Below are 104,628 nucleotides of genomic sequence, written 5' to 3'. Positions count from 1 at the left end.
AGCAAAATATTGAGTTAACTTTGAGATAACTCAGAACTGTTATTTTTGTAAACTTGACAGAAATGAATCTCTGACTTACCTCGAAATTGACTTGATATTTTGCTTCTTTGCTGTGTAAATTATGCATATGTACGAATAAAAATATAGGAACATCTATTGTATTGTATTAAAAATGTATGTTTTTTCCTACAAAATAAAATTATTCTGCCATTTTAATTGGAAGTCCAGCATTTTATTCTTTCAATGGCTTCGGGAAAGACCATTAGTTCAGCTGTAGGACACAAAAGTGGGACACCTGCTAGCGGGCATACTCCTATTCTGGGCTCCCGCCAACCAGCCATACCCCCTTCCAGGATACTCCATTCCAATCTCCCCTCCTCCAAATTTAAGTCTTTCTTTCCCAACCAACACTCAATATTCTGAGGGTTCTTAGCATCCTCAGGCTTCATTGGGCTGTTTTTGAGGCTGGGTTGCCCTCTTACAGTTTGCAGCTAAACATTTTTTGCACTTCTCCAAACCTTGGGATTCCCAAACACATGCTAATACCTCTTGCTTTTCAGTGGCCCCTTTTTGGCTGCATTGCTGTTGGCACTAACCTCTTGAGTTTGCTGTTACAGGGAATGCTATTAGAGCAAGGGTCTCCAAACTTTTTGGACCCGTGGGCACACTTGGGAATTTGAGAAACTGCTGTGGGCACCACCATAAAATGCCTCCCATGGAAGACATGGCTAGTCACATAATGGCTGCTGTGGGTGTCTGGCTGGTCAAAAGTGAGCTAAAGTGTGTGTGTATGTGTGTGTGTGTAGTGGGGAGAGAAATAGTGAGGTTAGGGAATCACAGAATCATAGAATAGTAGGGTTGGAAGGGGCCTACAAGGCCATCGAGTCCAACCCCCTGCTCAATGCAGGAATCCAAGTCAGAGCATCCCTGACAGATGGCTGTCCAGCCTCATCTTGAATGCCTCCAGTGCGGGAGAGCCCACCACCTACCTAGGGAATTGGTTCCATTGTTGTATTGCTCTAACAGTCAGGATGTTTCTCCTGATGTTCAGCCGGAATCTGGCTTCCTGTAACTTGAGCCCATTATTCCGTGTCCTGCACTCTGGGATGATCAAGAAAAGATCCTGGCCTTCCTCTCTGTGACAGCCTTTGAAGTACTTGAAGAGCGCTATCATATCTCCCCTCAGTCTTCTCTTCTCAAGGCTAAACATGCCCAGTTCTTTCAGCCTCTCTTCATAGGGCTTTGTTTCCAGTCCCCTGATCATCTTTGTTGCCCTCCTCTGAACCTTCTCCAGTTTGTCTGCATCCTTCTTAAAGTGTGGCACCCAGAACTGGACACAGTACTCCAGATGAGGCCTAACCAATGCTGAGTAGAGGGGAACTAGTACTTCCCGGGATTTGGAAGCGATGCTTCTATTAATGAAGCCCAAAAGAGCATTGGCCTTTTTTGCAGCCACATCACATGGTTGGCTCATATTCAGCTTGTGATCTACAACAATTCCAAGATCCTTCTTGCTTGTCATGTTGTTGAGCCACGTATCCCCCATCTTGTAACTGTGCATTTGGTTTCTTTTTCCTAGGTGCAGAACTTGGCATTTATCCCTATTAAATGTCATTCTCTTGTTTTCTGCCCAGTGCTCCAGTCTATCAAGATCACTTTGAATTTTGTTTCTGTCTTCCAAAGTATTAGCTATCCTGCCCAACTTTGTGTCATCTGCAAATTTGATCAGCATTCCCTGCACCTCCTCCTCCAAGTCATTAATAAAAATGTTGAAGAGTACTGGGCCCAGGACTGAGCCCTGCAGTACCCCACTCATTACCTCTCCCCAGTTTAAGAAGGTCCCATTGATAAGCACTCTTTGATTCCGATTCTGTAGCCAACTGTGGATCCACCGGATCGTTGTTTCATCTAGTCCACTTTGAGCTAGTTTGCTCATCAGGATATGATGGGGCACTTTGTCAAAAGCTTTGCTGAAGTCGAGGTATATTATGTCTACAGCATTCCCACGGTCCACAAGGGAAGTTACTTGATCAAAAAATGAGATCAGATTCATCTGGCAGGACTTGTTCTTGACAAATCCATGTTGGCTTCGAGTAATCACGGCATTGTTTTCAAGGTGCTTCCAGATGGATTGCTTTATCATCTGCTCCAGAATTTTCCCAGGGATCGATGTCAGACTGACTGGTCTGTAGTTCCCAGGTTCCTCCTTTTTACCCTTTTTGAAGATAGGGACCACATCAACCCTCCTCCAATCATCTGGCACTTCACCCGTCCTCCATGATTTCTCAAAGACAGCGGTTCTGAGAGTTCTTCTGCCAGTTCCTTTATTACTCCAGGATGCAGTTCATCTGGCCCTGGAAATTTGAACTCATTCAAAGTAATGAGGTGTTCCTTGGCCATATGCCTATTGATCTCAAGCTGCAATCCTGCCCCTTCAGCCTGTATTTCGCCTTTGCCAGGGGGGTCATAAACCCTCTTTTGGGAGAAGACTGAGCCAAAGTAGGAATTGAGCACCTCTGCCTTCTCTTTGTCCTCTGTTATCATTTTGCCATCCTTATTTAATAGCCGAACCACCATTTCTTGCCTCTGCCTTTTACTATGCACGTAACTGAAGAAAGCCTTTTTGTTGTTTTTAGCATCCCTCGCTAACCTCAGCTCGTTCTCAGCTTTAGCCTTCCTGACGCCACCCCTGCAATTCTGTGCTACCTGCCTGTACTCTTCCTTTGTTACTTGGCCTTCTTTCCACTTCCTATATGTGTCCTTTTTTGTTTTCAGGTCATCTCTAAGCTTTTTGTGAAGCCACATTGGCTTCTTCTGTTGTCTTCCACCTTTTCTTCTGGTTGGAATTGTTTGTAATTGTGCCTTGAGAATTTCCTTTTTTAAAAGCTCCCACCCATCTTGGACTCCTTTTCTCGTTAGCGTCGCTTGCCATGGGACCTTACTGATCATTGTTCTGAGTTTATTAAAATCAGCTTTCCTAAAATCCAGGGTACGCGTTTGACTACACTCAGCTTTTGCTTCCCTTAGAACCAAGAACTCAAGTACAACATGGTCACTTTCCCCCAGAGTTCCTGTAACTGCTACTTTATCCACTAAGTCATCTCTGCAAGTCAAGGATAGCCAATCCTCTAGTTCCTTCCTCTACGTTCTGTAGGAGGAAGTTATCCGCCACACAAGTCAGGAATTTCCTGGAGGGGCCATGTTTTGCAGAATTTGTCTCCCAACAAATATCGGGGAAATTGAAGTCCCCCATTACTACTACATCATGCTTCCTTAAAACATTGTCTATTTGCTTCTCAAAAGTTTCATCCTCGTCTTCTCCTTGGTTGGGTGGCCAGTGGTAGACTCCGACCATCAGGTTCCTTTTATTCTTTGCTCCATTTATTTTGATCCAGATGCTCTCGATGGGGCTACCAAGCTCATCCACCTGTATTTCTGTGCAGAGATATGTATTTTTCACATACAGTGCAACTAGGGTTGGCGGAGAATTTCTCCCCGAAACTTCGGGGGGCTGAGCACCAACGTGTCTGGCCCCCCGAACAAGTTTCGGGGAGAAATCCTCCGCACCCCCCCCCGCACCCCGCACCCCCCCCCCGGGACGGGACATACCTTCGCCGAATGTCCCTCCCGGCGGCGGGTCCGGCCGGCGGTTCAGCGGGTGTTCGAGCGGGGCGGGAGCGGCAGCCGGTCTTTCGACCGGCTGCCGCCACCGCCATTGCAATGAAAGAAAAAAAAAAAACGCCCCCTGATAGGCTACGTGACGATTCACGTACCCTATCACGGCTAGATTTGCAAAGTCAGCCGTGATGGGCTACGTCAGTCGTCACGTAGCCTATCACGGGTGACTTAAAAAAAAAAAAAGTGTGTACGGATAATGGCAGCCCCCATAGGGAGCCGCCATTCCCGTTCCTTATTTGGTCGCCGTAGTCTACGTAAACATTTACGTAGACTACAGCGACTAAATAAGGAACGCGAATGGCGGCTCCCTATGGGGGCCGCCATTAGCGTACGCGCTTTTTTTTTTTTTTAAGTCACCCGTGATAGGCTACGTGACGATTGACGTAGCCTATCACGGCTGACTTTGCAGATCTAGCCGTGATAGGCTACGTGAATCATCACGTAGCCTATCAGGGGGCGTTTTTTTTTTTTTTAAACTTTCGCGTTCGCGGCCGGGCGAGGCGGGAAGCCTCCCCCCCGGCCTGAATTTCGGCCAGGGCGAGGCGGGAAGCCTCCCCCCCGGCCTGAATTTCGGCCGGGCCGAGGCGGGAAGCCTCCCCCCCCTGGCCGGAACTTCGTGGGGGGACCAGCGAAGCGCCTCCCCCCCACCGCGAACGTCCTTCGAGGACAGGTAAGTGACTTTCGTCCACCCCTAAGTGCAACCCCACTTCCCTTTCTGTTCCTCCTGTTCTTTTTGAACAAGTCATATCCTTCAATTGCTGTATTCCAGTCATGAGAGTCATCCCACCAAGTCTCAGTTATACCTATCAAGTCATAATTTCCCTCTCGTATTAAGAGTTCAAGTTCGTTCTATTTGTTTCCCATACTCTGGGCATTAGTATATAGACATCGAAGACCATGTGCTTCATAGTCTGGCTTTCTTCCTACATGTGTCTGAAGACTATTATTGGGCACTATTAGAGCTGTTCTCTCCGTTGCAGTGCATGAGCCTACGTCCATTGTTAACCCCAACTTTACATCTCCCTTCCCCGTAGGATTCAGTTTAAAGCCCTCCTAATGAAGTTCTTCATGCTGTGGCCAAACACATTCTTCCCATCCTTTGTGAGGTGCAACCCGTCCCTTGCCAACAGCCCATCTTCCAGGAAGTACAGCCCATGGTCCCAGAATCCAAATCTCTCTCGTCGGCACCACCTTCATACCCAGTCATTCACCTGGAGTATTTTTCGTTCCCTTTCTATCCCTCTTCTAACTACTGGAAGGATGGATGAGAAAGCCCCAAAGTTCTTGAGTTTCCTTCTCAAAACTTCAAAGTCTGACGTGATTTCTTCATAGCTCCGCTTGGCGGTATCATTTGTTCCCACATGGATGAGAAGGGATACCTGTCAGTGGGCTTTATGAGTGTGGGCAACCTTTCAGTCACATCTCTAATCCGTCCTCCCGGGAGACAACATACCTGGCGAGTCCATGGGTCTTCGTGACATACTTGGGTCTCGATCCCACACAGCAAGGAATCTCTCACTACTACCACTCTTCTCTTCTTCTTGTTGTAGGCCTGAGTTTCATCGCCTCTGACTGACCTTCAGCCTCTTGCTCAATCTCATGTAGGTTCCCCTGTGATTCTTCCTCTGCAGGCTGTCCTCCAGCCTCATCCTCAAGTACCTGGAATCGGTTCCACAGCTCCACTGCTTCCACTGGTGCAGAGTGTCGTCTAGTTCTTCTTCTCCTAACTGTCACCCTTTTCCAAGGAGTATCCTCTACTCCATTTTTCTACACCTCAGCATTTCCCACTTCTGCCTCACCTTGCTGTTGCTCTTCAAGCTTCTGGTCTTCCCTTTGCTGCTGTAGTTCCCCCATTCTGTCCAAGAACTCTTCGTGTTCTTTTATTCCCCGGAGGGTCGACAGTCACCGCTCCAGTCCTCTTACTTTTTCTTCCAGCAGCGTGATCAACTTGCACTTGTTGCAGGTGTAGGCCATGTTGCTCTCAAGCAAGAAAACAAACATTGCACACACCTTGCAGGTCACCACCACTGGAGAGTCTTGTCCTTCCATAGCCTCTTTTCCCTTTTTGTGTCTAGCTTTGTGATTGTTCTAGACTAGCCTGTGCCTGCTCCTCTACTCAGTAGAAGTTAAAAGCAGAGTCCCACTGGTGTGGAAGTGTGTGTTACTGTTGCAGAACTCAGAGTCAGAGAGACCACGGAGTGAAGGAAAAAGAGTTTTTATTTAATGCGCGGGCTTAAGGCTGGAATCATTTCCAAAGAGCCAAAAGCCCCGATTCACATCAGCACATTGTTTTTATAGATATTGTGACACATAGGAAACGGCTCCTCCTCTCCCTCCCATGTAGGGTTGCAGTCCTCAACATTTCTTTTCCTAGCACCATTGTTTATAATACAAGAAATGGGTTATAGGGTAGCCATGATAAGCAGAGAACAGAAGAGAACAGCAGAGAACATGATATACAATTCTATGCTGACCTTAGCCTTTGTTGACAAGATAAGAAATTCCTGTGTCTCGTCAGCTTACAAACATATATTTCAGAGAGCAAGAGCTCAGCAAGAACATGAAGCATGAGACTGCATGAGGCTACTTAGTCTGACCCCCAATATGGCTGCTACATTACAAGACAAATAAATGAAAAAAAAAGTTAGTTAAAAAAGAAAAAAATATTAAGGGCCTCCCCCTTGACCTCCCCTGCCGAACTCCCCTGGCCAACTCCTGTTTGCTCCCCCTGCCCGCTCGCTCTGGTCGCTCGCTCTCTGGGAGCTTGTTGCTTCTGTAGTCCCTGGACCAGCTGGAGCAGCTTGCTCTGCTCTGCTCTGCTCAGCTGGGAGGTGGGAAACAGACTGAAGCTTCCCGCCCACTCAGCTGCTGGGCGTACTCAGGCTACACCCCTCCAATTCAGTTGGAGCTCTCAGAAGCACCTGGTGAGCTCACAGCCACTCAGAAGGATAAAGGGCAGGGACTGGGAGGGGGAGAAACAGTGAGGTAATGAGGTGGGGAAATAGCAAAGTTAGAGGCTGGGGGGAGAGGGAAATGGCAAGACAAAGAGGGAGAGAGAAAGAGCAAGGCTGTAAAAAGAGAGAAAGAAGAAGGCTAGGGACAGGGAAGGAAAGAAACAGTGAGGCTAGAGACTGATGGCTTCTTCACACAGAGCTTTTATCCTGCTATTGAGATAAAATACTCACGGAGGTTTGCAGGTCCTTTTCATGACGTCGTCAACCTCCAGGGCACATCCAGAGGTATTTCCTGGTTATTCCATCTCAAAAAGATCCGGAAATAATGAACTATCTATCTAAGTCAGACTGTTAACGCTGTTAAAACAGCCACTAGATGACACCATTTCATTGATCTCTATGAAACCTTGAAAATTAAAAACTTCCCCTCAGCAATCATGTGGTCGCCATCTGGGAGCCCACTGTAAACATGTAAACATTGTTTGTCCTGAAGCTGCCACTGTCCAGCTTCATGGGATGATCCCAAGTTCTAGTATTATGAAAGAGCAAGAAAAACTTCTCCCTATCCACTTTCTCCACACCATGCATAATTTTATACATCTCTATCATAAGAACATAAGAGCCATGCTGGATCAGACCAAAGGTCCATCTAGTCCAGCATTCTGTTCACACAGTGGCCAACCAGTTGTTGACAAGAAACCCACACGCAGGACACAAGCACAACAGCACTCTCCTGACCATATTCCCCATCAACTGGTGTACATAGGCATACTGCCTCTGATACTGGAGGTAGCACATAGCCATCAAGCCTAGTAATCATTGATAGCCTTCTCCTCCAGGAATCTGTCTAACCCCCTTTGAAAGCCATCCAAATTGGTGGCCATCACTACATCATGTGGTAGCACATTCCATAGTTTAACCCTGCACCGTGTGGAGAAGTACTGCCTTTTATCTGTCCTGAATCTCCCACCAATCAACTTCATGGCATGACCCCGTTGTGTTCTAGTATTATGAGAGGAGGAGAAAAAAGTCTCCCTATCCACATTCTCCAAACCTTGCATACATCTATTTTACACATCTCTATCTTACTTGCATTTTTTCTGTGCTAAAGAGCCCGAAATACTGTAATGTCTTCTCACAGGGGAGTTGCTCCAGCCTCTTGATCACTTTGATCATTTTAGAGAGCAATCCTCTGGTCCCTAGGTGAGCATCCAAAGGATCATATGATTGTTCACATTCCTCGTTCCTAGACTGTATTCCCCGTCCCCCACCCCCTGGCAGCCGTCACCAAAAGAACAGCACTGGCTGCCCTCTGAGGTCAGAAAAACGGCCTCAGAGGAGGAGGAAAGGGGGCATTCTGGTGGATACGAGTTATTCTGCGCCTCCTTCAGCCCCCTTCCCTCCCTCTCCAAAGCACCCTTGCTAGACGGGCTAAAAAGCCTGTTTAGGGAAATCTGCAGGGTGGGGAGGCAAAGATGGCCTCTGCCCCTCCTCCCTCCCCGCACTGGATGATCGGATGCCTCCAAGTTTGGGGATTTCTGATCACCAAGGGAGCAACTGATAGGACCGTGTCCTTAGTTGCCTTTTTCTGCACCTTTTCCAGTTCTACAATATCCTTTTTGAGATGCAGTGACTAGAACTGTACCCAGTATTTCAAATGTGGCCACACCATAGATGCATAAAGCCATTACAATATTGACAGTTGTATTTTATATTCCTTTCCTAATGAATTTGCCTTTTTCACAGCAGCCACATCCTGGGTGAGTGTTTTCATCAAACCGACTTCTGGCTTGCTCCTTGACCTTGACTCCTGGCTGGCCCTTTGCTCCTGGGCTTCTTCACATGGAGCTTTTCTCCTGCTATTGAGATTGCTCACTCATGGAAGTTTGAGGGCCCTTTAGATGACGTCGTGAACCTCCAGGGTGTCTTCCGCACTAAATAGCCTTTATTCAATTTTTAAATAGATCAGATATAATGAGCTATCAAATTGCCCTGCTTGTGTTCCGCTTGAGTTCTCTCCATGAAAAAGGAAAAAGCTGCAAGAGAAGGAGCTAGATCAATGAAACATATGGAAGACTCAGATAAGGGGGAGAAGGAGGGTGAAAGGGGAGAGGAAAGGGGAGGCGGAAAAGGAAGCATGTGTAAAGGGAGTCCATTATGATCCTGCATTTAAAACGGAAGCAGAAAGCCCCATTTTAAATGTGGGATTTTAGGCTGGTGTAGAGATGCTCTCAAAGCTGAAGTAAAGTTGAATCCGCAGAAGTCACAGACACCAGTGCCATTCTGCTGCTTATCTCCATCATGTTGCTTACTTTCCCACTGTGCTGAGCTCCCTCCCATATGTTCTCATTCCTGGATTTCTTGTTCAGACAGTGTCAAAGCTGTCCAGGGATTTTTGTGGGAAACATTGCTCATTTTTAGGTACCCAATTTTTCACTTGCTTGGCTTTTACAGACAGCTGCAAAAGGGTGACCACTGAGTAAGATTAAAAATACAGGACAACAATGCTATTAGGGCAATAGTCATGTAAAGCAGGGGTGGGGAACATCTGGCCTGCCAGATGTTGGTGAACTACTAGTCCCATCATCCCTCACCTGACCAGGTTGGCTACGACTGATGGGAACTGAAGTCCAACAACATCTGGGGGGTACATGTTCCCCTGCCCTGATGTAAAGCAAAAACCAAGGACTCAGATTTATTCACACTTAGAGTAGCCCACTGAAATCAATGGGAGTTTGTCAGGACTAACTTGAGTCCCATAGACTTCAACTTAAACAGTTCCTGAGGTTTCTTTCTCCGATTCCTTCCATGATAACTTAAAAAAAAATAAGAGTATCCAAACACCATTGGGTGCTTCCAGATGGAGAGGTCCTAGCACAACCAATCAAAGGCATTGTGCAGGTATTCCATCTGGTCCTCCTTAGCAGATTTCTTCTATTTTTGCAGGTAAGAAAAAAGGTGCGAGAAGCTGTGGGGAAACACAGGAGGCTTACAAATTGGAGATGACAACATCTGGATCCCCTGTAAAATTACATGAACGGGGCAAGCCAATTGCAGGAGAAATTGCTCACCTGGGAGCACCCATAGTTGCCAGCTTGTTGCAAGGCAGTTTTTTCCCTCTTGTTCAAGACCTGATTGCTGACCTTAGACGCAATTCTAGAGCCAGACTTTCCAGTTTGGACAGGCAAAGCGCTATGCCTGTGTGTGGCAGAGTGGTCTGTGAAGCCCCTGGTTTCGTTCACAGACCCTCCCCTCACCCCCATGAGTGAAACTGCTTTCTCCAAAATTCGTTTTTTTGGGGGGGCGGGGGGAGCAGGGTATTATTTTCTGCAAAAGTCCACAAAATGCCTTTGGAAACTTGTTGTATAGGTAGAGGAAATGACTGTCAGACACAGCAGGCCTCAAACACAACTGTCCTTTATTTATCACACAGAGAACTGCAGAACTTAGCAGAACTTGCTTCTGCTAAGTACCCATTGCTGCTACTCCCAACTCTACAGGAGCTGCCAAGGTTCAAAACAATAACTAACCCACAGTGTCCCGCCCCACCCCCCAAATACATAAAATAATAACATCTTTCCCCTCCTCGGAGCAGCAGCTACAGCAGAGGCAGGGGTAAATGGGCGGTTGGGTGAGCTGGAGGGTTGCTCCCACGTAGCTGGCCCTGATATGATTCAACAGATGCAAATGCACACACTGTCTGCAAATAAAACTGGGGGATTCAGTCACGCATCACCTGACGTCATGTCTAGTTTGACCCTAAGACCAGGATTAGTGAGCATTGGAGTAAATGAAGCAAGAATGCTAAAGTCTAAGCACTGGGTCATGTCTTTTGCAACTTGTGCGTCAAAAGCCTTTTGGAAGAAGTTGAGGAATGTGAGCAGAAAACCGCTCCGACTGTGTCATCTGTGAGGAAGAACCTGCTCCTCTTCAGCAAGAATGCTGCCATCAGTGAAAATGAAAAATGAAGCTAGATATTCATTTTGTGAGAGAGAGAGAGAGAGAGAGAGAGAGAGAGAGAGAGAGAAAGAAAGAAAGAAAGAAAGAAAGAAAGAAAGAAAGAAAGAAAAGGTGTTGCAAAACTGGAATCACATTTTTTAAATATAGTAAATGAATGTGTCTTTCTCCAGCTCCTAGCACGTGTCTATATTGGGAGCTGAAAAATCAGCTTTCCTGCCAGACTCTGAAATAGCCTCTCCATATAAAGAACGGAAAATGCCTCCTTGAAGCTATACTCTGGGGTTAGCCAGACCCTACACTTTTAATCCAGATCAATTAATCCAGAGTAATATACTGCTGTTTAACACCCTCCGCAACAGTGATGGGTGTTTCTAGATGGAGAGCTCTTGGAAACAACAATCAAACAGCACTGTGCAGCTGTTCTGTCTTTATCTCCTTAATGGATTTTTTGTGGAAAGAGGAAACAAAGGAGGAAGGAAGGAGCTTTAAGCAAACACAGGAGGGTTACCAGAGGAAGTTGTCTGGTCTCGCTGTAATATTCTGTGAATGAGGCAGGGTGACTGCACAATAAAAGCCTTGTCTGGAAGCACCTAGTGAATACAAAAAAACTGTCAAGGTGTGTTAAATGATCACTAAGTAACTTGCATTTTCAAGTTATCTGGAGCAAGGCCTTCTTGGCAATGTTGTCAAGTGTTTGGAACATCCTTTCTAAAGACATTGGCTTGTTTTTCTTTGCTCTCTCTCTCTCTCTCTCTCTCTCTCTGAAAGAACATGAGTCTGGGTTGCAGGGCCACCTGGACTAGAAGGGCATGCCACACAGCCTTGCCTCCCCTCCGCCCCCATCCACAAGTTCAGCCAGCATGTGAAGGGACTCCACATGCGTATGTCAAGTATGTGCGTAGAGATCTTTCACATTGTTGTGTATGTTACATGTCAAGCCTCTAGGGCAGGGATGGGCAACCTGTGGCCCTCCAGATGTTGTTGGACTACAACTCCCATCAGCCCCAGCATAGCCAATGGTGAGGGATAATGGGATTTGCAGTCCAACAACATCTGAAGGCCCACCCCTGCTCTGTGTGTATCCACGCAGAACAAAGCGAGCGGGTAAGCAAGCAACATATTTGCCTAAGAAAGATATTACCGCAGTGCTATGTCATAAGAACATAAGAAGAGCCCTGCTGGATCAGACCAAGGGTCCATCTAGTCCAGCATTCTGTTCACACTGTGGCCAAACAGCTGCCAACAGGGAACCCACAAGCAGGACATGAGTGCAACAGCACCCTCCCACCCATGTTCCCCAGCAACTGGTGTACATAGATATACTGCCTCTGATACTGAAGGTAGCATAGCCATCAGGACTAGTAACCATTGATAGCCTTCTCATCCAGGAATTTGTCTAACCTGCTTTTAAAGCCATCCAGACTGGTGGCCATTTAACGTCTTGTGTCCAGGAACTATCCATGGGACACACAGACATAACAGTGGTGAAGAGAATGGGATTGAGTCACACAGTTGCCATACTACTGTAACTGCATTAGGAGCTATCAGGAAAGGAGCTAGTGAGTGTGAGAGACAGGGCTGGTTAGATGGTGACCGGCCTAGAGGCCTTGTTATAAAAGCTAGGCCTAAACTCAGGCCTCAAGTAGGAGAGCTATGGAGGTGTGTGAGGTAACAAACTTACAAAGATTACATGTTAAAAAAGGGTCCCATTTTAGAGCTACTGTGGTGTAGTGGTTAGAGTGCTGGACTGGGACTGAAGAGTCCGGGTTCAGGTCCCCACCCGGCCATGAAGCTCACTGGGTGATGGTTGGGCCAGTCACTAACTCACAGCCAAACCGACCGCGCAGGGTTGTTGTGAGATAAAATGGAGAGGAGGATCATGTACACTACCTTGGGCTCCTTGGAGGAAAAGGCAGGATCAAACAAACAAACAAACAAACAAACTACATCCCAGAGGGAATATACACACACATGAACTAGGGAGGGAAGAACCATTGGTACTAATGAACGTGCAGAGATCCCCTTCATACTCTGACTTAAACACATGGATGGTAGGGTGCTGTGGCAGATCCCCCTCCTTTAGGGTATTTTTCCCCACTAAATATTTTGGGGGGTACTTCTGCAGACCTTGGGACTCTCCTGCGCCTGCTGAGACCTCCCTCTTGTGTGTGGCTAGTACTGTTATCGCTACACAAGATTCCACGCTCAGCATTAGTTTGCTATTAGTATGTAGGATATATTATATGAACGTAATACCTTTTAGATGTGCTCTCTGGGTAGCCAGGTGTTTTGCCAATCGTTCTGTCAATAGGCAGTGATTCTTTTGGGATATTCAGAGGCAATGAGCACACCAATGGGTGAAAGAAAGAAGTTTATTTAGCTAAAATACACTAATAAAACAATAAAAAGCATGACAATACATTCAAAGCATAAAGCATGTGTTTCTTCAGTCACTGGGATCCCCGTAAAATTATAAGACATCATCAAATCAGTAACAGAGCAGTAACAAACAGCTCTGATGGCCTGGCCCGTAACATCTGTTTTGGCCTACAATGAGGTTCTGCCTTGGGTGGATCCCAGGGAATCAAATACTAACCACTTGATCCCTGCCATTCTGGGCATTTTTCCAGCTGACATTCTTGTAGACTGGAAAACCACCAGCCTCAGTGATTAGGTAGCCAGCCAGCCCAACACAGATACCTCCCACTCCGCTCTCAGCTGGCCTTCACATCTTGCCACAGGCCTTATCTACAAGCCCTTAGCTGACAACAGCCTGGGAACCAAGAGTGTCAGGCATAGCTAAACAGGCCCAAACGGCACTCTAGGCATGGGCAGAAGAACTAACACACCACTAACTCCTCAAAATGGTCTGCGTTTCCACTACACCGTGTATAAGAAGGGCCCCTGCTTCCCTTTTACTGCAGCGGCTGCGCACTGGGCAGCCGACAGAAGTCAGAGGGCTCTCGATCATGCTTCCTGGGGCTCCTTCACACGGAGCTTTTTTCCTGCTATTGAGATTACTCACTCATGGAAGGTTGTGGGCCCTTTAGATGATGTTGTGTTTAGATGATGTCCAGAGCCATTCCCGCACTAAACAACCTATATTCCATTTTGAAATAGATTGGAGATAATGAGCTACAGTTCTGGTCACCACACCTAAAAAAAGATATTGTACAGCTGGAAAAGGTGCAGAAAAGGGCGACTGAAATGATCAAGGGGCTGGAGCACCTCCCCTATGAGAGAAGGTTACAACAGCTGGGATTGTTTAGCTTGGAAACAAGGAGGGTAAGGGGAGACATGGTAGAGGTCTGCAAAATTATGCATGGTGTGGAGAATGTGGATAGGAAGACATTTTTCTCCCTCTCTCAAAATACTAGAACCCGGGGTCATCCTATGAAGCTGATTGGTGGGAGATTCAGGACACATAAAAGGACGTAGTTCTTCACACAGTGCAGAATTAAACTAAGGAATTCACTACCACAGGAAGTAGTGATGGCCACCAACTTGGGTGGCTTTAAAAGGGGGCTAGACAAATTCCTGGAAGAAAAAGCTATCAATGGCTACTAGTCTTGATGGCGATGTGCTCCCTCCAGTACCAGAGGCAGTGAGCTTATGTACACCAGTTGCTGAGAAACATAGGTGGGAGGGTGCTGATGCGCTCATGCCCTGCTTGTGGGTTCCTGGTTGACAGCTGGTTGGCCACTGTGTGAACAGAATGCTGAACTGAATGGACCCTTGGTCTGATCCAGTGTGGCTCTTTTTATGTTCTTATCAAATTACCCCACTTGTGTTCCACTTGAGTTCCCTCCGTGAAAAAAGGAAAAGCCACAAGAAGAGGAGCTAGATCAATGAAACATATGGAAGACTCAGATAATGGGGAGAAGGAGAGGGAAAGGAGAGGGGGGAAAGAAAGTACATGTAAAGGGAGTTTATTGTGATCCTGCATTTAAAATGGAAGGAGATAGCCCTGTTTCAAATGTGGGATTTTAGGCTGGTATAGGATGCTGCTGGAACATGACGGAACATAGTACCCAGCCATTCAGCTTTGCTAAGCTACTTCTGTGGCAGGGATGGGAAAACCAAGGATGTTTGAGCTGGCTGAGATTCCCCAAACTCCATTTTGAAGCCCGATTCACTGCACTCCCATTTTCGTATGTGACCTGTTTTGTTGTTGTTGTTGTTGTTGTTGTTGTTGTTTGAACAGGGAAAGTGGGCATGTCCGTGTGCATTTTTCAAAATTGCACACTTTCCCCTATTGACTAAAGCATGAAAATGCATATACATTTTTCATGCACATTTTAAAGTGCACATTTTCCTAAAAAAAATTACACATTTTCCAAACGTGATCCTAAGTTCAAGAATGTGCAAGCTTGTTTTCTGAAATAATGCGCTCCTGTATGCAAGTTCTGATGATTTGCGAACAAAATTCTCATACACCCCTACCCTGTGGGCCTCATCCTAAAAGTAAAAGCAGTGGTTCTTCCTCCTTGCCCCCCCCCCCCAGATTAACATAGCTGAGGCAGGCAGCAGACCTGCCTAGTTTGACCCAATGTGTATCGGGTGCTGCCCTGCCTGTGCCATGGGTTGTGAGCACCAGTTTCCAATCACATGAGTCAAGTGCTCCTCTTATGGCCAGAGGAAATGCTTGGATGATAAAAAGCTGTAGAACCAGCATGTCACGGTCACTGTAAGTCCACACAAATGGAAGTCAGTGGAGCTAGACTTGCATAGACCAGCCAAGTCTCTGACAGAGAACAAAAAAGCAGCACATTTCGTACGCCGGCTCATTCTCGTTGGGCTTTTTTTAAGGCCATACAACGGCCTTAATGAACAGAGCAGGCATGAAGCCAATATGGCAGAGTGAAAAAGGAGCTCCCCTCCCAGTATTAAGTGTTGTTGTCGTCATTGTTTTGGTCTGCTGCTGTACTTTCCTGGAAAAATGCTATTGTTGCAAAGGATTTGATTTTTTTTTAACAGAATTGATAGGTATTGGCTGTTGTGAGGAAGTACAACTATGTGTCCTTTTTCTTTGGACTGAAATAGCAAAAGATGTGACCTTTCCATATAAAAGCAGCGGTCCTTTCTTTGCATCACTTGAACAGCTAGCAGTGGCAGCGTTCTAAAAAGTTCAGCGTAGAGTAGTACAGTACGAATATCGACTCTGAGAAACTCCAGAAGATCAGAGGTTAGGCTGTCGAAAGCAAAATGTCACTGAAATGCCCTCAGAAATCAGAGGACCCATCTCACGGGTAACTGGGAGCAACTTCCAATGCTAGAAATCTTGTTTTAAAAAATGGTGGGAAAGCTATCAGAAAACGGCCAAAGGAACATGTTTTTGCAATGTCAGTATCAGCTGGGAATGGGAGGCGTGTGGTCTCTAGAGACAATCCCAGGAGCTTTGCAAAATGTGGACGGGGATGCAGCTAGGATAAGACTTCAGGGTCAAGGTTTAGGGTCCTGCAGCCTAAGTCGTCCCCCCCCCATTCCAAAGACCTCCAGAGAGTGGCAGGTGATGTGGACACTGGCAAACAGGCTTGGTGTCAGCACTGGGCTGGCATGAAAAAGCCAGGACCCACAAGAGTGGACACTGGTCAAGCCAGCATCCCTTCTTAAGAACATAAGAAGAGCCCTGCTGGATCAGACCAAGGGTCGATCTAGTCCAGCGGCCAAACAGCTGCCAACGGGGAACCCACAAGCAGGACATGAGTGCAACAGCACCCTCCTGCCCATGTACCCCAGCAACTGGTGTACATAGGCATACTGGGTCTGATACTGGAGGTGGGATATAATCAGGACTAGTATCTATTGACAGCCTTCTTCAGGAATTTGTCTAACCCCCTTTTAAAGCCAACCAAATTGGAGGCCATCACTACATCTTGTGGTGGCAAATTCCATAGTTTAACTATGCGCTGTGAAGAAATACTTTTTTTAACCTGTCCTGAATCTAATTTCTTCTTCTTCTTCTTCTTCTTCTTCTTCTTCTTCTTCTTCTTCTTCTTCTTCTTCTTCTTCTTCTTCTTCTTTAATTATAGTTAGGGGGCAGCCAGTCAGACAGGAACAGTGAAGCTTAGTGGTTAGTGATGCTCATTTTATTATTTTTGCTTTAAAAACATATTATCCTTTTCTGCAACAAAATGTGTTAATCTTTTAAGGTGCCATGAGACTCTTTGTTGTTTTTACAACAAGATAGTCGTTATGTCGTTATCCCCAAGTAAATGTGTTCACCATCAGAGCAGTAGAAGTAAACGCCATTTTATTCTGGTAGTCATGATGTTGCTGTGATTTAAGTGAGTTTAAAATGGGAAACTGCGTAAGCTTTGATAATCTCAGTTTTTAAAAAAAAAATCAGGATTGGCGAACTACCTTATGTTTGGTTTTTGCTGTAACATATCAGGAATGCAGAAGCAGTTGCAAAACCTGGAATGATGATGGCGGGGGGATGTTAATTGTGTGCTTCTCAACTGAAATAATACATATGGCCATCTAAACACACACCCTCCACCCATAAGACCATTCCAGGGTCTAAAATTACCTAACTGCACACTACTGGATGTGGGTCTCATACCCAATCTGATCCGTATGAACATAGGAAGCTGCCTTAAAGGTAAAGGTGTCCCCAACCAGTTGTGTCCGACTCTAGGGTGCGGTGCTCATCCCCGTTTCTAAGCTGAAGAGCCAGCACTGTCCGAAGACGCTTCCATGGTCATGTGGCTGGCATGACTGAACACCGAGGTGCACAGAACGCTGTTACCTTTCCCGCCAAAGCGGTACCTATTTATCTACTTGCAATTTCTTGCTTTCAAACTGCTAGGTTGGCAGGAGCTGGGACTGAAGACGGGAGCTCACTCCGTCACGCGGCACTCGGGTCTCGAACTGCTGTCCTGCCGACCTTCAGATCTGCAGTTCAGCGTCTTAACCGCTAAGCCACCGTGGTCCCAGGAAGCTGCCTTACACAGAATCAAACCATTGGTCCACCTCAGTCAGTATTCTCTACACACTGACTGGCAGCCGCTCTTTGGGGTTTCAGACAAGAGAGCCAGGGATTGAACCTGGGACCTTTTGTGTGCAAAGCATGCCCTCTTATAGGCCCCTTCCAACCCTACGATTCTATGATTCTATGATTCCACCACCAAGCTGCAGTCCTCTCATCCACTTCTCCACTCCCGGTTGGCTGTAGGTAGCTAGAAGCACACTCTGCTCTGAGTGTGACCTCTTCTGGGGGGAACCATCAAAGCCCTCTTGACCCAAAAGTGGAGTTGGAGCATCTCTACACCAGCCTAAAATGCTGCATTTAAAATGGGGCTTTCTTCTTCTGTTTTAAATGCAGGATCACAATGGACTCCCTTTGCACGTGCTTCCTTTCCCCCCTCCCCCGGTTCCTCCTCCTTCTCCCCGTTATCTGAGTCTTCAGTATGTTTTACTGATCTCGCTCCTCTTCTTGCGGCTTTTCCTTTTTCACGGAGGGAACTCAAGTGAAACACAAGCGGGGTAATTTGATACCTCATTATCTTCAATCTTTTAAAAAATGGAGTAAGTGTCATTTAGTGCAGGAGGCATCCTGGACATCATCTAAAGTGCCCACAAACTTCTGTGAGTGAGCAATCTCAATAGCAGGATAAAAGCTAAGTGAGAAGAAGCCCTTAGTTTCTTCCCTGGGCATGCTTACCTAACGCTTTAAAGAGCCAAGGCCTTCTCAAACTGATCTGTAACACTCATTCTCAATTATCAAATTTGGGATCAAACTTTTTGAAGGGTCACCTTCACCCATATCAGTCTGCCCTAGACATGCCAGGTCTCCAGTCCTCTCCCAAAGTCTCCGGTCCTCGCCCTGAGACTCCGGGCGAGAGGGCAGCAGTGGAAATCTCCAGGTGAGAGCTTGGCTGGGGGGGGGGGTTCCCCGAGCAGGGGGAGGAAGCAGACACGATGGGAATGGAGGGAGGGCTGCGCAAGGCAAGAAGTGGCAGCGCCTTCTCTCGGTGCCCCTCCTTCTCCTGTGTGGTCCCCTCAGACAGCATCCGCAGCACTCACCCTCCTTTTGCCAGCCCAATCTTGGCAGTGGGGAGGGTAACCCAGGGTTGTGGGTACTGTGATGGGGCAGAGTGGGAAAGAAAGAAAAAGAGGAAAGAAAAGAGTGGGAAAGGGGTGAAAGTAAGGAAGAGGGAGAACAAGGCAAGAGTGGGAGGAAGAAAAGGGGGGAAGACACAGCGAGAGAGAGAAAATGGCCGGGAGGAGGCCCAGAAAGGCAGAGAGCATTTTGAGAGACAGCTGAGCCCCAGCTCGTTTTTTTTTCAGGGGCAGAGCTGAGCATATTATTGTTGTTGTTGTTGTGATAGAATACACATTGGCATTATTTGCTTGTGTGTGCCAAGTGCTTTTAAATGATGGGATATATGCAGCAATCCTATGTAGGTCTACTTAGAAGTAGGTTGCAGTGAGTGCAATTGGACTTACTCCCATGCAAGCATGTGCATGTGTGTGAGAAAGGGGTGTTTTCCCTCGCCCCTCCCCCCGCTTTTCTTTCAACGTTGGAGAAGCCAGCTCTGCTAGAAATTGCTTTATCTGTGTTGTTACGCTGGATACATTTGGGGGGGGGGGAGGGAGGGACGGACTGAGGGTGGTTGGTTGGTTGAAGTGTTTGTTAATTTGGGCCTGGAATCTGTTTGCATGTGAGTCCTGGAATTTGGGCCTGGAATCCATTTGCATCTGAGTCACATTGTGAAGATGTGGTTTTAAAAACCCTTTCTTTCCTTTTGGTGGTGCAAGTTAACATATTTCTGGCTAAAATCTTCCTGTTTAATGTTTGCTGGGCCACTCTTTAAAACAACAACAACCCTGGGACTATGTAACCCAAACTCTCTCACTTAGTTATTGACTCTTAATTGCCTGCTGCCTCAGTTTGCCTGTGTGTGAAATGAGTTTCCTGGTCTCCCATCTCCCTTTAATTTAGATTGTGGAGGAGTGGGCTCGTCTACAAATGCTTTTCTCTGTGTTGTGTCAAACGCTGGATAAATTGGGGTGTATGTGTTTTTAAAACACTTTTTAAAAAGCTGGCTCTCTGTTGGTTCTGTGAACTTAGTATGCTGCAATTATGTATCCCAAACTCACTCTCTATCTCTTGCAGTCATTGACTTTAATTGCCTGCTGTCTCAGTTTGCCTGTGTGTGAAATGGGTTTCTTTGTCTCCCTCCACCATTGCTAAGGGGGAGAAGGAGGGGGAAGGGAGAGGGAGAAAAGGAAGCACGTGTAAAGGGAGTCCGTTGTGATCCTGCATTAAAACGGAAGCAGAAAGCCCCGTTTTAAATGTGGGATTTTAGGCTGGTGTAGAGATGCTCTGGGGGCCCAGAAGAAGCAAGCAAGCAAATGGGCTTGCTTCCAATATTCTGCTTGCAGGAGCAGTGAGTGCGGGGCGGGGGGGCACTGAGAGCATCTTGTCTAAAGGCCTTCTCAAGCTGCTACTAGGCTATCAGAGGTCCTCACAAATCTGGGATTGTGGGCAGAGCTTTTTTTGGTCAGAGAACACACCTTTCCACCCCCCTTTGGACCTGGCCCGATGCCCCATTTTAAAACTGCAAACACAACTTGGAACTAAGAAGCACTTCCTGATATTTAAGCAAACAACGGAGGCAGCCTGGAGTTGGTTTTGTACAGACCCCGCTGGAAGCCAGTTTGAGCAGGGGGGGGGGGTGCTTGAGCCAAGGAGATGGTGACTGAGCACCCTCTACTGGCACAACCATTCGCTCTCAAGAAAAAACATCCCCACACCGTAATTAATGTTTCTTAGGGACACATTAGTAGAGCTCCTAGCACCGTTTCAAAGGTTACTTTGTTGTAACTTATGCTTTTCCAGTCTGGTGTCCTCCAGATGTGTTTGACTGCAATTCCCATAATTCCCAGCTAGCATGGCCATTGGCCATAGCAGTTGCAGTCTGGAAGGCACCAAGCTGGAGAAGGCTGTTGTGCAAACGTTGCGACTTTGGTGTAGAAATCCTGTGAATCCTGTGGGTAAAGGATTATGTGCAACAATCCTATGTGGATATAAAACATTCAGCTAACCCCAAAAATGAGAGCTTGAAAGAACAAAATAAAAATATTGGTACAATTTCCATCCAGGTAGTTAAGACTGCTGTAGCAAAAAAAGAAAGGAAAAAAGCATAAGCATAAGTGCACTTCTTTAGATTACATGAATTAGTCAGAAAAGATATAGGCAAATATTAGTCAGAAAATATTAATTAAATATTAATAAAGATATTAGTCAGAAAAGATATAGGCAAGTGCGCTTGGTTGGAATTTGATCAAAAGTTTGAAGGGCTTCAACACATGAAATAAATGGTAACTATGGGGCCATAATATCTTTCCTAAAGTGAATATTCCTTGCTTGATGCACTTGCTGAGGAAGTTTATACATGGTCATAGACTACAGCTTTCTGCCATCTGAACAAAGTTTTCCATAGAGGACTTCTTCCTCAGCCCACAGAGATGGAGTTCCATAATATCCTCCCTGGAGCCTTGGAATTATACCCTAAGGGCACAGTCCTATGGCTGCTAGTCAGCAGCTAGATGGCTATAGGATAGGTCGGTTCCCTGAGAACCGACCTCCCCCCCGCCCAGCGTGGAACAGCCCTGCGCTCCGTGCTCGGAAGAGAAGCACGGAGTGGCAGAAACGGGGTGTTCCTGGGGGCGTGCCGGGGCAGAGAAGTTGGAGATGCCGGTACGACACATCCTATGTGTCATCCAGCTGCCTCTTCCCACGCTCTGAGGTTCCATGGCTAGACAGCCAAAATCAGCTGTCTAGCTGCAAAAGCTGGGCGGGGGAAGCGAGCAGATCCGCTCACCACTCCTACCACCCTGCACGGGATAGGTGGTCGCCCCCAGGCTTGGAGGTGACTGTCGACCCAGATAGGATTGCTCCCTCCATGGAGCTGACTGGTGGTTAGCCATCATGGGAGGTTGAAATAGCAGGGGCATCCTCCTAGACTGGTGCTAAAACAAAAATGGTGTGGTTCTGTGACTTCCACAGTACTCTTGTCATTCATATTTACAATGCAAACTTTTGAGATGTTCCAGTTCATTTGAATGCTGAGCATTAAGATCACATTGCATCAAGATTCAACATTAGATGCTCACACAATCCCAATGTATTCCCCAGAGGAAAAAAGGCTTTTCTGCGTATGGAAAGGGTTGTTCTTTATCTAATTTATCCAGTCGTTATGGTGTTGCCAAAGATGTCTTTTCGGAGCTATTCATAGGCTTTTACAGTTTACACTTCATAGGAAGTAGCATCAGTCGATATACCTCAGTTAGGACAACAACCTACACAATTCTGAAGCAAATAGCATTTGAAAACCCACTCTCAATGTCAGCATGGATCGCTGGATTAAATGGTACATGAAGCTTGAGGGAATGTGGTACAAACTGCAATAGTTAATGCAGGAGGACATGATCCACCATAATTGCCTCCTGTCATCCCTGGAGTGTACGGGTAGGTTTAGGCCGAAGAGACAGGGCCCAGTTCAGGCTTCCATGCTGGTGGAGCTTCTCCGATGGATACTTTTATATTATTTAATTGTGGCTTTTATTGTACTGTTTTTGAGAATTTAATTTTTGTCATTCACCACCTCAGCAGTCCCCTTTGTTGGGACAGACATTACAAAATTCAAGTAGTTTTTTTTAAAAAAAAATAGTTTGGATTCAGAGTTGCATGAGCAGAAATCCACTCAGGCAAGGGAGCTTTCCCACTGCCTCCTCCTCCCCATCGTAGCTCGAAGCCCCACTTCCACGATGCCTCCACCTGATTTTCATCAATTGCCCCCTCCACTGCAGCCCCCCACATGGCATCTCAAGCTTTCCGAGGGCCCTCTGACACCAGGAGAGGCTTTTGGGGACACAGGGGGCTGCAGTGGGGAGGAGTAGGATAAAGCCTCATTGTGTGTACAGATCCAACCCAGAATTTTAATTTTTTAAAGTATCCGTCAGCATTGTATTAACATACCATTTACTGGGGTGCTCCACACATGGGATACTTTGGTGTTTCCGTTATCTACTCTGACCCCTCCAGATGATCTTGGGTTATTCCTCAATGTGGCCTATCAGGGGCTGTTTTCAGTCACAGATGGGTCATGGGATGCAAGAAGCAAAAGCCTAGGAACAAAAGTTTGCTCACACTCAGGATTGACACTCATTTTTCTCCCCCCGCCACCATTCAAGTTGCTAATGTAGATTAGAATACCTCAATTGCTTGAGAGGGTGAATGTCCTCCACAGCTTGAGTAGAAACCTTAATGCTGGTTCAAATATGCACAGATATCCCCTTGATTTCATTGACAGTTGGTAGCTGTGTGAAACAACTCCATTAAGTTCAAGGTGAAACATCCATGAAAGTTGTCAGTGGGGTCAGATCAATACTGGCTCAAACACAGATGCATGTCACCACTTGATAGTACAGTCATCAAGCGCACTGAACAAACTTGTGAGATCTAGCCAATAGGGGAGGGCACTTGTCCTCTTCTTTATGCATTCTGTGACTCAGATTTCAGAGTATGATGTGTAAGGGATGTGTTTGTGCTATGGCCACAGGGTTGGACCAGATTACTATTTTGGGCCCCCTTCCTGCCAATTTAGACCCCATGGGAAAAAAGTGATCATCTGCATTCACACTTGACTTCTTACAGTTCCTACAATATATCTACACGAGAGAATTCACACAAAAAACAGTTTAGAATGTTTATTTTGGAAATGACACCAGCTGACAAGATCATGGGCTAATTGTATTGAATAGAACCTTCTACAAGGCTTTTGCCCTTCAATATACATCAAGATTGGTGCCAATAAGCTATGCTCAAAGGTTGGGAGGGGGCTACAGTATTTTAAGCAAATATAAGGAAAAATGGACTACGGCGATTTCCTTCCAGAGTGGCTTCTAGTTTTCATACTATTATACAGTGTTTGTTTGTTTTGCACTAGCAAACTATATACAAAACGAAAACACAAAAAGCTAACTTTGACAAATATGTAAAAAATATACATGTACACAAACAATTTCTCTTTATTAATCTAAGATTAGCTTGTTTTGCTTTTTCCTTTCATAGAAACAGAGTACAAGTGCACAATTTGTATTACTGAGCCAACTTGATTTCAAAATGTAAACATGATTCAGCATTCGCAGCAAGTTGAACTTGCTGTCAAAAGCATAAGCTGTAAAAGGCTGGTGATGGAGGCAATATTATAACAATAAAGATCCAAGAGTGCACATATCCTCATGTTTTTACTGTTGAAAACAATGCTCTATTGCCATGAGACCAAGTGTGTTATATAATTTAAAGTCAATGAACTGTTTTGATATTATTTTACAAGTATATCACATAGTTTAAAAAAATAGGTATCACATTTGCAGGTTGTCTAGATAGACTCCATTTCAAATGGAGTCAGTTTTTTACATCAGCTGCTGCTGACATAAGACATGGAACTTCAAGGGTCCTTCTTATGGCTTACAAGTTCACTAAACAATTCTAAATGCGAACTATTATAAATACAGATTGATCACATTCTTAAGTGAGGGACAAAATACAGAAGCCTACAGAAATGTGCTCCTTGGCTATGATCCAGCAGTGATGGGTGCATGAAGCTCCAGGTGTGCAGCAGCTTCTCTGCTTTTCTCTATGAGAAGCACTTTTAAAGGAAAGTACAGGAAACCTCTGCATGCATAGGGCTTTGGATTATGCTCTACGATATTGACGTAGCTTTTCTGATACTACTACTCTACACTAGATACATGTTGAGGTTGCTCCCCCATCACCATCTAATATTCTGATGGAAAAAGGAACGTTCACTTAACAGAACTTGCTGTGCTGCCTTCCGCATAGTCAGAGATGAGGAGCGTGGTGGTAGCTGGTTTTTAGAAGAAATATGGAGGCCTTTCTAAGCAAATATTTCAACAAGGTACTGCAATTGTATGCAAATGAGGCTTGAGAAATCAAAACTGTCAATGTGAACCCACTGTAAAAAGCGCCCCCCCATCACCTATGTAAAGAGGCTTGAGTTTAATTCACATATTTTACACTTTTCATATAATACATTGTATCTTAAGTATACTTAATAGTATATTAAGTTATTAATAGTAACATTCATAATTAGGTTCTTAAAAGTTCCAGTGAAATTCACGTTCCTTAAGCTTACCCCTGTTGATGGACAAAATACTTTGTGTCTGTATACATCTGAAGTACATATACAGATATCTGGCCTGAATCAGGAAACTGAGAACACAATAGTGGCTGCCTGTTACTTACTCTAAAAAAGCTGCATTGGGATCTAAAAATGCATGGGTTTGCTTGCAGTCTTCTTTCCTCTCAATACAATCCCATAGTTCCGCTACGTGCGCAAACCTAGATCAGTGGTCAGCTATTGGCAACTGGCCATACCTAACCTACATGCTAACCTCTTACTAGCTCACTACTGCAGACTGATCTATTTGTTTGTAGCCTTCCTTGTGGTCATACATGTTGGGCCAGAATGGGGGCTGCAGTCCAGTTGGCTAGAAGCAGAGACAGGCAAAGGAGCCCTGGGCTTTTCAAATCTTCCTGAGTTGAAAGCATATAAATTGGTCTTTAAGCCTGATACTTGCGCATTTGATCCCGTGTTTCATCTAATCTAGTAATCAGAGATCATGAATGGCTGCCAGCTTAAGCAGTGTAGTAAAAAGTGTACAGTGCACTTTGGTATAGCCAATGGGCTTGTTCACACATCATGATAGCCCATCATAGCATAATTTACCCATAGGGGCTGTTGTGACATGCCAAGCACCCGTGGGTACCTGGCTTTCTGTATTATGTAAACCCAGGTGGCAGGGGTTGTTTGAGGGTTAGCCAGCCCTCAAATAACCCCTGCTGCCTAGGTTGGCATGACACAGCAAGCTGGGCACCATGCAAAAATGTGGTCACCAGGCACAACACAACAACCCTCCTGGGTAAATTAAGCCACAGTGGGCTGTCAAGTCAAAAAAATCAAGTCAATGTCACTTACAATGCATCTTCTTCCCACAGTACTAAAAATGTGGTTCTTTCAATATTAGCTGGACACTAAAAAAGCATTTATGATAGGGCTGCTTTGTTTGCTTCCATAGCGGACAAGAAGCCAACCACGTGCCAGTACAGCTTCTTGTATGTCAATTTCACCAGGCTGGTTTGCACATTACGCTAAGCCATGGTGGAGTTTGTTGAGATCTGGCTTGTCATTGTATCCGAATCCCTCCCCACAAACGAACCATGTTTTGTTAATCAGCTACAAACCACAAATAGAAGCCATGGCTTGTTGCTGGTTTATGAAGTATGGCTTGTTTAAACCATGGCGTGTCATGATGTCTGAACACAGAACTGTGGCTTATCCATGGCTTGGTTGAGCTGCTGCCTGTCCCAAAACAGAAGCACCCACCAAGAGCAGCCTGAAAGTGAAACTCTCTAAAAGCTGGCAAAATGTATGTGAGAGAAACAAATCAGAAATAGGAAAAATAATATGCAGTTTGTTTGCTCGTTAGCAAGACAATTCATGGCTAAAGCAACAAACCATGGTTAACATAAATCATGGCGTAGTGTTACATGCTAACACAGCCACTGAGTAAATAGCAAATTAAGCCCCTAAAGGGGAACTGACAAACAAATGAGATCAGTAACATTCCCAATGAGCCTATGTAAGATAGCAACATACTGAGAAAGTTATTTCTGAAACAACTGTTGATGAGCGTTTTAAGTCAACGATACTACCTCCCCAGTAATGTAAGAATTCCAGGTGAAGTGGTCTGTCTGTCTTTTCTTAGACTGTGGGACTAATCTCTTAAATTGTGACTGGTCTGGCCATCCATCTCAATTACTACTTCTATCATTCAATCTGTAAATACTGCCAAGAGCAGTCTCAATTCACATGGAACAGTACACATGCCCACCTATGAATGAAGTGTACTGCCTTTAAGAGGCTTCTTAAAAAAACCCATTATTGTAGTGTGAATATTGTAATCACTGCTGTGAACTGGAGAATGATTACTTCACATTAAATGCTTTTGACAAGGTACCTGGAGCATCCATCATAGTAGTTTGAATGTCCCCAAATACCTTAGGCCAAGGATAGGCACTCTAAGGTTAACGGACAATGTTTTAAACATAGAATAAACAACCTGTGGGCATGGTGCCAAATGAGAATCGGGGAAAGCTTTGCAGTTATGGATAGGGCCCATGGGCCTTATGTCGGCTATGGTTAGCTAAAGGAAACAATGATGGGGAAAGAATGACTTTGTCTTGAGCAAAGACAAACATGCAGATATGGCTAATATCAGAAACAAGAATACTGGGCTAGAGTACAATTTCTCATATGCTTTAAAAATATACAGCTGATCATTGTGTAACTGTTCAGGCACCAAGGTGCTTGCTCTTTGCCCTACTAGCACCTATCTCTACCAGCCATACAAAATACAGTCTGTTTATCACTCTTTCTTACGCACACACACAGAAGTCGGCTGCCTCTGTCCAGAGGGCTTTATTTATTAAAAGTACATACAGCTCATCAAAGTAGCTAATGACAGCAACTGTTTTACTTCCTGATACCTACATTAACAAATGATTAATGAGACTATTTTATTATGAAGAAACTGCTAAAGAAGAGTCACTGCAGTTTCCACTGTACAGCAGGGCAGAGGCTTTTTTTCTTTTTAACAGGAATCTAAATCCATATCTCTCAGTTCTCTTATCTATTATTTCTGAGCTGATTGGATTTCTAATGAAGAATTACACATGTTAAGATTTGGACACACTTAAAACATTAAGATTGTGTGAAACAGCAACTTGTCAGATGAGTTTTAAAATCTTCTGATGTCTGAACAAGTTAAAAATTCTCTTCCAACAAAACTTTAACAAAAGGTGAATTAATAAGATGTAACTTGCATAGCATTTAAACTGAATCATAAGATCACATTCCTTCAAAAACTACAACAGCCATTTCGTGTGTGTGCACACATGTGCAAAGCCAAACGCTCACTAGATATTTTTTTGCTATCCAGCAACATGAATAACTAAGCACTGCATTTAATTTTTATTGTTGTTGATGATCCTGTAGTGTTTTGTCCCTTTAAATAATTTGCATACGGTTTTAAACCACATTAGGATAAAACGCACATTACATTTTATTAACAACTATTTTTAAAAAAAGCAGTGTACAGGCTAAATTCTTTAAAGTGCAACACAACAGAACATGTCTGCAATATTCAGATTGCTCAAATCTCCACAAAAGGAGGAATTCAACATGTAGGCAAAACAAATAATTTCCACAATTGTATGAAAACAATTTTTTTTTTACCAGGTATTGAGACAGATTGTCCTTGTTGTTAAGTGCCACATGAGAGGCAAATGCTCACAGCCAGCAAAATAATTGAGTTCCCAGTTACTTTTTAATATCCTGCAGTGTCCATGTTTCATGTTAGACATCTACCCTGTTACAGAAGGGCACTGATGTAGCCCTTTGCTAAAAACATTCTTTGACCATGCTTGGGGAATACCTTTAAACATACATGTAGACTCACAAGTAGGGCAAGTGTGGTTGCTTCAAAACAAAACCCCCCAACAAAAATCAAGATACCAGGGGACATATGGTACCTACTTTAAACCCAGGATATTGTGGATTAGGCAGAAAAGGTGCCACTCCATTTGGCACTGACCAGCAGGTGTTGGTAGCATGCACTATGCCAACGACTCAAGTACCAAACTTGCTTTCTACTTGAATATTTCAGGTTTTGACATCAAATTGCTTTGCAATCTCTTGCGTTCCTGAGATGAGCATATGAAAAGGATACGTTCCACCTAAAGCTGCCATGAGGATAAGCGTTTTATGCTTCCAAATTCCCGATCTCTGTGCATCAAACATGTTTAAGCTATCAATCCTCTCCACGGCGCCATTTCTGAGACTCTTCCTGTCGTACATCAGGCCTGATCTGGTTTCTCATGCCACCTAAAACATTTGACGTTGCCTCTGTTGCAACTATGAGAGGCTTCACCACAGTTGGTGGAATCTGCCGGAGAACTCCTCCTACTGCTCCAGTTACCCCTCTGTTCTCATGTTCACGAGCAGCAGTTTCATAGATGGTATGTGCTGTATCCGTAATCCCCTTGAGAAAGCCACAAACACACAAAACCGGGTAAGCAAAATTGCACAGTCTGGTCTAGTGAAGTACTTCACTGCAAATTGTTTCAGGTGTTAGATCATGGAGTCTTGTAGGCTGCTGTACCTCCAGCAGCCCCACCGCTCATTTACATCCCAAGTGTCCCCATTATCCACTGCAACGAAGCAGGGCTGGCGTTGCCTTCCCACAGAGCAGCAACACAATGAATTAGCTTCACAATGGCCAACTACCTTAATGGCCTTGTGAGTAGTCTAAGTTCAGCAGGCTGCTTTCATAGGGAGTGAATGCAACCCAGTGGTAAAATGCAACACATGGCCTACTGGGTGCAGAGGCACAAAATGTGAAGCACTCATTTTAGTCAACTTCCATTCATTGCAATGGAGCTTGTGAACGAGCAGATGATGCAGCAGTCATAGGCAATGGTGGTCAGGAGTTTCCCTGTGACTTTTGAAGGGCAGTTCTTGTGTAACAGATGGGCAGCTGCCAAGGCCTCTTGGATGTTTGCCCGAGAAAATAAACATGGGGAAAAAGACACTCCCTAAACAGAGTGATGGATGAACACAGACTCATTTACTGATAGTTTATGGTTCTTACATTTAAATAATAATTCTTCAAGACAGTGTTTCTCATAGTTTTGGAAGGACTTGATTACTCATTGAATCTTGTATGATTGTTAATTCTACAAAGATCTGTCTTAATTACAATGTTTATTTTTGGTTACATGCATATTGTATTTTCTGGTCATCCTTGGATTTATATTTTCATTTTGTTTGGTTTAATTATATTATTACTTTGAAGAAATACAATAAAATATCATTAAAAACCTCAAACAATAGCAGAGAATAGAAAAATGAAGGGAAACAAATGACCCTGACTGATGCTGCAGCAAGACTGCTGCTGTGGGAAAGTTCTCTTTAGCTGATGCAAGCACAGGGAGAAATGGGCAAGAAAAATACTCAATTCGACCTTTTAAGACATGCAAAGTAATGACGCCTGCCCTCTTGGGGACAAAGGGGTGAGTGCCAGTTTCCTGACTCAAGATTTCAGTATTTTCCATGCCTTAAGAGAGAAGTTAGGTAGATATTAAATTTTATTCATTTATTTGACTTGTATCCCACCTTTCTACTAACAATGGCACTCAGGGCATCTTACAATCACTAATAAAACAGTAATAAAACATATACATTCAGCACAATTTAAAACATAACAGTAACAAAGTATACACAGCCTCTAGCCCAACTGCCCCACTTACACACCATTTACACACTTATTCAAGCGGACACCAAAGGTCCGCTTGAATAAAGTGGTCTTTGCCTGCCAGCGGAAGGATAATAGAAAGGCAACAAGCCTAGCCTCCCTTGGCAGGGAACTCCAAAGCTGGGGACCAAGATGGCCCCCTTTTGCGCCGCCATCAAATGAGCCTCTCAAGGCGACACTCTTGAAAGGAAGGCCTCTCCAGAAGATCTTAAGAACCAGTCAGACTCACATATGGTAGAAGGGAAGTCTTTCAGATAGCCTGGTCCCAAGCAGTATAGGGCTTTATAGGTCATACCCAGCACTTTGAATATTGTCTGGAAAAAGATAGGTAGCTAGGAACAAGGGAGTCACGTGCTCCCTGTAACCAGCCCCAATCAATTGTCTGGCTGCAGCATTCTGGACCACCTGAAGTTTCTGAACAGTTTCTGGAAGTTTCTGAACAAAACATTTGGAGGTCTGGGGGCCATTTCTGCCTGCCAGATCCCTGCTGTGAGCTGCATTCCCCTGCTGTGAGCCGGGCACCCCCCTGCCAAAAAGAGTAAGACCTAAATTCAGCAGCAACCCCCTCTGTAGCACTACAGAGTGCTACAATGGCAAGCTAAATATAATCCTTTTGGTGCTCCGTAGCAGCTACAGAATGCCAAAAGGGTCAAATTTAGCTTGCAAACAAGTTAAATTTAGTTGTTTGGGTGCACTATAGCTACTACAGATATCAAATTGGGAGGATTTTTAAAACATTTTGCGGAACCACAACAGGGGTGGCAGGAGCCATACACTGCATACCCCTGCCTTAAATTGTAAAGGCAAATAATTGCTGTAGATCCCCAAATCAGAAAATCAGAAAAGTTAAGGTGATGTATTTTGTTGGACCAACTTTTTAAAGTATACGTGTGGACACATACACACCAACAAAGGAAAGATTCTACATTACTTATAATGTATTTCTTAACCCGTTTTCAAAAATAGCTAAATCATACCTAATTAGTCCCAGTTAAGAAGCACATTATGAGGAAGTTCCAGAGAGCTACTTCAGAGACACCCAAAGGCTTGGGTATGCCCAGAGGGACTTTTGGCGTTTTTCAGCAGCAGACACCCATGCCATAACACAATCAGCTTTTGAAACTGCCTTTGAATTCAAAAGATTTTCACGTAGCAAAGGTAAATGCGATTCAAGAAACCTAAGTTCAAAGTCTCTGGACTGCACAGAACTAGTTGTACGATTCTTCTGATCTGGGACTTGCACTCTAGTCTCCAAGGGAAGGATCCAGCAGTGTCTCTGTGCTAGTGCTACTGAAATTGCACTAGCATAAACTGATGCTAGAGCAACATCAATACTGCTTGCTAGCATAACAGGTTTCCCAGGAAACCCACTGCACTAGCAAGTGCCATCGATGTTGCTGTGGCGTTGGTTTATGCTAGTGCAACATCAGTGGTGCTAGTGCACGGACACGACTGTGTCCTTCCCACCGCTTTCTTTTTCTGACAGCTTAGCCATTCAAAGAATATAGGAATAGCTGCTCAAGACATGTTATGAATCCCAAAATGCTAAGGGCTCCTAGTTTTATTAGAACTAGGAGACCTTAGCATTAAAACTAGGAGGCCCCGGCAGAAGGGGTTGGGAATGAGGGAAGATATTGGTCATAAATGTTTTACCTGGCCAAATACGAAATCATAATGTGAGAGTTTAGGTACTATCTTCCAAGCTGGAACACAATGAAAAAATGTAATGCCAAAAGACAATGGCGTTGTCCTTACCTCCTTTACAACACTGTATGCTTTGGCCACACCTTCGCGAAGGTCTACAGGCTGATGAGCTAGGCGGTAGCGAGAAAGTCGCTTGATCTTTTTCGTCTCAATTAAACTAGGCCCAGGGGAAACCATGTCATAAGCTGTTTCTGCAGCTGCCTAGGTTTCAGTTCCAATAAAAGCAACAATACATTCTTAACATGAGATTTGGTGATCCAGTAAAAACCTATATATTACCATACAATCAGTTACGATATTACCACAAACATTACAATAATCTTACTAGCTATTTAAAGGTGAACATTCCCCACTTCCCAGGGCTCACTAGTTAACTCGTCCATCCATCCATATCTAAAAGCATGTTGTTAACATACTTTACAGAAGGCTTCCCTAGTCTGGTGCCTTCCGGATGATCTGAACAACAACTCCTAGCATTCCTGACCACTGGCCATGCTGGCTGGGGCCTATGGGAGTTGAAGTCCAAAAACATCTGAAGGGCACCAGGTTGGGGAAGGCTACTCTAGAGCGGGATCCAAAAAAAGTTCAAGAGGCATGACTATGCAGATAAGAGGAAGCTTGAATCTTAATTACTGAGGTTACCAGTGGCAGGTAGCCCATCTAGTCTCAGATCAAACACCTTCATTTTCTCCCATATAAGTGGATGGTAGCCATTACCTCTTGTGGGGATAGAACATCCCTTAGGGATTTTGTTGTGCTGAAGGCAAAACCAGTCTTCCACTTCTGACGCTAGGTTGCCTGGCTCTTGCCGACATGGATCCCACAAGGGGTTGCAATGTGCATCCCCACCGGACCCTTATCGCATATAAGCTCTCCTCCCACACACACTGCCCATCAGATTTAGGAGCCCTTTCCTTTCTAATTCATTAGAACACCATTCCAAACACCAGAAGTTACAAAGCATGACAGGCTTTCCTTTCTCCTAAAGGAAGCTAAAAGTATCCACGTTTGATACTCTTTGAAGTACTGAAGACTTTCGTTTATTTTTGTATCCATTTTCCAATATTCTGTGTGCTCACTTTTTTTAATTAACCCTCCATTGTTTATCCCAAAGTTAAAGAGATAATATACCTGTATGGTCTGAACCATTCTGTTTGTCAGCTCTAATGCTGCCATTGCAGTAGAAGTACCAAAGGAAGCTGCTCCTCTCTGAAAGCCTCTTACAATACGGCCATCTTTTCGGTATTGTTCTATTGGTAACCACACCAAGTCTTTAAGGCCCTGCACTGTAATTAGAGACAGAACATCATGGATAACTACTTCTTTGGCTAAGTTTTTCTTTAAACAGTCAAGAAAAACTAGTCATATTCATTTAGATGAAAAATTTCAGAATCAAAGAAAGTTACAAATATTGAATGAACTTACCTAATTGAACTAATGAATGCATCGGCCCAACTCCTCCTAGAATTCCTGGTAGCTGGTTTTTCTTGATGTCATTAAGCCATTCTGAGATGGCATAAGAGAACAGCTTATCCACACCTAGCAACCTGTAGTAAGTAACCTAATTAGTATATATAAAAGCAAAGTTCAAGTTATCTCAAAATGAAGACAGGAAGGTATGAAAAACAGACCACATCGCTTATTGGTCAGAAAGCCAGTTAATGGTTTTGCATTTCCTGCATAATTACATTTAATGATTACAGTGCCAAATGACTCTGTTGGTTTTGCCGGAACAGACTAACAGGGTTATTCCACTATAAACAGAAGACAATTGAGTAAACTTACCCATGTCGATAGCAAAGCCTCTTCAGCTTCAATTCTGAGCAGTTTAACTGAGCAAGACCAATCAGAATCCCAGCTAAGGTACCCTGAAAATGGAAAAGGTCAAAACTATAATTCACAAGCAACAGCCTACACTGCATTTATATACTGTTATCAGATCAAAAAGGTTTCTCTTGCTACAACCTACAAAATAATTCCATCTGAAAACTGGAGACATGTTGGATTTCTGGTTGCTTTATACATGTCTGGCAGAGCAAAGAAGCTGCAGTACTTACACTTGGGTATTTACTGGGGAGTCTCTTCAATGGCATGGAGCTGCCCCCCCCCCCCCAAATTAGGTGTGAAGGAAGGAAAGCATCATACACAAAGCCTTAGCACAAAGCTTTGACTGACATGGGGCATCTCAGGCCACATCTATTCTGCAAATAGTCACCTATTTTGCAATTCATACTGCCACATCTTTCAGTGGAGGCCAGCTTGGTATCTCACATTCTCCAAATGACAATAATTGTCCTTCCAGTGCAGCTTTAGCAAGACCTTTTCTGCATCCCCTGAGAAACAGTGGGTTGAGGGGAATGCTTTCAAGGAGCAGCTATCCACACCCGCCAGCTGTTGGCAGTGAGGGAAACATAGGAGATGGAAATACAACAGGCTGTCTCCACTAACCTCCCAGGTCACAAGCTGAAAAAAAATCTGGGCAGCTTGGAAGTACCTAACTCTTTATTTCACATGTGTAAATGGTCATCTAACTAGACACCTGTGGTGAATAAGAATAGTCTCCAGGCAACCAAACAGGAAAGCTTTAAAGAAGTTGGTGAGTTGTTCTCTTAAGCCACAAATAACTCAAAAAAAGTAAGTGTGGAGAAATTGTTGTTGTTCAGTCGTTCAGTCGTGTCCGACTCTTCGTGACCCCATGGACCATAGCATGCCAGGCCTTCCTGTCCTGCGCTCTCTCCCGGAGCGTGCTCAAGTTCATCTTCATTGCATCGGTGATGCTATCTAGCCATCTCATCCTCTGTTGTCCCCTTCTCCTTTTGCCTTCAGTCTTTCCCAGCATCAGGGTCTTTTCCAGAGAGTTTTCTCTTCGCATTAGGTGGCCAAAATATTTGAGCTTCAGCTTCAGTATCTGTCCTTCCAATGAGCACTCCGGGTTGATTTCCTTTAGGATGGACTGATTTGACCTCCTTGCAGTCCAGGGGACTCGTAAGAGTCTTCTCCAGTACCACAGTTCGAAAGCATCAATTCTTCGGCGCTCAGCCTTCCTTATAAGTCCAGCTCTCACAGCCATACATTACTACTGGGAAAACCATAGCTTTGATTAGACGGACCTTTGTCGGCAAGGTGATGTCTCTGCTTCTTACTATGCTGTCTAGGTGTGCCATAGCTTTCCTCCCATGGAGCAAGCGTCATTTAATTTCATGGCTACAGTCACCGTCTGCAGTGATCTTGGAGTCCAAGAAAGTAAAATCTGTCACTGCTTCCATTTCTTCCCCTTCTATATGCCAGGAAGTGATGGGGCCAGATGCCATGATCTTTGTTTTTTTAATGTTGAGTTTCAAACCAGCTTTTGCACTCTCCTCTTTCACCCTCAACAAGAGGCTCTTTAGATCCTCTTCGCTTTCTGCCATTAGGGTGGTATCGTCTGCATATCGGAGGTTGTTGATAATTCTCCCAGCAATCTTAATTCTGACCTGTGATTCATCCAACCCGGCGTTTCTCATGATGTACTCTGCATATAAGTTAAATAAGCAGGGTGACAATATGCAGCCTTGTCGTACTCCTTTCCCAATTTTGAACCAATCAGTTGTTCCATGTCTGGTTCTTACTGTTGCTTCTTGACCCTCGTACAGGTTTCTCAGGAGACAGGTAAGGTGGTCTGGTACTCCCATCACTTTCAGAATTTGCCACAGTTTGTTGTGATCCACACAATCAAAGGCTTTAGCGTAGTCAGTGAAGCAGAAATAGACGTTTTTCTGGAATTCTCTTGCTTTCTACATGATCCAGCCAACGTTGGCGATTTGATCTCTAGTTCCTCTGCCTCTTCGAAACCCAGCTTGTACTTCCGGTAGTTCTCGGTTCGCATACTGCTGAAGCATAGCTTGTAGGATTTTGAGCATCACCTTGCTGGCATGTGAAATGAGCGCAATTGTGCGGGAGTTTGAACACTCTTTGGCGTTGCCCTTCTTTGGAACTGGAATGTAAACTGACCTTTTCCAGTCTTGTGGCCACTGCTGAGTGTTCCAGATTTGCTGGCATATTGAATGCAGCACTTTAACAGCATCATCTTTTAGGATTTTAAATAGCTCAGCTGGAATACTGTCATCACCGCTAGCTTTGTTGTTACTAATGCTTCCTAAGGCCCACTTGACTTCACTCTAGAGGATGTCCGGCTCAAATTCAGTGACCGCACTATCATGGCTATCAGGGACATTCAGATCTTTCCTGTATAGTTCTTCTGTGTATTCTTGCCACCTCTTCTTAATCTCATCTGCTTCTGTTAGGTCCCTGCCTTCTTTGTCCTGTATCGTGCCCGTCTTTGCACAAAACGTTCCCTTGAGATCTCCAATTTTCTTGAAGAGATCTCTAGTCTTTCCCATTCTGTTGTTTTCCTCGATTTCTTTGCATTGTTCATTTAAGAAGGCCTTCTTGTCTCTCCTTGCTATTCTCTGGAACTCTGCATTCAGTTGGATATATCTTCCCCTTTCTCCCTTGCTTTTCGCTTCCCTTCTTTCCTCAGCTACTTGTAAAGCCTCATCAGACAGCCACTTGGCTTTCTTGCATTTCTTGTTCTTTGGGATGAATTGAGTTGCTGCCTCCTGAACAATGTTACGGACCTCCGCCCATAGTTCCTCAGGCACTCTGTCTATCAGGTCTAATCCCTGAAATCTATTCCTCACCTCCACTGTATATTCATAAGGGATATGATTGAGGTCATACCTGAATGGTTTAGTGGTTTTCCCTACGTTCTTCAATTTAAGCTGAAATTTTGCAAGAAGCAGCTCATGATCTTAGCCACAGTCAGCTCCAGGTCTTGTTTTTACTGACTGTATAGAGCTTCTCCATCTTTGGCTGCAAAGGACATAATCAATCTGATTTCGATATTGACCATCTGGTGATGTCCATGTGTAGAGTCGTCTCTTGTGCTGTTGGAAAAGAGTGTTTGCTATGATCAGCGTGTTCTCTTGGCAAAACTCTATTAGCTTTTGTCCTGCTTCATTTCGTACACCAAGGCCATGCCTGCCTGTTATCCCGGTGATTTCTTGATTTCCTACTTTAGCATTCCAATCCCCTATGAAGAAGAGGACATCTTTTTTTGGTGTTAGTTCTAGAAGGTGTTGTAGGTCTTCATAGAACCGATCAACCTCAGCTTCTTCGGCATCAGTGGTTGGGGCATAGACCTGAATTACTGTGATGTTGAATGGTTTGCCTTGGATTCGTACTGAGATCATTCTATCGTTTTTAAGATTGTACCCCAGTACTGCTTTTCCCACCCTTTTGTTGACTATGAGTGCTACTCCATTTCTTCTCAGGGATTCTTGCCCACAGTAGTAGATATGATGGTCACCTGAATTAAATTCGCCCATGCCTGTCCATTTGAGTTCGCTGATTCCCAAGATGTCGATGTTCAATCTTGCCATCTCATGTTTGACCACCTCCAGCTTACCTTGATTCATTGATCTGACATTCCAGGTTCCTAAACAATATTGTTCTTTACAGCATCGGATTTTCTTTTCACCACCAGACACATCCACAGCTGAGTGTCCTTTCGGCTTTGGCCCAGCCGCTTCACTCTTTCTGGCGCTACTTGGAAATACCCTCTGCTCTTCCCCAGTAGTATATTGGACACCTTCCGGCCTGAGGGTCTCATCTTCCGGCGTCATATCTTTTAGCCTTGTGATACGTAAATCTTTGTGTACTATGAACTTTTGTGGACTTAGGGTGCTTCCAGACAATACTTTTATTGTGCAAACACCCTGCTTCACTCATGGAATTTGGGGGGCAGGGAAATATCATCTTTGTAGCCCTCCTGTTTTTTTCACCAGTTCTTCCATCTTTTTTTCTTAGAAGAAAAAAATTCATTAAAGAAGAACAGTCAGATTAGCTGGACAATGCCATTTGACTTTTAGCAGTAGGAGACCTCTGTCTGGAAGTATCCTTATTTGCAAGGCTAGTTTATTTATAATTCAGCTTGATTTAAAGAACAGAGAAGCAATGTTTTATATTTTCAACTTTCAACTAAACTAATGGACACAAAACCACATAATTAATGGAAAGAACAAACTCCAAAAGGCTCATTTTATCTGACAGTATAACAAGGGTCAACAAACCTGATCCATAGAAACATGTTTGCCATGGTAATCAAGACGTATTGGAACTTCTGATGTGAATCGAAATTCTCTAAGAAGGAAAGAAAAGTAATATGTGCAACTCAAAGAAAACAACAGAGGAAAAAATGGAAACAGTAGATAAAATCCAAACCTTTGTTTACTGTGAGCAGTGAAAGTAAAAATTGACATCCCTGAACCCTATATATTATCACATCAGTAACTTCCAGGTATTTGCTAAGAGGTCATGCTTACAGAGGATTTAGAAGTTGCCAGACGTACTACTCATCTTAGTATCACAAAATCCTGTCTTAGGGCCCTTAGTGTTTTTGATACCCATGAGTCATCTAAGACTAAGACAGAGGCAGGGTCTGAGCTCCAAAACACAAAACCGCTCTTTAGAACCCAAATAAAGATGGTGCTGGAGGGAAGCACTTTGTTTTGCAGCATGCCAATTAAGGTTTTTTTATTAAAAAATCTTAATAAAATAAACATCAGGAGGCACAGAGAGAATGGCAGGTGCCAAAAGAGATTTTCTCAGGCACATTGGTGCCCATTGGTATCATGTTGGAGTCTCCAGGTCTAGCTGGATGCAATTATCCCTTTCTCCGTGCTGAGCAGGGAAAATGCCTTCCCTTCAGCTGATTTAGATGGGACAGGTGGGAAGGCTGTGCATGCATGCTGGTATAAATGCTGCAAGTGGGAGTGGGGTGGCCGCGGTTACTTTAGGTTGTGGCCACAGCTGGCATACAGCCCTTAGGAGGTTTCTGGAGGAGTAATCCAGCCTTCGGACCATAAATGTTTCCCTATCCAATATAGACTATGTAACACTGGTCTTGAACCAAGTATTCTGGATTCCAATTTCTTTCTAAGCCCAATTCAAGGTGCTGGTTTTGAGCTTTAAAACTCTACATAGCTTAGGGCCAGGCTACCTGAAAGGTCACCTCCACTTGTATGAGCCTGCCCATAATTTGCAATCTACATCAGAGTCCCTGTTGTCCCATCACCAAGATAAGACTAGGCTGGTGGGTAATGAGACAGACAGGGCCGTTCCTGTAGCAGAACCCTGACTATGGAACTTGCTTGTAGGGATGGACAAACTCACCCTAATCTGCGCCACTTGCCGGACCCCCACTGGCCACGCCTGGCAAGCTGCTGTGCACCCTGTGCAGCGAGTGGCCACCCGATCCCTCACAGTGCCACCATTTTGCATAAAAATGACAGCTCAGCCTTTTTCATAAAGGCCCATTTTCACAAATGCAAAATGGACCATTTACCCTGTAATTTTGCGTAAATGGCTGCTTTATGCCCACCATTTGTACACATGGGTATTTACAAAAAAAGTCTGAGCTGTCATTTTTATGCAAATAGAGGGTCGGCGAGGGATCAGGGATCCCCACGCTTGCCCGAGTCAGGCAAGCATGGGGATCCACAGACTGCCAGACTCCACCCCCCTCCAGGATTCCTGCAACATCCCTACGTCCTCCATACAGGGTCAGATTGGCACCACCTTTACCAAGTTTTAGACTTGCACTGTTTTGCTGGGCTTTTGCTGGCCTTTGGCTTGTTTTAAGACTGTTATATTTCTGCTTTGCTGCTGTGATTTGTCAGTTTTATTGTACTGCTGTTTAAAATTGTATGTCGCCTTGAAGACACTGGTAGGTAGAAAAGTGATCTAGAAATACTTTAAAGAAATAAATATATGGGCTTTTATGGCAATGTTAAATGAAATTCCTATTATTTGGTTCTCTGCTTCTACTCTTTCATTACTTTTGAGTCTGTCTTTAGTCTCTGCTCTCACCTTCTCTAGTAACTTCCCACACCTTCTTAGGGAGACCTATCCTGCATTTTGAGAACCACAGATCTACAATCTATCTCTAAAACATTATCCCCAATTCAAAGGGAGTAACTCTAACTGCTGCTGATCAGTTATATCGACCCACGATCCATGTTTATAAATACTTATCAGTAAATGAATATGATACCCAGGGTCTTAAGCAGGAATGGAAGAGGGAACTGGATCACCCCATTTTGCCTAATCAATGGATCGCTGCCTTAGCATCTGTATCTGAAGTGCCTATGGATCTCAGGTTATGTCTTATTCAGCAAAAACTCTTGTTCCATGTCTACTGGACCCCGCAATGTCTCTTTGAGGATGGTTTGTCCAAGTTGGCTAAATGCTGGAGGTGTAATACAGCTAATGCGTTCCAGCAATGCCCAATAGTTGCCTCTTTTTGGGAGGAAGCTATTGTACCAATAAACTCTGTATTGCAACACTCTTTACTATTTACTGATGTACATGTCCTTTTAAATTATCTACCTGCTTCCTGGAAGATAATGCACCGTCAGCTCAAATGGATTCTCTGCACCCTTTTGACAGCTAAAAGACTGATATAACGACATTGGAAGGATAAATGGTCACTTCCTATAATGTAATGGATTGAGGACCTAACAACAATTTCAAAATTTGAATGGACAATATATGGGGGCTGCTCGCAAATGGATACATATATGGGTATTTGGTCTGCCTTTGTTGAGGCTTGTTAATTTTTTTTAGAAAACTGTATTTTCATACACATATATAAATTTCATAAGCATTAATTGAAACTGATATATTCAAATCATGTATAGTTATATTTTTCTCTTTTCTTTTCATGGTTTTGTTTTGTTGAAATTTACAATATTTTTTTAAACCCTCTAACTGCTGCTTCCACTGGAGAACGTTATATATGCAAGAAGCTCTGTATATAAGCATATGGATATTGCCACACATATAGGGTTCTGGACTGGGACTACTACATGGAAGTCCACTAATTTATGGATATACTTGTGGACTGTAGAAATTAGAGTTTACAAAAGAGTAAAATGAGGTCTCATTGATCTAAGAAGTCCCAAGGTACCTGAAAAAGATTGGTTGATCACTGAACGATGCCTCATCATGTGCGAAATTATGGTCATCCCCATTGAGCACATCCACAGAATCAACACTTCCATTCTGGCTCAATTGTTTGTGTAATGAGAAAGAAATTATTGGGCTTGGCTCCTTGAAACCACTGTAGTGCCTGGGCAAGGTACATGTTACTTCAGCACCAGGAGGCTTTTTAACTGCAAATAAATTAATTCATGCTGAAATCCAAGGCAGTCAATGGAATAGTTATTTGCATGCAGCAGTTGTCAAATTCATTATGTGTATGAATTCATAATACACATTAAGTATATATGGTTTTTAAAATATGGAACAATTTATGTCAGGATATTTACCCTCAGGATCCGGAGTCATTAGGATTTCTACCTCTGTAGATAGGCTAGTGAAAAAATCCTTGAAGAAAAACAGGGCATCCTACAACATAAAAATTAGCATGTATTAGTTTGAAATAAAAAGAACTCTGCTACTGAGTTTTTTAAAATATTGTTACTCATGTGCTACTGCAAACATAAGAAGAAAACATACTGTGCCGGCTAGCAAGAGTTCTTTTCCTTAACTTGTTACTAGTCCTTCATTTCAAAAATGAATTTCTGAGGACAAACAATCTAAGAACTGTAAAAGCACATTGACTATTAGAAGTGACGTATCAACCATGAACAAGGGAGGACACCTTGGTACCCTACATCAGTGCTTTCAGTTCCAAGGAAGAAAGGCAAGCTGAGAGAGTATATGTGAGCATATGTGTGCTCATGCCTGTATGTAGTGCATATATAATAAGCCGATTTTCCATCATGCCAAGAAAAAGAATCTCTAGCCAAGTCTGGGACTATGTAGATAGGGGCTGGCTCAGTTCTCAATGGTGCCTGTTAACTTATATGGGACAAAGTAAATGGGCTTCCACCTGAGACACAGTCCAGAGAGGGCAAAACCACTCCTTGCCCCAGACACTGGGTTCACAAGTGCCATCTTTAGGCCCTACTACAGTCGTTTACCATGAGTGTACCCCTTTACTTTCTCCTATGCTTTTCACTCATATCAGGGAAAGTTAAGGTGCTGCATGTGAAGACAAAACACCCTTAGCTCTCATCAGTGAGTGGCCCATAAAATGAAGTACAACCTATCTCTGTGCAAAAACATGTATTGTGCGCACATCCCTGGAGAACCTTCCCTCCCTCCACACATAACTGCACATCATGAAATAAAGTGAAATCATGATGATGGACATTTCTCTAATGATTAACAATAGCAAGACTGGCATCTCTGAAATCTCTACATATCTTAGTTTTCAGTTTTTAATAGTCTAGATAATTTGTTACTTGCACACCAAAAGAAAGGTTCTCTTTGCACCACCCAGGTAAGTTATTCATATAATAATGGCAAATGCATAAATATAGTTGCAAAATTAATCAAATCTAAATTTCCATAAATAACGCAAGTCAAAAAAATGTGTATTATAGGTTACGGGAATGAATGATTAAGCAATTATTAAATTATTTTTTTCCAACAGGAGTTAACAGATTACATTGCATCTATTATATGCTTTTTTCTCTCTATACAGCTCTTCTTCAAGGCTAAACTGGGCATGTTTAGCCTTGAGAAGACTGAGGGGAGATATGATAGCACTCTTCAAGTACTTGAAAGGTTGTCACAGAGAAGAAGGCCAAGATGATCTCTTCTCGATCATCCCAGAGTGCAGGACACGGAATAATGGGCTCAAGTTACAGGAAGCCAGATTCTGGCTGAACATCAGGAAAAACTTCCTGACTGTAAGAGCAATACGACAATGGAACCAATTACCTGGGGAGGTGGTGGGCTCTCCCACACTGGAGGCCTTCAAGACAAGGCTGGACAGCCATTTGTCAGGGATGCTCTGACTTGGATTCCTGCCTTGAGCAGGGGGTTGGACTCGATGGCCTTGTAGGCCCCTTCCAACCCTACTATTCTATGATTCTATGATTCTTGCTAAACCAACCTGGTCAATATTGAGGCGAAGTGGCATTAGTGATACCCGTAAACAACACTCTTGAGGTGATCTGCCCGACTCTGGACGAACATGCAACACTTTGACTGTCAACTGAAGCACAAGGAGTCAAAACAGAAAGAAAAGCTCAGTAAAGATGAGAGTACATAAGCTAACTGTCTGTTTTATAAATACTGTCTGAGCAATGTTCACAACTAATGTTTTCCAAAGCCCCTATAACATGAAAGACATTCTGATCCTAGATCTCATTAAATTTAGAGTTACAGCCCACTTTCTGGTAATCAGGGTAATTTCAGCTGGAAAAGACCATCTTGGGTTATCTAGCTCAACCCCTCCAACAGTAGGATATTCAAGCCCCACTTTAACAATGTGTTATCTGGATTCCCCTTGGACAGTCTTCTTGTGCATACCATTCTAGCCAGCTGAAATGCCAATTTTAAACACGATGAAACATGTAGCAAAAGTTGGGGAGGTGTATCTGTGAGTTCTATTTCTTGATTGTCCTCCCACCGGGAGTTGAAAAGCAGAGACAATTCTCATGGAATACATACTTCTGCACTGCACCTGAGTGTCATAGCTATTCTAGTCCCCCCTTCACTCCCCCATTTACAATTTTCAGCACATGGTTTTACAGCCATACCATATTAGAATGTGCTTTTCTAGGCATCTCTTTACTACAGTAGAGGTAAAGAAATTTATTCATTTGTGATGTAGCCAAGCGATCTCTGATCTCAAGATCTTGAACCACAAACACTTGACGGGACACTGGTTGCTCCAACAGGTTGATCTCACGTTCTGGTTCACCTGATGGGTATACTTCATGTTGGAATTTCACCTTATAAAACCAGAAACATGGAAAAAGCAAGAGTTCTGTTAGGACTCACTTTCCCTTTTACAACACTACACACAGCAAAACTACCCGCCCAACTATCATATTAGGAAAACATAGGTTCATTTCCAGGACTAATTTACAGTATTTTTAAAATTTATTTGTTTCATTCCTGTATCGCCCAATAGCCAAAGCTCTCTGGAAATCGTCTCTTTGTGTTTCAGGATAAAGAGTAGATAAATGCAAAATGGCTTTCATTTCCACTAGCCCTCTGTTGGAAAGCTATAGTTTTTCTCCTCCTTATCCTCAGTACATTTTCAATTAGCACCAACCGAGAACTGCATGGAATTGTCTATTTATGCGCCATTAAAATATTTATATCCTGCCATTCCATCCCAAATTCAGTACTCATGGCAGCTAACATAGAACCACCACCACAAGATTAAACAACCAAATCACAGACAGGAGCACAGCGCTAAAAGCTACAGTCACAGTAAAATGGACTGTGGGACCATTAAGGCTCCAGCAGTGTCCAATACACCACCCTGAAAACTTGGCAGAATTCCAGAATAAGGAGGTGCAGTTGAGGAACAAAGAGAAAAGGAAGCAAGCTCTAGTGCTCATATGGAAACCCCCTCTCCCACACGCATCCACATAAACTTCCCCCATCTCTTAAACTGAGTCAGAGGCTTCTCTTGAAGGTGTTTCAAGTCTCAAGAAGTGGTTTATTTGCATTTGGAAGAGGGAGGCCTGCAAAGCACATGGCACACACACAAACTGCCCACACAGCACACTGAATTCTGGTTGTTGCCTGATACAAGAGGAGAGATACCTCCAGGTTAAGTTCAAAAGTCAAACAGTTTACTGCTTTGGCTCAACAAGATAGAAAGTGGCCGAGACACTACTCAGATTTTACAGCCAGTAGGAAAAGCCTATATAGCCTCTGTGTTCGCATGGCACCAAATAAACGTTCATTAATAATTTGGGCAAAATGGGTCCCCATCAGTTGCCCAGAAGTCCCAGAAACAAACAACTGCAACCCTTTCATTAACTCTTACCTTACTTAACTGTATTTCCATCAAGAAATCTGGGTTCCTTCCTTTTCCCCCACAGGCTGTGTTACGCCCATGCCTTGTTGGTGTGTGAGAAGGAGAGCTCTGAGGACTACTAAAATAAGAGGAGGGATATTACTTTTCTGTTTAAATTGAAAGTTGGACTCACAACAGCTCTTTCATTACTCAGTTGTGCACAGTCCACTGTGTTATACAAAATGTCACAACTGATTTTTTCTAGTTAGAAAAGGAACTAACTGAACATGTTGCCACTGTTTTCCGGAATATATTTTCCTCTTGCAATAACTGTGCAGAGCCATGAAGAGAATAATACAATGGAGAAATATTACATAACTATTAGAAAAATGTGAACTGGTTTAAAAACCACGTTCAGAATAGACATCTACTGCAAGGATGAAGCCTGCCTTCACCACCTTTGACTTTACTAACACTATCCATATGTTTCAAGAAAACCCTAATTTTAAAAAACCTACCAGGTTTGGTACATAATTTAGGCAGCTATTCTGCACTCACACAGATGTATGTCCTGGGCAAAGGGACTGAGACGGTAGCCATGGTACCCATTTTCAAATGAATTCATTTTTTAAAACATGCATTAGCCCATCTATCTCTTTGTTTGGAAGTCCAATTCACAGCTCCTGTATAAAAAGATAATGAACCGGTACCTGAAGTACTTACATGTAACTTTTAGCTGGAGATATAGGTGGTGCATTCCCAAAGTCCTTTCCCCCATAAAGGTGCCAAATGAGTGATATTTCTTTGACAACGTAGCGCACCAATGGGACAGGAAAACGTAATGGCGTTTTGCTTGTGTCTGCCTTTTTTACTGGCAGGCTGAAATGGTTCTCTTTTATCAGGATAGCATCATCGACCATTGTTTTCACTACTGGCTCTTCTTCCTTATCCTAAATATTACAGGATATTAAGGGCATGCACATTAAATTCTTCCTCCCACCCACCCATTCAGATGTTTGTTTTAAAGTGGCAAAACTAGAATACTTGGTTGATTTTTGCTATTGTTTGACGGCACCTTAAGATTAGCTTCTTAATTACAGAAAGGCATTAGCCTTCATAGGCAACAACCGAATTCATTAGATACTGAGGTGGAACTGGGGAAAATAAAGTGGAAAATTCAGTTAAAAGGTGACAAAAGGTGCTTCTAGGTGAGGGTTTCATTGTGTATTTATGCAATCGTTGATCAGCAAATAAATTAATCTATGTTTCTCAAAATGTACTTTTCTCATTTTGATTTCAATTTCTTATTAAGGTCAGGAATTTCTTACAGAGACAACAGCTTTTGGTGCAAATAGAATACAGAAGTCATCATTTTCAGAAGGTACATCTCCTATAGCTTCATTAATCATATTTGGAGAGAATGATGCATAGGTGGGGCTTGGCTCTTGAGAGAGGTTCCCACTTTCATCAGGAAACAGGAAAAGGTCTGAGCAAGTTGGTGCTGGTGTTTGAGTCTTTTCGTCCAAAATTCCTAGGAAAAGAGAAACAAGACAGTTACAGAGAAATATTTTCATGCAGCCTACAAACCCATTATGTCTGAACGTAGCCAATGATAAACCATGGTCCTCTGGCAGGCTGCACTGAGACCACAAGTTCAGTTTTAGATTAACCACAGTTTAATATGTCATCCAAATCCTAAACTGTGGCTAATCTTTGCTATGGTTAGTTGAAACCAATAAGTTTCATAAACTATGGTTTGCAGTTGGCTTGTTTCAACAAAATATAGTTGTTCATCCTGGCTTACAGACTTCTCTTGCAGCTGCATCAGAGGAGTGGCGACTCACAAGTCTGGAAGGAGGCTAGTCTCATTCTCATAATGCTGAACCATGCTTTAGCCTTATGCCCGAACAAGGCCTATATGAAACAGTTTGACTAGCAGGTCTGTGTGGCGACCCCAAGTGTACCTATTATGTAGATATAACATACTTAGCAATCCTAGAATAAAATCACCTTTGATTAACTGTAACCAGAGATACATTTTACCTCATAGGTAAAAATAGTGAAATGTCAACCTCCAGTATCAGGGAACACAACAGTTTTTAAAGAAAATGCTGCCAAGTTAGTCTTCTGAATGGGGTCTAATATCACAAGATGTCTCAACTCTGCCATTGCTTAATTTCTGAACCTGAATTGTTACGTTAACCAACCACAAGTACTCTTTTCTCATGTCTCATTAATGTATACTATGCATTATACATTGTATATACTTCTATAGCATCACCTGGGAAATAAGTATGTCACAGTGCTCCAATATAAAAGGGCTACCTTCTACCATATGAGCCTACCAGTTAAGATCTTTGGGATATGCTCTCCTTCACATCCCACCAACATCTGAATTTCCTTAACTGGGATACAGGAGAGGGCCTTCTCAGTTGCCATGCCTAAGCTTTGGAACTCCCTTCCTAGAGAGAACCGCCTCATTTCCTCTTCAGCGGTCTCCCAACAGTGTAAAAACTTGACTGTTCCGTCAAGTATTTGATTTGCTAATTGGTCACATTATAAACTGCAATTTTAATCTCCTGATTTTTATTTGAATTTATATTTGCCTACTATTTTATTTTTCTTTATTGAAATCATAATTTTATTGTATTTTGTTGTTGCTACTTTATTTTTGTGAGCTGCCTTCAGCATTTCCAGGGAAAAGACAGAATGTAAATATTTTAAATATATAAAGAGTTGAAAGTCAGAACAACATGTTTAACTGTATGTATGGAAGTAATTAATACTTTCCTCCGGTATTAGCAGATAACTAGATTAAGCATACAGAATATAAGCATACTGGATTATATTCAAAGAGTTAATGTGGATTCATGTGGTAGTGGATTTAAATGGCATCCAGTTGAAAATAAGAGAAATCTGGAAAGATCTACCATTGGCTTGTGGTTTACTGGGGGAAGTAAGTTGCTGGGTTTCAATCTCTTCCATTGCATCGCTCATTAAATCCCGTAAAATCTGTTGGTCAGCTTCAGCAAGGATTGGCCCTTGGGAAGATGGTCGGGTAGAAACATCTGCCTAAAAAACAAAGATTACATTAATTCAAACTTATAAAAAAGAAACTCAGTGCTGTTCCTGATAACTACCCGTGGCTTTATTACATGATCACTTAGTTATACAAGTACTGGGCAGTATCCAATACTTCCTGCACGCTAGCAGGACCCACCACTAGCACAATGGGCAGCTAGCAGTTCCCGGGACAGCCAGAAACAAGCGGAAATGTTCATTTCTACAACAGGGCAGGGCAGGTCAGTGAAGCTTGAGGAAGGAAGCTCTGATGACCTGTCCCAGTCCAGAAATAGGCATTTCTTCTTTTTCCAGGGTTGTTTTTTCAACCACTACTTTCAGTTGTGGGAGCAATGAATCCTGCTTGTACAACAGAACAAGTGGGAGCACAGCAGTCCTGGATACTGCCCATTGTTTCCAAACTTTATGAAGGGGATATAGACAATAAACCTTGTTCAGGATGCCCTATTGAGTCAATGTCCAGGCTCAGAGGTTAGCCAGATATTTAACCCTTCTAACAGGCCAGCCAATGCTCTCATAGTTGATTTTATTTATTACATTTCTATGCCACCCAACAGCCAAAGTTTTCTGGGTAGTTCATGAAACAAAACTTAAAACTCTAAAAATTCAAAAACATAATATAACCCACTCATTTGGGAATCACAGTGCTGTTTCTTCTTAAGCTTAGGAAATGAACTGAAGCTGTAACTTTTACCCCTATACACAAGATTTCAAAAAATTTGCAACACCACTGTTGATTGCCAATACATATTGTATCAGGGCATAACAACATCTGAAACAGTCCAGTCCATGCATGACTAGTATAAAGAGGAAAGAATATCAGGTTGAAATTACAAATGTTTTCTAATAGTGATCTAAGTGTTAAATGTTCAGTGAAACATTTACTTGCAGCATACAAAAACTACCCATTATTAAAATATATATTTATTTATTTTATTTTATTTTATTTATTTATTTCTATACCGCCCAATAGCCGAAGCTCTCTGGGCGGTTCACAAAAACTAAAACCAAACAACACACAATAAAACAATTTAAAATATATAGAACATTAAAACCACAATATAACAATACAACCACAATAAAACCTAGCAGCAGTGCAGGAGTTTAAAATACAGATTTAAAACAGCAAAGATAAAAATTTAGAAAGCTAAAATGCCTGGGAAAATAAAAAGGTCTTCACCTGGTGCCGAAAGGAGTACAATGTAGGCGCCAGGCGAACCTCACTAGGGAGCTCATTCCAGAGCCGGGGTGCCACAACAGAAAAAGCCCTCCTCCTAGTAGCCACCCGCCTCACTTCCTTTGGCAGGGGCTCACGGAGAAGGGCTGCTGAGGATGATCTTAAGGTCCGGGCAGGCACATATGGGAGGAGGCGATCCTTCAGGTAACCTGGCCCCAAGCCGTTAAGGGCTTTGAATGTTAATACCAGCACTTTGAATCGGGCCCGGAAATGGACTGGCAGCCAGTGCAGCTGGAAAAGTACTGGCGTAATTTGAGCTCGCAGGCCAGTCCCTGTTAACAATCTTGCTGCCCTATTTTGGACCAGCTGAAGTTTCCGGACCGTTTTCAAAGGCAGCCCCACGTATAACGCATTGCAGTAATCCAGACGAGAAGTTATCAGAGCATGGATAACTGTAGCTAGGCTATCTCTGTCCAGATAAGGGCGTAGTTGGTATACCAGCCTAAGCTGATAAAAAGTGCTCCGTGCCACTGAGTTCACCTGTGCCTCAAGTGACAGCTCTGGATCCAAGAGCACCCCCAAACTACGAACCTGGTCCTTTAGGGGGAGTGCAACCCCCTCCAGAACAGGTTGAATATCACCTAGCCAGGCAGACGAACCTCCCACTAACAGTACCTCCGTCTTGTCTGGATTGAGTTTCAGTTTATTAGCCCTCATCCAGTCCATTACCGTGCCCAGGCACTGGTTCAGAACAGCCACTGCCTCACCTGGTTTTGATGAGAAAGAGAGGTAGAGCTGGGTGTCATCCGCATATTGATGGCATCTCAGCCCACACCTCCGGATAACCTCCCCCAGCGGTTTCATGTAGATGTTAAACAGCATGGGGGATAGAATAGAGCCCTGTGGAACCCCATGGCACAATTGCCATGGCACAGAGCAATAATCCCCCAGCACCACCTTCTGGAATCGGCCATCCAAGTAGGAGCGGAACCACTGTAGTGCAGTGCCTCCAACTCCCAACCCAGACAACCTATCCAGAAGGATACCATGGTCGATGGTATCGAAAGCCACCGAGAGGTCCAGGACAATCAACAGGGTCGCACTCCCCCTGTCCCTCTCCCGGCAGAGGTCATCCCACAGGGCGACCAAGGCAGTTTCCGTTCCAAAACCAGGCCTGAAGCCCGATTGAAATGGATCTAGATAATCCATTTCATTCAAGAGTGCCTGGAGCTGTCCTACAACCACCCGCTCAAGCACCTTGCCCAGGAAGGGGATGTTGGCCACTGGCCTATAATTGTTAACATCCTCTATATAATCAAACAAGCATATATTTTAAGAAAAGAAGCAGAAAGAACTAGAAGAACAGGCTAAAACAAAACATGGAAGACAAATTATACTATAAAATGTCAATGTCCCCCCTCCATCACAAGACATATTCCTAAGTAGATGGAAACTATGTGGTAGGGCTATTTTTCCCTGAAAGCTCTGTCTAAGTACCAGTTTCCATTATTGTGAACAAAGCTAAACCATAAAATGGTGATGATGGTTGAAAGAGGGGAGCTGGGAGAGATGCCTTTGCATACCTTTGCATTTTGTTTGGTCACTCCAGAAGTAGCCTCTGTCTTAGCAGGTGGATTCAAATCACCATAACTTGCAATATACTGTATAAGATTCATTAATGCAGCACAAGAGTCGGAGCATGTTCGAATGTGGATTACATCACTGGAACAATGTAGTTCAAAGCGTGGTTTACTCTAGGCAACAGAAAATAAGTCAAAAACATGTTTCACACCAACACAAGGTACATTCAGGACTGATTTAAGAAAAGTATATGATAATGGAACTGAATACATGCTTTCCGAAAATGACCAAGTATGCTTGGGAGCCCAAGTCAACGCAAGCCCTACTGGAAGGAAGTTTCACCCTCATCCTACATTCATTTGCTTGGAATTTTCAGTTGAACATTTTCCCAAGTATGCTTAACATCAAACCTTTACTTTTATCATGACTTTTAAAAAGAAAAAATAACCACACAAAAATAAGCTCTTATTATTTCAATTTAAATCCTTACTCGCTCCACATCAGATCCAGGTTTCACTGCCCTTATGGTCAGTTCCAATAGTCCCATGTCCATAACTCGAACATAATCTTAAAAAACAAAATAAATATCAAATAAACTGCTTAAATGCTACCTATGTTTTAAAAGCAGGCTAATTTAACACATATACACTTAAACTGCAGTTCAGTTTCTTCAATAATATATTATATTTTATCCTGCCTTAAACATGCTTTCTCAGCTTTAAAGTTATCTCTCTGTCCCCATGCCTTCTATGCACACCTCAACTGCCCCCATGATGCTAGATTGTTCTAGGACTGAGATTCAAGTCCGAGATTCAAACGTTTTCCAATCTACAGAAAAAAAGCAGATAAATCAATGGTGTCAGGAAGGAACCTCTTTAACTGCTGTTTTGATACATTCTGGCTGGGAATGATTTAGTGGACAATTCTGACTTGTACCCCTGTCATCAACTTTATGGCTGTTTACTGATAAATCCTGCATTTATTAAAATGCTGGAAGCAGGATGGATAATGTACCGTTGAAGAAAGTTAGACAAGAAACATCCATGTATGAAACAAAGAACTGCAAACACCACCATGCCACAATCATGTCCAATTTACTACAACCAGCTAACTCCATTTGCGTAATATACAGTCAGGGCCAGAAATATTGGAACAACGATAACTGTTTTGGCAGTTGGCCTCCATACACCACCACATTGAAGTTGAAAGGAAACACACCCAGATGGGAGCAAAGTCAGGACTTTCAGCTGTAATTCAAGGGGTTTGACAAAAGTGGGGCACTAACCATTCAGGAGGGGCAGCCAGTGGCATACACACACACCCACTGTTGGTGGCTCATAAGTAATGGAACAAACCAGCATCATTTCAAACTTAAGGACTGCCTTTAATACCTGGATGAAAATCCTTTGCAGTCAATGACTGCCTGAAGTCTGGAACCCATGGACATGACCAAATGCTGAGTTTCCTCCCTCGAGATGCTTTGCCAGACTTTTACTGCAGCTGCCTTCAGCTGCTGCTTGTTTGTGGGCCTTTCTGCCTTTAGTCATCTCTTCAGTAAGTGAAAAGCATGCTCTATTGGGTTGAGATCAGGTGACTGACTTGGCCACTGAAGAACATCCCACTTCTTTGCCTGGAGAAACTCTTGGGTAGCTTTTGCTGTATGTTTTGGGTCATTATCCATCTGCAATATGAAGCGGCGTCCTATCAGTTTGGCAGCATTCAGCTGAATCTGAGCAGAAAGTACAGCCCTATACACTTCAGAATTCATCCTGCTGCGTTTATCAGCAGTCAGGTCATCAATAAACACCAGTGACCCAGTTCCATTGGCAGCCAAACATGCCCATGCCATAACACTGCCTCCACCATGTTTGACAGATGATGTGGTATGCTCTGGATCATGAGCTGTTCCTTTCCTTCTCCATACTTTTCTCTTCCCATCATTCTGGTACAAGTTAATCTGGGCTTCATCAGTCCAAAGAATCTTATTCCAGAACTGGGCAGGCTTTTTCAGGTGTTTGCTGGCAAAGGCTAATCTGGCCTTTCGGTTCTTGAGCGTTACCAGTGGTTTGCACCTCGTTGTGAAGCCTCTGTGTTTACATTCATAAAGCCGTCTCTTGACTGTAGATGTCGACAATGACATGCCTACCTCCGCAAGAGTGTTCTTGACCTGGCCAGATGTTGTGAAAGGGTCCCTCTTCACCATGAGCAGAATTCTGTGGTCATCCACCTTAGTTGTCTTCCGTGGTCTTCCAGGCCTTTTGCTGTTGCTGAGCTTGCCACTTAATTCCTTCTTTTTTGGGATTTTCCAGACTGTTGTGTTGGCTACTCCCACTGTTTTGCGATCTCTCTGATGGGTTTATTTTGTTTCCTCAGCCTAATGATGGCCTCCTTCACTCGCATGGACACCTCTTTGGACCTCATGTTGGGAGTTCCAGTGAACAGCTACCGAATGCAAATGTAACACTCAGAACCACCTCCAGGCCTTTTATCTGCTTGATTGGTCATGGGGTACCCAGGAAACAGGCCACACCTGGCTATGCAGCTACTTCTCAGCCATTCGTTCCATTACTTATGAGCCACCAACGATGGGTGTGTGTGTGTGTGTGTATGCCACTGGCTGTCCTTCCTGAATGGTTAGTGCCCCACTTTTGTCAAACCCCTTGAATTACAGCTGACAGTCCTGACTTCGCTCCCATCTGGGTGTGTTTCCTTTCAACTTCAATGTGGTGGTGTAGAGAGGCCAACTGCCAAAACAGTCATCCTTGTTCCAATATTTCTGGCCCTGACTGTAGAAGCACCTTTTAATATCCTTACTGCATACTTTGAATTCTAAATGTTCCTTTCAAAAATTGAAACATACTTACCTCTTTGGAGGTTCACTGTAACAATATTGCACTTGTCAGACAAGTGCAAAGCAGCCTCATCCAATATTATTCTATAGCAGGAAGTAAAAAAGAGAGAAAAGAACTGCAAATTACGTGTTTACAAGTACACAAGCAAAAGATGTTCTAAATCCATCTTACTAGAGACTATGAATCTAATTCTCCTTGTCCCAGCTTTGCCTCAAGTTACTGACTGGTTCTGGTAACTCTGGCAATGATGGCAGCGTCAAGATTGGTGACCTACGCAGTCTAGACTGCCCCTCCACTCTAAAAACATGATTTATGAGGACTCCTCAGTAGTAGTTCTCTGATGAAAAAAATCTCATGGGATTACCAAGGTAAATTTTAATAGAGACTGAGCTGTTTTCAATCCATGTGTGTTTTTCTTCTACCTCTACCCACATTTCTTTTCCCCATGAACCAAAAGGAAGGGAAGGAGAAGGTTTAGGCAAAAAAAAACTATTTATGTATTCATTCATGTTTCTAGCCCAGCCTATTCTTGAAGGCCATCGCAGATGTTAAAAACAGGAATGTAAAAGCCATGTGAACATCCCATGCCTTTCCTTTGATGGTTACTTAGCAATTTGCTGTGCCAATTCCAGCCCCATGCTTTTTAGAAATGGGAAGTTAAAAAAGCAGTTGATGTTTACCAAAGCGAGCTGCTAGAGAGAATAAGCCCCTTCCCTTCCCAACCCCAAAGATGTACTCATGCTAGCTCTTGTGGGTGCATTACACTGACTCCTGAATCATGGCTCTAATAAATTAAAATCAATTAAGGGAGCAATCCTATGGCGTCAAGACTGGTGACCTATCAATCTAGTCTAGTCAGCAGCTAGACGGCCATAGGATACATGGCTTTCTGGGTACCCACCTCAAAGCACGCTCCGAGGTCGGTTCCTGGAGAACCGACCTTCCCCCCTTCCACACTGCCTCACAGGTAGCATGGAATGGCCCCGTGCTCGGAAGAGGAGCATGGAGCGGCCCAAACGATGGGTTCTGGGGTAGGGATGGCGGAAATGCCGGTACAACGCATCCTACATGTTGTCCAGCAGCCTCCCCTGCTCCACCTTCCTGCAGCTAGACAGCCAAAATTGTCTAGCCGCAAATGCAGTGCAGGAGAAGCACGGAGGGAACAATCCCCTCCGTGCTTCTTCTGCCCTGCATTGGATAGGCGGTTGCCTCCGAGTTTGGAGGCAGCCGCCCATCCCCATAGGATTGCACCCTAAATTAAGGTAATCACCTGATTACACATCCCAAGAGCCTTAAATCATTGTCACAAGCTAAACAGATAAAACTTTGTTAAAAACTAACATCTCAGCCGCAGACCTAGTTTTACAATATTTTCATAAGCACTGAAAGAAAGGTTAAGTGAGGGGTTTGTTAAACTCTTCAAACTTTACCTGAGAGTAGAAGATGATTTATCTAATGCCACGCTACTTGAGATGCTAAATGTTTCAACGGTAAGAAGTGATCTAGTTGGCAAAAATAGAGGTCTGCCAAAAAACCAAATACAAAAATATTATTCCCATCACACCTTGTAAGAAAGTGTTTCAGAATTTCAAGTCACCACAGATAAACTTGCAAAGTTGAAATGTAAAGCAAATGGTTTGATACAACAATTGCCACAACAGGCTGATGTAAATACATTACTCATTTAACTTACCTATAATTCAGAGCGCAACTCCAGAGATGGACGTGAAATGTTGTAACAGAGGCTGGAGGATTATATCCCAACACAGGCTCATCAGAAATGTTCAAAAAATACAAAATCTACAATTACAAAAGCGTAAAAATAGCCCCCTGTATTCTAATCAAGTAACATCAGCTCTGAAGTCATTCATGCACTTCACAAAATACGCTAGCAGTCAGGAAAATGGCCAGACAATTAAATACGTCTTACATTGTGAGTGGAAACATTCTATGCTAGGGACAGTATCCAATGGTGTCTTTGTGCCCCCTCTAATTCTGTTGCACCCCAATGATTACCACTGTTGTGGAACAGAGATTTAGTGCTTCTGGGGGAACCAGAAACAAGTGAAACCCTCATTTCTGGAACTAGGCAGGTCAGCAAAGCTCGCATAAGGGAGCTGTCAACCTGTCCCAATCCAGAAGTGAGTGTTTCCACTTGTTTCAGGGCTTCCTCAAGGAAATATTAACTCGCTGTTGCACAAGCGGTGGGTCCTGCCTGCACAAGAGAATCAGCAGGACCCACCATTTGTGCAACAGAATTGGGGGGGTGCAACAGAATCTGCAGGGGTGTACTGCCCAAGATCCCACCTGATATCAATAGGGATATCATTCCACTTGGTGGACATCATAATGGAGAAGGTCCTCCTCCACACCACAGCCAAGTGAACATTAGTAGGTCGTGGTACAGTAACCAAGGCCTTCCCCCTAAGAAAGTAAAGGCCAGGGCAACCTGTATGAGAGAAGGCCGTCTCTTAGATAATCAGACCCTGAACTGTTTAGGGCCTTATAAACCAGCAGTAACACCTTTAACATGGCTCTGCAGCTAACTGGCAGCCAGTACAGACCTTTCTGCATAGGAGTCATACTGGTGCTGTAGGAAGCTCCACTGAGCAATCCAGCTGCCACATTCTGCATTAGCTGCAGGTTCTGAACCAATCTCAAGGGCAGCCCCACATAAAGCACATTACAACAGTTCAATCCTAAGGTTATCAGTGCACAGACCACTGAGCTTACAGGACCTCAAATACACAGATACTTTGGCTTGGACCCTGAAATGTTTTGCATGGGTGTCCCATCCCACTGCCCCATCACATGCCATTCTCGAGTGCCCCTGAGTGCACTTGAGTGGTTTTGGGGGAGGCACGGGAGGATGCTGGGGGTGAGGGGGGAGAGAGTCCAGTTGTGCAAACAGAACTCCACTTATCTTTCTCTGGACTCAACTCTTTGCTAGGGCATATAACAGCTTCTCTAAAGTTGCAGATGGTAACTTTATGCACTGCTGATTTTAAAAGAGTTTTTGAAAATAATGAGGAAGGTGGGTTAGCAGGAACAAAGGACAAATAGCTTGAAGAATTTAATATTTATGAACAATTTTATCCCAATGTATCTTTTAAAACAACAGGTTTTGTTTTAAAATCTGACTGTGCGTCTTCTATATTTTTACTATACATTCCCCCTTAAAAACATAAATGATCACATTTTAAACAACAAGTCATCTGAGAAGGCAACTGTTTATCGAAATAATGCAATCTTTCATTTTGAAGAGTGGTTGAGTTCAATATTATGCATCTCCCAAGACAGCAAGTATAACATAGCGTCATCTGTTTGGGGGCAGGACAGGAGAAAAATCCTGGATCTGTTCAGTACAGTACATCTGGTTCCAATTCACCAAGACAAAATTGGAGCGTATTTTGGGTGTGGGATGTAAGGATTCACCAATGACAATGGGTAGAATCCAATGCTGCCCTTGCGCGGGTGGTCCAGACATGCAGCTGGTGGCCACGATGTAGTGCTTCCAGGGGGAAGCACCGCAACAAGCGGAAATGCTTGTTTCTGGAAGGGGCATGATCTGCCCCTTCTGGAAACTAGAATTTCTGCTCATTTCAGTGCTTCCCCCCAGAAGTGCTACATCACGGCCGCTAGCGGTAGTGGCTGCACGCTGCTGCTGGCATGCCTGGGCCACCCATACAAGGGCGGCATTGGATTCTACCCGTTGACTCCAGCCAGCTATTCTCACCAACCAGAACATTCCACAAAGATTGCATTTCTCTTTTCCAACTGACGCTCAACATTCCATAGCTACTGCGCATGCTCTGTGCTCATGGGGCTATTTTTCGTGTGTGTGTGTTTTTAATGTTTTGTACTTCTGCAAAACTGGGAGTTCCTCCCTCTTCTTCCTTGGTGGTCTTATTTTGGTCCCTATCTTGTCACCACTCACCACTTGAGTTTGCTATTAGAGGGCATTATCAGTAATAAAGACAACATTGGGGAAATTAGCATACCTGTTCGTACCAGCTTAAACCTGAAGGAAGTACTCTATGCTGCAGAGTGGCTCCTCTTACCCCAACAGCGACTAAAAACTCCTACAAAACCAAGTAAGTTTGTGTAGTCAAATATTTTGAGTTTATAAACGTATAGCTTTGAAAGAAAGGCTTTTATTCTGTCCCTGTCACTAATCATATTTAGCATTTCAGTATCATAACATTACTTAAATGAACTCCAGATTGTAGGTTCAAAGGATATGCTTTAAAGAACAACTTTCACTGGAAGGACCTACTCTGCATAAATCCAGTGAATCAGGTACTGGAGCCTTCAATGCCCTACTGTGACCAATTTGCAAGCAGATTGCTCATATATGCACAGACTTTGATGCCATGGTTTTAACAGGGCGAATGATGAATGTAGCTAGACAATTGCTTTGTCAAATTTTAATGCATACTTTTCAGCTTGATCAACCAGAGGATGTGGACAAGTTTAACATCCACTTCCTATTCTCTAGATCCTTGCCCATTATAGTTATCAAAAGCATCCAGGGTGAAGCTGAAGGCCTCACTTTGTGAGGTCATAGCCCTAAAAAGCCACTAAAAATACCTTAAACAAACAAAACAAACTAGAAACATGATCAATAGCCTTGAGCTTTATTGTAATAGTGAACTTCGCTACCTGAAATGGAACAAATACTGCCAAGAAAGGGTTGGATGTCATAATGAACTTAATAAGTCTAATAAGTTTAGAGTATACAATCCTATGGCCCCTAGTCAGCAGTTAGATGGCCATAGGATTGGTCAGTTCACGGGAACTGACCTCAGAGCCCGCGCTCCGAGTTCAGTTCTCAGAGAACCGACCTGCACCCCATCCCCCGCTGCCTCATAGGCAGCATAGATTGGCCCCACGCTTGGAAGAGCAGCACGGAGCGGGGCAAATGGGGCATTCCTGGGAGCGGGGAGGTCAGAAGTATCAGTACGACACTTTTAATGTGTCATCCGTCCTCCCCTCCCCACACTCCAAGGTCCCGTGGCTAGACAGTCAAAATCGCCTGTCTAGCCGGGAAAGCAGGCTGGCAGAAGCCCAGAGGAGATGCGCTTCTCACCATTCCTCCCGCCCTGCAGTGGGTCAGCGGTCACCCCCAGGTTCGGAGGCAACCATCGATCCCCATAGGATTGCTCTCTTAATAAGCCAAGGTGTAAGCAGCCAAGAATGAGCTTTGGGTCTGCACTAGTTCCTCCCCCTGATCAGCTTTGGCTCAAATCCTGGTGAACAAGCACACATTAAAGAATGGCTTCACAATTCGGGTGAAACAGAAAAATATGCGGTTTAAAGACAGGGTGGGTAACTTTTTCCCCTTCAAAGGATAAAAGTGGTAATGGGTGGCCACGCTCACTCACATACACACACCCCAGGATAGAAGCAGTGTAGTTATTTGCAGCAGGGAAACTGAAATCCTGATGAGGATTGCTAGGGTAAGGCAAGGTCTGAGCCTCTCCCTCCCTTCTCTGGCAATTCTGATTAAAAAATGGAAAGCATGGAAATATTTAAGGAAGCATAGCATTTAGAACAGTCATTGTCCAGTGAAAACAGTGTGTTTCACTGCTGAAAGACAATCTTTAAACAAGATTCCTTAAAACAGATTTGAATCCTAACCTAAAGAGTCACACATTTCAGTACCAAATGAAACCAATATTTTACATCTTAAATAACTGTGTTCGAAGTACAAATTAAAATCTAGCTAAGAGCTTTGGAGATAGGGATGAATTCATGTAAATGCTTTTATGAGGAATAGATAAAAGAAATTACTTTCTAAATAACAAACCTTTGTATTGGTCTCTGACTTATTTGACTGTATCTTAACTGCAACAGACAACATGCTTAAGCAGTCCACTCCTACACAATCTGAAGCTCTACTGAGACCTTCTTCTTCTGAAAAATAGATGGTAGGTTCTAACCAGTGAGGATGTGTTGCATTTGGTAGTCTTATTTCAGTTGGAGACACGACCCCTTCCACTACACCTGCAGAAAGATAGCTTTATATAGTTAGACAGTCCTTCAAGTTAACTTGGAATTTAAGAAATGTTTTACTCTAAAACTGGCCAAGGTCTGGTTTAAATTCAAGACAGCTATATCCTGTCATGTAAAACTGCAGGGAATATTTCTAAAAATCTATTTATGTAAATTTTACAGCTTGCCAATGACCAGCAATTTTGCTGCATATTAACAAAAGAAATCAGAAAAAAACTAACAAATGTTTAGAGCAGTGCACTTCAGTTGATGTTCTCTTCTGGGCCCACAAAAAAGTCCAGCACCATTTTCTTACCATCTGAATGGTTAAGAGATGGTTTTGCAGCTGTGGAGGTATCTGTATCTATCTGTATGTAAATTCTCTATGTAAATTCTGAATTGGCCCCTTCACCCTCTTGTTATGGGCACAAGCACCATGACTATGCCCCTGGCTATCCCATGAGAACCAAAGTTCTGATACCTTGTTCTAGTTAGTTTGTCATGGTATACAACTGGATTCATATACTGGAATGGAAAGAAACCAATGATTTCAAAGATCTTACTCCTGAATATAAGAGCACTGCCACCAGAGGCCTGAGAAAAGTAATTAGACAAATTCATGGAGGAAAGATCAACCAACAATTGTTAGCCAGGATAATCAGCTCAGCTACAGAAGTTTCCCAAACTGAGGCACCACGCAGGCACAGAGCCCTAAATGTGATGCACAGAGACCATGAAGAAGAGTCTCCATGTTCAGAAGCAGTATAACTTTAAATACCTGTTGATGGGACACATGTAATTGGATGTGGTCACTGCCTTGGTGCCCTGTCTATAATCTTCCCAGAAGAATCTGGGAAGATAGAGTTAAAAGCAGACTGCTGAACTGGATAGGCCTTTAGTCCCAAACAGTGGCATTACTAGTTTTTCAGTTGGGGAAACCAATCTGGAATATGGAGTAGCTTCTGACAGCCCTTCAACTTTCAAGACCCACAAATCCTTTTCCAATCTCTGTCAAGGTATTTTATGACTCCCCTAGATTACTGAAAGCATACACTCTCCCCTACTTCACTACCCACTTTTTCAGAGATCTGAACCCAAAGTTATACCTACATTGACATTTGGGTTTCATACCTTGATGATATAAGCTGAGACTGCTAGAATGGAGACAGATATAATGCTTGTCTTCAAAACCTTCATACTTTGTCACACAGAACAATGAACCACTACTGAACTCAAACCAAAATTCTCCATGTTTGTCTTCAGATACACTCCCATCATCCTGCTACAGAAAGAATAATAAAGGCATATCAATGCCATGTACATTTGGTGGTTTGGGACTCAGCAAGAGCATACAGAGATTGTATTATTCCTGACAACATCTGACTGCTTAATCTACACCATATTTAAAGCAACCCCTTTTTTAAAAAAACAACCACCTAACTTACTACCAAAGCTCAGCATACTGAAATAGTAGCTTATACACTATAGCAAACACAAGAATTCTAGTTCAAGCAATGCTAGGTTTTCCCCAAGCTAGAAGACTCACCTTTATATCTGTGAATATCGACACTAATCCATGGTTAATATTCAAAAGAACTGAGAGAAAATTCTGTGTGTTTCTATTCTGGGATTCAATTTTTTTCTTTCTCCGTGAACAGTAGTTTGGATCAAGAGTAGAATAATATTGTAATGTTTCCTCCTCAGAGCCACTCTCATCATCTACAACAACAATTAAATATTTAACCATGTATATAAACAGCTTAGCAAAGGAAATCTAGATAATTTTATTATTAAAGTAACCAGATTTAAAATGTGCCCTTTGGGGGAGTAAGTAACTCTTTTATGTATAGAGTGTTCCTTCATTGATTCCGCAGCTTCTGCTGATTTAGATACACTACCGCTTAACATACTCACACCACCAAATACTTGGACACTCTTATCTTTAACCCAGAAATTTTAGAAGAGTTATACAGAACATTACCGTAGTGAATGGTAGATTTGAATTGGTTAAAACTGTCTTTACTAAAGGTGTGGATCAGCTGGCTGGCCACTGAAAGTCCAACACCATAAGAAATATTTTCAAATGTTTCTACAGGAGATGGAGCTGTGGGTTCCCATAATAATAAGTCATTACTGATCCTAGGAAGAAAGAAAAAATGCCAATATTAGTCATCTGAACATGGAAGAACTTGGGAGGGGGGAAATAAATCACAACAGCAAGGTCAAGTCTGTGAAGTGGAAAAACGCATCGATATTGTACTTAAGAATTACCGAGTTGGGTCTAGATTTGACCTACTGCCATAAGAAGGGCTCATTCCATTGGCAGCGGGAACTGGGATCTTGCAAAGCCTCACCACTGGAGGAAGGGGCAGTTTTTCTGATTCTTCCTTCCCCCTGCAAATCCCAGCAACATCTCACACACTATTCTGGAGGGTCCCCAACCCTCCAGACCATATTTTCAAGGCTACAGGAGGCTGCGGGGGAGGGCAAATTGGCAAAAATACCCTCGCCCTGCCTTCTGCCCAGAGGATCATCCCATATGCAGAGTCCCACTTTGCGCAACTCTGGATCCAACCCACTGTATTTTTTAATTAATCAGAGGTAGTCTAGAACATCTAAAAGCACAAAGGTTGGTGTCGTGAAGTCCCACCAATTATTGTGCATCATATGCATTTGGGGAGAAGAAAGAATAACCTGGAGAGGGAAAAGAATAGTAGCCACAGTGGCCAAAGAAATACACTATTAGCCATGGGGTTCCACAGGGCTCTATTTTATCCCCTATGCTGTTTAACATCTACATGAAACCGCTGGGGGAGGTTATCCGGAGGTGTGGGGTGAGGTGCCATCAATATGCGGATGACACCCAGCTCTACCTCTCTTTCTCATCAAACCCAGGTGAGGCAGTGGCTATTCTGAATCAGTGCCTGGGCACGGTAATGGACTGGATGAGGGCTAATAAACTGAAACTCAATCCAGACAAGATGGAGGTACTGTTAGTGGGTGGTTCGTCTGCCTGGCTAGGTGATATTCAACCTGTTCTGGAGGGGGTTGCACTCCCCCTAAAGGATCACGCTCGTAGTTTGGGGGTGCTCTTGGATCCAGAACTGTCACTTGAGGCACAGGTGAACTCAGTGGCACAGAACACTTTTTATCAACTTAGGCTGGTATACCAACTACACCCTTATCTGGACAGAGATAGCCTAGCTACAGTTATCCATGCTCTGATAACTTCTTGTCTGGATTACTGCAATGCGTTATACGTGGGGCTGCCTTTGAAAACGGTCCGGAAACTTCAGCTGGTCCAGAATAGGGCAGCAAGATTGTTAACAGGGACTGGCCTGCGAGCTCATATTACGCCAGTACTGTTCCAGCTGCACTGGCTGCCAGTCCATTTCTGGGCCCAATTCAAAGTGCTGGTATTAACATTTAAAGCCCTTAACGGCTTGGGGCCAGGTTACCTGAAGGATCGCCTCCTCCCATATGTGCCTGCCCGGACCTTAAGATCATTGTCAGTGGCCCTTCTCCGTGAGCCCCTGCCAAAGGAAGTGAGGTGGGTGGCTACTAGGAGGGCTTTTTCTGCTCTGGCACCCCGGCTCTGGAATGAGCTCCCTAGTGAGGTTCACCTGGCACCTACATTGTATTCTTTCCGGTGCCAGGTGAAGACCTTTTTATTTTCCCAGGCATTTTAGCTTTCTAAATTTTTATCTTTGCTGTTTTAAATCTGTATTTTAAACTCCTGCACTGCTGCTAGGTTTTATTGTGGTTGTATTGTTATATTGTGGTTTTAATGTTCTATATATTTTAAATTGATTTATTGTGTGCTGTTTGGTTTTAATTTTTGAGAACCGCCCAGAGAGCTTCGGCTATCGGGCGGTATAGAAATGAAATGAAATAATAAATAAATAACTATTAGAATTCTATTCACCCTGAAAGTGGAAATATCTAAAATACTTCTTCAGAGGCAACTCAAGCAGAATATATGCTTGAAAATGTTTATAGTTCTTTACAAAGACGATAGGGTACAAGTGTTGACCATAATACAGTGAGCTACTAATGGGCTTGTGCATATTCTGCAGAATTTCCAATGTTTTGTTCTTTGAAAAGCAAGCCCTGCTCTCACACGACAGTCTGCTTTTACAATCCCCTATGTTTCAAAAGTTGTTTGTCATGCAATATGGTGAGGGAGGAAGGCTTTTTGTTCAGGGGACAAGGGGGAGAATCAAAAGCCACGCTGCGAACACCAAGTTAGTTATGTGGTTCTCTCCAATGCTGTCATTCTAAGGTGGTTTGACATTTAATGAGTAGGTTCACATGTAATGCTAAGCCACCATGGATAAATTAACTGGTGGGGCTTCATGGCATATGCTGGCCACCATTTTGAATATGTATGCCATGGTGCATGTGCTGTAGCTTGTCATCTTATGTGAATCAAGGCTGTATGGGTTGATTAACCCTCGCATAACCCACGCCACCCGGGTTGGCACAACATGACAAGCCATGGCACTGGCCCACCACAGCTTGCATTTTCAAAATGGTGGCTGGCATGCACCACAAAACCTTGCAGATTAATTAACCCATGGTGGCTTAGCATTACATGTCAATCAGCCCATCCTAAAAACAATTGACAGGTTGTCCAGAAACACATGGTTGTATCTAGAGTTCAGAGTTCTCAGTTTCCAGCTCCCCCTTTCCTCTACAGCCCCTGAAAATCTGCTTCGGAGGGTTGGGAATCCTCTGGAGCAACGCAGGGGGGAGTTGCAGGGGGAAAACAGATGACAATAGTCCCTTCCCATCCCTGCTGCTTCCATTCACAGAAGGCTTCCAATGGAACCAAGCCATATTTCTTACTATCCATGAAGACTAGTGCTTATACTTGCCTATTGTAAAGCTTCTCATAAAAACTCTTGCTTGGTAACGTTAAATACACATTAGGTAACATGAGTTCCAGTACATAATGAGAGTTGCCAATTGCTTTATCCTGAAACTCTGTCATCTCCATTGCATCTCCTGGCATCACCATCTAGAAATAAAACAACAGCTCAGTTGGACAGAATAAAATACAAAAGAGAAGCATCCTTCATTAAACCAGAACCACAAATACAAATGTGAGATCCATATTCAGTTTTAGCATGACACCCTTCAAGAAGCATTCTACGCATACCCTGAAATAATCAATCTAAAACTGTTACATTACAACAAGTAATGTTGCTGTTTGACCCCTCTCAACCAATGTACACATTTGAGATACTAATGGCTACTAGACTATTCTACATCTGAAGATCTTGAGCCATACTTTTTTGTTGTTAACAGTTTTAGATTCTCTCATTTTCCAATACAAAACAATCAGTAAACCTTTCCCCTCCCCTTCTTGCCCACCCCCCTCCTCCAATCTCTCCCCTTTAGGTTTCCCACTCCCTTTTCATATCGTCCTGTACTTAATAAGTAAAGGCTTCATGTCTAAAATAAAAGGGTTGTGTCAAGAATGCTCTTTGCTGGCCTGCACTGGTTTTGTGGTGGATCAAATTATTATAATTCAAGAATATTTCCCCGTATTAATTGGAATGTATTTATTTTTAGTAATTTGGTGTAATAGACCTTTTCATGGGCAGCTTAGATCAATCAATCTTGAACCCAAATGTTCATATTTGGGGTTTTATTTGCTTTCCAGTGTTGAAGAATAATACACTGAGCTGTTAGTGTGTCCTCACTAAACCATGTTGCATCTTTTACACCGAGTGAGATTTCCAGGACCATGTTGATCCTGGTTAGGGACTCAATCCAGAAAGGCATCATTATTGAGCAACTCCATAATATACGTACCGGACTACCTGCAGACTGTTACACCTCCTACACTTATCCTCCTGTGAGATGACCAGGAGTTTGAACCATTCTCGCATTTAATGTGCCCTGTATAAAATCTTTTGCTATATAAGCCGCTACTTTTAAAAGGCAATTTGGCCAAAGCTAAGGCAATCAAATTTAGTAACTGATCAGAAAACCCACAACTTGGAGTGATTTTTTGAACTTGAATTAATCAAGAACCTTTATACAGCAAGTAATCATGCCTTAGGGCTGGCCTGCAGAACTTGTGACCTACTACAATGCATGCAGTCCACCAGCCCTGTGCTGTAATCTTCCAGGTGCTCAACCATCTTTATCTTTCCATTCCTAGGCAGAAAAGTACAGACTTGCCTTGACGCTAAGTTGACTGCCTTATTTGTGATTTTGTTTTTATTGTTCTTATTGTATTATGTTTTGTGTTTTACTTTTGTATTTTATGTTTGTTGTACACCACCTTGGGAGGATTTACCCTTAAAGGCAGGTTATAAATTGTTTAAAGAAAAGAAATATATGGGTCATTACTTATTTTCAGCTTGGTGATTCAGTAAATTGTACAGGCCTGCTTTAGAGTAATGGTTTGCAATCATCTGCTGTGACCACACCAACTAATCAACCATAATAAATTGAACATTCATAGAGACTGAGCAACTTATAATAGCTAATTATTGGTTGAGACCGATTACACCAACTGGACAGAAGCCATTTCTCACAGGCATATTTATTTGACGGGAAGAGCAATCCTAGTACCCAGATCCACCTAGGGATGGGATGAGATTAGAAGGAGTGGAAGCATCCTGCCACTGACAGAGAGTTCTGCCAGGGTGTGTGCATGCGTGCGTGTACTATTTCTGCCTTGGTAGACCAGTTCTTCAAGTGGAAAGCTATCACCAGCTGTGTTCCAGCTGCTGTATTCTGATTTCTTGAGTATGCTAGCATGGAGCTGGTGCAGCTAATCCCACTGGTCCCCCATCGCTTTCAAGGGGGGGATTTAAAATAAAAGATCTGGTGGGCTAAGAAGCTTGGGAAACGCCTCCCACCCCACCCTTTCTGGCATGAGCCAGCAGGTCTTCAGATGAGGCAGTAGATCTGCCACTGCACTTCTCCCTGACGCCGCTTAGGGTTACACTGTCAGAAGGAAACCTGCACAGCAGCTGTCTTTCAGCACATAAATGGAATGGCAGGAAGCAGCTCCAACATTCCAAAGTCGAAACCTGGCTGTCCTCACTGCATAACCTTCTGCAAAGTATATGGACGAGCAGGGGGATGAGCAGGGGGACGAGCACAGAATGAAGCTATTTCTTAGATGGGCTACAAGAACTAAATTTGTTTCAGGAATGCACCAGATACCCCAAGTAAGCACCATATGGACAAGCCCTAAATATGAATGCTTGCGCTTACCTCTTCATTCTCAAACATGACCCTACGCGAGGAAAAAGGAGATGGCTCTGGTCTTCTAAGATCACACACATCCTTCAGGGAATGACATCCTCCCTCCTCTTCCTCTTGAAAATGACCATCAACTTCCTCTTCATCCTCAGGAGCTATCCTTTCCAGAATGGAGTGCACCGCAAGGGGGTTTATTTTTAGTACAATCCTAATATTCAAAAAAGAGAAGGAAATTCCAGAAATAGTTACACACCTTTCATGGAAAGGAGAAGTATTTGAAAAAGGTTCTACAACAGCCATTTCAGGCACAAAAAATGTGCCTTTACATTTAATATATATTTATACCCATATATGTGCTATAAAATATGGGATATTTGTGTCAAACACAAGTAGCCAACTGCCTCAACCCTCTGCATTTCTGAACCCTGGCTGAGGAAGATCTGTCTACTAGGCAGCACTAATGCACTAAAGTGAGGGTGATCATAAAACTGGTAGTAAGAAAAAAAAATGCTGATAATGATGGCAACAGTAGCTTTAGTTATGTAAATTTTAATAGCCCAAAATCTGTACCATGGTAGTTATGAAGTCTGGGATCATGCTCAATTTGTAAGACCTCCTCCTTTTCTGGTACTGTTGCTGAGTGTTGTCACTTCATCCCTGACATTTAATATGCTTTCCAAAGTAGAAAAAGAAGTCACATCCAAGCTACAACTAGCGGTCAAAAAAAGACCACTTTCAGAAACCATTCCCAATATCAAGAGTACTTAATTTCCCTTGCCAGCATACCCTGGATTATAATCATCTCTGCTCTAACAATATGGTTTTCCAGCAGAAGAACATTTTAAGAAGCCAGAATATATGCAGAGAAGCAATACCATGGACAATGTCTGATCATAGACCAAAGTTCTAAGAATGAAAGTGGCAGACCAAATATCTTGTTTTACCGTGGCCAGTCAAAGTTGTCTGATGAAATCATCTCTCCAACTACACCACTGGAAACTTGAAAGAACTGTACAGCCGATTCCTCCTTGCGTTCTTCAAATGACCCTATAGTGGAACCAAAAAAGATTCTGTTGGATGTGCCTGCAATTAATTGTATAACCACAGTACATTATGAACTGAGTTTAAACTATTTTAAAATTTGTATTTTTTCAGTCTTTGCATTCAGCAGTGACGCAAAAGCAGTCTCTCTGAAACCATTTTCCCTATCTATAAGACAGAATGGAAGAGTAGCTACTCCTTAGCTTTGAAAATAATTTATCTAGTGACCTACTCTATGTATCAAAAGTTAGACTGGTCAATCAAGAACAAAGATCCAACCCAAACCCATCTTATTAATTAATTAATTAATTAAATTTATTAATCGCCCATCTGACTGGTCACCCAGCCACTCTGGGCGATGTACAACCCACCATAAAACAATTTAAAACAATAAAATTTTACCATAATTTTTTTTTTTTTTTAAATACCCTAACCCACCCCAAATGCCTGCCTGAACAACCACGTTTTTAATGCACGACGGAAGCTCATTAAAGAGGGGGCATGACAGAGTTCCCTAAGGAGGGAGTTCCACAGAGTGGGGGCCACCACAGAGAAGGCCCTCTCCCTCGTCCCCACCAGTCTAGCTGTCCTGGCTGATGGGACAGAGAGAAGGCCATCTGAGGCTGATCTTGTTAAGCGGCCTGTCTGGTGTTGCTGGAGGCGCTCCTTAAGATAGGCTGGGCCGGAACCATATAGGGTTTTAAAGGTCAAAACCAACACCTTGAATCTGGCCCGGAAAACAACTGGTAACCAGTGCAACTCCTTCAGCACTGGATCTCGCCGGCGGCTGCCTTTAATCAGGCGAGCCGCCGCGTTCTGTACCAGCTGCAGTTTCCGAACCGTCTTCAAGGGTAACCCCACGTAGAGCGCATTACAGTAGTCTAAACGAGAGGAGACCAGGGCATGTACTACCGATGGGAGCAGATGGTCAGGAAGGAAGGGGCGCAGCCGCCATATCAGATGGAGTTGATACAGCGCTGTCCGGCTCACAGCTGACACCTGAGCCTCCATGGAGAGCTGGGAGTCCAAAATGACCCCCAGGCTGCGGACCTGGTCTTTCAAGGGTAGCCGTACCCCATTCAACACCAGGTCAACATCCCCCAGCCTCCTCTTGTCTCCCACCAAAAGTACCTCGGTCTTGTCAGGGTTCAGCTTCAGCTTCTTCCTCCCCATCCAGCCACTCACCGTCTCCAGACATTTGGACAGGGATTCTACGGCCAACCTTGGTGAAGATTTGAATGAGAGGTAGAGCTGCGTGTCATCCGCATATTGATGACACTGCACCCCAAACCTCCTGATGATAGCCCCCAGTGGCTTCACATAGATGTTAAATAGCATCGGGGAGAGGATGGAACCCTGTGGCACCCCACAAGTAAGTGGCCACGGGTCCGAAACCTCCTCTCCCAGTGCTACCCTCTGGTACCTGCCGGAGAGGAAGGACCGGAACCACCGCAATACAGTGTCTCCAATGCCCAACCCCTCCAGGCGGTCCAGGAGGATACCATGGTCAACGGTATCAAAAGCCGCTGAGAGGTCGAGGAGAACAAGGAAGGAGCATTCACCCCTATCCAGAGCCCTCCTCATATCATCCACCAAGGCGACCAAGGCCGTTTCTGTCCCATGCCCAGGCCTGAAGCCCGACTGAAATGGGTCTAGATAATCAGTTTCTTCCAAGCGTGCCTTCAACTGCACCGCCACCACCCGCTCAATCACCTTGCCCAAAAATGGCAGATTTGAGACTGGGCGAAAGTTGTTCAGAACTTGAGGATCCAAGGAGGGCTTCTTTAAGAGCGGTCTTATCACTGCCTCCTTGAGGGCTGATGGCATCACTCCCTCCTCAAGGGAGGCGTTCACCACCGCCTTGATCCCCTCACCTAGTCTCTCTCTGCAGCTCATAATGAGCCAAGATGGGCAAGGATCAAGTAAGCAGGTGGTCGGCCTTACAGATGAACGCACCTTGTCCACTTCATCAGGAGGAAGAAGCTGGAACCGATCCCACAAAACCGGTTTGCCACAGGCCGCCTCTTGCTCACTAACTGTATCCACAGTGTGCAGAGTAACACACCTAATCTGATCAATTTTATCTGCAAAGTGCCTTGCCAAAGCCTCACAGGAGGCCTTAGAATGCTCCAGTGGTTCTGGAGCCACAGGACCGACCAGGCTCCGGACCACTTGGAACAGCCTCCTGGGGCAGCACTCTGCAGACGCGATGGAGGCAGCATAATATTCCTTTTTTGCTGCCTTCACCGCCACGTGATAGGCTGAAGATATAGCTCTAGCCCGTGTCTGATCGTCTTTGGAGCTAGACATCCGCCACCGGTGCTCTAGCCGTCTCACCTCCTGTTTCAGAGCTCGTAACTGCGGATTGAACCATGGTGCAGTCCGAGCCCTGTTCAGGGGGAGAGGGCGTTTCGGAGCCACCCGATCTAATGCCCCAGTGATTGCGGCATTCCAGCCACCCACCAGGGTCTCGACCGAGTGGCTGTTGGCATGCCCCAGAGAATCCCCAAGCGCGTTCAGGAATCCATTTGGATCTATAAGACGCCTGGGGCGGACCATTTTAATGGGTTCTCCACCCCTGCGGAGGGGTTGTGGAACCGAGAAGTCCAACGTCACCAGATAGTGATCTGACCATGACAAGGGGGTGGTGGATATACCCCCGACTTCCAGATCACTCCCCGCTTCTCCAGAAACAAACACAAGGTCTAGTGCATGACCGGCTACATGGGTGGGCCCAGTTAGAATATGGTGCAGCTCCCAGGAGGCCATGGTCTCCATGAAGTCCCGAGGTGCTCCTGTGAGGATGGCCTCCGAATGTACGTTGAAGTCCCCCAACACCAGTAAGTTAGGGGACTGTACACGCACATCAGAGACCACCTCTAGCACCTCGGCCAGGGAGTCAGTCGTGCAGCGGGGTGGACGGTACACGAGCAGAATCCCCAGACTGCCCTTCGGGCCCAACCTCCAGTACATGCACTCAGCAACCTTGGTCTCCCGGAGAGGGGGTCTGGTGAAGACCAAGGACTCTCGGTAGATAACAGCCACTCCCCCTCCCCGATCCCCAGCCCTCGGCTGCTGTGCATACGAAAATCCAGCTGGACACATGGCTGCAAAGGTTGGAGCAGCAGCCTCGGCCAGCCAGGTCTCCGTAATACATGCCAGGTCTGCACCCTCATCCAGGGTCATGTCATGGATGAGGGAGGTTTTCTGGGTAACAGACCTGGCATTGCAGAGCAGCAAACGAAGGCCAGAAGATGGGGTCACGCCTCCCCCCGCCATCCTTTGGCTCTGGACAGGCCCGGAGCAGGGGACAGATACTACACATCTCTCCCTTGTTCCCCTTACCTGGCATGGCCTGCCCCTAGCGCTCCGCCAGCGCCTGCCGCCCAGCCTCGGTATGTTCTGGCCCCCAACACTCCCCCCACTGCCTCCATCAGGTGGACACGTGCCCCCTCGCTCCCGCCTATCAGGCAGGCTACCCACCCCTAAAAACACAACAAAATCCCCTCCAACAAAATAAAACAAGCAAACAAAACAATTAAAATCCCCTTAAAAATGCCAGGCAGGAGTCCACAGGGAAGGCCTGGTGGCGGTGGCGGTATGGGTGTGGTATCACACATCTTGTGATAGATGTGTATTTATCTAAAGTTCTAATAAAGTAAATCATAATTTGTGAGCAGCTTACTTATGTAAGGGGGCCATATGTATGAAAATTCTGTCTGATGAAAGCCTTAATAGAAACTGGGTAAATAAATGGGTACCATGTATTAATAGGTCCCTCACATTTGCTGGGATCAACACAGCTATAACCATCTACTGCAAATAGATGGTTTAAACTATCACTCACTGTGTATCTTACCAGTTAGTTCTTTAAAAGTGAGCTCTAATTTAACTTGCTCTGGAGTTGGCCCTCCTGTAAACTCAGTTTTGAACTCTATATCTGCAAATTCTAAGTGAAGAATTTCCTTCTGAAGCGATTTCTTAAACCAAGGTCCTCGTTCTGGGTCTGATCGCAGGTCAGGTATTGGGAAGCGAACTGAAAGCTTCAAAGCTGGTGCGGTCACTTGTACCGATACTTTGCAATTTGCAGGAGTACGTGAATCATCCAGAAAAACTTCAGCAAAAGCCTTGTGCTAAAACAATTGCAAAGCAAGAAGAAAGGGCATTTTAAAAACATCAACAATTCTGAGGGTGGGGAAAAAAGTCCATGAACTGAAATGAGTTTATTGTAGTGGACAATAGTCAAAATTGTCTATCTCTCTTATGACTGCTACATACACAAATTAGCTGCTAAAATGAGTGTATCAAGAAAATATAATCTCAGCTACACAGCACACAGAGCAACTGCAAGTTCTTATTTTACTTATATCTACGACAGTTTACAAGCCACCCACTGCAACTTTTGTCCAAATTTACAGGAGTGTTCTAATAGGAGCCCCATTACTGCTTTTGCTCCATACTGCAGATACAGAGCAGAAGACATAAGTGGCTGGCCAAACAAGGTAGCTTTAGAGTAGGCTATCTACTCTACAATGTTTGATCCACTAAACTAAGAACAACCCACCACCATTTACCATTAGGGCCTCAATAAGCTTCCTGTTCTTGCTGCCTACCTTGGACTGTAAGAACACTACGGATGCAAACATCCTACAACTCCCAGCATTCCACAGCCAGCGAGGCTGGCTAGAGAATGCTGGGAGTTGTAGGACTTTTCCTGTCTAAACAAACATAGGATTGTGCCCTAAATTGTGCTGCAACCATCTCTTGGGCTTTCCCACCATATGCACCAAGCATAATCCCCCACCCCAGTAAGCAGGGACACCTTAAACAAAAGTTGGGCACTATTCTTGGTGGTTTTTTTAAACTAAATCCTATCCCATCTCCAGCTGCAGTGTTTTCTCCTCTATAAATTGTAGAACAAAAGACTGAATGTTGGTCAAAAAGCCCTGTGTGCAAGCAGAAAGCACTTCTGAATGTTTGCCCCATGTGGTAGTGTCTCCCTGCTACATTCCCCACTCCCACACTGGCCACATCTCAAACAGTTCTGGATGTGCTGCAGCACTCAGGAAAATTTTTTACAGGGATCCAAGTGCTACAGTTGGTATGTAAATGGCTGTTCAGGTTCCAGTTAATAGATATAATTTAGCTGAAATTATAGAAAAGGTTAGTATTTTTAATGCTTTGTTATATATCTGATGCATTTTTAACAGTATATGTTGTTCAGTATATGAAAATGAACAAGTGAATAAAAATGAAGGAGCATTATCGTATTTGGCACTCGCGCCAACATAAATTATGTTGAACTAGCATAAGCTGTCTCTGGCACAATGGCCATAGCATCAGTTGGCACAACAGGTTTCCCCAGAAAAGTGTCACGCTAATAAACACAATTGCTGTTATGCTAGACATAGCTTATGCAAGTGCAATGTATTTTGCACTAGTGCCAAATAGGATACTGCCTATAGTTTATATCAAACAGTTGTTCAACCTCAGGCCTGGTTCACATTACAGATCAAATACCACTGATAAAATGTGTGTTTCGCCTCACCTCCCAATGCTTTTCAAAAGAGTTAGTACACATATTCAGGAGCAAGTACTCAAGTGTCAAGTCATCAGCTGGGAGAACATAATACAATTACATGAACATGTGAACCAGCTAGTAAGTGTATCAGTAGAGAAAAGCTGCAACAAAGCAAACATTTTCTTCGTGTTTTCTATCAGTGACAAAAACATTGGCAGTATGCAAAAAAAACATTATCATCATCTGCTTACCAGGCTAATGTGTTTGTTGTATGAGGTGTACATGTGTGATGCCATCATCTCCACCGTGGTTAACTTTTGTGGCTGAAGCAACGAATTTAGTCTGTCCACAATGCTGATATCCAATTCACAAAATGCTGGGCTCAGCTTGATTTGTAAATCTGCTTTCTGGGGAACAGAGCTCAGTCTCCCTTGGGTACCCTGTTATAAAAGTACACCAGAAATCTTAATACTGTCTACACAGCTAAATAAAATTTAGTATAAAAGTGTATTTAATCTTTCCAACTCTACCTGAGGCCCTTTGTTATCCGAGTGCTTGTAATGGAGGTGAAGGCATGGGAGAGGGTGCAACTTGCTTCCTTGTTTTTCAGAGTTAAACATTAGCAGCTTTAAAAAAAGCAGTAAAACTATTAAAAGACATAATTAAGAGAGACTACACTGATTAGAGAGGAAAAAAAATATATTTGCTAAATAAGGACCCCTGCTTAAATTTCTTTCTCCATCAGATGATATTTGGCCAAGCAGCGGGCCAATCCATCAAACAGACCTTTGGGGTCCCCCTCCCATTTTATGCACTGTCTAGGTAAACTTGCAGCAATGCAACACTGGTATCACCAAGATGCTACCTCTCTTGACATCCCAAAATGATCGAGACTATGGAGCCCCAGGAAATTTAAAGGAAGGAGAAGAATTAATCCAGCAAAATCAGAGCTCTTCTGACCATGTTCTGATTAGTGGGGCTAGGAGAACCTTGGCTAACATGGAATAATACTGGAGCACTCTGCACTGGGGACTTCCATTACCACTAATGACATCACTGACGGCAAGAAGTATGATGTCTTCTTGGAGCCACCTTTTTAAAATACCATGGATGAAAATATATATCATTTTCAGCTGAGAAGGGAACTCTTGTTGGTCTGGAGTACTTCTTCAGCCACTCCTTCATTATCGGAATGTGGGCTGACCACAAATTCCACAAGCATGTACTTACTTACAGGAACAAAGTGAATGAATTACAAAAGCTAGTGATGTATGGCATCATTCCACTATTACCTGTAACATTGTAAAAGTCTTTCATCTCAGAACCAGATAGCCAACTGTGAAGTTAAATTTCCAAACCAAACTAAAGTTGCTCCAGAAATCCAATTATCTCAGTAACCATTCCTATACACACTTACCCAAAGAACTCAGTATACTTATAAGCAAATATACTAAGATAGACTTAACAGTTATTAGACTGTTAAGGATGAAATCCAACATCTCACTAGCGGATATCAGCTAGTGAGATAAGACTTTCTTCCTCTCTCCTCCTCCCAGCAGCACTCTGTGCCACCATAAAATATGCTCTGGAGAGTTTCCTAGCCCTCCTGAGCAGTTCTTAAGGGAGTGCGAGGTGGCAAGGGGAAATTGTCCCTCCCAGTTCTGCTGACAGAACTGCTTCCATGAGTGGAACAGCAACACTGGATCCACCCCTAAGAGTTTTCTCAATGTATTTCAATTGCTTACATTAACTAGGTCTATGGATTTTACCTCTGTGTAGTGAGGTATTTCAGAATGAGAGTCTGTAGAAAAAAGGCATTCCAGAAGTTCCATTTGTCCAATAGATAAATCTGTACTCAAACAACGGGAGGCCGATCGCTGTCTTTGTTCATAGGACACTTTGATGCCTGTACCTATAAATCTATGGTGAGAAACTAAAGGTGTAAAATGTGCATAAACTGAACCCCTGGAATCATTCTGCACTGACAATAGCTTAAAATGATGTGGAAATACATCAGATAATTAAATTGCAAATGTCACTAAAAAACCCCAAAATTAAAAAAGACAAGTTTTGCTATGCTATTCCAACATGTTACTCCTTAATTCATTGCAGAACATACAAACATAGACCAGGTATAACATAAAGCAAAGGTAGGCAACCAGGTGCCCTCCAGATGTTTTGGAACTTTGCCCACTAAAGAAAACTTCCCATAACTCCTGAGCATTGGCCATGCTGGGAGTTATCATCCAAAGTATCTGGAGGGCATCAGGTTGCCTATTCTTGCTATAAAGTGATGAGCAAGGATATGACTTCCTAGCTGCCCTGGAAAACACATTCTACCACCTAATGTTTAGGATAGTGAAGGCACACAAAGACAATATCAGAGCCTGCTCCAGCTGAACCTCCCCTCCCCTCCAGGCCAGCTGACACCAACAGCCTTGTGGGAAGGATCCTGATGAATACTTGTATTTCGAAATTGTTTTATTGTGATTTTATTAATGCATTTTGTTTTTACTTGTAAGCTGCCTGGGAAGTACTTGTATTCTTAGAGTGCAATCCTATTGGATCCGCCCTTGATACTCATAAGCCCCCAAACTTGGAGGCTTATCAGTATCCAAAGCAGAGGGGGAGGCGCATTGCACCTCCCATGCTGCAGTTGAGCTAGATGGGCGTTTTCCCCTGTCTAGCATAGGCTTTGGGGGGGGGGGGAGGGAAGGAGGCTGGGGAAGGATGGGGATATGGCATGAGCCACCCTCTTCCCACCCACCAGCACGTCCCCTTTCCCTCCTCTCTGAGCTTGCGTTTGGAAGCTTATAGAGAGAGCTGGCACAGTTCTCTGTGCCGGCTGTGAGGGATGGGGGAGGGGGCAGGGAGCTCGGACTCCTGGGTCCGAGACTGGAGCACCCTCCACCTCAGGAAAGGTTTTTAATTCTTTTTTCATAGAAATCTTGAAGTAAGGATACCAGAGAGTATCCCAAATGCATTTTTTTTTAATCAGTCTTGACAAGCGTGCAGGCATGAATGCCCACTGCTAGGAATTTTGCTAAATTTTCCTCTGCTTTACTGCTCTGCCTTGAAATTTGCACATTTTTAGCAATCTGCCTCACTTGTCTGCCTTGAAATTTGCAAGTCTCTACCCACTGAGTCCCCACTCAGATGAGTAAGAAAAGTTGTACCTAAGGTGATCATGTGAACAAGCCTTTGCAAATACTTCCCGGAGGGACAGAAAATCTTCTGTTGGAAACTGAACCTGATCAACCTTTTCTATCCGGGTAAAAAAGTCCTGTGCCATTGGCGTCAGTGGACTAGCATTTAGTGATGTTTCAGGTGGTGGTAGAGGATCAATATGAAGCACTGAGACTGAGAAAGCACCCACTGCTAGTCTAAAAAGAAGTTCAGGCCTAGATTCATCCACTGAGACAGATCTGGATGGAAGAGCTGAAATGAGATGAGAGTTAATACCGTTTAAAGTAATTTCCATAGTATGTCTTCATAAATACACAGCATGCCATTTAAACAATTTTAATTAGTACAAAAATAGAAAAACTAGAAAATTCTACAAAGATGCTTTTGTACAATTCCAGCCAAATCTCTGTTTAACTCATAAAATGCTCTTATTTACAGAAATCCATTTTGGCGGAAATTATTCCCATTTACAGAAATATTACTGCCCACATAAGGTGGATTTCTAATATGTCCAGCTCTCCTCACAGATGAAATGGGAGATTATTCAGCCAAATGTTTCATATGCTTATGAGACACAACAAAAAGACACTGAAACAACAAAAAAACCCAGGAAAAGCATGGTGTAACACAAGGGGGCACCCTTGGATTCAAATCCTCACTCTGGCATAAAGGACACAAGGTGACTTTGGAACAGTCATTCTCTCTCAGCCTAATCTACCTCACATGGTTCTTTTGTGGCTACAATGGTGTGAAGGACATAAGAACTATGCATGCCACATGAGCTCCTTGGCACAAAGGCCAAATTAAAAAAAAACGATAGAAGGACATACGTAAACAAAGGGCAAATAAAATATTCAGTATGAAATACATAATCAATATGGTTACTGATGAAATACACACATAAATATGAAACGTCAGTGGCTAGTTATCTTCTAGGTACATAAGAAAAGGCCATTGTGTGATACCGAATTCTATGCTATGTTAAGAAAAAGCCCGAACAGCAAGACATGCTGAGAAAACAACTCCCCTTTATCTACTTACCAGTCCTTTGTAATGGAGCTGGGTGAACTACACTGGGTGCAAATGATGAACCTCTTACTTGTGGTGGTTCTGGCTTGTTTTGATCGAGAAAATCTCCCCACATTGGTTGCTGCTAAAATAAAAATACAGCCAGTGTTATATTTGTATAACACATAACATCTACGTAATATAAGTGAAAACATTAAGATCTCTTTGGTATGCACTGTCTTGTCATATTATTGTTATGGTGTGCCCATCAACAGTGGCTTGTTTTGTGGTTCTGCTATTTCCATGTTTGTTTATTTAAAAGCCCAGCCACCGCTACCACCCATAGGTGGCTACGTTTTGCCTGTAGGGAGGTTATCTTGCCCTTTCTTATTATTTATATAGTGCCATCAATGTGCATGATTCTTACAGGATACAAAAGAGACAGCTCCTGCCCCAAGGAGCTTACAGTCCAAATTTGACATAGGAAAAAAAGAGGAAGGAGAGGAAAGTAGAGGCAGCGTAAACAAGGTAAGAATGTTCAATTAATTAAGTTATACATACTTAGGCTTACTTGCAGCATGGCATGGGAACTAGGGGGTTGTGTCCAAACCTTGATAGAAAAGGTTGTTTTAGAACTGTAGAGGAGAAGATGCAAGTCCTTACTAGTGATAATCTTCTGCTTCATACATGCATCTAAAGTAGTAGGTGCACATATAGAATAGAAGATCACACATCATGGCACTAAAAACAATTCCTGGGACTAAGTCCTGGCTAAAATATAAAGTTGATTTTATAAAGGGAGGTCTAACAGTTTGTCTAGAAAATTTTCTGTACAACGTGTAAATCCTTAGTCAACTTCAAAGCCATGTAAATTTTGAGGTGACTTTAGGTTTTGAGATTTTAATACCTGGATATACAAGGTTTATGCTACATGCATGTATGAAATAGATTGCACATGAAACTTGCTATCGCTGATTCCATCACCAAATGAAAACATTCTGAACAACATATACTCCAAAGGACTGGAAATATTAAACCTTGGAGATTTGAGGATGGATATTAACTGGCCATCAACAAAAGCACTGCATTTCTGTTATCATAATTAACACACTGATATGGCCCATGATAAGGTTCATTTGCAACTGCAACAGGACAGGGTAGGCAGCACATGGCCTGTGGGCTGCATTTGGTCAAAGTTTTCCCCCTGAACCCCTGTGGGGGCTTTGCTTCTTTCTAAAAGAAATGTTGCTTCCTTCATCTGTGTGATGCCCAACTAAGACTTAATAGGTCTTAGAATACCAGGACATGTCCATTGGTTGGGAGAGGGAGACAAGTTGGTTCTTGTTCAAGCAGCATGTCATTAAATATAGGTCTTGTCAATGCCTGCAATTTTGCTCAGCTGTAAACCAAGTTTTTCTAGTGGCAATTTCTTGGTAGCAATGTTAAAATCTCACCACAGCACTGGGCATACTATCACCACAGCAAATTATGATAGAGCCACATAATTATGTTTAGCCCCCAGGCCAATGATTCAATCCACTGGCGGTGCTTTCACTGAGGTACTGCTAATTTAACATCCTCCTATGACTGACACTTACTGGGATATCAGTTGAAGGTTATGAAACTGAATCTCAACATCAGAACACCCCCCCCACACACACACACACACACCCTCATTACTCAAAGACGAAACACTTAAAGAACATACCACTGTAGCACCAAGCGGAGATCCTGCTGGAGTAGTAGTGTATGTACTAGATAAAGTAAGATCTAAATCCATTGTTGGTGGGTCTCCAAGAGGTGGCAAAGAGGAAAGGCTGTGAGACATCTCCATGTCTGCCATCGAAAAGAAAACTTCTTCTTCTAAGAAAACAAGATAGATCGTCTATGGTTTTGTTTGCACTGAAAACAATTAATATCAACTAAAGTACACAAAAGTCAACCATCATTTTAGGAAAACCCATAGGTTTTTAGTCTATAACTTTCAGTTATAGGTCATATGACTAAACAATAGCATATTGACTATGGTTATGAAATCTCGTGTGTGAAGATTCAATAAAGGAACCAACATTTAGTAAAGTCGGTTCAAGTGTTACATAATAACGGGGGGGGGGGGGGGGGGGAGACGCACTCATTCTCATTACATCCAAACACAGCCGTAACAATTAACCATTGTTAAGGCTAGTTTGGGAAGAATGTGGAGCATTAATGCGAGAGAGAAGGAACACTATTTTCTTTACTGCTTGCAGTTTATATGTTTGAATTATTCTTTTTAGACATTTTTATCTGTACAAGACAAAAAGCAGGATAGAAAACTTCAAAATAAATACACAATCCAACGGCCAGATCCCAATCCCTTAAGGCAGCCTTCTGTTTGCACTGTAAGATTTTTGTAAGATTTCCATAAATCTACATGTCAAATAGTTGAATGCAACAATATGTGCATTTGACCTAGAATTCAAAATATATAGGAAATCAAAGGTTTGCATGAGTTCATCTGAAGGGACATTACAGTGGCATCAGGAAGAACACTGGGGCAACCCTTTGGGGGGTTTGGTGCAATAGCTGCCTGTATTTTAACCTTTTAAGGGTGAAATTCTATGCATGTTTAGACAGAAAGAAGTCCTACAACTACCAGCATTCCCCAGCCAGCCATGCTGGGGGTTGTAGGACTTTTTTTCTGTCTAAACATGCATAGGATTGTGCCCTCTATGAACTACTACTTCAGTTTATACTGGTGACACAAGATGCAATCCTGCTAAAGTTAAGCATTTTAAGTACCTTTTTCCAACTCAAAAACCTAAGTGTGTTTAACTCTTACTAACTTGAAAATACATAGTTTCGGCTAGATCATGCTCGGGATAGGCATCTTTTAGGATATAGTCATGAATAGATAGATGATTTACAATTGTCTGGCATTCTCTTAGATCTGAAAGTTTCTACATGGTATACTGAAAGTGGTTTGGTGATATTCCCTACGATGTTCAAATTGGTTGCTCACCACGACTTGAAGGAGTTCTGGCTGCCTCAGTCTCATAAAAACTTGGATCGGATTGTGTGCCTACTGGCAAAGTTTCTTTTCTTAAGTAACGGTTGAGCTCCATCTGAATCCGATACTCATCTTCCTGCTGCATTGGTCGATTCTTCCTGTCTTTATTAGACAATTCCAGTCTATTGGGATTCTCTGTGGTCATACACAAGATATTGAAACATGACTTCTGATTCAATTCCCAAGTTCCAGAGAACACAAACATTCCTTCCCCCTGCCCAGTTTAGTTTCTTCAGTTAGAAAACACACATTTCAAATATTCTCTTCTTGTACATAATTAAATTACGAGAAACATTTTCCTTCCATACAGACAGGCACTCGGTATTCTTATGAAGAATTTGAATAGGTATTTCAGAACTTGAGAGCCGCTGATTTTTTTTTTTCACTTTCAGACTTTGCCACTAGTTAGCATTAATTCTTTTTCAGAAGGAGTACATATGCCAGAAATTATAGCACAAAACAAACAAGCTGGCAGGTGAGGAGACAATTAACGTTTTCTGACTTGGGATTTTTTGTGTTTCAAGAAGGAATATCTACCAAGCATTACTTTAAAATACAGTATTTAATGACTGATTTTGGCCAGAGAGTATGAATCTCCTTTAGTTGCCTGAAACTTGTATTCAGCAGTAGGTATGACACACAGACTTAGATCCAACATCATGGGAGCGGACATTGAGGGGACATTCCCACTCATGCAATGGGATTTCTCAGTCTTCCCCTCTGCCCTGCAGCCCCCTCATGCACCCAAATCTGCTCCAGAGTCCCCCAAGCCTCATGAGCAGATTTGGGGGGGTACACAGGGGCTGTATGGGGGAAGGGAAATCCACTGACAGCAGTTTCCTTTTCACTAGCAGAACACCATTGGATCCAATGATATAAAGTATAAAGATAAGGTTCTTACTTCTTATGGTACAGCCAATTAGTAAGAGACAAGCTTCTGACTTGGCTAACAAAGTTGTATCTTTTACTATTACTCAAACCTATCTAAAAAAAACCCCTTCCTTTCTTATCAGAAGTGTAAAGAATGGGAGATCTCCTGGAACAGCAAAGGGGAAGAATGGTAGCAATGCCTGCTCTCAACCACACACAGAGACCTGGTTCGCATGTAACGATAAGTCATGGGTTGTTTAACCCATGAATTGTCGGGGCTGCACAAGTGTGACTGCGTGTGCTGCTTCCCACCTGTTGCTTCCACTTTGCATCCAGTTTCTAACCACATTAAACAATGCAATTTCTAGTTACCTGGTCCAGCAATGGCAGCTAACATATCCAACAGAAGATGTACCTGTCTGGGTGACAGGAACAGGTGTATAGAATCTATCTGTCCATCCACATCCAACTTAAAAAGAAAGAGAAGTTTTTTAAAATATGGAAATAAAAACAATTTCTTTCCGGTTACCAGAATATGTAAAATCTCAGCATTGAATCATGATAGACATTTCACTCCTGATTGTAAAAACATGAGAAGAACTGTGCTGAATCAGATGAAAGGCCTATCTAGTCAAGCATTCTGTTTGCACAGTGGCCAACCAGATGATCATGGAGAAGCTAACAAGCAGGACATGAGCATAATAGCACCCTCATGCTCGTGTTCCCCATCAACTGGCACTGAGTGGCATACTGCCTCTTGAGACTGGAGGTAATACATAGCTATTGATAGATTTATCCTCCAAGAATTTCTCTAATCTCCTTTTAATGCCATCCAAGTTGGCAGCTGTCACTACATCCTGTGGCACTAAATTCCGTACTTTACCTATGTACTTTGTGAAGTACTTCCTTTTATCAGTCCTGGCTCTCCCACCATCCAGCTTCATTGGACGAACCTGTGATCTAGCATTTTAATTCCTTATGATTTGAAGTCACTTGTGAATACTGTTGGTCTGTTTACATACTATATTCAGCCAAAGACAGATAGGACATTACAATCCAGCGCTTGAAGCCATTTTGGATATTATCACTATGTCTTGGAGTTAGTTGTTTACAATGCTTATTTTGATATCTCCACATAGAGCAAAATTCATCTGAATACTCAGAAACTGCAGAGCAACTGTTGTTCCTGGTCCTAATTATAAAGACATGCCTCATAATTTTAAATATGCAATCAGGTATTTCAACACTTGACTAATCATCTTCCCTGGCCTATACCTATGGATCTGGGATACATAGGCTTTAAGAGCATTTCTTATGAATGCAAACCACCAAATAAATCCCAGGTAGGCACTTATGCAGGCAAATATAATGCCTGAAATGAGAAATCACAAATATAGTCAACTACACTTTCCATTATTATGATGGAATCACAATGCCTCTGCAACTATTTAAGTTCTTGCTGGCCATACCCACAGCTGATCTCACACACTGCATTTACCCAAACAAACACATACCTGGGAAAAGCTATGGCTAACTGCCCTCAGAGATCTGTGGAATATTTTTTAGTGGGAAGCAGCTACCTCCAAATTGAGTCAATGTTAAAAAATAAAACATCTTACTTATAGGCCAGACAGTGAATCCCGAAGACTACTTGATTAATTTTGGAAGATGGCATTGACAATGTTACAATGGATTGGATGTGTTGAAAAGGCCCTGCATTGCAGCCCAATAACCAAATATATTCAACACTGTGCCAGCATTACAGCAGTTTTACATGTGACCTGCAGCAGAGATGCTGAAACATAACATTCTCAGCAGTTGCAGTACATAAAGATAACAGCTGTAGTACAAATTGTATGCGTAGAGGCAAAGAGCTGTTTTTCTTACGTTAACCTATTTCCTCTTTAATTCTAAAAATTCCTTCTTTGTATTCAAATCTCTACACACATTACAGAGTAGCAACAGACGCTTGACAACAAATTGTATTCTGAACACTCTTTGACAGGAGAGTTTCAGCAGCTCTTTCTCCTCTGATCCTGTATTTTCCTGCCTGCTCCAACAACACATGTCACTGTCAGCATATCCTGCCAAAATCAAGTCTAAAAGAAGCTTTAAAAATTGTCACTACATTTCCTTTTAAATGGTTTCTGAAAACTTACTCAGTGCAGTGATGCCTGTAGCTTAATGTTGGTATGTATCTTGGGGATACCATTAATTCTGTGAAATAAGCAATTCCTCAAAGAGAGCCTCAGCTATTGGGCAGTATAAAAATCTAATAAATAAATAAATGCTTATGTCTTCTTCAGAAGCATTACTGCTTTCCTATCAATCTGCATTTGATGCATTATGGTGCTTTCTAGTACACAAATCATTCTAGTCCAAACTGTGATGGTGGCTTTTTACTTCACAACTGCCCTGGTTTGGCCCCAATGCTAAACCACAGTTTGTTTAGCTTAACTCTGGCTTGTCTCTATGTGCAAACCTGACCAGATTCACTAACTATAGTTTGTTTGGGGTCAACAAATCATGATCTGAAACCATGGTTTGAAGGCAGTTTGTGAATCACAGCTTGGGATAACTGTGGTTTATCATTACGTCTGTATACTCTCTTCAGTAGTTGTAAATGGATATAGGCTCTACTGAATATGCTACTGAATATGACTGTAATCAGTATCTGACCATCCATTTACTAAAAAGAACATTCAGTAGGAGCAACACTTGTAGAAAGAGTGGCAGGCTGGCAGCTTTCAGGTGCTCACATTGCTTTTACCTCATTTCTGCCTTGGGATGGCCATTTTGCCAAATCCAGGAGAAGGGAAGAAAAAACAAGCATGCAGCACTTGTAAGCATGCTCTGGAGGTTACCCATAAGGGTTTAAAATGATAGTCATGCAATTGCCCAGAAACCACAACATGTGTACCCTTTCCCCTTCTCCAGACTGAGCAGAATGGCTAGTCAGAGCTTAGCCATGTGCAAGAAAGTGGCATCAACGAAAGAGGGAGTAAAGTGAGATTTCTACACCAAGCCTTGGGAGTAACGAACAGCAAGGAGAAAACAAATGACTCCATTTTTTGTCAACAACTGAATGGCTGTATTAGCTAGCTGAATGTGTACCTTTACCTGTAATACAGGAAGCGACAACTAACCTTTGCTCCCAGAAGGACTTCATTCTGCTTTAATGTAAGGCTCAGTTCCATCCTTCCAATCAGCCTACATATCTGCACAGGGTCTGAAGGAGAAACGTCTGGCAGGTTTCTTGCTAATTGTGGGTGTGGCTCATACACAATTTTTGGGTTCCAGCTAGGTGAAAGCTTTGGTTCTGTTATCTTTAAAAGAAATATGAGGAATGGAGTTAGAAGAAACTGCAATTAAGAAAACTATGTGCCATCTGTAGCATACACAATGAGAGATTATATAAAAACTGCACCATTATTCAGTACCTAGCATAAAGCAAGAGAGCCCTGGAACAAAGTGATATAACCCTTTTCTAGTATGATAGGGTTATCTTCGCCACGGCCAATTTATACTTTTAAATACAGTATCTCATTTTAATAAACATACCATATACCAATCTTTGTGCACTCTTAGCATTAATTTGTGACAACTGTAACTTGCTTTTCTCAAAGGAGTAACTTAAGAGTTAAACTAGCAGCAACTCTGAGTTAACCTAGGCTAAAAGGTAGCTGTGCTGCTCATTGGGTGGCCATGGCAGAACAGCAATTTGAACCTGGATTTTCCACCATCAGATCAACATTCTAGCCACTAAATCACACTGTATATTCTCATTCAGAAATATTTTACTACAAAATGTAGAAAGTAATTTGTGTAAATGGATCTAACCCAAGATTTGGCAGTTGCGAGACACCTTGTTCAATTTAGCCCTCATAGAATTAGAATCTTTCAACACCACAGACAGGGGAGGAAACTTGAGAATAAAAAACATAGGTGGGCACAGTGTCACTCTTTATGTTTTTGTTTCTATCAGAGACAACTGAGATGAATACATGAAGGTAGCTTAACGCACAGTAATATGTTCCAGGCCTCACTAACTATCTATGCATACCCACATACGCAGATCTAAAGTATTTTTACCAACTGTGTAGCTGAACACACTGGAGAGGATTTTTCCGATGCTGGAAATTCATCCCAGAAGAAAGAAACACCCGAGAGCTGTAGTAATTTGTGAGCAAAAGCTGTGGGCTGATGTACATTAATTCCAGAGCATTCATCAGCAGCTTCATCACAGTATATTGTTCTGGAAAGATGGAAATAAAATAATGAAATAAGAACACAACAAAAAAAATTACTAACACAGTTTTGCTTTACATTGCATCTCCAGACATGTTTGAAAGCATTTCATCATCATTTGTCTTAAAAGAGCCACTGATGATCCTAGATGGAAGGCTACCTTTAGCTGTGCATATACATGAGTAAATTACAGATTAGCAAAACGACGGAGTTTCACTCTGGGTAAATAGTTCTGGGGAACCAGACTTTGTATTTGAGTTCTGCCAAGTTTAGCACCCTTACAGATTGTACTGCATGTGCGAAAAAGCTTCTTGTGCCAAACTGGCATGACATTATTGTACTGTGTAAGCACAGAAAACTTCTGTATACATACTGCATATCCTGCAACATCATTAATGCTTTGGGCTCTATGGCAGAACCCCACCATTTTCTGAAAAGTCTCCAGTCCAGATCAGTTCTGCTATTAGCACAACCGGCCCCCAGATTCTAGTTATTGTGGAATTCAGCAGCACCTGTAATGTAAATTCTCATATAAAAGGATAAAATAACATTCTAACATTCACTTAAAAACAACAACACACTACTTACTTCTCAATGCGAATTTCAAGCGCTGTACCACTTTTAGAATTATCTGGCACATGTTCAATTCTCAGAACAGTGTCTAAAAAGTTGACTTTCACTCTTCTCAAAACTATAGTGAAGAAATCAAAATGAGAGATGGGGTGACATAAAAATAAAGAATATACGTGATGTATACATGATTCAACTATAGAGGCATTTATGCCCCTCTTCCCCTCCCCCGGCACACAAGTATGGATCACTTTGCACTAGTTTATGTAGAAGGAGCAGCTGCTATGTGATTCCCCAGTAACTAACTATCCAGCACTTCCTCACCTCCTCAGGAGAGAAGTAACTTGAGGATTAAGTCACTGGGAAGGAGAGGAACTGCTGAATCATTATTAAGGAACATACATACTGACTTCCTCTTCTCCATAATGACTGTCTCACAGTGGTCCATGCATGTAGACCTGGGGATAGGGGAAAAGAGGTCTCATTGGGCCCAACAACAATTCCCACTGTGGGCACAGCAACACTCACCCAGTGCTACATCATGCCCCAAATGTTTAAGCTGGCATCTGTTACCATCACACCTTAATTTCTTATAACCTGAGCGAAGTGCTAGATTTTATACGCACAAGGAGTTCATTTCCTCAAATAAACTGACAGCATGAGAAATACACTTCTAGACTAGAATTACAATACTTAAGTTCACCCAATTGACAAAAGATACATTAGCTTTACAAAATGTGACTTGATATACCGTTTTGCAGTTTATGAAGTAAACAGTACCTGTTTCAATTGTTTCAGCAAACTTCTCAAGTCCTTCAAAAGGCTGGGACCCTTCCCCTTGTTCATCTGTCAGTTTCTGGCTAAGACATTCTTTTGCAAGCTGCATACTACTAGTCATAAAGCTTGACCAATACATGGGTTCTGAACCAGAAGCTACAAAACAAGAGATAAGCCTCAGATGTTTTGCTGTTAATAGACTTCAGCAAGTCTAAGATCAAAACCAAAGTGGATCCATGCGAGGGATCTCCATAGAATAAATCAGAAGTACAGCTTCTGAATATGAGAATGAAAGCTTTTCAGATGTTCTGTACACAGAGCAACAGATACGCGAACCCTCTCCTAATTTATCTCCCTTCACATCTGCAGTGTTTCAGCAGCAGCATTAGTGTATATCCATATGATTATTTATTGACTGCGTGCCTGCCATCTCTCTCACGGCTTCCTCCTACAGATATGTTTCTAGAAAGTATAGATGCAGCACACAAGAGTTTAGGAAGAAAGTACCATGGAGTGGAATGCAGCAGTGAGGAAGATCACAGATATAAATGGGCAGCCCATGTGCTGCCCACATATTGCAAAAGCAGTGTAACACATGCGGATCCTTCCAGTATTACGTAAATGTGTCATCCTGGTGTTATTTTAATAGGTATGCACGCAGAAGACACGAAGCATTTGATTTCACTTATACCGGAAGCGCCATGGAAAAAGTGGCTGAAAGCCTCACATGGGCTTTCCCAGCTAGTGCAAGGGCACCTCAAGTATGTTCGTATTGTCTGTGAATGAAAAGCAGGATTTGTCTTCAGCGGAGCTCACTGTGGTGCATGAGGGAGACATGGCTATACAACCATAAACTGAGTCTGCCCTTTTCACTTATTCTGGCTTTTCATTACACAGCTGGAGGCAGACCTGCAGCACAAACACCAACAAGAGGACTAACATTTTTACGAAAAAACTTAAGGTCAGATGTCAGTCCACAACACATACATCAAGCTCCTCAGAACACACGGTGTGTGTATGTTTCAATAAACTCAAATTGTTTTCATGGAGATCTGTAAGACTGTTCACAAGAAAATGCCAAATTAAACCATACAACATTGAGACTCGCAGATACTGATGGTGGGATATGAGCCAAAAAGGTTTGCAAACTATATCTCGACTGTGGGTGGCACCCTCCCCGCCTCCCTCAACTTGGCACCCTTCAGAACTTTGGGATTTCAACTCCCATCAGGCCCACCCAGCATGGCCAATTGTCAGGAATGCTGGGAGCTGTAGTCCAAAACATCTGGAGGGCACAAAGCTGGCGAAGGCTGATCTGAGACCTGCTTCTCTATTATCTGATTAGGGATGGGTAACTAGGGACGGCGTGGGCATCCATTTTGGTCAATTTCAATTTCTAGGAGTCTGGCGGACCGCCCATGCCCCCCAGACCATTCCCGCCACGCCTCTGCCCCTGCTCGAGACCCCACCCCCGCTCGCCAAGCCGCCTGCACTTACCCAGGCCCCATCCTCCTCCGCCGCGATCGATATATTGTAAAAAAACCATGGTTATCGCAAAAATACACACATAGACTTAAGCACAAAATGGCGCCATAGATCGCCCAGATACATAAGATTGGGCATAAATAGCCCATTTTGCAATCACCATGTTTTCTCACAACATACAAAATCGTGGCAGAGGGCAGGGGCTGGGTAAGTGCGGGTGGCTCAGCGAGCAGGTGTAGGGCTTAAGCGTGGGTCCGGGGGCATGCAAGCGGGGGCTGGGCTGGTGCTCGGAAAACCCAGATGGGGGGGCACCCATCCATCCCTATGGGTGACCCTGCAGGTTGCTTCACAGAGATCTGTGCTTATTATAGGATATCCAAATATTCCACCCATCATAAATTAAATGGGCATGGTGACATGGGGAACCAGTGATCATTTTAAAGCTAAAATAACAAAGCAATTAGTAAGAGCAAACAACTGTTATTTATTAAACATACCCAGACGGGGCCTTGGCTTGAAGGTCATCTCTAAGCCCTTCACTTCAAGTGCACAGTTATCTTGAAGCAGCGAGCCCCAGGGAATGGACAGAGAAATTGATTGAATAAATCCCTCAGTGACTTCCAGAGGAGCATCTGCTGACTCCAGAATCTCATTAAGACTCTAAAGTAAGGGGAGGAAGAGAACGCAGAATTAATATTTACATCAACATACACAGAATATGTTTAGGTTTTGTTGACATCCATGACACTTCAGATTTAACTGTCTAAAAATAATGCAAGCTCCCTCCAGTATTGCATGTTAAACTGAAAAACCAATTTAAAGAATAATTTTAAAAACAGTAAGAAAAATACCTCAATTTCTGGGGCCACCAAAATCTGCAATTTTTCTCAAAATGGGAATAAGATCCCCCATAATATCTATATAGTATACAGTGGATATATGGACAGCTGCTACTGCCATGCTCCCTTAATAGCATATATTTTTCTAATTCATATATCTAGTTTCATCTGAATCACAGTTAACTAGTTTCAAGTTTTACCAGAAATGATTAAATTTCAGTTGTAGCAAAAACAAAAGCAAACCCTAAGTAGCAAGCAAAATATTTGTGAAAAAGTGATACAAGATAAATAAATTTCATATAATGGCCATTTTACACTTGTCACACAGTTACAAAAAAATAAACACAAGTCCATTTTGTTCAACTGCATATTATTCTGATCTTTAGCTCTAAAATAGCCTGGAATATTTGCAGTAATAAATTTCATGAACATTTTCAGATGTTAAAAAAACAAAAACCACCCTGTAGAAATGCAGAACTCTTTATCTCAAAACAGACTTTATTTATTGGGAGGGCATATATTGAGAGCAAGTAAGATCCAATATTCCTCAAACAATTCAGCTGATAAACAAGGCAGTTCTGTCTCACTATGAATGTTCCCAATTCCATAGACCTCCCTGACATCACAACCTGGACACTGTGAAGATGAAAGCACTGTTCTGTTTGCTTGTTCTCTAAAGGCCATGATATATTCCTATCTCACAATCACTGTGGGAAACCACATGAAAGTGTTCCAAGTTTCCACATACTGCTATAGCTGTACTCAATGTTGAAAGAAAAGGGGAAGTGTTCATATGTTTTTTTTAAAAAAAAATCAGTAAATTACTTTTTCCATGAAAAAGCACAAAGCAATGTACAAGAACATAGAAAAAGCAAACAGACAACAGACAACGAGAGAAATATCTAAAAGCCAAAGTTATAATAACCCATCTTAAAACCAAAACACACATTTATGAGAAAATAAAGACGGCAATAAGTAAAGCAGATTACAGAAACGCAAATGAGTAACAGCCGGAAATCTCAAATGTTGTTAACAGTATCGCACCTTGTAGAACATCCAAAGCTACAACTGGATCTGATAAAAGGAGAGTGCATTGGTTTCATCTGCATACTGATGGAACCTTACCAAAAATTATTTCAGTGATTTCATGTAGATGTCAAAATGCATGGGGGATAGAATACGGCCTTATGAAACCCTGTAGCATAAATGCAAAGGCCAAAACAGAAATCAACCACCACCATCTTCTGGAACCTCCTATCAATGCCCTGGTCACACTGTAGGATACAGAGATGCCCCAGGCAGTTGATATGATCAGGCCTATGCAACCTCTCCCACTCTGCAGAGCCCATATAGCTCCTTGGTATGTATCTGGGCTGAGGGCAATGAAGCAAGTAGAACTACAACTAGAATACAAGTGGAGGAAAGCTCATGCTCAATCTGATCAGGCAAAGCCCATTATCAAGCTGATTTTGTGGCAGTGAGGGTGGCAAAGAAGGATCTGCATCTTCAGAGTGTCATCCAGCAGATGGTAAGTGGGCCCATTATAATCTCATCCAGAGAGCGTTGGTTATACCTTTGGTGGCACTCTGTGGCCAGGTTCAGATGATCAGCAGGTGAAAGAACACAGCATTGGTTGTTTTCTCTGGCCCCTGCGTGTGCTGGTTGCATGACCCGGATTACCCTAATTACCTGAGTTACAGGTTGCCATGTCATCTGAACCTGGCGTGTGGCATGGGCGTAGTGACTTTTCACCCACCCTACAATCCATGGCTTGCAGTAGGGGTTGTAGGGTGGGTGAAAAGTCAACAGATCTGCACCACGCTCGGATGACATGGCAACCCTCAGCACGGGTAATAAGGGTAGCCCCAGTCACGCGACTGGCACATGCAGGGGCAACAACTGACACTGCATTGTTTCCCCCGCTGATCATCCAAACCCAGCCTGTGACTCATTTGCGAGACACTCTGAAGGTAAAGTAGCTTGCATCTATCATGACTTAAGACTCCCCACTTAACGCAACTCCAGGAGCGATGGCATCTTGAACATCATCCATTCTGTATACATATAAGCACACTTATATGTTAAATAGTGGTAGTAGCATCCTGCTCACAAAATAAATATTATGGATTGAGAATTAGGGCACTGAATAGGCAAGTTCCAGTGTGTGGGTTTATTCAGCATTGTTTTATACTACAATGGAAAAACGGGTCTTGGTTACTGATTATAACTGTCAGCAAAGCTACTCTACCAGTTATCTCTTCTGAGAGTCAAAACAACCATCACAATGCATTGTCCACTGATGTCAATGCTTATAGGTACTTTAACGGGAGAGGGGAAATCCAAGGAAACAACTCCTAAAATTCAGGAGTTGTTCTCTCATGTCACAATGAGAATTACCCAGCTAAACCATCATAGCAGACATGACAGACACTGGCTGTGGAAAGGAAGATGGAGATGCAGCAGATAATGTGGAAGACAACCAGTGAGTAGTTGTTTTCTTCTCAAAGATGGGGATGACTTCTGATTTTTTAAAAACTTTGAGGTGCACCTAAATTCTAAAGAAAATTTGTAACAGAAAGCAGGCATATAAAATAGCTAGATTAAAAATGAACAATGTATTTTAAACAATACTTTCTTTTCTATGCCAATCAGGACATAAAATGAGCAGTCACTAATATATGTAGCACAGCTTACTTGAAGCAAATAAAGGCCACTGGGGTGCCCACTAAAGGACATTTAGGTCAAAACATTCAACTTCCACCTAACTGCTATAAAAACTGAAGTGTTTTTATAGCAGATATTGCCACAGGGGTCACAAGAGGAGAATAATGTTTACACTTACAAAGTCTCTTTCATCCAAATGACTGTCATCAAAGTGTTTGCACGGAAGCCCCAATGCTGAACACCCCTAGCTATGTATAAAATTGTTCCCAGGATTCACAGCTAGCCAGTGTTCTTACAACTTATGGAAAACATCCTTTTAGTAGAACTCTATATATAATTAAGCACTTTCAGTTTGTAAAGAATATAAAGCATGAGGTTGGCCAACTTCTTGGAGAGCAACAGAGCAGGTTCCTTAAAAAAAAATCCTCCAAAAACTTAAAACATCTTACAAACATCTGTTCAAAATATAATTCTTCAGCAAAACAATGGAGTACCTCAGACAAATCCAACTTCACATTCTCTGTTACAAAAGTATTGTGTGGAGTGAGAGGAAGTGAGCAAAATGATGTGGAAAAACTAGACTGACAAAAAAGAAGTGCACTCCACACACTAGAGCTTACATATAGTTTCCAGATTATCTCTTAGCTAGATGACTGGCAACCAGTTGCCAACAGATACAGACTTGACCCCACCAACTCCCACTGCTTTGATCTGCGTACTAGATTTTTAACGGGCCACACAGCTGGAATGAATTTGCAAGACTTCCCTTAAAAGCAAATTAGCTAAGAATGGGACTGTTACCAATAAAATGAGCCTGTCATTCAGATAATCCCAAACATCTGAATGATGGATTAATGTCAAAGTATAGATACAAACTTTACAAGCTCTCAGTGAGTTAAATATGTACTTCTAGATATTCTCTCTGATCAGGCTTCTCTGTGAAAGCACTGCTCCTCAGCTCAAAATAGTAATGCAGGTCAAGATGCATTTTGTAGCCCACTCCTATGAATGTTCACTCATAAGTAAGCTCTAACTTCAATGAGGCTTTCTCCCATGTACATATGTTTAAGATTACAGCCTGCCTGAGACAGCTGTCTTCTAAGAAAACTAACCCTTAAAGTTCCTTTTTTTTCAAAACCTGGTCTGAATGCTTTATACCATATGGCAATACACATTGACTTCAATGGAAGTTTGATCATAGCTGTAGGAGCGGGCAGGGAGGAGTATTTAGATTATGATCCAATTACTTGGAAGTGAAATGCAACATTGTTTACCGCTGTCAGTCTTAGCCTGCTCCAAACGGCCTCTATTCCAGTCTTTCCCAACCTGGTGCTCTCCAGATGCACTAGACTACAGCTCCCATTATCCCCACCAGCATAGCTGCTATGTTGGCATGGGGTGATGGGATCTGTAGTCCAACATATATGGGAAGGCGCCAGGTTAGGCAGCACTGGCCTATTCAATGTGCTCAATTACTGCAGCAATGACAGCAGCAAAGTCAGACAACAGCTGGCTAGAACATCTGTCAAAGTCAGAAGCAGACTTGCCACTTGGCAGATGGGAGTTCTCCAGTGGAGAAGGGTGGAGAAACGTACGAAGCATCACTTACCCATTTATCTAGGGGCACTTGTGCCAAGGAGCCAGTGCCTTGATAGAGGTCTAGGGTGAGCTGTTCCAAGCTGAGCTTCTCCTGAAGGAAGTGGCCCAGGTACCTCTGCAGCAGGTACCTGCAGGCCCTTTTCTTGATGGACTCGGAAAAGGGCCAAGGCATGATGGCAAAAAGGCTCTGCTAGAGGAAGACTGGAATCCCGACCCCGGGATGGAGCCCGGAGGCAGACGAAGGAAGATCGAGGCCCCTGCGATGATGGAGCCTGAAGGGAAAGGAATGGAGAGGGGGGGGGGCGGAGGGCCGAAGTTGCGGAATTAACAGCGCCCTGAAGAACTCGAACTTCCCCTGCCGGGGCTGTAGAGGGAACGGGAGCAGGCTGGTCGCAGGAGGCCAGGCTCGGGCAGGCGTTATTAGCTGTCGAGGGGGCTGCTGGAGCGGAGGTGGCAAGAAGGAAAGGCGGGAGATGAGAAAGGGAACCCAGCGGGCTCTGGAGCGAAGGCAAGGCGGGCGACTCTTCGGCGGCTGGGTCTCCCTCAGCCGCGGGGAAAGCGCGGCCGCCGGGCTGCCCTCCCCACAGCCCTTATTCCGCCCCGTCCAAGAAGGCGTCACGTCCCAAGAGCCTCGAGAAGGCTTCGGCGCAAGCACCCACGAGCGGTTCCATCCCGTCGTCGCCTCACACGGCCGCCGCCGCCATCTTCTCAGCGCGCCCACCCCCGCGGGGAGGAAAGGGAAGGGGGCGGAGCTTTCTGAGCCGCACCAGCCGCGAGAGGCGTCCCCTCCTCGACCCGCTGCGCTGCGCGGGACGCGTCGCGAGCTTCCCTCCGACCCGCCCCGATCTCTCGGCGCGCAGAGAAGCTTGGCGCCTCCTCGTCGCGTAGCACGCTCGGCAGGACGTCGCTCCCACTGGCAAGCGTCGCTGACGTCATCTTCCCCCCCCCCCCGGCGGCGAGACGTCAAGGAGAGAGAGAGAGAGATAGGCGGCGGAAGTCACATGACAAACTTTTTTTTTTAAAAAAAAAACGGAGCGTAGAGATAAGAAAAAGGCAAGAATTGCGCGCGGCCCTCACTTGCGGTTTCACGCGGTGAGAAGAGTCCAGGCATGGAAAGACTCTTTTATTGCAAGCTGGAGTTTTATTGCAAGCCGCCGTTTTAACTGCGCGCTTGTATACGGATTTTTAAATTGTTATATTATTTGGATGTAAACCCCCTTGGGAACCGCTGAAGGACGGGATATAAATACATAAAACGAAAGATTTGAGGCACGATCCCATGCACGTTTAGAGAGAAAAAGTCCTACGACTCCCAGCATTCCCCAACGCCGAGGGTTGCCACGTCATCCGAGCGTGGCGCAGGTCTATTGTGAGACTCGTTTCCTGTCTAAATATGGATAGGATTGCGCCTCAAAAGATTTGAAGGGCTCAGCCCTATGCATGTTTAGACAGAGAAAAGAGCCCTGTCTGAACATCCACAGGACTGCGCCCTTAAAACAAATTACAGTACAATCCTACACGTGTCTACTCAGAAGCATGTCTCAGTGACTTCAATGCCGCTTACTCCCAGGTAAGTGGAATATAGGATTGCAGGTTTGATTTTTCAAAGCCCCTGTGTAATACCTCCATATGCAACGAATATGGACTTGAGCACGCTCCGGGAGAGAGCGCAGGACAGGAGGGCCTGGCGTGCTATGGTCCATGGGGTCACGAAGAGTCGGACACGACTGAACGACGACACCACCTCCATATTTGTGAATTAACACAACGTAGATATTTTGATGATGATGATAATAATCTATTAAAGAAACCAATACATAACTGCGGGGTCCCGCTCCATTCTCCCCTGAATCCCTCTTTAGCCCTGTGTCCTATCGTGGCTTCGCATGAGCTCGCGCCCACACACCTCTCCGCCCACGTTCAACGGAGAACCGGACGTGTCGGCGTCGCTGGCGTGGAGTCCGTGCCGCTTTGGCTCTCCTGCCGGCGGCGACACGTGACCGACGAGCGGGTGGGCGGGGGCAAAAGAGAGCGCGAGGCGGCGAAGGCCGCCGGTCTCCCTCCCTCCCTCCCTCCCTCCCTCAGAGGAAGCCTCCGCAGCTGGTGGAGGAGGGCGGACGGGGCTGAGGAGGGCGGACGGGGCTCAGTTAAGGCGTGGACAGGGAGGCTTGCGCCTTAGCTGGGACTCCTCCGGGTCGGAGAGCGGACGGGGAACGGGATGGATTAGGGTAGGTACGTCGTGGGGACGGGGGGCAGGGGGTGCTTGCCTCGAGTTGGAGGCGGGCGCGGGCGGTCTGTGGCGCGGAGGAAGCGGAGCTCGAGGGGGCGGTTGCGGGGGGAGTCAGGCAAGGGCACCTCTGAGGGAGCGGCGAAGGTTGCCAACTGACCACATACAAAGCCCAGCCTGCGCTGCTTCTGTGCTAGGGGCGCGGGGTGCAGCGGGCGAAGCTCTTGGCAGCAGCAGAAGGCAGCAGGGTCACCCGCCGCTCTCCAGGCAGCCTTGAGGCGCTCTCGAAAACGCAGCTGCACAGGCAGGGTGAAAAGTTGGCAACCCTAAAGAACGTTCCTCCTCGCCCCACCCCTCAGAACTCATCCAGATTCCCGCATCCTGGTGCGCCTCCCCCCCCCCCCCGATGTTTTGGACTTTAACTCCTATCTGTCCCTGCTAGCACTGTCTATAGTCAGGAATGCTGGGAGTTGTAATCCAAAACATCTGGAGGGCACCAAGCGTTCAAGCTTCTGTATTAAGTGCGTTATAGGATTGTGACTTTCTTATACAAGGCTGGCTGGGGAATGCTGGGAGTTGTAGGACTCTCTTCTGTCTAAACATGGGTAGGATTGCATACTAAATGTGGATTGCCTATGAGTATACTAAGTACAGGTGATTGCGGCCTTCTTATGCTACGGGGTCAGGGAAGTGATGGGAAGCAGAACAGTGGGTGGGTGCTTTGAGGGGGAAGGGGTTTTTGTTTGTTTTTTAAATCTCTCTTTGGACAGTACCAAAGAACCACGTGCCTTCAATGGTATCAGGTAGGTGGCTGGACTGGTGCCCTTTTGGGTTTGCTTGCCAAGATGGAAAGAACACATCCCGTGTGACGACATTTAGGTAGCTTGCAGGCTTAAACTTGCTTGAAATGGATGAAAATAGCCCTATATAAGATGCAGGGAAGGAGGAATGTCAGGTGGGAAATACTGCAGGGAGCTGGAGAATAGTTAGAATGGCTTAGTTGAGGAATTGGATATTTGGTTTATGGAACCTAAGTGTGGGCTGGAGGGTGGTAAAAAGGGGTATGACAAGACGGGGGGATGGTTTGAGCTGAAAAGGAAGCTCCTAGGGTGATATGCACGGGCGCAACAATAGATAGATGGGGGTGCTTGATGTGGGTTGAATAGAGAGTTGGCAGATCAATTTGCTCAACTGGGCATATCAAAGCTACTGCCTTTTTTAAAATAAGGGACTATCATTATGGGGGGGTTGGGGGGAGCATGTTTTGAGACAATAAAAATGCCTGGCAACTGTAGTTGAAGAGGAAGGAGAACAATCTAGGGGGAAGAGCAAGGAAGTATATGGCATCCATTTGTAGAGAAGCAGGAAATGGTGCAAGGCAGAAAAAAGAGAACTGGGTGTGAGGTGCTCTATAGTGAAGACAAAATGTAAGTTCAGACCCACTGGGTCTCTGGGCCTTTTTTTTTTTTTTTTGCTATGAATACCACCACCCCCTCTCTAGTAGGCAAAATCAGAAGATGCTGATATTTCAGTGATGCTTAATGGGTGGGGTGTTCCAACAGTGAGAAATACTTGTTCACCTGGAAACATTCCTCGATTTAATTCCTCTGAATTATTTGGGAACTATGCTTTTTAAATGTGTTGTCTTGTGAATTGGCATAAACTGTTTGGACCAGTGCCTTTTGCTAAAGGACTTTCCATGGATGCGTGTTATACTTGTGCTATGAATGGAATCCCAGAAGGTTACATTGATATTCATATTCTATTTGTACGAACTCTTTGATGCATATTGAAAGCTCATTTTCATTTAAAAAACCTAAATGGGTCTTTGAACAAATAGTAAGCATATCTCCCACATTTCCATTATCAAGCCCTTGATGATTAGTGCTTGCATGGTGGTATTAATCCAGAGCTCACCAACACAAATATACATGGATGGGATTTCCAAACAGAGCTATAGTTCCTGGATTGGTGCCTTGGAATGTCTCCCATATATTTCTCCCTGGAACTCAAGGTCATCTGGAGAAGTGCTTATTCAGGCACCACTGCTATTGGCTGTGAGAGTGCTATCTACCAGGAACAGATGCTGTTTTCAATGGTGGCACTCAGCAGTGCTGGCTGAGGTTGATGGTAGTTGGAGTTTAACAACATTTGGAGGGCCACAAGTTCCCCATGTCTCATTTAAATAGTCTCTGAAAATGTGTCTTGTTCCGTCAAGACTTCTGTGATTCTGGAGTTTTCTGATTTTAATTTTATGAACTTTAAGAATTATATTCCAGTTCAGTGTTGATGGTTTTGTTGCATGTAATGTTGAGGGATATATGGAAGAAAAACTAGATATAAATAAAATGACAGTTCCATCAAATACTGTAAATGAAGTTACAGCTCCATTTGGCCCTTTTAAAGCTGTCAGTCCATATATATGATAAATATTACGGCATTAAAAGAACCCATGTTTTTGAGATATCCATTTCTGTTGCTTCAGATATCTCTTGGACTATCAGAATCCCATTGTCATCACTATATTGTAGAATCTTGCATTTGCATTTTTTAAAACTAGCCCAATATGAAAGAGATTCAATACCTTCACTTGTTAGTAGGTTAATTAGTGAGTTTGCACAGTATCTTGTGATTCATAACAATGGATGGTAAAAGAATGTTAACACAAACTTCCAGTGTGGATGATCTTGAATCACTCGTATTGCTCTGCATAGTTCTGAATATATACTTTTTTTTTAAATTGTACTGCTTTGTGCACAGAATGGAGACTGACCACAATCCCATGGACCTATCCAATAACACAGGAGTTGAAGACCATTCTGAATTCAAGGATTTTGAAGGAACAGACGTGAAGGACATGAGATTAGAAGCGGAAGCTGTTGTTAATGATGTCTTGTTTGCTGTGAGCAACATGTTTGTCTCTAAAAGCCTCCCATGTGCAGAAGATGTGGCATACATTAACGTTGAAACTAGAGAAAGAAACAGATACTGCCTAGAGCTCACAGAAGCAGGACTTAGGGTAATTGTTCTTTTTTTATGCAGAAACTTTATAAGAAAGTGTTTGCCACAGGGCATTTAGTAATATACCTTGTTACAAAAGCTGCCCACTCTTTTTTTTTTTGCTTCAAGTGTTCCAAAATATTTATTTATACTTAGAAAATACTGATATATCTGTCTTTATTTTTGATTATCAGAAAATATATTTGAGTTTTAGAGATGAATTGAGTAGCCAGTTTTGATCTACTGCTTTTCTGCCATCGGGTTTCTATTCATCTCTCTTATTTTTGGCAGGGATCTGGTGCCTCTGACTGGCAAAAATGCAGCAGATAAGGCATTCCAATCAGTGTTTGTTCATGGTGGAAAGGCCCTAAATCTTGGGTTTCTGGTTGTCAAGACAGCTTTTTAGCATTCCAGACATTCTTTCAGAAAAAAGGTGCTAACTGTAGTCTGCCTAAATAACATATCTATTTCAACAATATTGTTTCAAAAGTTTCCACATTTAGTTCATCACTTCATGTTCTATGTTAGGAGGGCCAGTCTTTCAATGTTAGGGATCCTGTTCCTCTAACAATTGTATTGAAAGAGGGACCTTCAGCAGGTGCAACTTGTGATGTCACTGTGCTTAAACAGCTGCACCAATCAAAATCCCTGCCTCTATGCAACTATTACATGTATGTGAACTTTAATGTTGAAAATAGGTCATCCATTATATAAATAAATTATTTCCCTGATGATCCACAGCTTTAAATCTCTGGGAAACATAGTACCTTTTTAGATCCACCTGTACTTGTAAAGAAGAGTATAAAAGTTCCCCATACAATCAACACCGTAGGCAGCCTTTTCTCCATCAAGTGCTTCATTTGGAGTGTTAACCACAGCATTATCCACTTCTCTTCAGAAAGAGTGAGTATTAAATTTACAGCTGTAAGATGAATGATCAGAAAAGACTTGTCTGGTAAGAAAGTTACCAACTGTATAGAGCCACAATTGAATAATATTGAGGTGAGCCTCAAATTTTGAAAATCATGGTTTACTTAACTGAAATAACAGAAGGGGTTCTTGTTTTCCCTCTGGCACACAGATTTAAGAGATTAAAAAAATCCACCACAAAAACCTGTTGGGGTTTCCTTACAGGTGACACATTTTCACCACTCATTTGTAAATGGTTCTTGAGATTCTAGGTTCTTGATCCTCTTTAAAACCCATAGAAAGACAACTCACAAGAACTACTAATTTGTTGGGTTGCTTTAGGTATATGTTTATAGGGCACTGAATTCCTTCTCATTTCTAAAGTATATTACTCTCTCTTCTGCAGGTGGTTGGTTATGCATTTGACCAGGTGGATGATAGTGTGCAAAATCCCTACCATGAGACTGTGTACTCTTTGTTGGACTCGGTTAGCCCAGCCTATCGAGATGCTTTTGGAAATGCATTGCTACAAAGACTAGAGGCACTAAAAAGGGATGGGCAGTCATGATTGAACCTGCAATCAAAACAGGCTTTAGCAAAAAGTTGCAGCTGATCAGCGTTCTGAATAGGTTGTTCTGATGGCAAAAGGAATAATTTCCTTGTGTTCTTTACTTTCAGAATTCCTTGCTCCATGACTTTCAATGGCACTGACAATATATTACTGATATTCTTCTAGATTAATTGCTGAATTTGTTTTTTAATGTAACTGAATGACATAATCGGTTACTGCTCTTGGTTCATTTTTCTTCAGATTGTTAAGTGTTTGAACACTGTGTAGTTCTGGTGTCTTTGATATTCAGCCAGTGCTTAATTTAACAACACCACAGTTGGTATTAAATTTTCCTGACAACATAGTATCTATTCAGAATTTACACAGTAGCAGTTTTCACTGTGCTTGAAGACTAACTCAGTTTTGTTGAAACCAAATATTTACCATAGCTAAACTTAATAACATGGATTTTATTTCATTTAAAAGATTTATGTTTTGCTCAATTTTTTGTGCATGGACTTTGAAAGTCTCCAATTAATTCATTAGAAAATATGATGAAGCATTCCATTAAATAAAACATACCTTGGGCTTTAATCCACAAACATTTTAAGCCCAGTACTTTAAGTGAACAGCACCATTCAGTATTTGTACCCTGTGGGTAGCAAGCTTCAAATACTAAACAAAAGGTGAACTATTGGCATAATGAATGTATTCATCAACTGAAATACAAATGGGATAAGCACAAAAATGAGGAAGTAAAAAGCCACGTTCTTTATAAAGCCCCATCCTGCATTGCTTTTGCTGAAACTGTATTAATGTTGTGTAAAGATAACTATTTACAATTACTTTGAATATTTACATAATGTACAGTATATCTAAAAGTATTTTTGATTCCTTACTATACTACAGTTACTGAGTATTTCTGTAATGCCTTTTCTTCTTTCAGCTACCTTAACCATGCTGTATCCTCTTTTAGTCAATGTACAATGTAATCTTGGTGTATTATATTGGTTCAAAACCAACGACTGAAATTGGTATTTGAATTGGGAGAAAAATAGATGGTCTTAAGTACAAAACTTGTTAACTTCCAGTGCTGCTGTATATCTCTTAATGTATTCTGCTTGGGAGAACAGCCTGTTTTTAGAACAAAGCTATATCTTCACAATAGGAGTGTGCAATGATTTAGTTTGCTAGATAGTACTAACAGATATCTAACTCTGAAAGTGGGTGAACTTACAAAGTCAGATCTGTAAATATATGTGTTGACACTTGACTACTTGAGTGATAGTGTTTTAACTTAACTCAGAACTTTGTTCAGGAACCACAGGACTACATAGATTACTATGGCTTTGTCTTAGTTATACTAGAATTATAGCTGAAATAATGCGTAGTATGACCTCCTGGTTTGAAGCAGTAAACTACTTGCCTTTTTAGAAGCTGAAATATCTCACATTTTCCTTTATTCATATATACATAGGGAGTATTTGTTTTTTAAAAAATGAAATGCACAAAGAAAACTGGGTAGATATGTACTCACAATCTGGACTTATCGCATGGAAGTTAGATCTCCATGAGGAAAATGTACTTGGCCCATTGTATCTTGCTACTCTCTTGTGAATCATGCAGCTATGTTTGTTTTATAGATTATACACTTAAATAAAGAAACAGAAACAATCCACATAATTAGGGTGTTGGTGTTTTAAAAAAATCAACTGTGCTTTTAATATAGACACAAATGAGGGGGCTTCAGCTTTTGCTATGTGACAATCTATAGGGATAAATTGTTTTTCTGTTAAGCTGTGAAATGATTTTTAAAAAGCCATCTACTGACAAATGTCCAGGTTTGGTGCTAAAATATTGAGGGGGTATTATGAGTAGGTCTCAAAGCAATCCCTTTTATCAGGGGGTGACAGAGCCCCCAAGTGATGAAGGGGAAGGAGATGTCTCTTGCCCAGAAAACAAAAAAGGGTAGCTTGAACTTCTGAAGCCCTGAATACTTCCTGACAGCTATATCTGCTATGGGGCTCGTTGGTATGAAGTTCCTATTGAAAAACATGGAAGTTATGTATCCTGCCTTTTGTTGGCTTCCAATAGTATCTGACATAATGAAATCTAGAGTATAAAAAAATAATTTGCTTTAAGTGACGGCCACCTAGATGTGAGCTGGCCTGCTTGGGGTGTCCAGACAAATTACTGCTCTGCTACACTGTATAATACACTTTGCTATCTAGATAACTTTTTTTTTTGCAGACCACAATCCTGTGGAAAGGTCCTTGTTCTGGATCTGGGGAGAGATTATAATTCATTGGTAGAGCATGTGCTTTGCATACATCCAAAGGTCTCAGGTTCAGTCTCTAGCATTGCCAGGATTTGTGATAAGTCTGTCAGAGATGAGGTTTGAGCGTACATTGGAGACAAATTGAGTTGTCTTTCCACTGGCACAGCTTTGACTTTTCACAGTATTTTGAATTAAAGTTTTTCAAATAGTAAATAGGTAGCTGTTGTACTGCATTCATACCCTAAATTCCTCCCTATATTCAGGTTAAACACCATTTTTGAAGAACCTTCCACTGTTTTGCCTACCTTTTGTCTAGTTTGTCCTTGGATAGTTCACAGCTTGATTTTAAGATGTCATATAGCATCACCAATGTACATGGTAGCTTTTATCATTTCTACAAAGCCATCAATTAAGTTGTGTATGTAAAAGGGAGCTGGAATGCCAGTCACCTCCTACTAATGATCTATTCACCACCATCTCCAAGAAAAGCTCTTAGTTTTTCTAATTTTTTTTTTCCTCTTTAGAGGTCAAGCATATGATCCAGCCTGAAACCCTGGAGAGCTGCTGTCAGTCAGTTCCAACAATACTGAGCTAGATGGTCTGACCTGGTATAAGGCAGCTTCCTGTGCTTTACATTTCTGTATGGTACCTACATTTTTGAGGTACTTCAGAAATAGTTGTTAAATTTATGACATGGCTAAAATTATGCTGCAATATCGGGCCTATTATAATTGTACATTGAATACTAGGTTAGCGGAAATTTCATCTCAGACTATCTGCTGAATACTTAGTGCAAATACAGCATGCACTTAGCATAAAAGATTTGGCTGTATGGTTAATACAAGTACAAATATTTGTGAAGGCAAGTACATTTTCCCCTTCCTGCCAGGTCCCAAGCTGTACATGTATTTTGCTTTCATATCCACTTGCTCTAGAGAGATCTCTTCACTATAGAGATAGAAAAGTAGATAGAGTAGCAATTAGTTGTTGGAGCTAGATCATCCTAGCTCCTTTCATTGCCAGTGGGATGAAAGTGAGAACTGCCTATAGAAAATAATGGCTAAATCCAGGATTTTAGCATAACCGTAATTGAGCAGCAATGCAAATACTCCTAAACAAAAGATAACAATAGCAGCAAAGATCAGAATTCCCTCGCTTTCAAGTCAGATCTGATTTTATGTGAAAAATGTATTTTGAAATTTTAAATATTTTTTAAAAGAACCTTGACGATGCCAAGACAGTCCATTATCTCATTGCAGGTTGTACCTGAGAGAGAGAGAGAGTCTTACAGTAGCTCTGCAATGTAGTCCCCAATTATGTTACAAATCATATGAACTCCCATTTCAGCATTCAATTCACATGGAAGCCTGTTGTGCTCCAGTTGACATGCATGCAGCTACATTACACTTTCAAAGATTTAAAAACAATTTAAGATAATAGTAATAATTACATTTCCCACACCAAAATATGGCCTGTGCTAGAGCAGGAGCTTGTGTCTCGGACATGCTGACTGGGGCTGAACGGAGTTGAAATCACAACAACAGCTGGATGTCCACAGGCTACCACCCCTGGTTTATTTTAAATAAAATGTCTATCCTAAAGGTGGCTTACAAAGTTATTTCATTTTTAGACTAACCTAAAGAGCTCGGGGTGATTTCCCCTCTAATGTGCCATTTTCTTTCCGTGCTGTTTTGTTGCAGGACCAAAAGTACAACCTGTATGATCCATGTAGGTTTTGCTCTATGGTTTTCCCCATTATTTTCTATGAGAGAGCCAGTGTGATGTAGTGGTTAGAGTGCTGAACTGGGATTCGGGACATCCGGGTTCTAGCTCCCACTGGGCCATGAAGCTCACTGGGTGGCTTTTGGCTAGTCACTGACTCTCACCCTAACTTAGCTCACGGGGTTGTGAGGATCAAATGGAGAGGCGGCGGCTCACGTAAACTGCCTTGTGGGTTCCTTGCAGGCGAAAAATGGTGGGATATAAATGTAATAATAATACTAATAATAAAAGCAGCAATTGCTTTCTTGAGGAGAGGCTGGCTGGTTGTTGTTGTTGTTCAGTCGTGTCCGACTCTTCGTGACCCCATGGACCATAGCACGCCAGGCCTTCCTGTCCTGCGCTCTCTCCCGGAGCATGCTCAAGTCCATATTCATGGCATCAGTGATGCTATCTAGTCATCTCATCCTCTGCCGGCCCCTTCTCCTTTTGCCTTCAGTCTTTCCCAGCATCTGGGTCTTTTCCAGAGAGTTTTCTCTTCACATCAGTTGGCCAAAATATTTGAGCTTCAGCTTCAGTATCTGTCCTTCCAATGAGCT

At 43.1% G+C, this 104,628-nt stretch overlaps 2 protein-coding genes across 7 annotated transcripts; one reads left to right on the top strand and one right to left on the bottom strand.

Annotated features, from left to right (window-relative positions):
• Positions 1-23,297: 23,297 nt before the first annotated feature.
• On the bottom strand, positions 23,298-95,335 carry ATG2B (autophagy related 2B). 4 transcript variants are annotated; one of them, XM_084839624.1, is made up of 42 exons: positions 95,253-95,335; positions 88,742-88,904; positions 86,763-86,915; positions 86,001-86,103; positions 85,257-85,419; positions 84,311-84,490; positions 81,537-81,633; positions 80,247-80,429; positions 78,954-79,108; positions 77,279-77,390; positions 76,228-76,489; positions 74,821-74,971; positions 73,582-73,677; positions 73,303-73,491; positions 71,390-71,663; positions 67,434-67,536; positions 66,502-66,697; positions 64,140-64,282; positions 61,244-61,401; positions 60,809-60,981; positions 60,394-60,544; positions 59,078-59,274; positions 57,270-57,350; positions 54,962-55,068; positions 54,699-54,791; positions 53,281-53,351; positions 50,907-50,983; positions 50,419-50,589; positions 47,508-47,649; positions 45,906-46,108; positions 45,301-45,527; positions 44,608-44,716; positions 43,361-43,555; positions 42,712-42,813; positions 41,075-41,153; positions 40,714-40,918; positions 37,817-37,886; positions 33,492-33,574; positions 33,132-33,253; positions 32,838-32,992; positions 31,758-31,907; positions 23,298-28,730 (listed from the first exon to the last, which is right to left on the bottom strand). In XM_084839624.1, exons 2-42 carry the CDS (start codon positions 88,767-88,769, stop codon positions 28,500-28,502), a joined length of 5,940 nt encoding a protein of 1,979 aa, XP_084695750.1. In that variant the 5' UTR covers positions 88,770-88,904; positions 95,253-95,335; the 3' UTR covers positions 23,298-28,499. The 4 variants fall into 4 exon arrangements, with proteins under 4 accessions (XP_084695750.1, XP_084695742.1, XP_084695724.1 ...); XM_084839616.1 differs by lacking the exon at positions 95,253-95,335 and adding an exon at positions 94,970-95,045; XM_084839598.1 differs by lacking the exon at positions 95,253-95,335 and adding an exon at positions 93,357-94,079.
• GSKIP (GSK3B interacting protein) lies at positions 94,674-103,908 on the top strand. 3 transcript variants are annotated; one of them, XM_084839637.1, is made up of 3 exons: positions 94,674-94,916; positions 98,334-98,592; positions 99,889-101,713. In XM_084839637.1, exons 1-3 carry the CDS (start codon positions 94,900-94,902, stop codon positions 100,048-100,050), a joined length of 438 nt encoding a protein of 145 aa, XP_084695763.1. In that variant the 5' UTR covers positions 94,674-94,899; the 3' UTR covers positions 100,051-101,713. The 3 variants fall into 3 exon arrangements, with proteins under 3 accessions (XP_084695763.1, XP_084695770.1, XP_084695779.1); XM_084839644.1 differs by lacking the exon at positions 94,674-94,916 and adding an exon at positions 95,364-95,574 and having other exon boundaries at positions 99,889-103,908; XM_084839653.1 differs by lacking the exon at positions 94,674-94,916 and adding an exon at positions 95,364-95,578 and having other exon boundaries at positions 99,889-101,714.
• The last annotated feature ends 720 nt before the right edge of the window (positions 103,909-104,628 follow it).

Source organism: Heloderma suspectum, chromosome 1, assembly GCF_057233095.1.
Source record: "Heloderma suspectum isolate Gila_16-S chromosome 1, 16-S_ref, whole genome shotgun sequence".
Taxonomy (NCBI): Eukaryota; Metazoa; Chordata; class Lepidosauria; order Squamata; family Helodermatidae; genus Heloderma; species Heloderma suspectum.
The sequence above is the reverse complement of the archived record's forward strand: the minus strand, read 5'-3'. Positions and strand labels throughout refer to the sequence as shown.

Coding starts and splice junctions, on each gene's coding strand:
- ATG2B (XM_084839598.1), bottom strand. CDS start 93,518: ATGCCTTGGCCCTTTTCCGAGTCCATCAAGAAAAGGGCCTGCAGGTAC. Junction 81,634..84,310: donor AAGTCCTTCTGGGAGCAAAG/GTTAGTTGTCGC, acceptor TTTCTTTTTAAG/TTGGATGTGGATGGACAGAT. Junction 50,590..50,906: donor CTGGATCTGATGTGGAGCGA/GTAAGGATTTAA, acceptor TCTGTTGCCTAG/AGTAAACCACGCTTTGAACT.
- GSKIP (XM_084839637.1), top strand. Junction 98,593..99,888: donor TCACAGAAGCAGGACTTAGG/GTAATTGTTCTT, acceptor TCTCTTCTGCAG/GTGGTTGGTTATGCATTTGA.